The sequence below is a fragment of the Bipolaris oryzae genome (genome assembly GCF_000523455.1).
Source record: "Bipolaris oryzae ATCC 44560 unplaced genomic scaffold scaffold_11, whole genome shotgun sequence".
Taxonomy (NCBI): domain Eukaryota; kingdom Fungi; phylum Ascomycota; class Dothideomycetes; order Pleosporales; family Pleosporaceae; genus Bipolaris; species Bipolaris oryzae.
In genome coordinates, this window is record NW_006911287.1 from 1 (window position 1) to 133,253 (window position 133,253).

The window sequence follows — 133,253 nt, forward strand, 5'->3', positions numbered from 1 at the left end:
TATTAGATTTTAAAAGATATCTATTGAGTAGTTCTCTAGATCTAGATCCCTGTCAATCGCGATTTTTGGTGAGATTTTGACTGGCCCACATACTGGGGTGGCCCGCTTACTGGTGAAACACGTTATTCATGATAATTAAGAATCGCTGGGAACAGATCCCGGGAGATATTGTGGGGAAGACATGTGGGGCCATACAAAGAAACTGCATTTTCGAGCCAATTAGTACATACCATGCCTTGATGTGAGTCTACTCCGCTTGTCTTGGCCCAAGACGCTGCCATCCGTTTATGTGCTCAACATTAGTGGTAATGACACAAGAGATCTCTGGCAGGGGTTCTCGGCACCCAAAAGAACCAGACGTACAGCTGAATACTCTCTACTCTTGGTCTTTGTGCCCACACGCCAGATTCTGTAATATAAATATCTCGGGGCAATTAAACAAGCGTGCTGGTGAACGAAGCTGCGTTGCAAACAACCCTCATTATTCTGTAATATTCCAATTGCCTCAAATAGGGATACGATGCTAACTCGCGACGCATTTAGCAACTGCTATACCGTAAGCCATATTAGATAAGAGGCTTCCCACTGTTGCCTGCTTGGTTCATGTCAACGACAAGTTTCCCGCCCATCCCAGCACGGTGTTGATTGGCAAGCTCATTCAAATCCTCCAAAGCATATAGTGTCGTGACTGCCTTGATTTTATGTTTGGCAGCGAAATTAAGCATTTGTCTCAGCTGATGGTTGCGTCCCACCAAGCTTCCAATGACCTTGATATCTCGAAAAACTAAATCTTTGGCGCTGAATATTAGCTCATCGGGAAAGCTGACCACTACAATAGTACCGTGGTTTCTCAGTAGCTGCATACCATAATCAAAGGCAGCCTGAGACTCTGGTAGAAATATCACAGCTTCGACTCCACCACCTATGACATCTTGTACCACGTCTTTTGGGTTATGTACAAGAGAGTCTACTAGCACTGTGCTCCCCGGTGTTGAAGGGTCCATCCGATCAATTACATTTTTCAACAGCTTCAGAGGCTTCTCGCCTCTATCTACGGCGACTGTTCGCTTTCCAAGGTGAGCCGAAAACTGAACGCCCAGATGGCCAAGTCCACCACCTGCACCAATTATCGCAATGGTGGTGGCCTCTTTGACGCGGTCAAGCGCAGACCATATGGTCAGTCCGGCGCACATAAGAGGTGCTGCCTCTAAAGCTGTCATACCTTCCGGAATAGGTGCAACTTGCCGGCTGTCAACCAAAGCGTATTCGCAGAATCCGCCGTCCATCGTAAGCCCAAGATTTTTCGCCGTAGGGCAATATGGCGAGTAACCCACAGGATCGTCATGATCCAGGGTACATTCATTGCAGGCTCCGCAAGGGTGGTACGCTCGGCCAGGAACTCCGACTTCGTCGCCGATTGCAATGTGGAGATCCTTCGAAACATCTGGACCTGAGGCTACGACACGACCTGCGAATTCGTGGCATCCTATCCGTGGCAGATCTTGAGACATCTTGCCTTCAACCAATACTGCATCTGTGTGACAGTAGGAAGCCGCTAAGACTTTAACGAGTAGGTCACGGCCGGTTGGTTCTGTCGGGGTTGGGATTTCTCTGAATCGATATGGCTTTTTGAATTCCTCAATGACCGCCGCTCGCATGTTAGAAGGGATCGTGTGCGGCGACATCATGCTGCTTGATCAATGGCTATCGAGCAATGGCACTGCAGTGCATGTTCGCATCGTTCTGATATGACCAAATCCGTTAGCTTGCAGATGGTCGAACTCCCCACTGCCCCACAAGGCTCGTTGACGCATCGGGTCTACCCCATTTACCCCGACGGGCCATCTCTTTCCATCACAGTAGCACCTACGCATGGATTTCTCTCGATTCTTAAGAATCGCAACATGCCTCAATTGGACTGTTCGATTTCGACGAGGCTCTGCGATTTCGACCGTCGTGTCCAGCTAACGGGACTCAATGCGCACGGGAACAGTCCATGTCGCACTTGTGGCACTCTGTTGTACATGGTGTGGGAACTGAGACGGATCCTCATCGACAAGAACTCGTTCTGGCTAAAGCAGGTCTCGCTCGGATCTTGTGGCTGTGTATAGAGTAGAGCAAAGCGGTGTTCGGTATGCTTCTCGTCGCTCTGAGTGAGAAGCTCACTCCTCGCCTCAATAGTGTCGCTAAACCTTGACGCCAACTGTATGTGCAGACTCAAGGCAGGCTGATATTTTGATGCCATCATTCGGTGACTAGACCTCTGATTTTCTTCGCAAAAACCATGTCTCAATTCCGGTCCCATCCCCGCGTTTGTCAGCCCCGACCCCGCGTTTGTTCGCTCGTATGGCTCCGACCGAGACTCAACCAAGAGCTGCTCTTTCGCAGCACCCACATACCATTTGCCCCTGTTCAAATACCCCACAAGCTCGCAGCCTAGCGTAGTAGAAGTGGCCGTATCTAAAAAGCACCATGCTGCAGCGACTGTTGAAACAAAAGTCGCATCATGCTCGGAAAATATCACACGGCCATGACTTCTCTAATGATCCTAGTCGTCACTCTAGCCGGTTTGGCCTTTGCCGTCGCCATCCGAAAATACGTCAGGAGTAGGAAGTACAAGCTACCACCTCGTGTCCCTGGCCTACCAATTGTTGGAAACACATTTCAATTCCGTTTGGATCCCGTGAAGCAGGGCCCATGGGCCGCTAAAATTGCCATAGAATACGGCGAGATGTATTCCCCCCTTGGTATATCACTCCTGAAACATATTCTAAGACGGCACACGTAGGTTCACCATTCGGGTTGGGGGATGTGACATGGTTTTCCTCAATTCTTCTCGCGTGGTTAGAGAGCTGATGGACAAGCGATCATCCAAGTATTCATCTCGGGCGGAAATGCCCATGGTATCCGACACAATGTCAGGTGGCAACTGCATTGTTTTAATGCCTTACAACGAACGATGGAGAAGCATTCGAAAGGTCATGCACAGTGTCTTGAACAGCCGAAACATGGCCCAGTTTAGCACATACCAGGAAATCGAAAGTCGCCAACTCCTCTGGGATTATCTATATAATCCAGGGGCATGGTTCACTCATAACCAACGCTTCGCAAATTCTGTAATCGTAAGTGTTGTTTTTGGAAGAAGAATTCCTCTGGGTGATCCCAATCTTGGACCATTGCTACGCCAAGCCGAAGCGATGGTGGAACATTTGCAGCCAGGAGCCACCCTAGTAGATGGGTTTCCGATTCTTGCAAAGCTTCCCAAATCGTTGCAATGGTGGCGCAAGAGGGGCGAGGCCCTCTACAAAGAATCGCTTCGGTATGTGGATGGAAAGATCATGGGCCGGTGGAAAGCATCGCACACGATTCTAACCTGTTATCAGGGTATATGGATATGAGTTGGACAAAATCCAAGAGAAGATTAATGCAGGAAAAGCGCCCGAGTGTTTTGCGCGAGAATTCTTGCAAAGTCCTGATGCTGCCAAGATGGAGGAGAGCCAGCGAATATTCACCTTAGGCTCCCTTCTCGAGGCTGGGAGTGATACCTCTCGCATGACGCTTAGCCAAACCGTCGCCGCCATGGCTATTTTCCCTGAATGGGTCTCGATTGCTCGTGGGCATCTTGATAAGGTTTGCGGCGACGCAGGCCGACTTCCAAGATGGGAAGACAAGCCTCAACTTCGGTACATCTCTGCTGCTGTCAAAGAAAGTTTCCGCTGGAGGCCATTCGCTCCAATTGGAGTTCCATATCAGATTAGTGTAGATGATGAGTTTGAAGGATACCATTTTCCTGCTGGTACCCAAATTACTTGGAACAGCCTTTACATCTCACAAAATGAAGACGAGTACAAGAACGCAAAGGTATTCGATCCGGCTAGGTTTTTGAACGATGATTTGGACAGCGTGACGAAGGGCCACTGGGCATTCGGGCCAGGTTAGTATGCCGTCAACACAATTTCATATCAAATGACTGTCCCTGACAAGCATCCTCGTAGGTCGGCGAGCGTGTCCTGGCTACAACGTAGCCGAGAGAAATGTTTGGATGGCAATTTCACGCTTGATATATTGTTTCGACTTCACAACTGTCCCGGTAGGTCCTTCGGATAGCATCGGCACAAGCGCAGGCACTAACGAAATTATAGGGTCACGAAATCGATCCTGTAAATGCAAACTGGAAAGATTACAGAGTCGCGCCTTTCAAAGTGTCTATCACCCCTAGAAGTGCGGCTCACAAGGAGCTTATACTCGAAACATGTGCCGATATCGCCGGTGAGTGCTGAAGAATGGCTTGGTACTGGAGCAGATGCAAGGATCGCTTGGTTGAGAGGGGCTTCAATTACAGTGTGTGCATGCGTCTATGCACCACTAAAGCTCTCATCCCCAAAGTGACACTATCCTACTCGAGAAGTTCTTTCGCGTAAGGATATGAGGGTACCTTGTATCTTACAAGATCTTCGCAAAATAAAGACACGTTCTCTTTAATCCAGTCTATGGCTAGTCGCTGGCACTTGAGTATTGGGTTACGTATGGACTTCGCATCGCCCAAGGCAAAGATATGGAGCCGGTAATTCAAGGACATAAAGATGATCGGTTGCTGTTGCAAAATCGACTGTCCCAACAACCTCGTATAGCGTAAGATGAGGGTTTCAGCAATTAGTGGTATCAAAGTTGTAGTCTCTCTGCTTAAGACTCCGTACCAAGGACGCGAATTTGGATGTCGCTCTTCTCAAATCGGATTGCCATGGCTATAATTTGAGTATTCATTTGTGTCCAACAAATCGTAAATGTTCTTATGTGGAGAATCTGAAGATGCGACTGCTGAAGGGAGCGTGTGGAGGCGTGATGCGACACACCCTCACCATCTTTAGAATATGGCAGTTAACGCCCACTTTGGATTAGAACACATCTCTTATATCCACAAAGTCCCCGAATGCCTATATAGCAATAGCTCCTTCGGTAAATTCGTCGAAAATTGTAATTTCCTCAAACCTGCTGGCTAGAGCCGCTGTTGCTGCAGCCTCACGATCATGCATCGCAAGATTTAAATCCGCCGTCCATAGACTAGTGTGTTTTGTAGAAGACTGTCTAAACTTCATTTCCTCCAGTAGAAACTTGAAAACAAGGGCTGCGTTATCTTTGGAGATGGCGCCGTGATCCACGGCGATGGCGAGCAGTGACCGAACAGCACCTTCGGCGAATTCAAAGCGGTCGTAGAGCCTGGCATAGCAGTTTATGCAGAGCACGTAGAAGAATTGCCAGTCTGAATAAGCAGTATCTGTGAGGAGGGCATTCGCCGTGTACAAGACCGCAGGATGCCATATACAACCGCGTGAGGTGATGTCATGTTGGGAGACGCATTCGATGATAAGTCCCTTAAGTTCTGAATTCATTTAGAACACAGTCGGAAGATTGTGGGATCACTTACGCTTTGTAGAGGCTGCGCAGATGGTCTCTGGGGTGGCGAAGCTTGGATGTCGCGATTGGAACCCGTGGCTTCTCTTACTGTCGACATATGGGCGGAATAGATCCATAAGGAACATATAGAAATAGAGGCTAACACAACTTTATAAGCCGTCCTATTTAATGAATTTGAATTAAACACATGAACTTAGTGTAGTTGTAACACTGCAAGTGGACTCTTCCCTCTTCTTTGTATCATCTCCGGTAGGCTATCAATCAGTTCTAGATATTTCGTATATTTCGAGAAAATGAATGCCAACGGAGGAAGTCGAGTCATATTTTGGTTGCGAAGAACAACGTGGACTTCCGAGTGGATCTCGTACAGTTTACATGTGTAGATATACGCCTCGTCGACAATAAAGTTCATTTTCTGTGACTGTACGAATGCACGAAGTGTGTCGTCGAAGTGTACTGGTTCCGATTTCTCTGGTATTGATAGAGCTGGCGGATACTCCAAGGGTGGTACAATATGAACATTGAGACAAAGATTATGCAGATTGGTAAGTCACTATACCAATGCCTAAAACTGCAAAAGCATCTTACATATAAAAATTGAATGACCCCCAAGCTGTTTGTGCCCAGGCACGTTGGGCCCCTTCTGTGAGAGAGCTTATTTGAGCATCAGTAAGTGGATCTCTAACACCAAACAGTTTCATCCTTTTACACATTTCAGTGGCCTCAAGCACATATTTTACGGCATTTGGGCAACCTTGACCATGACATGATATTGATGTATAAAGCAACATGAGGCCGGCGGTGTTAGCCATGGAGTCATCTAGTTTGGCGCGCCAAAGCATTTCGGCCTCGTTTTCGAATTCAAAACTCTTCGCTGTGGCAATTGGTTCTTCCGCAGAGTATTGTTGCGACGCAAACGCGAGCAGTGAGCTCACGAGGAACGGCGAACAGTGGTCCCCCCCGCAAGTGGATAAGATCGTTTAAAAATGATGTGACGTCGAAAAAGCGAAGTATCGTATGGTCCGTCATGAGGTAAGCTGAGATTGCGCCAGCGGCATAACGATCTGTTACAGAGACGCTTGTCCAAAAACTGATGTCCAGACAATGCAGAAGTGTGTCAAAGTATGTGGGAATGGAGGCTTCGGGCATCGCATTCTCCCCCATAGGTTGCAAATCATTTGCAAGTCGGATGTCGAGATGGCCCTGCCTAGGTAATGGAGGGACACCTGACACATCACTGCAATCTACGATTTTGGCCTTAGATTGTGACTTTGATCCACAAGGTATATCGATTGGGGGAATCTTCAAAGCCTCGAGGAGCGTGTTACTGGATAGAATGTCATCATGTGACAACTCCACCACAGGGTACCCGGCTGGGTGCTGAATCATGAGCTGGAGTTCGGTCTGGCTTTGTATTTGCGGTAGAGCAGACAGGGCGGTCGTTATCTCAGAGATTCTTGGCAATATCTGACCGCTTTCGTATCTGCGAAGGACTGAGATCGGATCCGTTGAGCTTCGGAGTTCGTGTAAAACTGCATGGGCTGTTTCCTCCGGCACAGTAAGTAGGCACTCAATTAGGTCTTTGAGACCCTTGTGCTCCCTAGTTCGAGCTTCACGTCGCGTTTCTGACTCCTCTTGTGTAAGGTATTTACATCTAGTCTGTCGGGCCTTGCATGCTGCGCATATTGGCCGGGCGCCATTGCACTAGATATATTACGCATCAGAAATACACTTCTCGGGTTCCTATTCGTGGGACTTCCTACCTTGAGCTTTTTCTGGTGACAGGGTGTGCAAGCTACCGCTGTGCGTCGCGCCTTCCTAACCTTCTCAGTCGGTAACGGATCCAAAGGTCCTATACGGGGTAGGAGTGGTTTCCTATGCGATGTCATCGCGGAACTGTAGGTGCCAGATTTTATGAATCGATAAGGAGCGCATTAGGCCGGGTAATACTTAGGTAAATAGTTAACTAACATACTATGATGTTAGTAAGCTACGCAGCTTACTAAGCTCACCGCCCCACAACATGGAAAGAAAACCATAGTTAGGGCAGTATGTTAGAGATGAAAGTTGATCTAATATACTTCAGAATTCAAAATGCGCTATCAGATAGCCCAATGAATTCGCCCCTCATATCCCTGCCCATGATTGTTATTGATCGATGTGCCTAACCATTCTAACAGGAAACTTTGATTTTGTTACGACTCGCTGGGCTGATAAAATGGGCGGACGAAGCGCGAATTTGGATCAAGGGCCGGAGAAAGCAGGCTCCTCATATACGCGCCAAGAACCCTGCGGGGTTATTGCGGCTGCTGTACCTTGGAAGACTCCTCTGTAAGTTGATGCGCAGTTTTATTTCAAGACTGTAAGAGATATTGATTATTGTGGGTGCTCACTTGCTGGAAGATTGCTCTTTGCATAGTAGCCGGAAACAAACTGATCATGAAGCCGCCTGGGCTGGCGCCACTGTCAGCTTTGCATCTAGCTAAGTTGATTTCCGAAGCTGGATTTCCATCCGGCATGATCAACATCATACCAGGTCCAAGTCCACGGCAGATCCCGCTTTGGCCCATCACATGAAAATTCGCAAGATCGCTTTCACCGGCTCTACCCTCACTGGTCATGCCATCTTGAAAGCATTGGCAGAGAGTAGCCTTAAAAAAGTCTCTCTCTCGCTCGGCGGAAAGAGCCCAACAATCATATTCGGCGATGCCAACCTCGAAGAGACAGCGACATGGGCTGCAATTGGAATCACTGCGGGCGAAGGAGACATTTGCACCGCCGGCTCGCAAATTCACGTCCAGGATACCGTCTACGGGAGGTCTCTGGAGGCTTTCTCCAATCGATACAAAAGCCTTGCGCCCAGTGATACCATGGCTCTGGGAACCAACAAAGGATCTTTCATTAGCGACCAGTAGCGGGAAAAGGCACCATCGTATATCGAAAACGCGAAGGCGAACGGCACGGCGTTGTTGCACGGCAGGAAGCAAATTGGAAATAGCAATGCCATCGAGACCGCAGCCTTCTTTGACGTGCCCGAAGATTCGGCTATTATGAAAGAAGAAATTTTCGGACCAGTCGCGGTAATTCCGTTCTTTTTTTGAGAGGGCGGAGAGACGCGTACATCGATCATGCGCTGACCCGTATACCTTTTACCTACAGTCTATCGCCAAATTCCGTGAAGAAGAAGAAGAAGAAAAAGAAGAAGAAGAAGAAGAAGAAAGCATTCAAAAAGCCAACAATACCGAGTACGGCTCATCCGCCGCCATTTCCATACAGGGTCTTGTTCGTGCGCATCGATTTGTGGACCGCTTAGACAGTGGCCAGGTTACTATCAATGCATGGAGCTTGTTGATTGCTAATTTGCCGTTTGGAGGTATGCTTATCTTGTCGCTTAGAAACAGTGATTTTTCTCTTCAAGTTTCAATACCCAGGGGCTGTGCTGACGTCGATAAAAATAGGAACCAAACAGAGTGGTTTTGGTAGAGATGACGGGTTGTAGGTTTTGGAAGATTGAATACGGTAAAGGTAGCTGAGATTGTGGTGCCACGTTTGTAACATGGAGTAATACGGATTATATGCAGTTGCCACAATGAAGCCTAAAGATAAAGGTGATTGGATTTATCATGATAGTGATATTTGTACTCAGAATGCTGTGGTCTATCTTCCGTGACCGCTTGATGCAAATACATGTTGCAGCAGACCATGCATCGTGATAGCAGGGTGTTACTTGAGCCTCGACATCCATCTAAGATAGTGTCATAGCGGCTTTCAATTAAACCAGTGTAAATGCCGTGAAGATGGGGCGTGAAATCATGACAATATCAGTAGCCATTCCAGACGAAAGGCAGTCAGAGTAAGGATATTTGATTGCTAGAAGAAAGACCGTAGATTGAAGATTGGAACAACAGTACATGTCGCTGCTCGCATTCACGACTACTCAAATGATCACAATTTTCCCTTAGGTCGCGCTGCACACTTGAAACATACTCCGTAATCATCCGAAGAGAAGAGAACTTTGCTGCCGCGATGAATAAAGAAGCTATCTCCAAGGCCTAATTTCCTTTCTGTCCCGGTCTCGTCTTTCAAAGTAACAGTGCCTTGACAGTGTCAGATTCTGCAGTATTGACCACGAATTTTTGGAAAAGAAGCCTCTAAAATAATGATCACAAACCTTCGTAAACAACGCCGCTCTCGTCATAACCATGAATTCCAGGGCCAATTGGCGGGCCCTTCTCAATACGGAACCAAATCCCAGCTAATGGGTCTTGAGCGGTCTCCCCCTTTGAATTAAAAATATCATCTGAAAAACATAACAATCAGTCTCCATTCTCCGCAATTTCTCAAAAAAAGACTGAACCGACCAAAGAACACGTATTTATCAACTTGATCAATGATCTTGTACCTCTCAGCCGCAGACTTGAACTCGACTGGCATATTCGCAACTATTTGTACGTGCTGACCGAAAAAAAGAAAGGCGATTGGCGATCTCGTTTAGATGTAAATCTAGAGCGGTGTACGTAGATGGCAAAAAGATATCGTTCCTTTAAGCCGCACAGGGTGACCTTCCGTCCCATGATTAAGACAGACCGACTAGACCAAACGCGGTACCTGCTGGCTAAATCTGCCCAAAGAGGCAAGGCGAGAACTTGTGTGGCCAATTCGCCGACTTTTGCGGGGTTGCTGGCCAATCAGTATGCGACTTAGATAACAATGGCACGCACACGCTTTATCTGTAAGTCCAGGATTCCATCGAAAGGCTATCTGGGTTTCCACCAACGCAGCATGCTGGATTTGGACCCTTTCATACTACTGGCGATATGTTGAGGAACAACATAACACGACAACATCTTACCAATCTCAACTGCTTACGATAGCCTACTTTATCTCAGAAGCTACCAACATTCACGAACTGATAAGGCCGATTGTAAGGGAAATGCTGTTTCTAAGATAGTCAGGCATTTCGTATCAGCGTTGCGGATCATGTAGATAAGACGTTGGTTCTGGAAGGCAACATCGGCTGCAACGGTGTTGTCACGTAATAGTATTATTATCGATTCCTATCGATTCCTCCAAAGGAACTTCGTACAATGATCGAGCGCTCGCGACACAGAGACCATGTATTGTTACTTCATGTTCTTCAAGCGATGGTTTCATAGTACAATCAATCGCACCATCGCTTTGTAGTTCATACTGAGGACTAAAAGTGCAATCACAAACTTTTCCATTGCGAGGCCTCGATGAGGGTGGATAGTATGAACACGTAGTGTGCACGAGCAATTCCAATTGTGAAAGCGATTGTGGGCTAAGCTGGAGTGTATGTCAATGCAATTCCTCCTCTTCTTTCCGTTGTAACTAGTGCAGTAAACATGATGACCAATTACCCACGACCAAACCAACGACTATTACCCTCCAGACTATCCAGATGGTTTTACCAACCCCGATTTAGTTCCAACCTAGAGCTTAGCATCCACACCCCCATTCTCCTGTTCAAGCATCAACTTCGTAATTGCCGCCGCCCTCGCACCTTGCTCGATAGCACCATCAATGAAGCCTCTCCATCCCTGCGCCCAGTCCGCGCTCGCCATGAACACACGGCCATGTGGCTCCTGCAGCGCCTGTAAGTTTTTCGTCGCCCAGCCAGGGGCGGCGGCGAACCATGCGCCCTTGGCATATGGATCTTTCGACCACGTGTGCGACACGTATCCCCGCATTTTACCGCTAGGCTGGAGCTTTTTGAATTCAGAAATGATCTCATCGCTGTTGGTGGGGTCTTGGAGTTTGCCACATTGGCCAAACATCATGGCGTAGGTGCCTGCTCGGTTTGCTGTATTTGTGCCTTTAGTCTCGTTAGTTGTGTAGTAGCGAGTTTGGGGAGCGTGGGGAAAATATACGTACCGTCATGATCCTTGATTCCGAATAGGAAACCACTGTCTTTGGAATCGGAAGTATTTGCAAACCAATTTCCTTGTGCCTCATCCAACGAGACTATGTACTTCTCACCAGAGTTGATATGGCCGCCTTGAACTGCATTTTGCTTCGCGTGCGCTAGTGGTGGCTCAAACTTGATGTCACCCAAGCAGTTGAGTGGGACGGTGCAAATGACCCGTTTCGCATTGTAAGCAGATCCATCCGCACAAGAAACGACGACTTTTTCCAAGTCTTTGGTCTGCTTGATATAGTTGACCACCTTGTTGAAAACTCTGTCGCCTTGATACTCTGCTAATATATGGCGGCACATGTTTGTCGTGCCACCGCCACCGAGTTTGAAGCCACCAACTGCATCGTACATGGTTGGGAGGCTATACCCACCAACAGCATACCATCGCAATGCATCTGTCCACGCTAGGTCTTGAGCAGTACAACTGCCGAAGGAGTTTGGATGGGGGACAAAAAGATCCTTATCGGATTGCGGCAAGTCTAGCTGGTTGATTCGGTCTTGACAGCTTAGGTGGTCATATTTCTGCCATGGCTGAGGTCGTAAAGGTTCGTGTGGGTAAGGCATCAGCTGACGTGGAGTCATGCCATCGATGCTAAAGAATTCCTCAGCGATTTTCCAAATTTTCGCATTGTATTCAGCGAGGTCGTCTATCTTTTGTACGCTTGATCCTTCTGGCTTATACAATATGTATTCCATGTCTGTCATTCCAGCTGAGGTCTTGAGGTGCCTCTCCAGACCGTATCGATGCATTTCAGCATAGACATGGGGTTGGTGCCTAACAATATTTATAAGCCCAGTGCCATACACCATCTTCTATAGAGTTTCTAATTACCAATGCACATATGTGCCCCCCATTTCGAGGTCTTCTCCCCATTCTTTGGCTGTCCATGTGCGGCCCCCAATGCGATCGCGAGCTTCCAGAAGCAGTACTTTTAAGTCACGATTCAAGGACAGGTTACGAGCAGCAATGAGACCACAGAATCCACTCCCGATCACGATGACATCGTAGTTGTTCCTATAGAAGCAGTCAGCAGTTGGCACTGGATAAGCTACGTCTCAACACCACCTTTCACCAAAGCAGTGTTCGCAGAAAGTGGGTTATGTACAAAATCCGTTTACCTTGGATTTAACGTGCCTGGCACAACAGCATCAGTCCTTAGACCCTCTGATATCCCTGACCAGTCGTACTTGTGACCTTCTTTCGTATGCGACATGGTTCTAATCGAGAAAAACTTGGTAGTATAGCGATCAAAGCTGTGGTCATTGATGGGACTAGATAGCCCCAAGTTATATTAGAGTATGAACATCCCTCATAAGACCAAGAAGGCAATGCGAGCCGTATCATCCACAAATCCTCTGCCATGACTTGGGACCCATGAACCCGCAGGCGTCGTTTCCCCACTGCCTCAACCCCAATGCGGTAATTGCATCCGGGGCCCGTGCGCCATCACCTGCCTGTCAATCTCCACCTTTCCCCAGACCCGCACACGCGGCAACAGTGATAGCCGGAATCGAGTGAGCTCAATAAGATAAGACGAACGTTGACTGATGGTGATAATGCGATAAGCCACAGCTGGGCGTGGCCCAGTTCGTTACTGATACGATATATGCTTCTTATACGATACTACTAGTACTGCTTGCCTAGATAACTCCAAAGTGTACCATGTATTTCCCCTCCCCTCCTTCAACGTAGTCAAAAGGGTTGATCTGGGCTTCTACTATTCATTCCACGTCGACAGCATCGAAAGTCGTGCGAATTATTCGATATGGCGAGCAACAAAGACTGTGAAAGAGGGCGCATGTCTGGCATCGATGACAAGCCATTAGATCTGCTGACGCAGTCTGAATCCGTATCCGGTACGTACTTGGGTCAATTAGTGGTAAATGGGAAATAGTAGTAAATCATTCACTTACCGCAAAAATATCGCGACACAGCCGGACGGGGGAGAAGAGAGTCGTACCAGGAAGGTTATGTGTCCGAAACCACGACGCGTGATATCACGGCCCTCGAAATCGCATCGATAGGCTGGAGCATTTGCAACAGTTGGGTGGGCGTCCTGTCAACTCTCGCGTTCAATGTCGCGAATGGTGGGTCGCCGGGGCTTCTCTACGGCCTCTGGTTCGTCTTCATCATGTACGGCTTTGTCGTGTATACCTTGGCGGAGCTAGCCCGTGTATATCCTTCGGCGGGCGGTCAGTAAGTTTTTGTTCTTGTCGAATTTCCCGGGGGCTAGATACAGTACTGAAAACTTGAGCAGGTACCATTGGACAGCGGTTGTGGCTCCGAAGTGGTGTGCTCGTGCTACAGTAAGCGGGACCTCTCTGAAAAATGTTCTGGTCCGAACTTTTCATTCGGAACACTGACATGATATGTTCTAGAGCTACGCATGCGGTATGATCAACATATTTGCCTGGGGGGCGCTTGCTGCCGGCGTGGCTATCATCCTTCCGCAACAATTACTGGCTCTCGTCATCACCTACAACCCGTCTTACGAGGTCGAGCGGTGGCACGTGTTTCTGATCTACCAGTTTGTATGCGTGTTGTGCCTGCTGCACAATATTTTCAGTCTCCGACGAACTATGTGGCTGTTCGAGGTCATTTGTATGTATTCCGAATAATGTGTACGAGATGACCATGGCACTCACTCTACACGATGTAGTTGCGTTATCGCTTGCCGCCTTCATAGCCGCCACAGTCACCTCTCTGGCACGGGCCCCCCACTTCCAATCGAGTAAAGCCGTTTGGGTTACATTCGTTGATTTGAGTGGTTGGGACAACAAAGGACTTGTATTCTTTATCGGACTTCTTACTCCAGGTTACATGTATGCTGGAATCGATGGAGCCATCCATCTGGCAGAGGAAGCTCGTAATGCTCGAGCAGCCGTCCCTAAAGCCCTTGTGTCCATCTGGGGCATAGGGTTTGTTACATCCTTCATTGTAGCGGTTGCATCCATGTATGCAGTCCAAGACTTTACCGCGGTTGCGACAACAAAGACTGGGTAAGGCGTAACATCAAATTGAGAAGGCAAGAATCTTACTAAAATTTTGCACAGCTTTCCTATTTTCGAACTCTGGCGTCAAGCAATGAATTCCGAGGCTGCAGCAACTGCCTTCTTAGTATTCACACATGCAGCTGGATACATGGCCGTCGCAGGGTGTCAGCAGACTGCCTCGCGTCTGACTTGGTCATTTGCCCGCGACTCGGGCTTAATCGCCTCTTCGAAGATCTCCCAAATAGACGAACGATGGCAAGTTCCCATATGGGCTCTCTGTGCAAACGGAGTCATGAAATTCCTCATTGGATGTGTCTATCTCGGATCTTCAACGGCCTTTAACGCGTTCATTGGTACCGGCCTGACCCTTCAGCTCATCACATTCGCATTTCCTGCAGCGCTATTGTTATTAACGGGTCGGCCAAAACGATTCTTACCGCCCACCCGCACCTTTGGGTTGCCGAATGCTTTTGGCTGGGTTTCAAACGTCGTCACCGTTGCGTTTGCTCTTTTCTGCCTCGTCTTTTACTGCTTTCCCCCGGCCAGACCAGTGACTGGGACGAACATGAGTGAGTTTGATACTCCTGGCTTCACTATGAATTCAACATTTCTAACAGCTTTAGATTACGCACCAGCCGTCCTTGTAGTAATAAGTATCTTTATCGTTGCAAACTGGTTCTTGCATGCAAGGAAACATTACCATGGACCACAGCTAGAAGATCTGGTTGCATTGTAGTTTGACAGAGTACTGCAGCCTCGTGTATCCAAACGATATTCATGTTTGAATTCTAGAAGAATAGCTTTGCTCTGCTCAAATCTATCGGATCATCAAATCTCCTTCAATGTTGGGCAGTGGGATTGCTACCAAAAACTTGCTTGAATCTAATTATATATAATAAAAGACTTTCAAACATAGCTATCGAGGGATAAAGAATCCTCACTTCGGTCATTTCTCGTATGCTCATGATAGAAACATTAGCGCGCCTGCTCCCCATTTTGTTCGTACTAGATGATTCTAATTAGTGAGTTGCAGTATCCTACTAGCCATTCCTGAGCAAAATCCCTAGACGAGCTGCCGATAAGAGTTACTGACCAGAGTTGCCGAACCAAGCCCAACGCTTGGAAAGCATACGTGTAATATGCAGTCGCACTTCAGACATACCGAGCATGCTACTTTACCTTTCTTCATCAAACCTTGTATTTCCCTTTCGCGTCTAGCGTACCATATGATCGTTTCTCAGAGAAGAATGGTATGCCATATCCTGACCTGCTAGTGTCAGGTTTTTTTTTAAAAAAGAAAAAAAGAAAAATAAGAAGCCCCCTGGCCTCTATAAATGATCTACCAGGCTATTTTCCTTAAGCTGACACTGATCGCTCAACTAGTGATCAGCACCTGAAGTCACCATATCAGTATGCCCCATCAACGCTCCACTACACTCCCCCCACGATATGATCGAGAACGCCCGTGTCTTCCTTATACTCGACTGCGACGTCCCCTAGATCAACAAGCTGTGGAAGCCAAAGCCGGAGGCAAAGGTGTTTCATCTTAATGGTAGTTCCGTTGAAGGAGGCTATGCTGGTTTTCCACATCGATGCGCAGCAGCAGTATTGCGTGGATACGAAAGTCGCGCTAGAGCAGACTACGAAGTACCTGCGTAGTTCTCTGGCCGAGCAGCTTGTGAGTGAAGATTTTGAGTATAGGGCTGAGGCGCTGCTGAAGTCGTGTAATAAACGCATTCGCGTGGTTGATGAGCGGGCTAAGCCCTTAGGTGGTAGGGAGCTCACGACTGATTACATTTGCTCCACTGTGCGGCGAAAGTTGCCTAAAGACACCATCTTCGCGGTCGAGGCAATCAGGAATACTATTGCGGTTGCTGATCAAATCCGCGCCACGCTCCGAGGCCAATTGATTCACCATGAAGGCGGGGGGCTGAGATGGGGCGGTGGCGGCGCTTTAGGCATCAAGCTCGTAGCAGACGCAGCCGATGCTTTTTGGTCCCGGGAAAGTACAAGAGATTCAAAGTGCAGATCTCGGGCGACGGGTCATATATGTTTAGTGTTCCTTTGAGTGTGTATTGGATCTCGGCCTGCTATAAAATCCCCTTACGGACTATTATTGTGAACGATCTGGGCTGGAACACGTCGCGGAGATCTATGTCCTTAGTCTTTCCTGATGTTTCTGCATCGAGGGCTATAAAGGAGGTTGGACGTTGCGATTTAAATAGCCTCAGGTGTTTGGAAGACGTCGTTAGACTAGATCACCACTTGTTCAATTAGCTTTGGTATAGTAAGTCTGTGTATGATTGAACATTTTGCCTAGATTATGAACTATAACGACCCAGCAGTATGTATACTCTCCTCACGACATCTGAACCGTAAATTACCACAATCATATACACAGAATCTATAGAAACACAGTGAGCTAACGAGATTTAAGGAATTCCAGGTACATCCTTCGACACCGCTACTTTAGCCACGCACAACTAGTATAGCATCTTCCATTCGCCATACATTCAATGATACAGGGCTCTACAATAAGTCACTCTGCTTATCTCCAGTATCCACTTGCGCGAGAGAATTTTGTCTGATAAGATAATATTGCGTAGCTTTGGCTGGGCGGAAGGTTTCCGCCTTCCAGCTCTCGTCCTACAGTAGGGCCCGTTTCCAGTTCCGCACTGCACGTCTCCACTTTACCGCAATCTACGGGGCCGGAATCACTGGCTGCACTGCATGTCGATACCCGAGTCTGTAGGTGGGCAAGTGAGGTGTGAGGATACTGCTGCTAGCTTCATACGGCGTGCTTATCCTGTTCGGCTTTACGTATCAGTTGATAACGCAGGACAGGATTGAGCATACACGAGACTCGCTGACGCCCGCACACAGAGACATGAGCGGAATGTCGGTTATGGTAGTCGCTTCAATGATGCCTATATAGTATGCACATATACGTAAATATTGATAGTAATGATACAAAGAAGATGCCGCCACAGCTCCGACGCTGATCTGAACCCAATGATTTTGCGGGCTACTAGTAGTAAAGCCTCAACGCCTACCCGAACAACGTTTCAAGACGCTCTTTAATCATAACATCCATCCAATGGACCATATTTCTTGATGTACATGTGCCGGAATTGGCTGCTTTGTCTGCCTGGCGCCAGACTGCTTCCAAAATTGCGCTTATCCGTTGCACTGGTGCTACGCTGACGCGAGACAGTAATCGCTCAACGCGCAATGACACTTGATTCCGCCACATTTGCAGCTTAGCAGGACGCTGCACCAAAGCAGCTATTTGACTACGGAGCGCATCGAGGTTATTGGCGTTGAGGTCGTAACCTTGATGGACATTGCTCAAGGTGCTTTCTGTAGACTGCAGTGCGCTGCCTGCGGACAGAATGGGAATGGATAGCAAGATGTTCGCACCAGATGGTTCAGGTAAATGGGACGCAATAGTCAGTATCCCAATGGCGAGGTCAAGACTTGTTTGCCTCACTTGGCATGTGGGCGCATCACCTACAATGACTTCAGGAAAACTCTGTATAAGCTCCAACAGAATTACCAGGCGAAGCATCGCGTCCACGGCGACCAGATCGGGGATAGAGGTGTTTGGATCCTGTGTGGCATCCACAGACGTTATCAAAGGAGGTTGATGGGCTAAGACGAGCGTGTACAGTTCTCCAACTCTTTTGGAAATTTGAATATCGAAATCGGAGCCCCGTTCTCCCAGAGACGTTGAATTTCGCTTTTTTCTAACAAGTAAAAGGCTCTCAGCAAGGTATATGAACAGGGGTGTACTGATACCTGTGAAGGGATGAGGGTACACCCTTTGTTCTTGGGCAAGTGTAGCAAAACGCAGCAAGTACTGCAGTGACTCAACAGGCTGATCAATGACTATAGAAAGCAGACATTCCTGGTTTACCATGGCGCCTATTATGAAGGATTGTTCACGATCTAGTACGATAGGGTTTGTTGATGCATCGTAGATTCCTTCGTCGGACAACCATGCCTGGAAAAGCAGTCTCGCGCCATGATGATGGGCCAAACCAATTGCAGAAGCATCAACCCAGGCCTGAAAATGTGTTAGTTCTAAAAGATGTTCGTGAATTTAAATCTTTTTAATTATTCTTACTGCGCTGTTTGCAAGTAGCAGAGCGGCCACTAGCGCTTGGTATCGTGCGAATGTGGCCGATACGCGTGATAAACCATTGTCACTACTTTTATAGTGCCTTGGAAACTCTAATGTTTGAAGAACGGACATGAGCCCTCGTATTGCTTTGGTCTGATATCTTAGGGCGACATTGTCCATGTCGCGAATCGAATTCGCGAGGTGTGCTGCTGACAGAGCTTTGATGCAGTCGTTCAGGTATTCGCAGGTGAGCATGATCGGTGGTATGTCTTTACGGAAAGGATTTCGACGAGAGTCGAAGCACGACACGATCTGACAGGTTTTCTCAAAGTAGTGTCCCGTCAAGTTGTTATCGATTTCGGTATCTATCCAGATGTTGCGCTGCCACGATGTACTCGTCAAGGCCAAGTTATTGGAATCGACACATTGCTGGCCAACTTGTGTTACCGCAGTGCAGACATTGAAGTCCGAGTCATCAGCAGATTGCTGCTCGGTGCTACACAGCCAATCATCGCTAGACGTCAGTCTAAGAGCAGATTCGATAGCATCAAGCACCAGAGTCTGGTGCTGGTCTCTTCCACTATCTATCCTCGTGTCTGGAGAGGTTGATGTGGAAGGCGGTTTATCTTCAAAAAGATCATACACGCTGGATACTGCCGTGTGAGGAGAAGAAGAGCCGTTTGAGAATAAGATTTGCACGGGGGAAGCAATATCGGTCCGCTGCAAATAATCACCGCACATTGTGGAACTGTGCGGAGCGGTGGGTTTTTGCGACCCATGATTATCCAGCGGGGATGTGGGTGAAGCGACGTTGGCCTCATGCTGTTGCTCGCCCTCCTCGATGGCAGCGAGGCGCGATTCAAAGATGCTTGTCTGAGGACTAGTAGCAATTGTGACGGGCGGACAATGCAATGAGGCCTTATCATGGCCGAAAGGACTATCATGGGCGGTAGCGTGCATGGTGGGCTTCTGCTGCCAACTCTGATCAATGACCACGTGCTGTGAAATAGGCGGATCCAGGCTCAGGGGTTCAGCGGTCGCTTGCGTAAAGTCGCTCAAGGGACCAGACGATAATTGTTGCATGGCCAACGTCTTGTGCGGGTGGTTTCGGACAGCTCCCGAGGTGAGAGAAGCTGTCTTCCATCGCAACTGACGAGCGAAGCCGGGGCACTGAACATTGCGTCCTTGACAGCTCCGACAGTGAGGGCGGGTCTCATCGCATTTGATGCGCTGCGGGGGTTTGAATATTAGCTTTTCTATGCACAAAACAAAACCGGATGGCGGTGATGGTTTACTTTTTGCCGGCAGGCTCCGCAGCCATCTGCAGAACGACAGTTAGTCGCGATGTGGCACCCAGGGCGTCATGACGTACATACTTCTGCTCCGAGTGTGCTTAAACATATGTAGCCGTCAGAATGCGCTGTGGCAAGTTTCTATCCTTACCATGCGCAAGTGCATGGTGGGTTGTGAGAAAAGAGTGCAGTACGTAGGTAAATGACTATCTACGGGTCTGATAAGGTCTGATAGGTGGATGCATCCCCGCACACGTGAGGGGGTGCCAGCGGAGTCTAACGTCGGCACTCGGTGGCCGAAACAGGACGGAATGAGACTGCCAAATGTGTATGTAATATGTATGTACAGTTGGGACATGAGGAAGCTGAGCATTCTGGCGCTGCAATGATCCATATCTGCAGTCGTACTTTGTCTCGCCAGCCAGCGTTGGTTGCACCTGCAAATCCCTAAGATAAGTAATTAAACTAGATAATCATATTCAGATGCTGTCTATCACTCTTAAGATTGCTGCGTAGATCGCGGACCAAAATAATGACCATAGTAACGCCGATAATGCGTTTTGTTCAGTACAGAGTTCTTCCACTCAGCGGGCAATGAGAATCCAGCATTGCCCTCAATGCCCGACTGGCCTATCTTCCAATAGATGGTCAAAGATCTTCCCGGGATTTATGATTCAAAGCGGATGTTGCCGTCGCCAATACGGCCAACGATGCCAGCAAACAGCCCCAGTGCTGCCACCTCTGTTTTATTAATGCCAATGGGTTCAGGCAGCTGTGAAATGGGTACCGCCACATCCATCGCCTACACATCTTCGTCCCCCTCACGCAGCGACAGCACCGACCATAGCGCCTGCTTGCGCGCCGCCCAGAGGCTCGCCTGCTCCTCAGCTGTCGATGCGAATTGCAGTGTGCCTCCGCCATTGCTAATTGCCATCTCGCTAAATTGGCGCGTCGTCTCCGCGATCTGGCCCGGGCTGCCAATGAACCTGAGTAACATAGTTGGCATCACCCCCCACTTCCTGTCCGTCCCTCCAGTCCGGTTGACCGCATCCATGATCCTCATGGCTCCCGTTTGGATACCCGTCCAAAGAATTGCTGTTGCGGCAGTGCTAGCATCGCGCACCAGGGGAAACGTAGCAAAGCCCACCTTCGTTTCTGCTGGGATCGCGGCCAGCTTGAGCGTGGCCTCTGTGACGATGCCGAGCGTGCCTTTACTGTCAATGAAGAAACTAGTCAGGTTGTAACTCGCAGTAGTCTTTCGCGGCCTGTAGCGCGTCTTGATTACCGAACCATCCACCAACACAATAATCGGGTTGATGACGTTGTCCTTCATTGTGCCATAGCGAACCGCATTTGTACCCGAGAAGCTTGTGCCCACCATCACTCCGATCATCGCGCTGGGCCCAGCATCTACTGGGAAGAAAAGACCGCTTGGTTTAAGCTGCCTCCTCAGCTCCATCCACCCGATCCCCGGCTATACCACAATATCCATATCGCTTTCATGAAGCGCGACTATCTTGTCCATGTTGGGAAAATCGATGCAAATACCCCCGTACGGGGCAGAGGAGTTGCCTTGAACAGAAGACCCGCCAGAATAGGGAATCATGCCCATTGTTGCGAGTTGCAACAGCTTTTTCACTTGTGTAATCGAATACTTTGGCATGCCTTACCCATCGGGATCTTGAAGCGCGCGCACACTTTTGCAATCCTCGACACTGAGTCAGTTGGCTTTGGGTACGCAATCGCAACGGGCATGCGCTCGATGTTTAGCCATGCCTTCGTAATTCGTCGTTGTCGGTAGAAGTGGCATCACTTCCTCAATCGCTTTCTAACTCTGCGATAGCCTTGATTCTCAATAGGTTTCTGTGAACGCCCTTTTGATATTCTGACGCATCTTTTCCAACTCGGATCGACTCGCATATAGAGGGTTTTTCCTTTACAACCGTCACCTGTGATGTTGTCCCCGCTATGGGGCGTAGTTGAGATCCAGCGTAGAAAGATGTACTTGCCGACGCGAGAAGAGCAATGACTAATATGCCAATTCTAAGTGAAGTTCTGAAGATATGCGATGAGACGACGTGTTAGCTGTACGATCGGCGGTTTTGTAGTGTGGGTACAGGAAACACCTTGGTTCAACGTGGAAGACGTTTCATAGCTGTGACGAAAGAAGAGAAAAAAGAGACAAAGAAGCACTGATATATAAGCAGCATGTGGTGTCAAAGTACTAATATAACGAGAAACTCAAGACGACGATATATGAATAACGTAACCAGATAGACACACAATTACATAGAACTATGCTACGCAACACTAGACCAACAAGGTATGTCTTCATTTACCTAATTCATAATTTAGTAAGTAGGCTATTTTTACTGAATGCGGGGTAGTACCAGATATTACGTACCGTATGCTTAGGCCGTTGAAGCCACCGATGCTCCAACGTAGTGTCTGTGCGCGGAATCACAAGCAGTAAGCACGGTACGGGAAAACGCTCCACAGAGGCGGAACTAAGTGCAGGGAGATATATAAATGACAGATATGCAATATATAACAGGGGGGGGGGGATCAGATATCGTTGTAGATACCCCACAGCACAGCAACACCCTGTAGCACAATTTGCTCCAACTGCAATAAAGCTACCATCCAAGAAATATGGCTTCTCGCAAGTCGAATGAGCGTTGTGTAACTTAAAGAATTAGAGTAGGTCCAGAAGGGATGATGCTAGACCAACACGATATCATCTATGAGGAAAATACATGATTGGACATAGTAGTGATTTCAAACTAGTAGTGAAAACACTTGCTTTACCTTCGAGGTGTATAGTAATCTCACCCAGCGTGCTGATCGCCTCAAAGCAGCATCGTAGCGCTCTATCGTTGGGTTACTTATATGGCTCCGATACAAAACAAGTAACAGAAATTTGATGGTCTATAGATAGTCGTGTTGTTCACGGGACGAATCGCTAGTGAGTCTCGCTAAAGCAACGTACGTTGTACGTAGCGCGTGCAGTATCTTAACACCATCACAACACCACGACTATAGGAACCACAGGGACTAATAACGCCACTTTCTCTGAAATCCTTCAGGAAGCAATCGTAGACTGCACTCTCGTCTTACTCAAGCCCGCCATGACAACACGTGGAGGCGGATTCGTTGGCAGAGGAGGCATGGGCGCACAAGGCCGCATCCAACGCATAAAGACACACGTCCTCCCATTCACAGACCATACAGCCAAAGAAGCCTTGGTGATCTTCGAAGGCCGAGAAACATGCCCACTTCCACCCCTTTACAGTTTCGCCATGTACTTCACGCACAAGGACGTGAACGCAGAAAGCCTCCAGCCAGCCGAGCTCCTGGACGCCATCAGACGCGGTACCCCGCTGCAAAACTACCCCTGTTCCTTCCGCCTAGAGATATACTTTCTCCCTGCCCCAAGTGAAGACGCCGCGTCCGACGAAGCGTGCATGGCGCATTACCGCGAGGAGAAGCGCAGCCGGGGCGACTACACGCGCCAAATCGACGCAGTCGAGGCTCCAGGTAGCAGCACTGCTAGTAGTACCGGAGGTCTCCCTGGCTTCGTACCAAGCTACATCAACGACCCCTACGGCGACTTTTATCATAGTCGTCTGTACAACTACCAAGGACCCAACTGGCGCACAGATAAGCAGCCGGTACGCCGCGTTTTCTTCGATCCCATCCCGCAGGAGCAATATGCACCGATTGCGGAGGAGGCGGGGGAACCAGAAGTCTTGCCGCCGGTGAATGTCACGCTGCATATGATGCAAGAGAGCGATGCGGAGGATTCCGGTGCGAATTTTTTGGGTTTGACGATGTATGACACGGCGTATATTAAGACGGAGAATGAGACGAATGGGGCGTGGCAGGAGGCGGTGGAGCGGGGTTGGTCAACGTGGTAAGAGTGGGATAAGTTGCTCAGTTTCACGTTTTTCCTACGGAATATGTCAAGGAGCGGTCATCACGAGATATTCCTTGTCGACGAGCATGTTTATCTGGACAAATGGAAACTATAGCTCCCTATATTATACATCTGCATAACCCCCCTCCCCCTCCCCCATTCGCCCCCTTTCAACCTTACTAGATCGTACAAAAGAACACTATACTTGCAACACACATCCCGCTTCACCACCAACAGCATACGCAAAACCAAGCTTAACTCGATATCCCGACGCAGTACGCATAGTCTGGCCAGAAATTCGTCGTGCAATCATTCTGGACGGCAGGGTTCCTGTATCACCATGTCATTAGCATCACAAACCCCACTTATACCCTTAAGGAAAGGGAACTCACCATTTATAAAATGTATCAAGCCCAATACCATAGAGTTGGGAAATAGTCCAGCAGGTATCACCAGCTACATCTCATTAGCCAACTCCGCATCATGAAAACATTCAAGCGGACCTCGGGGGTCCTTGCTACAGAGATATACTTACAACCAACAACATGCCATTTATTGCATCCAGCAACTGTACCGGGGTGTGTGGGACCTGGGATGGCGGGTGCGGTGGACGTAGGGGTGGCAGATGTGGGGGTCGGGGTCGGGGTGAAGGTGCTAGAGATTATGTCGGTAGGGAGGGCGTCGGTGGTTACGCAGTAGCGGTAGTCTAAAATATTGTTAGATGGAATTAAAGCTATACAAGGATGATGGAGGAAGGGGGGGAGGAGGACGAGACATACTAAGCCATAAACCTGTGCAATCTGGGCCGACGGCGGGATTCATTTTATAGAACTGCGCGATAGTGATGTGGTTTCGATCGAGGAAGGACTGGCACGTCATTGGCCGGATGACGGGTTCATATTCGACACATCCCGCAATGGCGCCTTCTCTGATCGGATAGTAATCTACTCCTTCGTCGGTAGGCGTGACGCTTACGGGCGAGCCGCTGCCGTATGCGGCCATGCAGTAGCGAAGGTCTTTTGCTGGGGCACAGTCGGTAGAGTTAGTTATCAGAGATGGGTTCCTAGTTCGGCGTTAGTACTCTGCGTTTTTCTGTATGCATAAAAACAATGGGCTGTTGACGAGATAACTTACCAGTTCTCCAACTCCTCCAACGTAATCCCCCATCCTCTAGCAAGCGCCGCACAAGACGACGAATACGCTTGCAGCATCGTCTCGTCAACAGTCAAATTCGCACCGTTCATGAACAAAAAGCAATCTTTCCTTGTCCCCTTAGCCAATGGTGATGGAGTCGGCAACCCGAGTATCGGGGGCGCGGTAAACGTTGCCTTAGGGAGGCTGTTGTACGGGATCTCCGCCACCGACGTTGCAGGAGGCATGTAGTCGGGGTGACTTGGGTACTCATTCACGGAACCTACGGGTTCGACACAATAGCTCTCAAATGCAAAGAGGTTTGTACAATTGTCGTTGATACCTTGGTTGAGGAAGCGGAAGTCGTCGAGGCTGATGCTGAACTTGATGACGAGGAGGTTACAGTATTCTTCTGGCTGGACTTGGTAGAACTTGGCACAATTGGTGTTTGTACCGTTTGCAAGGTCGCCAGGGACAGGGACTGCAGTCGGCGTTGCAGTGGGGATAGGCGTGGGGATTAGTGTTGTTGTTGGGTTGGGCTCGAAGTCTTGGTCACCAGGCGGAGTCACGCAAATGGTGTCGCCGACCGACTTTTCGATCCCATTGCACAGATATCCAAGAACGGGGTTCCCTGATCATGAAGGATGACTTAGTGAGCTGGTTTGGATTTCCAAAGTCTTCTGGAATGATTGGACGTACATGTATATAATTGCACCTGACTTATCCTGTTCGCCTTCGCTATATTAAGGCAAGTATCACCCTTTTTGACTGTGTAGGTGCTGCAGGTATTCTGGATGCAGATATCACCAGTGGTAGGGAACTCTGCACAAAATGCCTTGAGTCCATTATCCGCGAGAAGCCAAGAAGTAGCAACGTTCTCGGCTTTGGAGATGGATTGACAAGTGTCGCCAGACTTAACTGTGTACGTCTTGCCATTACATTTTCCCGGTGCAGTGGGGGTGGGAGTTGGTCTGGCCAAGTTAGAAGCATGGTTTGTGATATGTTTGCAGTGATTGCTTACCCTTCGAAGGGGGCAGTCGAGGTCGCCAAAGGAAATCCAGTCTTCGAACAGCTTGCCGTCAAAGAGCTATAATTCGCCTGAAGTGCATATCCGCCATTGATTGGTGATCCGGCTTGGAACTGGTACTGCTTGATCACACAATTATCGCACATGTCGATCTCCATCTGTTCTTGTCTTCCTATGAAACTGTTAGACAGATATCCACAGATATTCAGCCATGTGTAATAATCCAAATCCTGGAACGCAAGGTGGTTATGGTATTGTTGCTGATTAACTTACTAATGATTGGAGACGGAATGGCTTCAGCAGATGCATTCAGAGTGGCAGTCTCGTTGCCACCAAACATGCGTAGAGATGGCGTGGTACCATTTGACATCTCGTATGCGACTCGATTACACCAACGATTGCCATCTTGCAGGCAAGTCCGATTGAAGTAGTAGTAGAGTAATTCTGGAACGAACGAGATGGGTGCAGTACGTGTGTCTGAGATGTTGTAAACATCCGTGGGGCCACACGCGCTTTTGGCTGCTGAGCTATACGCAGATATCGAGGCTGCGCAATCGGCTGTACAAGCTTCTTCAAGAGCATCAACTTCAAAATATGACCCTTTTGAGAAGGTGCTGATTTGGCGTGGACAGTTGGGGACATCTTTTGTCAAGCTGGCGATACAATTGGCGGAAAGGTCGTTGGATGGCAAAGTGTTTGTGGTGATGAATTGAAAAGCATCGCAGTTTGCCAGAAGGGTGAAAATGGCCACGCGCAGCAAAGCTGCTCGGAGCGACATCATGAATGACAATACTGATGATGGACTGTCGGTCCACGAGCACTACTATGGGATCTGATACTTCATGGGAACATGAAGCCCGTGCTGTCCGAAGACGCCTCTACACCGAGAGCGAGCATATAAGGCCACCATAGCGCTCGTCATGAGAAATGAACAAAAGTGTTAGTGGAAGCCGTAGCGTGGCGGATGAAAGCAGCCTCCGGGGCAAAATCAGGGGGTGCCGCCAATAACGAGGCGAGGGTGTCCCGTCCCATGGCTCCCGAAGCCTGGGCAAGTGCATACATCTGCCCACCTAGATGCAATTTTTCGCCTGACAATCAAAGCAAATTGAGAAATGCGGGTAGATCATGGGGCATTAGATGGATGTTTCCGCCCCCAAGTGACATTTTCCATCTTGCCTAGCCAATAGTAGGGGTTTTTTTCTCTTGGCAATTGGGGCCAAAATTAGTGTTAGCCAGTATCCCGTGCTGCACGCCTTACGTTCGAACACTACCTACCTGCTTAATCGAATGTCTATAGGAAATTGCATAGCTACTAGGGTATGCTATGATTGACGGCCCAAAAGCCAATCACGTCACAATACGATTAAATCTCAAACTCCCTGCCGCTGAATGATTCCTAACTGGGTAGTGCTGCCAAGGAAATGCTTCTGAATATAGATTGACTATGCCCGCCGTTAACATCCTATCTTTTTATTCCCGAATAAGGCGAATCTGGACGGACTTGGCAGGATAAGAAGATTCTTTAGGCTACACTTGGCAAAGAAACTTTTTACTGCAGGGTCCATTCGGGTACCTGACCTTTGCACTATCTGCAAGGAACGATCGCCAATCTCCCGCGGCCCCACTAAACACCATACCTCGGCACTTGCATACAATCTGCGAAGTCCATCTCGTCTCGGTCTTTTCGCTTCACTAACGGTCCAAGGAACTGCCTATAGGAGGTTTAGGGCTTGGTTTGCCCTGCAGAGAAAAGGGGTTTGTTCAAAATCTACATCCGCAGCCGCACCTCAACCCTGCAATCGATATGCAGGATGAAAAACTGGCCACAGCGATGTTGACCCACATTCGCGGCGGGATGCCTGAGGGAAATTGTAAAGCCTGCTATGCCTTTTGCATACGCATGGTTACGCCGAACCGTCTCTTCCAGCCGCCTAATATCTCTCTTATGAGCCCCGTTGTTAAATCACCTTTCCTTCTGCTTCTCTCGGCCAACTGTGCTTCTTAGAACAATTTGAAAAGTAAATTTTCCAACCGTTAACGATCGATGAAGGACCTCATTCACTGACAAACCATAGAGGGACTTGAAAGCGCTTTGCTTGCCCATGGTGGCTCACCATGGTTTACTTGTCATCTTTTCTCTGGCATTGCCTTCTCCTGGCTGCTACGACAACAGCCTCCCCCAGATATGGTCATCATCACAAAAATGCTCATAAGCATCAACGGGCAACCAATGATGCCACAGTACAGGAGCCTATCTGTTTACCGATTCCAACGGCCTTTTACCATCAGGACGATGTAGTCGCCAAGATCAAGCCTACAGAGGGAGTATGTAAGCTTGATGAACATATAACCCCAAAGGCGCGAGCTCCAGCGACGTCACCAAACGTTGGCTTTGAGCCCTCTGGTCTCATCGCGCGCCAAGCAGATGATCCCTACTCTTGCAACGAGAACAAGCCTTGCAGTAACGGAGCTTGTTGCGCCAAATCTGGATACTGCGGTTTTGGAGAGAAGTCTTGTGGAACAAATGGCCAGTCCCCTAACGATGTTTGCTGGAGTAATTGCGATGCTCATGCTGAATGCGGTCGTAATTCGAATCCCCCCAACAAGGAATGTCCTCTGAACGTCTGCTGCAGTCAATTCGGATTCTGTGGCATGACAGATGAGTTCTGTAAGATTACTGACGACAAGGAAACGAGCTGTCAGAGCAATTGCGAGCAGCCTGGCAGTGGCGCATCGGGCGGCAATGTCCAAAAACGCATCATTGGATATTACGAGGCGTGGAACTACCAGAAGAACTGCATTGGCATGAGAATGCAAGATATTCCTATCGGCAGTTTGACTCACATATACTACTCGTTTGGGTACATTCGTCCAAGCACATACGACATTATTCCCATGGACGACGGCAAACCTCTCTCCACCGACACATTCACTGAATTCGCTAGTCTCAAGCAAAAGAACCCAGCACTCAAAGTCATCATTGCCCTAGGCGGCTGGACCTTCAATGACAACAACACGATATGGCAGCCAGTGTTTAGCGACTTGTCCTCAACATCCACCAAACGAGCACTTTTCATCGAAAAGCTCCTCACCTTCTTCAATCGCTACGGCTTCGATGGTGTAGACTTGGATTGGGAATATCCGGGAGCTCCCGACCGTGGTGGAAATCCTGATGATGGCGAAAATCTTACCAAGCTCTTGAAGGAAATGCGTGCCGAGTTTGATAAGTCAGGTGGTTCTCATAAAGAAATCTCTTTTACCGCTCCTACTAGTTACTGGGTGAGTACAGTCCGAACATTGCTCTAATTGTGAAAAAGATACTGACTCTAAGTCTCATTCCTCAGTACATGCGACACTTTGACATCAAGGCCAGCTCAGAAGCTGCGGACTTTGTTAACCTCATGGCCTACGACTTGCACGGTGTTTGGGATGGCGAAAATCCTATCGGGGCCCAGGTTCTTGCTCACACTAACCTCACCGAGATCGGTAAAGCTCTAGACCTCCTGTGGAGGAATGGCGTAGACCCCGAAAAGATCAACATGGGGCTCGGCTTCTACGGTCGGTCATTCCAACTGGCAAATCCTGCATGTTCGCAGCCTGGCTGCCCCTTCAAAGGCGGTGCCTCTCCCGGCTTGTGTACTGACAACTCTGGAACTCTCTCGTATTCGGAGATCATGGATATCATCAAACAAAACGATCTCACCCCGTATTATGACAAAGAACACGGTGTCAAATATGTCACATGGGGTGGTGATCAATGGGTATCTTATGACGACTTCGAGACATTCCAGCAAAAGATTGAATATTTCAACGCCCTTGGTCTTGGTGGTATACTCATTTGGGCTATCGATTTAGACACAAAGCAGCTTGATGCGCTCGAGGCGGTCATATATCCCGAGCCGCTTGGATCGAGAGCTGAGGAGGCAACCGCAGCAGACAACTGGCAAGATGCTGGTGAAGGACAATGTAGAGTCACAGAATGCGGTGTTGGCAGTTGCAAATTAGGTGAGGTTGCTGTCACACAAACTCAATGTGAGGACGAGGATTTCTGGGATGGGTCTTTCAGAGTATCTACATTATGCTGCCCGCTTGCATCAGCCCCCAAAGCAGAAGACTGGTAAGTCTCGACTTCTACATGTCCTTTGGTATTAAATGCTGACAACTTTTAGTGCATGGAGAGGCGGTGAGCCAATATGTAATGGCCAATGCCATTCCGGCGAGGTTGCTCTACAATCATCCCTATACGGCGACTGGGGCAAATGTATGGATGGTCGCAAATTTTATTGTTGCAAGGCAGAAGCGCAAATGCCCGATTGTGGCTGGACTGACTGTGGTGGCTCCTGTCCCGACACTCACAATGAGATGACATGGGCGTACGATACGTGCAGTAAGAAGCAGAAACGCAAGCTCTGCTGCAACAAGGAAGAAGGATGGAAGAATTGTGCTTGGCATGGTAAGCCTGGTAGCTGCTTCGACAACCACTGCGACACTGGCTGGCAAGTGGCTATAACTACTCTTTACGAAGGAGAGGGTGAAGACTGCGGCTATTGGAATTCTGACCGCCAACGCACGTACTGCTGCGATCCACCAGATGGAAAATCTCCATTCTTGCCGGTACCGCTCGACTTTCTCTTCAGCAACCCTCCGCCCGAGGCCGAAGCAGATACCGAATTCAACCTTAAGACGGATCCAACCTATGGTGGAAGTAACACTGTACCATTCGCAGAGCAACCTGACAACGCACCCTTTGGATTCGTTGTCCTGACGAGTCCAGACACCCTACAAGTATCCCTCGACAAGCGCGATGGCTCTCATTGGGAAGTTTTCGATTGTTTTGATTCAGTATCCGAGGGGGAGCATACTGTGAGAATGATGTGTACTGATCGAAGCGATTCATCCAATTGCGACAAGATATACCTGGGTCACGGAGCTCCTGGCACCATTGTCGAGATGCCCTCTGGCTGCGGACCGGGTAAATATGCTGTGGTCAAGACGCTTGAGCTCAGTAAAGACCAGGGATTGCCTCACCACCTAGTGAAGCGCGGCATGACAGTGGTTGATCCTATCTACGACCTGACATTTGATTATCAATTCAAAAGAGTCCCGCGCGATCTTGGCAACACTCAGATGAGAATCGACTTCAGCAACGAACCAGAGTATTGGAACAATATCGTCAACAAGACTGCCAGCAGTAAGCGACGAAAGAGAAGTTTGGAAGAAGTAGGCGGTAGTCACAAACGTTGGCTGGAAGAGGAATGGCGAGACGATATGCATTTCGGAGGGCTTTCCAAAGAAGAACTCCATAAGCGTTGGTTCGGCAGTGACATTGTTGACTGGCTCAAGGGCATTATCAATGGTGTATCTGGCGGACTAGACATCAGCCACACGTACTCCGACGATTTCGTTCTCAAGATCATCGACCAGCGGCTGACTTGCCCCAATGTTGCCGCCAAGTTGGAAGTGAAGGCAGAATGTCATGTCGATGTCGACGTCAATTACGGCTTTACTCTTGTTGCCACACTTGGTAATCCCGGCACCCTCATCGACCTCAGCGATTCGTTTCTGTACTTCCGTACCAAGGGCGAGGTAGATGCTAAGTTCGTCATCGACGCAGCCGTCACCGCCATGTTTGACACCGGCGATATCATGATGTTCTCTGCGGACAAGTTTGGCGCAGCCTTCGCGGTACCCGGTATCGTCACTATTGGCCCAAATTTCAAGCTCTTCGGAAGACTTGAAGGTCAAGCAACATTAGGTGTTAACTTTGAGAGCAAAGTCAAGCTGGCAGAGTGGGATATCCGGCAGACCTATCCAGTCGCAAACGACGAATGGGACCCTGAAGCATCCAAAACCCCGGAGAAAAAAGGCACGCAGAATGTGCTCGAGCCTGAGTTCGATTACGGCCTCACACTTGAGGGCCACCTTACCGCCCACGTCAAGCCGACTATAACATTCGGCATTGACTTCAACAAAGACTTCATTCCGATTGACAGCTGTGCTGTCAATCTTGTGGCCGACGGCCATGTCACCTTCCACGCAGAGCTGAAGGTGAATAGCGAGTCTTCGTTCTGCTACGGCGTGGATGCTGGAGCCGATCTTTATGCGACTCTTGACGCTCCGTCCGAGTTCAGCTGGGCCCTTCCCAAATCACCATTTCCTATTGTCCCTATCGACGACGTTCAACTCTATCCTACTGGTGATACGCCAGCATGCATAGATCTCTCTAAAAAACGAGACTCTGAGTATGACCCAAGCAACATGCAAACTGCGCATGATTCTAGAAGACGTTCATCAATAACGCAGGGCAAGAGCAGAAACACCACGAGCGAACTTGCGAAGAGGGCTAAAGTATATGGTCCTTTAGTGCCTCGCTTGGAGGGATTGAGCTGCCCAGGAGCTATTAACGTTGGCGATATTCCTCCATGTCCATTGTGTGGCGATGATGGTGGTGAGAGTCTTGAAAAGCGTGCTGACTCCTGCTGGCTTGATCCTTACAGCAGTGGCCATAGTTGTCCTGCGGATCTTCCTGACAAGCGCGGCATTCAGATCGATGACTTTGTCGGGAACGAAACTGAGCTTCATCATCTGGAGAAGCGCGAAACAAAGTATGTCAGTTGGGCCGGCCAATATCTTCCTTGCGGAACCTATAAGTATTGCAAGGCGGCAAGTGCCATAAGCGGCGTGAACAAATGGTTCGGCTTCAGAAGCGGGACTGGTCCATGTCCAGTGACCATTGAGAAACTTACTAAATCCCAGACAGACACCTCGCAATACGCCAGTAAGTTTTTCCCTCAAGCATCATGCACGCTCTATTGCCAAAGCATCCTTGTACTGACTTCTACCAGCTGAGCATATTTACGAGGTACAAATGTTGCCACTCTTCTTTGAATGGCTTATCACTGGGTCACTTCCTGGTGGCTACACAAATCCTTCACGAGATTGGGTGGATTACGTTCTCGTTGGAATGGATCCCAACGTTATAGCTCCGCATGTTGCTCCTGGGTGGGTTGAGCAATCTCTATTTTTCGAAATGACCCACGGCCTAGGGGGCGACCACAACCCTGGTGGTCTCGCCCTAGCCGATGGAGGTATGAATGGTAGAAAAAACAATTTGTTCGGTGGCAAAACTATTTCCTCCAAGCTCGAAGATAACAACCTCAACACACGAAAGATGCACCGAAACACAGCTGCTGTATTCTCATACATGCGTAACCCCTGGATTTGGCCCAAATTCGTCGAAACATCGCAGTTTATGGAAGAGATGCTCCATGATTTCGATACTAGCTTCAATTGGAACGGCAACGCAGCTGAAAACAATGGACAGCTAGGTAGACCACAGCGTGCTGCCAACGCTCCCACGGCAGGGCTGCGCGACCTATACTGCTACTGGATTGACAAGCATCTGACTGAAATTGAGGCTACCGCTGCCCTGTGGCTCCAGGCCGCAGAGGCCACCTACAGAGCGTCATCCTTTGCCACTGACAACGCGGGAATCCAGTGGTTGCAGAACGTTATGACCCCCCAAGGGCCCATATCGGCTGGAAATCTGGTGTTTCTTCATAGCAACCAGGTTCCCCACAGATTCAACCCAGGAAATACAAACCGAGTGACATGGTTGCTGAGTAACTTCGACGATTTGTGGAGAACTGGGCCAGGCTATGGGCCAGCTGGGCCATTCTAAGCATGTAAGATTTTCTTTTGTTGGGAGGCAGAATATTACTCTGCACGGGCGAGATCGTATTCTTCACATATGTGCTGTATAGAGTTTCGAAACCTGGGGGTGTCCCCCTTATTCTTTGGACAATTTCTCTACCCCCATGAATTGCCATGACATACAGACCATGCGCAAGGCTCAACAAACCTTTAGTGACTATCAGGTCTCCATTTCTCTTACTTGCTTTTCTTTCCTTCATGAGACCGACTGTACGAGCTAGCAGTCGAACAAGAGCGACCATTCCATACAATACTGACTGGACCTACACTCGAGGTATCTCCGTCTCCACAAACTCGCGATTAATATCATGAAAATACGAGCTTGTAGCTTATGACTTCGAGAGTCTATTCAGCGAGCTTGTGCAATAGCTAGACGGTCCAAATCGCAGAAGTAGCAAAACAAAACAAAGTTTTACAAGTAGTGTATGGTTTATGACCAGTGGAACAATTATATCAGTGGATCACAAAGTACACTACATGATATGAGCCAAAGCACTATGCATATCCATGTAGCTAAGGCCGATCGAGCTCATGAGACATATATATCTTCGCGAAAAGAGAAGCAACGCTTTGTGTTTGGTCTCGTAGCTGTAAATAGAAACGCCCCGCTCAAGTGTCTAGTCAGGGTTTCTGTTCGACCTTCTAGGAGGAGCTTTGATCTCAACAAGTCAGCAGGAAGAATGATGACAGTAGAAAATTTTCCAGTGCATCGTCTTTCTCTCGCCATCAACCTACGTTTGTGCGCGCAATGGACATTGTTCTTTTGTGTTTATTCAACCCTACATCTAAAAATAATTTCTCCACAACTTCGTGCACGAGAGGTGCCGAAGGCCCGACCCGGAGATTTGTCTCGGGACATGAAGTCAACCTCTGAGTCTTACACAGCGTTGACTAATACACTGGACTGGGTTAGGGCTGGCAAGGCTTACTTCCTGTGCGAGCCCTCGTACGATTGTCTGGAGATTCTGATGGAAAGAAGCTACGCAAAGCAGACCAAAGATACGCATAGGTCATGGAGAATACAGTAAATACGAACAGCAACGGACGACTATGGTCCCCCGGATTGGCCCCTGTCTCTCACACAGTCAGATCCCGACTCCCCACCCGAGACCTCTCATCTCTCAATACGTGCCGTCGCAACTTGCAAGGTACTTGAATGAAAGCAATATCGTTTTTAATTTGCCATCTGGAAGCAGCGGAGAAGACATGAGACAGATGTAATCAGACTAAGCCCACAAAATCCCCAGAAGTCATTCCGTGCACTCGGTAATCGGACCGTTAGATATCGATTGCGGGCATGTTTCAACCTAAATTCCACGATACGCACCCGATTCTGGCAACGAGATGACGAGTAATCAGCGGTAAACATGAAACGACCAGCTACCGCATTGCAGGGGCCGGCGTCCCCACATCTCGCTTCTGGACTCTGAGCTTTCCCGTCCCGGTAATCACCAAGAGGACCAAGAGACATGTCGTGAATTCTTTATAAAGCCAAGCGGACAATCAAGCTTTCTCTCCAGTCTTGGTTGTTTCATTCACCCACTTTTTCATTCCTTTGACACTTATCCTAGTCGTTCATTCTCTTCTTTTTACCCCACAAGTACACCATCTTTCCTAAAATGGTTCGATTCACTTCTACCTACACAGCAGCCATCTTGGCTTTGGCGTCCTTTGCTGCGGCTCGTCCTGCAGAGTGTCACGTTAAGAGCGCAGGCGCTCATAACGACACGCCTGCTCCTGCAGCCTCCTCGCCCGTTGCTGACGTCGCGTCCGTTCCCGGCACCTCTTCCAGTCCTGGAACTTCGCCTGTTCCTGACGCTGATAACACCCCTGCTCCTGACAACTCACCTATTCCCTCGCCTACCTCTCTCGTCATCCCGTCTTCCACCAGCATTCTCGCTGTTGTCCCGTCTCCAACTAGCACTCTCGCTGTCGTCCCGTCTCCTACCGCCTCGTCGGCTTATGCACAGACTTTCAATGGAGACCTCACCTGGTATGGAAAGGACTGTGGAGAAGAATCATGCTGGCAAGATGGAGCCTGCGCCTTCGTCGACTATGTCCTCCCCGCCACGATTGACGGCTCAACCTGCGTCTCCGAAGTGATCTGGAACAGCTCCTACCACTGCGGTGCCTGTGTCGAGATCGACTACCAGGGCACGAAGAAGATCGCCATGGTAAGAAGAGTACCCCTTCTGAAAAAAAACGAACTGGGTTATAAAATACTAACAACACAAACAGATCACCAACAAGACTGGTGGTGATTCCGTCCACCTGGATCTCTCACCCAACATGTTCTCCAAGCTTGACAACAAGAACAAGGGCATGATTCACTCCACCTGGAAATACGTCGAGTGCCCCATCGCCGATCCTCTCCAGATCCGCATGCACGGCGGTTCGTCCCAGTACTGGTTCGCTGCTACCGTCGTCAACGCCAAGCTCCACACTGCCAAGCTCGAGGTCTCTAGCGATAACGGAAACACCTGGAAACCAACCACTCGCAACATCAACAACTTCTTCACCCTCGTCGGAAACGGCGGCACTGGCACCAAGACTGCCTGGGTCAGGCTTACTTCTGACCTTGGCTCTCAGGTCATTGTCAAGGATGTCGAGTTGGTTTCTGGAAAGACCACCAAGGCCACTGCCAACTACCAGTAAAAAAGCAACACTCGAATCTTTTCTCCGTTGACACCCAAGCGGGGCTGTGTAGTATAGCTCGGTTTTGGGGGAGGATAAGATCGCACTCCTTTTCTTTAATTTCTTCATCCAAAAATTTCGATTAGTTTATGTATTATATTTAGACCCCAAAATTATATTTATTTTCAAGGAAAGAAAACTCACTGACTGTTGTTGCAATCGCCTTGATTGAACATGTGCTGAGTGTCTGATCAACTATGTTGGGGGGAAGGGGGGACATAAGCGTGAAACTGGTGACTGCAACAGCTCCAAATGCCGCATACATACGATGTGAGTTTCCTTGTTCTGTGGATAGTAGAAGATACAGGGTTTTTTTAAATGGCAGCATGACGACTCTAGGAGTTCAAGTTTCACTCTTGTCGCAGGTCTTTGGTTGCGAACGGGTCTTGTGTATGAATACTGATATAGTTGCAAGACTATTTCAAGCTTTTCAAAAGATATGTCTCTATTAAGTTAGCACAGAAAAGGTCAACTCATGATTGTACAAATTGCATTCATCTACCTCGCTGAAAATGCCACAATGAGTTGCGTTGCTCAACGTTGGTAATGGTGTAAACTGGTCAACGCCCAACGCCGAGAAAAGATGCGAATTTTGGAGATGCAAGATTGTCGAGCCTCAAATGCGTCTGAATTGCTTCTCCATTCCTTATCTATTCACTTTTACATCCGGTAGCAATCAAACATGCTTGCGCAACTTTGCTCCTGTCCATAAAACTGGGGCAAAGTGTGTTGACATGTTGAAACCAAAGAGAGATGCGAACCAGAGTATGGCCATGACGGCAACTGGTACTAGCAGCAGCTCTGTGTGGTGTAGGAAGGGCAGCTCTTTGTAGCCCAGGAAGGTAATAATGAAGTAGTAGTTCAACGCGAGTAGATAGAGCGTGTTGGATAGGAGCAGTGAGAACCTGAGATATGTCAGCGTGCCAGCTTGCTCGCATAATAATGGGTGTATTACCAGTGCTGTGTCCCTACTAGAGGCATGCAGATAAACTGCACAACATAGAGAAAGGCCCAAACTGGCACGAAAGCTCTGATAGCCACATCCCAGCAGTAGCCAAACTCCAGTTCTTCCTTACCAGAATCTTCGCCGAGGTTATATAGCCCTCTCCGTCGGCCGGGCAGCAGTGTGTTGTCTGGACCCAGTAATCGGCCTACAAGGAAGAAGAATAGAGTGGCTACAACAACCGAGAGCAGCAGGAAGTGTCCAAAGATGAAAACGAGCATTATGTGGAGGGTCTGTGTGAAACCATCGGCGTATGCGAAACCCCAAGCGAGGGAGGTGAGAGTAAGAAAGAAGGAGAGCAGGTATGTGAAGGATGGGTCGGGTCGGTGGTATGTCTTTGTTGTTTGTTTCTAGAAAGCCATTAGCGATGCTTCGGGGATGTAAGGGCACATATTGTGACATACGTGGTAGAATATCTGGCGAAACACTTTCTTGGGCGCTATTATCAGGCTCATGATCTCCCATGCGGCCATCTCAAAGTCCATCTGGGGGAACTTGAACATGCGCTTGAAGAAGCGTGGCATCTTGATTTCATTGCGCCGTGATGAGGGCATGGAACCAAAGTTCGAGGGCCCGCCCGTCGGCCGTGGGAGGGATATATGTGGGTTCATGCCGGGCTATGTGAAGGTGAAAGGCGCAGTCGAGGGGGCAGCAGTCGGGCGTGTGGGTGCGACGGCAGAGGCGGAGAATTCGGTATAGGACGCAGCGATTACCGTGTCACGGCGAGTCCCAGATTTCCATAGTTGTAGTCGGGAGATGCATGTGGAGGACGTCAATGTGGACAGTGTGGATGTACCTGAGCCATGACATGGGTCGGGTGCCTGGCGGTTGCGCACTAGGGCCGGTGCCAAGGCCAAAGCATGTCAGGCTCCGTCCTCCGCTAGCAGGCCGCATCGCCGACTCGCAACCTTTGCTCACCTCATACACGGCGCGCCCACTCGACCACGCCCGACGGCGCACTATCCCCTCTGTTATCGCGCACGTCTCGAAAATACCCAGATACGACCTTTCGAAGCGGCCGACAGCATCTGAAGAACTTCGAGTCCACCCTTGGCTCGGTCGCGCATCTTGGAGCGCATTGCTTGCACAACTAACCACGCGACAAAGAAATCCATTGCAACCCACCCGACACGTCCACGCACTTTGTAATCCTGTGCCTTCCATTCCTTAGCGACCACTTCTAACCGCCTTGCACAGCTCGCAACCTGCCATGTCGATGGCTGACGAGGCCGAGCTCGCCTTTCTAGAGGCGCAAAAGGACGAAGAGTACGACCCTTCAGCTGGCTACAATATGCCCGACGCGCCTACAGGCCAGGATGAATACGACCCGACCGCGACCTTTTCCGCACACTCAGAACAATCTGGGTCCCCGCCGCCAGAATCGGGCGCCAATTCTCCACCGCCAACTACCGAGGGCGAGCATGGGTCGCAGTCCCAGCCTCCCCAGGCTCCTGCAGAGGCGTCCGCAGCGCTGCAGTCCAAGCGACCGCGCACTGTGGGTGGGTTTGTCGACGAGAGCGAAGACGAGGAAGAGGAGTCCGCTGCGCAGCCGCAAGAGGCGAATGCTACACTGCTGAGAGCTACGGGAGACGCTGAGTCGCCTCAGCCTTCTTTTACAAACACACCAAACAATACACTTCCCAACCCAGATGTACAGTTACATAGTGCACAAGACCTGGCTCCTGCATCTGTTCCTGCTCCTGTCGCTGTCAATGAGCCTGCTCCCTCTGTTGCTTCTCTCCCTAACGGCAGTACGCCTGTCCTAGACGCTACTAAGCCAGCTACCCCCGACGTCTTGAATGTTGCTTCAGCCCGTCCCTCTGTAGCGCCAGCCACTCCGGCGCCTACTTCTGCTTCTCTGCCAAAGGCTCGCCTTCCTCAGGACCGAGTTGGCATTCTCGAAGATCGCATTGCTGAAGATCCGCGTGGTGACATCGAAGCATGGTTGAGTCTAATTGAGGAGCACCGCAGGCGACACAAGCATGATGACGCTCGAGCTGTATTCGAGCGCTTCCTCAAAGTCTTTCCTTCAGCAGTAAGCATGCCTAGCAGTGAGCAATCTAAGCCATTCCACTAACATCACCAGGGCGAGCAATGGGTAGAGTACATTCAGTTTGAAACTGAACTTGACGAGCTGCCAAAAGTCGAGCATCTCTTTGGCCGTTCGATTCCTTCAGCTCAATACATCGGCATATACTCTGCTTACATTGACTTTATCCGACGTCGCTTCAATCTCACCACTGACCAGAACGGGCAGAATCGCCAGACAGTGACCCAAGCCTATGAGTTTGTGCTCAACTCAGTTGGTATCGATGTTCAAGCTGGTAAGCTATGGCTCGATTACATCGAGATGCTCAAGACTGGGCCTGGCGTTCTTGGTGGCAGCAACTGGCAAGATATGCAAAAGATGGACACTTTGCGAAAAGTCTACCAGCGCGCCGTATCAGTTCCTCACAACGCTACTCTAGAAATTTGGCGAGACTATGACAAGTTTGAGATGAGCATGAACAAGGTTTCGGTAAGTATCCTTATGGCCTACCTTTCACTTCCATAAGCTTATCTCGTCACAGGGTCGCAAACAACTACAAGAAACCTCGCCTGCATACATGACCGCTCGCAGTGCTATCAACGTTCTTGACAACAACATCACAAGAGGTGTTATCCGGACTACCTTGCCCAAACTCCCACCTGCTGCCGGTTTCGATGGCTACGAGGAGTACATGAACCAGGTCAAATTGTGGAAAAACTGGATCCAATGGGAGAAGAGTGACCCACTCGAATGCGCAACCGACAACCGCGAACTGTACAACAAGCGTGTTCTGCACCTTTACAAGAACGCCTTGATGGTCCTTCGTTTCTGGCCAGAGCTATGGTACGAGGCAGCTGAATGGTCTTATGAGAACAACCTGCAGGCTGAAGGTGACAAGTTTCTTAATGATGGTATCGATGCAAACCCTGAGAGCTGCTTACTTGCTTTCAAGAAAGCCAGCCAGGTCGAGCAGCGTACCGATTTCGAGGATGGCCAAGCTGGTATCATCGCCAAGGGCAGGGCTGTGCGAGAACCATATCAGAAGCTCCTCGATACCATTTATGACCTTACAGCGCAGGTTAAGAAGCGAGAGGAGCACTCTATTGCGCGAGCAAAGGAGCAGTTTGAAGCCCAGAAGGCTGCCGACGAGGCTGCGCGCGCAATCGCGCAGCAGAACGAGGACGCAGATGATGAAGATGAGGTCGTTGCTGCACGACGATTAAAGGAGAAGGAAGACGCCTTTAATAGTCAGCTCCAAGCCATGTCTGCCGGATACAATGCGCAGACCCAAAACCTCAAGAAGACACTCACATATGCATGGATAGCGCTCATGCGCGCGATGCGTCGTGTTCAGGGCAAGGGAGATCCAAAGGGGGATGTCGGTGGCTTCCGTGGTATCTTCACTGAGGCTCGCAAAAAGGGAAAACTGCTCAGTGAGGCTTACGTAGCTAGCGCACTCATTGAGCATCATTGTTACCAGGAACCAGCTGCACAAAAGATTTTCGAGCGCGGTATGAAGCTGTTTCCAGAAGATGAGCAGTTTGCGTTGGAGTACATCAAGCACTTGATCAAGCTGAATGACTCAACCAGTAAGTCCCCAACCCTATTATTTTTTATTTGTTTTTGTACTAACTGTCACAGACGCCCGTGCCGTCTTTGAAACTGTCGTTGGAAAACTGACAGCCAAGCCGGAAAACGTTCATCGAGCCAAGTCCCTTTTTGCCTTCTTCCATGATTACGAGGCTCAGTTTGGTGAACTGGCTCAAATCACCAAGCTCGAACAGCGCATGGCAACCCTCTTCCCTGAAGACCCCCAGTTGCATCGCTTTTCGCAACGCTTCGCAAGCTCAACCTTCGACCCCATTTCCGTCCGCCACATCATCTCTCCCCGCACACAAATGAGGCCGGTCATGCCGGCATCTATGGCACCAGTCATGCCATCGGTCATGCCCTCGGTTGAAGAGCAGCAACCTGCTCCTATAATGCCTCCACAGCCACCGCCTATTGTCGAACAACAACGTCTTGCGTCCCCTGCCATTGCCAACTCCCCTCACCTCAACAACCTTCACCCTGTCACCAACTCACCAAAGCGCCCACTCGAAGATGTGGAAGACGTGCCACAACCCCGCAAGCTTGCTCGCGGTGAGTCGCCTCTCAAGGGTGCTGCAGGTCGCCGTCTCGATGCTGCACGCCGCAACCTCGCTACCGCAGGCGCCACACCTATCGGACAGGCCCAAGGTCCACCACCCCTTCCTCGTGGAATCAATTTCCTTCTCAGCATCATTCCCCCCGCACATACATACAAGGAGACACGGTTCAAGGCCGACGGCCTCGTCAGCTTGCTACGAGACGTAGCCGCCATTCCTGTTCCTCCCGGTCAGGCCATACCGCAACCGCAGCGCTGGGGGACCACCCCAACAACGGCACAGCAGTTGCAAAGCATACAGGAGAAGTATGGCAATGGCGGGCACATTCCCATGCACGCAGCCATGCCCGGTGCCAATCCTTGGGGAAGTTAACCAAGCCACACTGGGCTTGTACATGAAGGTGAAATGTCCATGTATATGGCGAGCGCATTGCGGCTGTTGAGCCCAAGATGAATGCGGGCACTCAACAACTGGAATGGGATTTGCTATCAAATTAGCATTGCATATGGATGGCGTTTATATCATATCTCTCTTCTCAATTTGGCGAATGCGAACGAACCTTTTTTTTATACATGTGGGAATGTTTGGAAAGATTAACCCACGGGCCTAAGGAGGGTGGGGACAGAGACCATATGTGGTCTTTTTGTAATGAAAACTGTATATGAGCAAAGACATCCTTCCATCGAACATGACATGTCTCTGGGTGGTGAGGCTCATCTCTGCTCTTCTTGTCTTCTACTAGTTCTTTTTGCGTTTTGGGGCTGATTCCTTTGAAAATTGAAACACCAGGTGCTTGAAGGTATGGCTGGGGAAAGGAGTTATTTGCAGCTTTCTGCGTACTTTGGGCATGAATAGAGAAGCTAGAAGGCTTTTCGTTCTTTTGCACCTTTGCAGCCAGATGTTCGTCATAGCTGTCTACGGGACTCTTCTGGCAATATCAATGAAAGGGGGTTTGGGGATGCGCCGCTTTATCTATTAAGCTCTTGGTGCTCTCGTTCTAGCTATTTATAATATTCCAGCGTAGCATCAATGTGATTCCCATAGCAAACATGTACATCCGTCGGGACAAGGACGTAACTGCATCCCATCGTGATGCACCGGCGTGCACATGTAATGGATGAATTGAGCATGTGCGAAATATCGTGCAAACATCGGATATTGCAAGAAGGAATGGGTAGGGGATAATGACGCCCCGGACTGTTGGTGTATAGCGGCAGCCAAGTTTGTGTCTAACAGCTTGATGCATTTCCACAGCAGCCAAATGCACATGACGACTCAAGCGCTGGAAATGTGTCACATGAGGTATGGCGCCTTTTTTGGAAGTGCTCGGGGTTGCTTCAGACATCGTAGCCAGTTGACGTACTCATTATTCTGGTTGTTGACTAGTACTGTGGGTGATAGCGATGAGCCCACGACACCGGGCTATTTTGAACCGCTACACAAGCAAAAAAAACATACGCACACGTGATGCTGCTCTCATGAAGAGACATGTGAGGGAAGGCGAGTAACCCTCCACACACTCATCAAGCCTCAACACAGCTACAGCATCCTCGAGATGAGCTTTGGGCGAAGGGCACCACATCACTTGTTCATTTGCCTTCTCCCTGTTCTTTCTCATCTAGTACTGACTCCAATCTCACCTTTTTTGAGTTGTTCTTTTACTCAGGGAACAATCGTAATGCCCATTTCTGCCTGTGTCCCATGCACACATACACACACTCTCTCTCTCACTAGTCACTCACCGATATTAACAGCGGTATAATTGCACAGTTCTCACCGGAGCGTCAGGATCTAGGTATCAGAACAGACTGCTGACTTTACCTGTCAATACAGCCTAACTGCGTGGGAGCTTGTGCCCGCCAAGTTAGCGCACTCCTCTATCCATATAAGCTTGCTCTCCCACAGCTCCAGCCTTCCTTCCTTCCTTCCTCACATCACAACAACACGCTTCCTTTCTGAGCCTAGACTATCCCATTCCAAAATCTTTACAGCCTTTGCTAGCCCTGCCTGCACCAACAACAGCCACCCCGCCTTCTTCAAGACCGACAAGAGCCAGTGTCAAGCTGCTTGGTGCAAACAACCCAATCTCAACCGCTGCAAGTGGCATTCACACCCCCAGCAGACTCTGGTAAGTCGCTCATCAATCATCACATTCCTCCTTTCGTCATTTTCACAACCATCCGCGGGCCTTGTACCGCCGCCACTGCCTATTCTGGATCACAGCAATCGCTCGCTGCCCGCCGCACTGCCACCGCTTTCACCCCGCGGTCACCTGGCGTCCCCACCTTGCCTGCTCTCTCCGTTTGTTGCTCACAGGGTCATAGCTTTGTACTGCTCTATAACTACTCACCTCTGCCCCACTTACCTTCTATCCCTTTACCTTACACCCCACTCTCCAATACCATCAACACTTCTTCCATACATCCCTCAAATCGTATGTCTAACTCTACCACCGACTTTCGTAACCTGGAACCCACAAAGGCTCAGGTTCTATCTGTGAACTTCACTGACTTGCCTCAGATCCAGCCGGCAACCCGGCCTGAACACGTACTCTACAACAGGCCCCAACCGAAGCCAGTCTTCTTACAAGGTACGTATCGATATCATCTAAGCTGCATCAAGTGTACTGCATCAGTCCATCACCGCAGCCACCTCATCTGGCACACCCTCATACCTCAGCTGCAAGCATCACTAACACGGCATCCGCAGTCCAAAATGGCTGGTCCAGTGAAGAAGCGCGCTGAGGCCGAGAAGAAGTCAAGCGAGTCGTCCAACGATTCGGCTTCTCAGTCTCGCGACCTCACTCAGCGTTCCGCCAAATCGATCCCTCGCCTTGATGGCAATCGCGACCCCAGCGATAGGAAGGCGGTCGACTATACGGTGCCCAATGACCTCAAAAACCTTTCCGAGTTCCTGGGTATGCGTGGTTGGTGCGCCGCTCGAGGTGTAAGTACAAACACCTTTCAGTCTCAGCCTGCACATGCATCAGCACCCCCAATGTTGAGGTCGATCATACCTCCTTCTTCGACCACTCCTATCATAACGTCTCTTTGTTCATACGGAAATAATTGCTGACAAGGGCTTTCAGGTCAACGTTGGAAGTGACTTACCTGCACGTCCCGAAACCTTCAACCAGAACGGCAAAACCGTTACCATTACTCTCAACACCTTCAATGTCGACAAGGCTCCAAACACCGTTGTTCACCAGTATGATGTAAGTAATTGTGGCTCATTATACATTTCTTGGCCTTGCTAACATCCTCAAGCTTCACTTCACTGGCGACGGCGCTGACTATACCAAGCGCGTCCTGCTCAAGAAGATCTGGAACTCGAACGCTGTCAAGTCCTCCCTGGGCGAGGCAAACAAATGGATATGGGACACTAATAAGCTTGCATGGTCCACCAAGCGCTTAGACCGTAACGACACACGCATTGCCGTTGATCTTGACGAGGAACAAGGCCGTCCTACGAAACCTGGCGGTAAGGGCAACAAGCATGTTGTCCATATTCGCTGGACTCGTCAGGTCGACTTCATCGGCCTCAAGTCGTTCATGAGCGGCCAAGCAGCGTGGTCCAACGATTGCATTGATACACTGAACTTCCTTGATCATGTTATGCGCATGTGGCCTTCACAAGAGTACACGATGATCAAAAAATCGTTTTTCCAGCGAGGAGAACAACGCTTCGACCTTGGCGGAGGTGTTGAAGCTTTCAAAGGTGTCTTCACATCCCTCCGCCCAGTCCTCGATGACAAGTTCAACAAGTCACTGTCCGTCAACGTCGATGTCGCCAATGGGACATTCTGGCGTGCCCAAGAGCTCACGCGTGCCATTGGCCAAGCATTCAGCTGTAGTCCTCCACAGTTTACGAGCATGTTTCAGAATGCGCTCCGCGATTGGGACCGCTCCATGCTCAAAAAAGACTTGAGGAAGTTCAAGCGCATCGGCGTATCCACGGCCCACACGAAGGAGCCGGTCCAGTGGACCATCGACGAGTTCGTTAACTTGGACGCACACAAAGCCACGTTCTCAGACCCCGATGACCGCTCCAAGAAGATTTCCGTTGCAGCGTACTTCAAGAGGAAGTACAGCATCACCGTCCTAGGTGGTGTTCCAGTGGTGAGGATGACCAAGAAGATTCGCGGCGAGCCTGTGTACATGCCGATTGATGTCCTCAAGATCGACGCCAATCAGCGTTACAACACAAAGCTCAGTGACACCCAGACGTCGAACATGATCAAGTTTGCTGTCACCCTTCCCAAGGACCGCTGGGCGGCGGTTCAGCATGGCATTCGTCTCCTCAACTGGGCCAATGACCCTTACCTCAGTCACTATGGAATCAAGGTTAACCCTAACGCCGCGAAGGTTCAGGCTCGTGTCCTGCCTTCGCCAGTTGTTCATTTTGGTCCAGGCTCAAAGGAAGCCACCATCAAACCTGCCGACATGATTCAAGGCCGATGGAGGCTGGACGGACGAAAGTTCGTCATGCCAAACAAGGAGCGTCCCATTAAGGCTTGGGGCATTTGCGTTATCCAGGGTCGTGGTAGTCCACCGCCCACAGCTGTTGAGAGCTTTGCCCTCAAGCTGATTCAGATCTATGAAGCCCATGGAGGACATATCCTCTCCCATCCCCAGCATGGCAAGAAGCCCTGGATGGGTCCGGGAAATCTGGCAGACGGTGGAGAGTTGGGTGAGTAACCACACTTGTTAAATCTCTACAATGCACGCTAACTTGATTGTAGTCCAGAAGGTCTGGAACCAGACTGGCAACAAGTAAGCTATGGAACCTTTGCTTTGTTTCGCAGAGCTGTCACTGACTTTATTCACAGGTACTCCACGCCACCCAACCTTATGATCTTCATTGTCAACGATCGGAACGCTGACGTGTACCGCCGCATCAAGAAGTCTTGTGATATCCGTTTTGGTGTGGCTTCACAGGTGCTCCAGGCCAAGCACGTCATGTCTGCCTCGCCGCAGTACATCTCCAACGTGTGCATGAAGATCAATGCCAAGCTTGGTGGTGCGACTTGCATCGCAAAGTCCCAGATAATTCCGAAGATTGCACCAAAGGCTGCATCGATTCCTACAATGGTAGTCGGCGCTGACGTCTCCCATCCTGCTCCTGGAGCTGGTTCTGCCGAAGCTGCTTCATTTGCTGCCATCACCGTGTCTGCAGACGTCCACTTCGCAAGGTACTGGGCTGAGGTTCAGACCAACGGAAACCGCGTCGAGATGATTACGACCTCCAACATCGATGATCACTTCGGGTACATGGCCAGGGCTTGGATGCAGAAGATCGGTCAGGGTGGGCCTCCGCAGCGGGTTCTTTACATTCGCGACGGAGTCGGCGAGGCACAGTACGCTGCAGTACTTGAAGAAGAAGTCAACGACATGAAGGAATGCTTCAAGAAGCTGGGCTGCAAGGAAGTTCCCAAGTTCACGGTTGTGATTGCTGGCAAGCGTCACCACATCCGCTTCTTCCCCGAAAATGGCAAGGGCGATCGCAACAACAACCCTCTCCCGGGCACGTTGGTGGAGAGTGGCTGCACACATCCGTTCGAGTTCGACTTTTATCTCTGCTCCCACGTTGCCATCAAGGGTACGGCACGTCCTATCCACTACCACTGCATTCTGAACGAGGGTGATTGGAAGGCTGCCGAGCTTCAGCAGTTCATCTTCGAACACTCGTACCAATATGTGCGCTCGACCACTCCAGTCTCGATGCATCCGGCCGTCTACTATGCTCACTTGGCTGCGGACCGCTCACGTGCCCATATCAACGAGAGCCCTGTCTCGTCTGGAAAGAAAGAGGCCAAGGCTGAGAAGGAAACATTGGCTGGTTCCTCCAAGCAGCAAGTCCAGGTTGGTCCTTTGATGCCTATCCAGAACGCGCGTAGCCTCAAGGATGTCATGTGGTACATCTAGGTATGGGTGGACTTTGGAGCCGCCACAAGGGTATAAGGGCTGGCATTATGGGTGGAGGAGGTTCATGCTTGCTCAGTGGGTAAGAAAGGATACTGATTGCGAGGGAGCAGTGGATCTACGGACGATGGGTCGAATGTAGCTGGCCGGAGGATTCTTTCTTTTTTCCTCCTCATGCGATGGCCGACTTTTAGTGTTCTACGAGAAACATGTCATGGCCATGGGATGATCTTTGGTAGCTTTTCTTGACATGCAGAGATGAGGCTTAGGAACAAAAATGGATGGATAGCATCAATTCCTGTGCTGTTTTTCTCATGTCAAAGCCGTGCCATGATGTCTACGCGGTTGACGGTGATTTCCAGAGTTTAACAAAGAGCCGTAGCCAAGCTAACGCATCAAGCGAGAAGTCTTTCAGAATCAGACACAAGTCGCATCGCGTATATCGTGATGCTACTCACAGCTGAGGCAGGGACACGGCTTGAGAGTGGAGAATTCACAAATCACGGAGGTCTGCGCAGCCTGATTATGGTGGCGCAAGGCCGAGTGCGCAACATGACATGCACGCAAAAGTATGTACCGTCCAAAAAATTTGCCTTCGCTCCACCAGCGCAAAGCGCAGAAGAGAAGGAGGTAAGCGAACGCGAGGTTGTTCTAACCTCCTTTTTCCCCTCCGAATCTCCATGGAAGTGGAAGACACAGAGTGAATAAAGGGGTATTCAGTTTTAGTGAGCAGAAGGGGACAGGGCGACGCGCTGATTTTGTTGCTGCGAGAATTTCAGATGACTAATGTGCGCTTGTTGGCATGCGGACTAGCGGTGGGGCAGGGGTCAGGCTGGCGAATTGAGAATGGCGCGTTTTGTGTGACGAGGACGGAATGGCGGGGCAGGGGAATTTGGCGGGCGCGGGGCTGTTACCTTTTGTTGGTGGGCCGGCCAGGGTGACTCTTTGGACAACACCAAGAAGATTGTTTGCATAGCGGTGTAGCAGGTAAGTAACAGGCTCGCTTCGCTGCGTGCAATGTGGATATTAGGCTGACATGCCGTGGTTCGACAGGCTCGCTTTCACGACTAGACCACTCCTGCTTCCCCGGTGTAATCACCCCAACACCAACTCATACCCTTCCTGAGGCGTTTACCCGTTTGAAGCTCACCATACGTAAAGGACCTCATATAGTTCTCGGAAACGTCCACCGTGTACACGGGCACGACTTGCAATCAGACTCGACATCGAACACCCTTGACTCCCACAGTCACAACCCATACTCAACATGTCCTCAGCACGTGGTCGCGGCGGCAAGTTCAACAAGGTCAAGCGCGGAGGCGGCAAGAAGTTTTCACGCGACTTGCAACCGCTAAATGCAGATGGCGAGGTAGTCGGCATGTGGGGTGTACGTACTTGCCCTGATAGATGCCCGAAACACAAAAACTAACGACAAGTCACAGGAGCAACCCGACAAGGTTGACGAAGAATCCTCCGGTGAGGAGGAATCGTCAGAAGAGGAGTCTAGCGAGGACGAGGAGGGCAAGCCCGCACAAGAAGAGTTGACACGTGAACAGCGCCGTGAACTTGCAAAGAAGCGCAAGCAGGCCGCGATAGCGAAAAAGTCGCAAAAGGCACCCGAGGCAGGTGACATGCCCACTGACTCCGAGGAGGAGGACGATGATATGCCCGCAAACCCAAATCACACCGCCAAGGCCCGCACACAAGCTACCAAAGCACCCGTTGAGGAAGAGGACGATTCTGCAGCCAAGGGCAAGGGCAAGCAAAAGGACCTCTCGCAGCTGTCCCGTCGTGAGCGCGAGGCTCTCCAAGCGCAAGCCAACAAAGATCGATACGACAAGCTGCACGCCGAAGGCAAGACCGAGCAGGCGCGTGCGGATCTCGAGCGCTTAAAGCTGGTTCGCGAGCGTAGGGAGGCCGAGGCTGCGCGAAAGAAGGCCGAGGCTGAGGAACGTGCTGAGCTTGAGAAAGAGAAGAAGGAACTCATGGAGCGTGAGGCCAGGAGACGGGAGCAGGCCCTGGGCAAAGCGAACCGCCTTGCCAAGGGCGGAAAGAAGAAGGCCTAAAATCAGTAAAATGCTGGTCTGTGATTCAAAGGAAGAGGGCTCGATGCTCGTGTTTCTCATGTCCTGTGAACGGCTCAATCTTTCGGAATACGACGAGCGCAAAGAGAGATGGCATGGTAATATTCAGCAAGCGTATGTTCTGCTGATTGGATTATTAGAAGAATATGATGAGAATTCAAGATCACCACACTATGCTCCAACTTGCGTCATTGCTTTTGCTTTTCCGAATGGGCTGGTGCCAACACATGACAGAACAATCCCAGCAGTGGGTGGATACAGGCGCTGCGAGTTAACAAACACCAGCAGGTCAGCCCCAGGCTGCAATCCGATCGGAATCCCATCTCGAAGATTCGCCAGCAGATACGAGTTCGTCTGACGGGCGTTAAGCCCTTGCAGCGCCCTTCTGCTCACGACCCCGCCTAGCGCCTCGCCTCGCGAACGCGAAAGTTGACGACTTCGTCATCGCCTCGTACACTACAAAAACACCATGACATCGCCGCTGATGCCCGCCACTATGCGCAGACAATCGCATACGCATATCTTGAACAATACATTTTGCTTCGAATCAATTGAACATGGCTGAACCCATTCCCGCCGAGGAGCAATCCAACTACGAAACATTCCGCGACTGCATGAGCGATGTGGTCCTCAAAGCGCTAGCCGCGCCGACGGAGAAGCCCAAGCCGAAGAAGAAGCGCCACGCGAAGAAGGGATCAAAGAGCGGAAAGAGCGATATTGCGCCGGAAGAAAAAGCCACTGCAAATAGCAATACAGATTTGCAAACCAACGACGCCGAAGACCTAGGCGAATTCATCGAAGTACAGACATCCGTCAATTCCTTTCTTCTAGCACAACTAACAACCCGCACCCTCTAGTACCTCAGTGCCCTCATCTTCCCCAGCCTCCCCGCCTCCCTCCGCACCCTCAGCCACACCCTCATGACAACCACCCCTTCCCTCGAAGAATCCTACTCGACCCCTCTCTCCGCCCAGACACGCAACCTCGTCCTCTCCAGCATCCCCCCCGTCGCAATCGACAGCCTAGAATCCTACGCCCTCCTACCCCCATCCTCGGACCAAACCGACCACCACAACCTCGTCACCCCGCTCTTCACCGCTTACATAAACGCCGTGACTGCACCCCCGCCCATCTGGTCCAGCACACGCACCTCGGCCTGCGAGTTGTGCGGTAGAGATTGGGTACCGCTGACGTATCATCACCTCATTCCAAAGTCTGCGCATGCGCGCGTGCTGAAGCGCGGGTGGCATGCAGAGGAAATGTTGAATAGCGTGGCGTGGTTGTGTAGGGCGTGTCATAGTTTTGTGCATGGGCTTGTGGGGAATGAGGAGTTGGCGCGGGGGTTTTATACGGTTGAGTTGATTGTTGCGGGGGGTGTGCATGGGGATGGGGAGATTAAGGAGAGGGTGGAGAGGTGGGTACGGTGGGTTGGGGGGGTGAGGTGGAAGAGTCGGTGATGAAGGGTCGGGTGTGTTAAAGATGGGGGGGATTTTTTTTTTGCTTGGTAATTTTGAGGGAAGGAAGAGCAGTGGAGAGTGGAGCACGAAGACAGAGATGGAGAAGAGAGGTAGATGTAGATGTAGTAATCGTAATATTAAAGTTCATAATCAGAGAGACGTTTTCATCTCTAGTTACCTCTTTCAAACCGGAACCTATCGGTTCAAGGTAAACTATGTGGGTTGGGTGGGGGTATCTATGCTAAAATGTTCCAATCGCTCGCTTTCATGCTAATGCTGTCATGCCAAGATAATGCTACACACACACATATGCTCCGGTTCCCTTGTGATGCAAAAAAGAAAAATTCCCTAGAACAAACGAAATAAAAAAATCGAAAGGATGGCTGATTTCTCCTCCTCGGGCAGAATTGACCCGCAATTCACCCCGGAGAAGAAGAAGAAAAAAGTGGGAGATGGAAACTTCATCCTATACATCCCTGAACAAAAAGGAAATCGTAAGAGAAAGGAGAAAAAAAAAGGAAGTATTACATATAGTACAAAGATGCAAGAAAACCGCTAGTAAGGCAAAGGTAAAGAAAGAAAAGAAAGAAAGAAAGGAGAAGAATCGTGGGTGTGTGTGTGGTTGTTGTTGTTTTTTACAAAGGCGCATCATCCAAAAATCCCTTCTCGACCTCATCGGCGAAAACAGGGTAGGACTGCCATGTCTTGTTTCCGCTCTTGGTCCTGCGGGCCTCGAGGCTAGCACGGATGTGCAGAAGGAAGCGCTCGGTAGAGGGATCGCTGGTTGTGCGGCGGAGTTCGCAGTTTGAGTTTTCGATGGGCTGAGTGGTAGTAGCGGGAGTGTCAAAGGGTGCGATGAGGGAGATGTCGTTGGCAGCAGTGACAGTAGTGGTAGTAGTGTCAAGAGGGTCGATGGATTCAATTTCCTCTTCACGAGTGAGGCCAGCGTCGAGTTTGGTTAGGATCTGGAATTCTTCGCGGATGCGGCGGGTGGCCCATTCGCCGGCGGGGAAGGACTTGCGGCGTTGGGTGGTGGCGAGGTACTCGTGGTAGGCGTCGGTGGTGAGGCGGAGGCTAGGCTCGTTGGTTGGGTTGCTCTTGGGGAGGAGCTTGGGAGATTGCTTGGGGGAAGGAGGGAGTTGCATGGCGGGGGCCGGGACCGGGGGTGGTGAGGGAGGAAGTGAAGGTGGAGTTTGGGTGAAGTCGACGAGTTGGCCTGGGTGTGGCTCAGAGCATTGGGTGTGGCTGGTGGTGGGTGTGATGATGGACAGCCTTGCGCTCTTTGATCGCGTGACGTCGGCGTCGGAGCCGGAAGAGTCGATCCGCTGCCTCTTGAAGCATTCGGTCATTTCTGTTCTTGGGGAACCGGATGCGGAGGAGATGCTAGTGCGCGGGCTGACTTGAGGCGAGTAGTCTGATGATTGGCGGCGGCGAGAGGAGAATCCAAAGCCAAAGTTGATGTTGAAGATGTCGCTGGGTCGGGGACGCTTCTTCTTGAGCTTCTTGGGGAAGGTCCAAGTGGTGTCCTTGAAGGATATTTTTGGCGACGAAGTGGACATGGGTTGGTGTGTGGGGAGTTGGCGGCTAGCGATTTCCATCATGGCTGCGTTTAGTGTAGCGAAGAGGGACGAGTCGACAAAGTGCAGGTCGTTGTTGTTATTGTTGTTGGCAGTGGTAGTAGTGGTAGTGGTATTGGTAGGGAGTCTAAGTCTCTTTGCAGGTGAGTGATTTTGGGGCGGTAGTGCGTGCAGACGTCTTTTTAATGGGTGTTGTGGGCGTCGGTGAGTCTTGTTCACCGTCTCTTTTGGCACAGCAATAGCGGTGGCAGTAGTGGCTGTAGGAACAACAGCAAGGGCAGAAGCAGGGCCAGCACAGTGATAACCTTGGTTCAGCGTCAGGGTGGCAGCAACCTCTCTAGCCGCGGCGGTGGCACTACACAGGTAGGCATCGCGCGTGAAAGTGTAGTACAGGTCATCTTGCAGGCAGTGTTCACGGGGTGCTGGTCGTGGGATGCTGCCTCTGCTGGTGCTGGGTAGACCGCCAGTGTTCGCAAGTTGCGGTGTCGGCGCTAGCAGCGGCGGTGGCGGCCACACCGGAACGACAGCACGAGTAGCGGTAATGGCCCTGGGTTGCTGTGGCACGGGGAGAGTCGGGACGGGGACAGCACATGTCGGTGTCGTTTGTTGGCGAGGCTGTGGGGGGAATGATGAGGCGAAGGCGAGCGTGGTTGGGTCAGATGGTGCTGGCGGTGACATGGGGCTCGTGACGTGGAGGTCCTGTGTCCAGCCTCCAGGCCTGCCCCCAACCCACGCCCCCATTGGGTATGAAGCCATTGCGGTGTGTGTTTCAGAATATGGATTCATGTCTTGTGGTGTTTTCTTGTGCCGCGAAATCAGGTTTGCCGATCGACACTCCTCATGCGTGTGCCAGTGACGTGGAGCAGGAGGTGGACGAGGAGGAGCTTTTTGCGATGACTGTTGCTGCACCATCATCCTATGACTGTTCCAACTTGACATGGTGTCTCTGTGTGTGTGTCTGTGACTGTGACTGTGTCTGTGTCTTTTTTTTCGAGTGCTCGACAAGTCCCTGGCAGCCGCGGTGGGCGCCATGTTATATACCAAAGTCTTTTTTTTGTTTTATTTTATTATTTCTGCTTGCCAGTGCGCAGCACCAGCACCAGCACCAGCAGTAGTACGGAGGGCGCTGGACAGAGCCTCGCCATCAACAGAGAGACTCTGGCTGGATCCGGTACACTTGTCGACACACGACCGCAGCGCCCAGCTCACAATCTGTCGTGCATCCAACACTGACGTATCCTACCAGCCTCAAGATGAGGAAGAAACGGACTTTTTCCCACTCTCCCGGGCTCGCGAGTTGATATTTGACTTCTCCGGTCACCCATGCGTCAATCCAGACCCCAGGAACCGCAGGCGAGTGTGGCGGCGCGATCAACGGAACGGTGCGCACGGAGGAGAGCGAAATGGATTTCCGCTTTTTCCATGTACGAAATGACAGTAGTGCGCATTGCGTACTCGACCCGCTCTCGCATTCTCTCCATGCCCATTGGCCGCGCTGGCCGCGCTGGCCCTCTCCAACTGGCCGTCCATGGGTGAAGGCCTCTGCACAGCTGAGCTGAACTGCTCATCGAGCTGGGGTCCGCTTGGTACCGAAGCCACCGAGCGTACCGACTAGTCCGCGCCAGACGCCCGAGATGTGAGATTTCAAGGGTCCATGACAGTTCAAGAGCCCTGGCCATCGTGGTTCAACGTGCTTTTTGGTGCCATCGCCCTCGACAAATGCTGGTAGGTGAAGCATAGCCATGATGATACAACCACACATATACCTACCACAATTGCAAATACTTTTCTTTTTGTCAAGAACACATGTGTCCACAGCAGAGTCTAGACACGAACACCACGTGCAGCTTAAGTTTGCTAGGGCATGTGTAGCTGTAGTAGGCCTGGCTCGTGAGCAGCCTAGCATCCCCACTAAAACACTACCTGAAGAACGACAGCAGGTTGCACCACTAGCCTCTCACCGGACACTCGGATAGCCAAACAGAGCTCGCCTACTCCAAACGCTTGGCCTGCCTCCTACTCCAACTTTCAATACATAGACTGCCCAACATCGCAACACTATCTTCTTCACCAGAACCTTAGTATTTGCTTTTTTCCCCTCTCCATCGTGTCCCACCATCTGTCTAGCTCCTCTCCTCTCCCTCCAATCCCGCATCAACTCCCGACCGTCCGACTGGCAGGCATGATAATTCACCGTGGATTATACTCCGGCTTGGCATCAACAAACGCTGACCTCCTGTACTGTGCAGCACTTTAGTTTGATCTTACATGCACAGCTACCCCAGCCCGGTCCAATCAACCCTCAACACCTCAAAACCCTGCGTCTGCAACCACGCTCTCCCACACACCCTGCCAATCCGCTTTCCCACCTCCGTACCTCGCTTCAAAAGCGTTCATTGCTACATTTCCCAGGAACGGCCGCACCAATCGGTTCACTAGCTCCCCCCTAGTCATCTCCAAAACGGCTGCGCCCTCCTCCTTTTCCAAAGCCTCGATCAGCGGATCTAGAAGCAACACTGTCTTCGCCTCATCCCCGTCCGGCCCATGCTGCCCACTCATAGGCGCTGCAGGCGCTGAGGACGACATGCTTAACACTTCGTTGATTTCGTCAGTGAGCGACATAACCGCCGGCGGCTCGACAGGCTTGTATACTGCATCAATCGTGTCGGTAATAAAGAGCCATTCCATCAGCTGGAAATCATCTGGATCCAACACAACAAGCTCGTCCAATAGCTTGCAGCTTTGAATGATGCCTGCATTGTTGTAGTGCTCTTTGTTGGCTGCATCCGGCAGAATGGCTGACAGACCGCATGTCAGTTCGCCGTTCACTACCGGCCATAATGGCGCCAGGTGTACTGGTGATGTCTTTAGGATAATGGCACGTATCAGCACAATGACTTCGGCCCGCGTGGCAGATGAAGGCGACGACGCCGGGGTTGCCGTAAGCAATTCCACAATCTTTTCGACAATCTGAGCTATGTTGGGGGTAAACGCGTCTTCCGGACTGCTCAGAATGAGCAATGCGATGCGTCGTAGCGTGAGCTGCGTCTTTCGGTCGGCCTCTTGCCTGGCCGATGTAGCCCCAACACCAAACATGATCCCTGCAGTCGTAGGCGCAGACAGCCGCGATAGCAATTCTGGCACACGCTCCTTGTCCGACTGTGTCCACTGTGCCAAAATAGGCACCCATGCATCTTTCAGCAACGAAAGCGGCGTATTGAAGAACTTTGCGTCATTGAAAGCGTCAAAAATGTCCTTCTTGAGCAGCTTGTTGTTTTGTGAAATCTTGACAAGGCCTTGGAGCAGGTCCAGCATGTTTCTCGACACATTCTCAGGAAAAGCTTTGGCGCGGAACGTCGGCCCAATGACAGATGTAGATATGTCCGACACCACTTTTGTCACCCGGTCGTTCTCAACGAGGATAATCGGCAGTTTGGGTACGACAGTGCTGAGAATAGAGACAACGTCGGTTGCTCGTTTCTGTGCACGGCCTCCGTTTGTGGTCGCAGCTGCCTTTTCAACCGTGCTTTGACTCGAATCTTGCAGATAACCCATCGAGCGCGTTGTGAAGATTGCAGTGAGAATCCTTGCAAAGATATCCTATACAAGTGGTTAGATAGCTTCATGAAACCGAACTTGCATACTTACAGCGAGCTCCCTTCTCATTCTGCGCTGTTCGCCAAAGTTGGTGTTGTCAACCTTCTGCCCTATGACAGCAGTGAACTCTAGGAGGCTTGGCAGGATTTGTCGATGTGGCAGAGGATTCGCGAGAACATCCTTGAGGAACAGCATACAGTCTTGCCAGATTTCATCCATGGCGTCATCCTCCAGAGAATCCGTGTACTCGACGAGGAAAGCAACCAATTCAGTGTCAGTAAGATCAGACGTCAGCGTAGATAGCCGGCTGTGATCCAAGGCACCGGGATCAGTTCGACTATAGACGGCATTGAAAATGGCTGGGATCGTGTGCTTGGGCTTGGAGCCATTCAGCACGTTTAGCAGCCCCATGATTGCCGGTCCTTGAGTATCATCGAGAGCCGCGTGGGCCCACAGCACTGCCAACGTCTCCAGGCATTCCAATGCTTCAGCGCCAAAGAGATGCTCAAGCGTGCGCCGAGCTCGGTTGCGCATACGTAGTGATGTGTACGCAAACGAAGATGCCGACGTAGCATCCTGTGCTTCTTTTCTTTGCCCATAGCCTCCCCAAGACCAGATGGAAAAGCAGATACGAACAGTGTCTTGGAAGCAAAGCAGCACCGTCAGTCTACTGTTGGCTGTGGGAGTGCGCGTCTGATTGGTCTCGGAAGAGAACACGCCAGACACTACATTGCTAAAGAAGCCTTGAGGCTGCTCAGGAGTTTTGTTGGCCGATACCTTCGTTTCTTGCGTCGTCAGACGTTCATGTGCCTTGGCTAAGATTTGCTCCAGACCATTCATAAGCGATATCAATGTCGATTCTGGCGATATCATGAGGGGTGCCTCCTTCGTTGAAAAGGTAGTTTTGAGATGCTCGAATGTGGTATTGATCTGCTGGCACAGACATTCCACAAGGGGAAGAAGGTTTTGGAAAATGGTATCAGCGAACATCGGCAGCACCTCTACAAGGAAGTGTATCCAATCCTCAAGAACCAAGCGACTAGTCGGCGATGAGAAGCCGAACTTTAAGCATTCAATCAGCTGTGGGGGTGGCGGGACAGGTGCCGGCTCATTGTCTTCAGACTCTCTATTCAGCGTCAAAGAGAGACGTGACCGATTTGTTGTAGGAGGACTGAGTGTTTTGGTTTCAGGCGGTTGCTCCTGCGGACGAGTAAGACGGAGTCTCAATGCAGCAAGCTCTGCGCCTAATATCAGACTTTGCAAAGATGGGTTTGCTGATCTCAGTCTATTCATAAGTGGTATTTCAAGCTCCAGATCTCGAAGTGGAGTGGCAAATGGACTGCGGTAGATTTGTGATATGACCGAGACAGATAGCCTGTGCAATTCGTGGATGTGTGGCTCCGCATTCTTTTCCGAAGCGCCAGCATGAAGCGCCAGCGTCTTCAAGCAAGTGCGTCCAAGCCATTCTTGGATTGTCACTCGCAATGTAGAATCTTCTGACCAAGCGACAGTCATTTCAGCAAGCGTAGCCCATGTGAGACGTGATGGGTTTTTCACAACATTGGAAATGTGCTTCAGGTAGTATAAGCACTCTTTAGTGTCATCTCTTTTCGAAAGCTGTGAACGTCTTGAATTGGCCTGTTCAGGCGCTAGGTTGCTCGAACCCGCCAAGCAATTCATCGACTGAATGTGAACCGCGAGGACTTCGATAATCCGGTTCAAACTCGGCAACTCATGCAGCCAACTTTGCATAAAGGTAGACGTTTCGGAACCTTCGTCTGCGATTGTATCTAGCAGTAGAAGAAGTGGCCTTGTCAACACGGCCTGGAAGTCGTTGGCGGGAAGTGAGACAGGAAGAGCGTTGCCACTTGGTCGTCGTGTGGTGCTTGGGCGCTTCTCTGACTGTAGGCTCAGCTCATGCATAACATGTGCCCAAAGTGTGGCGAATCGGCGACCGCAATTTGAGAATCCTTCAATTGCGGGGGTCTGGGATATCTGCTTTACAACTATGGATGATATGGCGCTCTCAACCATTCGAGTTGCTGGAGCCATCGAATGCAGTAGCAGTAAGCACCGCGCTGTCTCGACATGATACTTGGGTAATGTTGGCGAAAGGTATTCCCAAAAATATTCGATTAGAGGGTAGGCGAGCTCAGAAAGTTGATCTGAGGTAATGCAGGGACCCGATGGAAGTGCAGTCTGGAGAGCCAGGAGAACACTGGTTATGGCGCTCAACAGTGAGAATGGCAGGACAACCTGGAAATCAGCTGGTTTTTGAAGAATTTCTGCAAATACGGCTGGAAGATCGGTCTCTTCAATCGCCTTCATGCACTGGGTTTTGAATATCAAACTCGCAAGAATTCTGGAAGGTGTCTCGGCCGAGGTTTGAGAGCTGGTTGATTGCAAAGCCCCAATGAACATTCGTGAAGCATCACGAAGAACAATCTGACCCAGTTGCCTTGGATCAAAGGGTGGATCTGCCGCGTCAAGGCTCCCTTGAGATTCTTCATAGAACTCTTGGAGTTTCTGAGACACGTTGACGGGGGTCATCTTGAGGGCCTCAGATAGTTGTTCGTCCGTTGCTTCGCCGCTCTGGAATGAACGGTCTGGTACGACCTGAACAAGCGAATCTACAATCTCTAAAGCCAAATTCCTGACTTCTATCTCTGCCGATGTCATACTCGCTGCGTCGGACGACTCGTTCAAGTGTGTAAGTGTCGATAGAATCATCAGAGGCATGTGATACAATAGCATATCCTCTTCTTTGAGGTTGAAACGTGCAAGGATAAACTTTGCCAGCTTCATCTTCCGTAATGCTTCACTATGAGAGAGCACATCTGTCTGCAAAGAAGACGTGACGAGGTGGATAAGCTTACCCCAAATCAAGCCGCTGTCGACGCCATCAAAGAATGCACTGGCGCTTCTCACTACTTCGTCAACCTGATCTCTTGAGGCATCCTCGCTGTAGGAGTGGACACTCTGCAAGGCTGGGAGAAAAATCTCGGGTACGATCAACCCACCTACCTCCCAACGATCCATGAGAGATAGACAAACTCTAAAAGGACGTGCTCGCTCGGCGGGGGTTTCGCTACGTCGATTAATCATTTTGAGTACACTATTTGTGAGTGCCTCGAGACCATATCGCGAGAAGAAAGCAGCTTGGTGGGCAGAAGCATCTCCAGGCCCGTTGTGACTTTCTGACATTGGAGAAGTGACACCTTCGTTGGCTTCCGATGCTGTAGGCTCGGGCCCGAGGAACCATGCCCAGAGTCGGCGGTTCAGACTCATGTCTCTTCGTGATACCACGCCAGCCGCTGCTGCGACCAGTCGCTCCAGGTCCCCTTTACCAACGCGCTCTTGCAGGACAGGTGAATCAAGAGGCAGGTGAGTGACGAGTAAGTCAAGAAATCCACGCTGTATAAGTATTTGAGGATCGGAAAGGCCAGATTCGAAGCAACGGATTAGTAGACCTGGCTCCGGGGATGTGGCTGCCTCTGCTTCGGCCGATAGAGTTTCGGGAGGCATTGAGGCATCTTGTGGAGAGTTTCGACGACCCGGACTCCCGAACTTGGGCAAGTGGCGTGTGAGAAATGCAAGCGCACCTTGTCGTCTGGATGCATTTGTGATGGTAGCGAGGAAGAAACACTGCCAGAAATGCGACGAGCCACTAGTTGTCCTCGATTCAGTTACTTCGTTTGAGTTTTCCTGAAAAGCATTGCGTAGCTTCTCAGTCGCTGACACCATGCGCTCAAAGTCCTCGCTTGTCTCATCCTCTAGACCCGGGAGCAGCGAGAGTATGATGGCCTTCAAGGCTGGCCGAAGGGCAGCTCCGTCGAGCTTTAAGATGTGCGTTTCGAAGAGAGATAGGTAGAGTGGGCGGACCGAAAGCGAGGCAAAGGATAGTACAGAGGCAAGGCCGGGGAAATAAAGGCTCAGATCACGGGCGAGAGCGTCTTTCTGGGCATGGGTCAGCATCTGCCAACCTGACCTGCGGGGTGTAGAATGAGCATACACTAATGGTAGAGAAAATATAGTCATAGACTTCGAGGGCTTTCTGGTGGACGCCCGAGGGCAATGTTGGATTCAAGCACTGCGCTAATCGCAGTGCGACTGTATCGCTATGGGGGATAACGGGTATCTCTGAAGGGTGCGCTTGCAAGGCCTGGACGGGACACATAATAAGCGCTGTGATTCATTTTCGTGATGGTACGGCAGTATTGACCTTTAGCAGCCTGGCGAGGAAAGAAATGTAGTCGGCCCATTCCTGCTGGGCAGTATCCCAAAGGGCGAGGGCGCGCTCAACACCAGCGGCATATCGTCGGAATCCCTTGTCTTTTTTGTACAAAGCTGCGCAGGCCAGATTAGTCATACACAGTGAAGCGGATTGGAAGGGACAGAAACCTACGCTCTTCAACGGCATTGCGCGAAGCCCGGGGGGCAGGACTGGAGCGGCCGGAGCCTGTAGGCGAGAAGATGTGGAGGTTAGTAGCAGAATCAGCGGCCATATTTTGTGCGGCGGTTGGTGTGTTTTCTGTAGGTGGATGGCAGATTACGGAACATGCTGTACCAGATGGTAGAGCTGGGTGTGATACAATCAATGGCTGCCTACGCGGTGCGATCAAAGTATCTGTCCACGTCTTGCCATTGTCGCAACCCGACACGCAGCGCTTCGCCAAAGCTCGGACCGCCTACCCGCGAAGTGCGACATGGGCTTTCACATGCGACGCCGTTATGACGCGCGCCACACGCGACCTTCCGCCACTCCACCACCATCCCCATCACCACCGCCATGACGCCTGGGCAGACGGTCAGCTAACCTCTGTGGCTAATGTATCATGCACGACGCAGCGCCGGTACGTTCTCGAAGACAGCCACACATACACATCCAATGCGGGGCTGACCATGGCAGGCCTCATACAATCCACCATCTACCCCACCTGGAGTAGATGCATCCGACCACCATGACGACGACGACCCTCACGAACCGCCTTTACACCTATTACTTGACGAATCTCCACGTCACGATGAGCCACCACCCTCCTACAACGATGCCATTGCGACGAGCGGTGCGCCGCCAGACTATGGCACCTTTAGCCACTTCCTTGAAGAGTCGTCCATAGCCAGCAGCGACATGGACCCGACGGATCGCGCATTGCCCGAATGGCTTGGACAGTTGCTAGTTGTCCTTGTCTTCCTATGTCTCATATACGGATTCTGGCGATTCGTCCACATTGACGACGTGCCTGATGGAGGATGGCCTCGTTTCGGACCACCGTCTGCCTGAGAGACGATACAGTATAGGGAATCATGGATGCGACATGTCCGTCTTTGGGGTGCATATAAGAGTTATTGATACCTCCGAGCTGGTACAGGATGACGAGCCGCGCATACAGCAACCAACTGGCAGGACCTTCACGATCGTACGACCCGAATATGAGAGACAGGGCATGAAAGTGAGTCACCAGAGGGGTTTCAATTTTGGGAAAACTACCATTTTCCCAATCTGTACGGACTATAGCTAGACTTCAGCTCCCAGGAATTCAGTTCTATGCAACTCGAGATTGAAGAGACGAAAGCGGTAAATGGAAGAAAGAAGAACGTGGTGAGCAGTATCAGCATAGAGCTGAAAGCATTCAGCTGAATATCAGCACTTGGATCATGCAAGGCACAAAGAAATAGCCTTTTCTCATCGTTGGACCATCGGGTCAGTATCCTGAACTTAATCTACGTCCCCGCTCATAGCACATTAGTAATGCTCATTTCATCGTGCAAAAAGTCTCCGCTCACAACGCCGCACATCACATATCACCCCATGGCGCACACAAATCGACCACCCCCCTTCCTTGCATCGGCCTTTTGAAATCTCCGTTAACCCCCCCCCCCCCAAACTCCGTTGCCATGACATAACCAGCCAACGCCCACTGGTGCCGTTAACCCCGTTTCTTCCAGCTCTGGCGCACACACACGCCGTGCACGCGCCCCACCACCAAACCAACCCACCTCCCCAAAGCGCCGTCTGCTGATCTCGCTCTGCCCGAACCGCGATCGACAACCAAAAAAATCAAACGTACCAGATAAAATAACTTACTATAACTATAGTTACTATAGGAATTTACGCCCTTTGTCTATTCGGGAGCGTATTACCCGTACCGGCTTACGCCCGTTCGTCACCCAGCAAGCAAGCAACAACCACCGAACCACAAGGCCCATGCACCACCCTTCTTTAACCTTTTAAGCCTTCAAGGTACGTACCCGACAAAAAAGAGACCTAGGTTGACCCACTCCACCGGTCACCCCTTCGCTGCTGCGCTCAGTCCATCCAGCCTGGCCCGCCGCACCGCGCGCGCGCCAGCGCGGCCCCGAACCTGCCCCCTGGGCGCTGTTTTAAGGCGGTGATGCTATGGGTTTTCCATATGCTCCCCCTTCCCCGAAAATAAACCTTATCTCTCTGGGTTTTCTTGAACGGAAAAAACTAGCGCTTGGCGAATGGGTAGATGGATGGATATGGGGTGTGGGGCTTACAAAAGCGAAGAAGAAGTCATGGGAAAAACAGAAAGGGAAAAAAATAGTAGTGAGATTAGATATACATCTAGGATATCGGTGTGGATTGAGAGACAGAGAGAGAAACTTGTGCACGACCCATGTTCGCTTTTCTTTTCTGGCTTTTTTTTTTCTTTTTTGGCTTTCGCTTTGCTAAGGGCTAGTGTGATGATGGGCGGTGTGCTTTCGCTCAAAGTTTCCGAGTAAAATAATAAGCGTAAGTTAAGGACGACGGGAATGGCGCTTTTGTGTTTTGGGCTGAATCACGTTAATGCGTAATATGCGTAATATGCGTATTCTACCCCCCCCCCTCTTCCCGATCGCGTGTTCGCGCCACAATGTCAAAGTTGCAAGCATGTGTTTTGATACAACATGGGGTCGAGGAGAGGGGGGGCTTGTTCAACTTTTTTTGTTCGCCTTTTTTTGTGCATTATACGAAGGCTGTTAACAAGGGGATTTGGGTTGTTGGGGGTCGGTCCGACTTGGGGGGTAGACACGTCGGGCGTAACCCCTACCCGTTCCCCTGGCTTGGTGGGGAGAAGAGGAGGTAAAGAGAATCCGATCGCTATTACAGAGTCGCTTGTTATTGCCGCTGTGGGGATAGCGTTGGTGGGGGGTTTACTGGTTTGGGGCAAGGTTCTGGTTTTTTTGCTTGCTTGCCTGCTTGGATGCTCAGAATGCCAGCAATGTCATTGTATGGGCTTTGTTCAAGCGTTTACGATTTAATTATTTTTTTTTCGTTTGAGTGTTCTTCTTTCAGCTCCCAAATCTGCGGGTAGCCGGGGGGGGCTAAACTACAAGTTGGTGGTAATTTCCTTTTTGGCGTATTTCTTTGCGCCGCTCAGCGAGGTACTCACACTTTTCTTGTCCTTCCGCTGCGTGAGTAAGGCTTGTATGTAATGGTGCAAAAGGGCGCAAGGGACGAGCTGAACAAGTGGTCCGGAAAATTACTTGATTTGGAAGGATGAATACTATAGATAGGCCTCTTTGCAGCCCGCAAGGTCGTTAAGTGCGAACCGTTTAACGGGCCGAAAACGAGATGCCTTGGCGGTGATTTGGCCTACGGGCGTAGCGGTTGTAGCAGGAAGTTGCGGGTGGTTGTGTGAATGAGGAAGGGGGGGGGCAGCGGTATGTAATTTCATCTGCCCTTGTGTATGAGACATGTATATTTTGGTGTAACCGAGCAGAATTATATGCAGGGTATCCGACTAAGCATACATACCATGTGTGCACTTGTACTCGTCAAACATATAGTTTGTCCCTTTGATGAACTGGAAAAGCCAGGGTAAGCGACGGTGACGGTGAGCATGAGTCGCAGATTGGATAGCAAGACAGCAGCTTTGCGCAGTCCCAAACAATGCACATTGGCGGGTGCTGACGTCGTCAAAGCTAATTAAGCCCTGCCGGCATGGGAGCAATCACAATCTACCTCCCCCCCAGCGCCCCGACCTCCGATACTCCGACGTTCCGATAACAGCTCGTCTACACCGTATAATTTTCTCAATGTGTACAACAGCCTCGGAACCCTTCCAACCCTGTCCATGTCCAAATCCATATTTTGCACATGAAAAAAAAACAAGGAAAAGTCAGACACGTGCCGAAAATAATCATGCCATTTTGACCCAATAGGAAAACAAAATCTTACGTTCCAGACCAATGAATAATTTAAACTCGCGAGGAAGCAAGCATCCGAAAACGGACGAGAAAAGACACAGTGACAACCCGCAAGTTGAGAAAGATGAGCCCAGATCAGGCGCAAATCAGCAAGAAGAAAAAAGACTGCGGCTGCAACGCATGGCTCGAGAAGTGCAAACGTCACGAGCAAAAAAAAGGAAAACGGAACATGCCGAAAATGAACGTTCGACAGGAGAGAGAACAGGTTAGCAAACCACCAAAAAATGCACATCGTGTTGGCTTCACCACCAATAGAATAAAATTCCCCACATATTGCCCGCTTACCCCTGCATCGCAGTGCTGCCCCCTTCTCTCAGCGCGCGCACACACACACGCTCACCACCCCCATGTCGCGCATATGCCGCAGTGCCGCTTTTACACTCAACCCGACCCTAGCAAGCCAAAAAGGTTGCGGTGCGGACAGACGGACAGGTGGTGGGGCAGCGAACAAGGGGGTGGGATGGGTGGGAGCAGAGGAAAGAAGGGAAAGCCCAGGGCCCCACCGACGCAAAGGTAGGGCATTATACCTTATCAGCGCTAGGTGGATTTTCAATCTCGCAGCATCAAGCCTATCTGGGTAAATTTCGCGGCGTCGCGTGCGATGGAGCAAGGGGTGGGGAAAAAAGGTTGTTGTGCGGGCGGGGATGGGGGGAGAGGGGGCTGGAAACTGGGTTTGTCTGTGCGCTGCCCGCTGAGCTCTGCCCTCTCTTCCTGTTCTTGTGGACAGGGGGAGGGCAGAGACAAGACAACTCTTTTTGGACCCCACGACTGGCTCGGCTAGGGTGCTGGCGCGATCCCGACCGTTGGATTTAGCCCCGTGACGCGCTCGGGCTGGGTTTACTAACTATTCGTTGTTTGCGGCTTGTTTTTCCTCGCTGTTGCTGTGCGCCATGGCTTGAATGGGCATACCAAGGGAGGGATGGTATTTTTGGCACCGAGGGAATCCTCCAGGAAGGGCCGGTATACAGTGGGATGGATTGTGCAGCCGTGTGGCTGTCCCGGCGCAGAGGTGCGGTGTTGCCGTTTCAACGTCACGTGCCTACCCGTCGCATGATGATGGCGTTTTAGGAAATTTCGAGTAGATGCACCTTCTATTGCCTTTTGCAAGAGCAATATGGGTTTGCGTGTATTGTTGTTCTTGTTTCTCGTATACCAAGTCCACTGTATCGTTTTCTTTTCCTTTTCGGCGCACATTGAGCAAGGTACAAGCTCCGAGGCTTGTCCCCCCTTCTTCTTCAATCTTGCTTCTTGCTATGATGATGAAATCGTACTTTCTTTCTGTAGTACCATCAACCATGTAGTGTACCTGCATGATAGGCGTTCCGCATCTTCATTGGCGCTTCCGTGGCTTGTTTTCTACAAACTCCTCAATGATCCTTGCTGCATGTCGAAAATACCCAAAGTAAATTCTGCTTGTGCACATCAACATCTTGTGAGTATATCCACGACGCCAGAGATTTTCCATGTTGTCGTCCACGAAGATGGAAAACAAAGGTTCCGACATGGAAAAAAACATCCCGGCAAAAACCCAATTGCGCAGTCATCATCACATCTCCTTTGGCTTTTTCCAATGGACCCTTGAATAGGAAATGCACTATACAAGTCAAACCCACATCACTTACAACTGTGTCCGCATTTAGTAGGCGCAAACAAATCCACATGAGACTGATTGATCCGGCTCTTCAAGCCGTGTCATTGCAACAAAGGCGCTAAATGGCCCCTCGACTAAAGTTAAAAGTTCGGCCATCTTCAAATTCATGTGTTTGCGCGATGCAATGTTGGACACATCATCTAATGGCTCGCTCTAGCGGTTGGATGCAGCGCAGGGTTCATGCCTGTGTTTGCATGTGCAGTCTTAACAACAAAGCCATTCACAAGACCGCATGTAGCGCCCTTCGGGTTCGGCCATGTTGGGTTGGGAAATAAGTGCGCGCAAAACACGCAATTTTTTTTCAAATACATGCATCGTGAAGCGGGTCGGAGGTATTTTTGAACGTTCCAGATGTCTGAAGCTGATTTCACTTTGCACCTTCCTTTGTCGTCAAGATGCAGATTGTCAGTGCACATGTTTTGCCGTGTGCGGCACTAGGCTCCCCTTTGCGGAAGTTAGTCAACCTTCCGCCGTAGGTAGGCTGGGCGAAAATTGCTCGAGGTTTGCATTCAGGAACAAAAGTGCCCTATGCTCCCTTCTTTTCCGTACCGCTAAGAGATGTTCCGCGCCACGTATCCACTACAGCTTGGCAGCTTGCAGTGAGCGCAATCAAGCTAGTATGAAGCTGGAACCCGAGCAGACCAATCAAATGAAAGCGTCGCGAGTCAAGCAATCCAGCACGTCGTTGGACCAACTTTCCCAAATCACGTTAAGACGACGGAGACTATGGACACCATGCGAACTTGGGATCTAGCCAAGAACCCAAATGGGGCTGTCCGAGTCATCTCAATCGTTATATCCGGATGTTTGCAGCGCAAAATGCTGACGGCAGAGGCACTGTGGATCCTGCGTGGCCCCTCTTTGGTGAAGATGGGCAGAGAGGTCTGGCCGCCATGACGATCGGTCGGGACAGCGGTCGGCCGTTGATTGAGTAGGGCTCTGGTAGTCATCTCGTTCTGGTGACCAGAATAGGACATATGAAACTTGTACATTCCCCATGATCATAAAAGTGGTCCGCTAAGTCGGCGATATTGTTGATGGAGGCATGCACGGTGCAGCAGCCGCAATGTTTTCCCAAACCCATTGATCATCCTCAGGGTTCTTGCCATGGCAACCCCATATTCATGCACGGTCGACGTATTTATGGGTTGGATATATCTACGGGTGGCTGATTGGACTGATTAATGGGCCGAAAAGATACAGATGATGGGATTTGGCGACAGTGCAGTGTGGAGACTGAGATGCCCTCCACATGACAAAGGTTTGCAGTTGCGGCCGGGTGGCTGCTTGTACCCCTCTGGCTGGCGTCACGCATCATCTGCTTAAGCAACGGTGAAACTTGTTGGGATTGGACTGTGAAAGCAATGAAACGCGAGACGAGGGAGGAGGGTATACAAGCCAACTATGACGACAAGTCTGGGACGGATCCCGGGGACCACGGGAGGCGGATAGGACAGCGCAGAGGGGGACAGAAATGAGGGTTCGAGTAGCGCGACCCGGATCTACTGTACCCAGCATGTGGATAGGCTACTGGAGAAGAGCGGAGTTGCCTCTAGACCGCATCGGACCGGACCCATGTCGACTGCCTTCACCGGTATACGACAGGGGTAACAGTGGCCATGTAGGGGTCGTGTACGAGATGACGAGTGAGGAAGCGAAGCCTACAGGCAGCCACCTCGTGGCGGCACAGCTAAGACGCCCAAGATCTCACCAAGCGAATCCACAGTCACGGTCTGCGACCCGTCAGCGGTTGGCGATGTTGTGCCGTCACCGTGGACAGGGCATGGTTGGCTGCTTAACGGGCGCATCAAACGGCGCAGTGACAAGGTCGCAGCATTGCCGCTCGGAACGACGACATGCCGCTGCCTGTCAGCTTGTATGTTGGTGTACATGTTCAGATGGTACATAGTAGTAGGCCGCGGCAAAGTCATCACCGTGACCTCGACACTATCGAGCCTTAGCCGCCCCCCCAATCGACTTGTTGTTTGTGCACACTGGTGCACTAGCGCGAGCATGTGTTGGAGGAAAATAGCAACTCGCGCTGCCGCAAGCGAGTTTTGATTCGATGCCGACTCGGCCTTCGCCTTGTTGTCGCCCCCAAGACAGCAAAGCTCGCGGCATGGAACCGCTTGGGTGTCGCCGTCTGCAGCCGCATACGTGATGGGACCGTGGCCCCGAGTTCGAGTTGACAGCGCTCGTCCAGCCCAGTGTTCATGTCTTGTTACATTGACGTGCAGGTGCCATGTCTGACTGTATACACGCACGCTTGCATTCGACATGTACACGATGCCGTGCATGTCGGTCCCCAGAGGCCATGGAAACGGCTTGCATCGGTGACAAGAGCCACAGCCGGCCACTGGGATTGCAGCCGCATATCGCATCGCATCGCATCGCCCGTGTTTCCGGGTAGGGCCATGTCGTGCCCCGGCAGTGCCGCAGTGACTCGACAAGGTTCTGGCTACCAAAGAGGGTGGTGCCGTGGGTGCAATTCCATCAGTGTCGGCACGACGCTCGCTGCTCGCTAACAGTCATTACGCAAACAAGACAATGGTCATGTGACCGCCGGGTCGAGGGCCCCACCTGCGCTTGACGGAGCCGTCAAAGTCAGCCTTGTCAAGTGAATGGCAGGGAAATAAGGCCCCCCACTAGCCTCGTCGGTCTCGCTCTCAATTAACTCCCGACGCGGAAAAGACGACCCCTCTGGCGTGACATTCCCCAAACGACCTCTTGCTGGCCTACTAGTCTGCTTGCGGTTCGGAGAGAGCGACAAAGAATTGCGGCACATGTCTGTTTGCGACTAAAGTGTAGTATGTAATTCCAAGCAACGTCGCTCTGTCAGCAGACGTCACTCGTGCCTAGCTAGTGCAGGCGGCCGCGGCCCATATGCACCTGTATCTGTATATACACCCTATTCCTAGCAAGCGTCCTGTCCGTGATGCATACATCCTGGAATAGTCCATATGACTCCAGGGATCGTGCTCTAGTCTGCGGAAAACGCCGTAGTGATGCATTTGTGAAAAAGCGCTACCATCGTAGACGAAGAGAGAAGTGAAGAAAAAAGTAAAAACAAAAACAATAGCGACCGATATGGCAATCAGGGTATCTTGAACGAAAGTAAATGTGAGACGGTTAACCAAACCGCCATCTTCATGCTGATGTTGTCGACGATTTCCGTGACGACTTGAGGTGTATTCTCTTGACGTGGTCTCTCTGTAGAAATAATCAGCATTTGATCTCCTGCCACTACTGGGTTTTGCCCAAACTTACCATATTGTCCACGCGGCTGAAAACTCTGTCACACCCATCCCAGTCACACAAAACGCCCGGGTTGTGTTTTGCCTCGTGTCTCGCTAGATCCTTCTTGCTTGAGAATCCTCCTCCTTGAGATTGCGGGCAGTCGCCGTGTCGGCAAAAGAACGACTTGGTGTGTCGCTTGTGGTGCTTGCGAAGATCACATCCCCTGGTGAAGACTGCTCTTGATGTGCATCCTGGGTACGCACAACTCCAGGTGCCGTTCTTGTTTGGGATGCCGTACGCTCGAAGGTCTGGCGATGAAGGGGAAAGCGACCGCGATAGTGCGGGGGGCGAAGTCTCTGAGGGGATGCTGGACGCAATACCATGGCCCACTGATGACGATGTCGAGTGTGATCTTGAGGGTCGAGTGACGCCGGGATACTGTGAGAGAAGGGTCGAGTCGTGGGAGAGGATGGGAGGAGATCCCATGTCAGTGTATGGAGGGTAAGCGTACGACGATACTTGAGGCATCGGGACAGACTGGGCCTGCGAGGTCCAGAAGGGGTGAGGAGGGTATGGCGATTCCATGATGGGTCTGTAGTCTTGCGGAGGGGTATACATTCCACCGTGGCCGGCCATTGTTGTCGAGGGACGGTGTGACATATGGTGGAGTGGTGGTGAGTACATGATGCTCGGAGGTGATTGGCAAGTGCTGGAGGGGTACAGGTGACCGATGCCGTCATCAGGCGCCATGAGCGCTAGCTCTGCCTCAGTAGAGAAGAATGTCATCCTTGGGGTCAACGTGGCTGTGTGTAGGTATGTGGAAGTCCAAGAGGAATTGCGAGAAGGGAGGTGTGGTTGTCTTCAAATGGTCCTCAATCGACGCAAGCGTGCGTTGTATATCATGCGAGAGGAGTAGGCCAGTGCGTCTAAGCGGGAAATCCAACAGATGGGTGAGAATGATCCAGTCTTAAGGCACAGACCCAGACTCTAGGGTTTAGGGTAGGGTAAGGCTGCTAGTCCGGGGTGTACAGGATTAGCCCGGCACTGCACTAGGGGGTGCTCTCCACAACGGTAAGGCTGGGGGGCATGTGAGACTTGACGAGAAGGAGTGGCGGGTAGTGGCGGTGTTGTAATGTCTTGCAGTGCCCTGGATCTCCACTTGGGTGCTTTGAGCTAGGAATAGTAGAGATGGGGGGCGAGGACGAAGAAAGAAGAAGAAGGTGGTTAGGGCTGAGCAGGGAGTGGCAGGGAGTGGCAAGTCAGTCCAGTCAGGCAGTGTCAGTTGAGGCCATATATGGGACAGGTACATATGTAAGTACAAGTGTACGATTCGATGCAGAGAGGGCAGTCTAGAGGCAGCCAGTGTTGGACCGGAGGAGACCTCTCAGTCGGGTCACATATCCGACGACGGGAGCAGTGCCGGCGGTGATTGTCGAGCGTGGGTGACTTGGCTAGTAACGCTCGCTGCGCTGGCCTCCCAATCTGATACCACTGGGCCCATTGCAGCGCAGGTGCATAACCCTTTCACAATTGCAGTGGAGAGCGAGTGAGCCTCGTGGGCCGGCGAGCTGATCCCTGTGAATGAAGGTACCGCCCTGATGGCGAGCGCGCCGCCCTAGCGCTGGTCTGGCAAGCGGCCGACTAGGGTCCAAGTAGCCTACGTGCAGGGTGAAGAGCATCCACCATTTCGCTTGGGAACGACCGGTCGAGGAGGTTCATGCGACTCTGGCGGCCAACGGCTGGCAGGGCGTCTGGCAAGTGCAAGCAGGCCTGCAGCAACGAATCCTCCGTGCATGGCCCTTGGTGCGAATGGTGCAAGCAGAGCCGGCCACACCAGCACACACAGACACGGCATCGCAACGGGGCCCGGCGGGGGGGCCAGGCAGGCTGCGACGGCATCCAAAGCCACACATGGGCCCGACTAGTGCGGCGGGCTGTGGAGCGACATTCGAAGGAAGGGCGGTAGCAGTAGCGTGGGTGTGTAGGCCGCGAGGAGGGGCAGCGAGATACACTTTCCATGGCTTTGGAGAAGATGGCCTGCCGATCGCAGGCAAGGGAGCAGACGTGACGAAAAGCGGCCTGAGTTCAGTCGCTTACGCCGGCAAAAATTGGGCGTCGTGCACGGGACACGCCCCGCGCTACCTACTCTTGCGCATGCCTGTCGCTGTCGGTGTCTGTCTGTCGTCGTCGTCTGTTCTCTGGCGGCCATGTTCTTGTTCTTGCTGGGTGCTGGGTGCTGTGACTGTGCATGGGCCGGCAGCCGTGTGTGTATTTTTAAACCCTGCAGCCAGCTCCCGGCTCCCAGCAACCAGCTCCCACCACCCATCAGGCAGCACACCACGCCCGTCCCCGTCACCACTGACGAACGGCCAGGCCCTGGGCAGCCGAAGTTTCACGCCCTCCCTCTGGTCCTCGACGTCGGACCACCGTCGGTCATTCCTGCTCATCACTCGCGACGGCCCTAGACAGCGCCCTGCAACGACAGTTTGATTGCATTTGAAATCACGACTCGTGCTTGTCAATCAAGCCGGCCTCTTGCTTCCGACGTGGTTGGACAGGCACGCAAGAAACATGTCCAACAGGCGAGCACACTGGGCCGGCGCTGTGGATCCACTCGCTGGCTGTGGCAGACGCCTACAACAGCCATGCGGCTAAACGGCCGTGCTGATGCTCGCCATACGCCCTCGTATTGGACCTACACACACATGTATGCTGACTTGGGAGGCATAGCTGCTGATGGGCCCTCTGCCCAAGCCCTCCTTGCCGTGACAGTGACGCGGGGGCGGACAGTCTGTGTGGAGGAGTCAGACCACGATGGCCCGCACACCATCTCGCTCCAACACCAAGTCGAGTATTAGTGTCTAGGTATTGTATGTATGTATCGTATGTATGTCGAAGCAGGGGCAAGCTTGGTCCTTCTCTTCTGCAGTCGACTAGCCGAAGCCTACACTCATCTCATCATCCCTAAATAGTCTGGGAGTCAGTTAGCATATGCGGCACAAGCTGCAAATTTGCACTTGCTGTCTCGCTGCTTTCCAAGACAGGCAAAGATGGACCCCGACGCTGAGGCAAAGATTAGTCACCTTCCAGTGTTGTTACCGTCTCCGTCGATGCAGCAGGGTTCGGTGTAATATTCCGCCAGCCACTCATGTGTGGTGAGAAGCGACATTGTGTTGTTGGGCGCAGGACGGCGCGGGGACAAGATACGCCCGTCGAAACCTACTATAGGACCAAAATGACTTGACTTGACTTGACAGCAGGGTAAGGGCAAGGAGGGCTAGGGCGAGGGCGAGGGCGAGGGCGAGGCCAAGGGCAAATGCTATACTCGCCCCTTCCTTACTATTCCCCCTCGCTCCTGCCAGCCCAGCAACAACCCCAACACTAGCTCACTACACCTACTCTATTCTACTCCATCCCATTACCCATACAAGTCTTCGCCCTCCACTTATCCTCCACTTATCCACCACTCGGTCCACCACACAGCCCGCAACAACGTGCACATACCAACATACCCGTCACTGATCTCATCGCTCCTTGCAGGCCAGTGCTTCGAGAGTTACTAATCTTGGGACTCTCCACAACCAGGGCACTGTCTCTTGTCTCTAGGGTACTGACATCTCAGACTAGAGTAAGGCTGACTTGACAGTTCAGCACCACAGTGCTCCCGAGGTGATGCCTAGGCCCAAGAGACATATGTCTGGCCCTGGCCACCGTATAAATAGTCACTGCAATATAACCAGTTCCCCAACCAACACAACACCCGCTAGCATGTGCCCTGAGCCTTGCCGGCATCGAGTGGCTATGATAGACTGTCCACAAGTGATCATCTCAAGCAACCAACAGGAAGAACGCGGTCCGTCTTCAGGCTTCTTATAGTAGTTCTTTGGTTGTAGTCAGGCCACTTTGACGACTCCGAAACTCTTGTCCAGATTTCTTTTTCCGTCTTCAGACGTGGCGAAATGACCAGTATGGAACTACCATCTCCATATCATATCAGTGGATGCGTACCGCCCAGACAAAAAATGATTACTTGATGCCAAGACTATATGCTAAAGCCCCCCTCATAGTGCCGATGATCCTGACGACATCACTCATCACAATCTTGGATTCTTGCTGTACAGACGCCGCATGTCTGCAAACGTTTCGTCAACGGTTCAATCACAGGGAAACACAAAGTAAAACTGCTGTCAAAGACGATGCACCTGAAGTCTATACTCGAATACCTTGCCGACTTATCGAATAGTGACTTTTCCAAGTAGCCAATCAAGCTCTAAATTTATCAGATTGACTATCTCGATCTCGTCGTTCCCAACCTCTTTCACTCTCTCAACGCAGAATCGGCTCCACACCTACTACATCTTATTATTAGACATCACCACCTTTTACGCCCCATATTAACATAGGAAGATCAAGATGGAAACGTCATGGTAGCGGTGAAACGTGGCGGTGTTCATCTTTCCAGCACAGCCTCAATCTCATTTCTCAGAGCGCCGAAACACAACTCCATCTTTGGTATTACGTACTCGGAAATCAGGCACCAACATCTTCCTTACTGCGGGGCCGCCGAAATTCTATACCCTGTGTAGCAGCGGCGCTGCGTCGGTGAGCGTGTAAGAAACAGCTCCAGATCGTACCGGGGTCCCTACACTAACAAAGTGTAGAGTTCGGGCCGCAGTGGGCCTAGAGGTGCTCAGCCCAGGCTCTGAGCTTCGGCTCCATCGGATACGTACCCTTCGGAAGATGTCACAGTGCTGTACTGCAAGGTCTTTGGGCTCGGCAGTTGATTGTGCAATGATGGAGTTCACCATCAAGCACACAATTGGCACAAGCCGTACTCTGAGGCTTTGACCCTGCCTGTAGTGCACAATGAGTAGAACTACTAAACAAAAAGAACAAGAAATAGAGTAACCTGGCCTTTTGTCATTGCTTGCTTTGATCTGCTGGTTGATTTCCCTGTACTTGTCTCCACATCATCCTCTGCATTTGTGCAAATCCTAATGGATGTATTCCAGACCCAAGAGGCGGTTGTAACACAAGCCGTGTGGACCTTTAATTTGAGATGACGCACTTTCTGTTACGCTGACCTTACCTAGACATTTTACGCCGTTGTTGGAGTCCACTCCTCCACATCTCGAAAATCCATCACTCTGCCACGACCACCGTACCTGCCCTGCGTATCCCACCAATCTCTTTCTACGCTTATGTCTGGCCGCCATCTCATTGCCTTCCTCAGCCTCTCTTCTCCCTTATTTTCAGTCACATCGGCAACCAGTGATCCGATGGCAGGAGACGCCATGAATCCGTTTCCAGAGCCTCCGACGGCAACAATCAAGTTTGATATCACGGGATGCCTGTCAATGAGAAACATACGATCAACTGTGTCTGCGTCCCAACATATACGTGTGAAGCTGAAGTCGCGTTCGGAGAATTGTGGCATCGTCTCTGAAAGAAGAAGACGCATACGTGATTCGGCGTCCTTGGGAATTTGATGACGGGCAAACGGAACGGACCGCATCTTTCCGTTGTCATAAATTGGGTTTATATAGCCCGGGTGTTCGTCGCAGAGCTTCATCTCGTGGTTTTCGGCATCTGGCTCGATGAAGAAGCCTCGATCTACGCCATACAGTACGGGTAGGTTGCGGTAATGCTCTGCCTCCTCGCCGGAGAGAGGTATGTGTGCCAGTGTCCAGGCTGTAGGTCGGAGCTGCTGCTCAAAGTCTACAAGCAGGTCGCTGTTCGCGCCGGCTGCCAGTATGGTCTGCTTTGCTACATGCTCGGTACCATCTACGATCCTCACTCCTGTGACATGACTCTTGTTTGGGTTGTAGAGCAATTCCTGGACTTTTCCTGTGGTTCCTGTTATGAAGCTCACACCAAGTCTTAGTGCCTCGTTGTACATGGCCTTTAGAGCGCCACTCGCAAACACCCAGCCTGCGCCCTTCTTCTTCCAAAATCCCTTCCATCCTGCAAGCTCGCCTTGTAGCACGTGCTTCGGCATCGTAAGTCAGAAGTCCTCTTTGCTATTGAGTGCCACTGGTGCGATCTTTTCTCCTTTTGCGTATTCCACGCAACCTTTGTATGCTTTGTCGCCTACAGCTGCCATGATGAAGCCAGTATCATGGTAGAAGGATGAGAAAACGGGGTCGTGTTTCCAAGCGTGCATTGCAAGTTGAGTTATGCGGTTCCAGAAGTAGTCCTCATCGCTGTCAGAATCAGATGGTTCGTTTGCTTCCTCAGCAATCTTGTTCAGGTCGTTGCCAGCCGAGATGGCCGAAGGGAATGGGCTGCCATCCAGTACAGTGATGGAAGTGTAGCCGCGCCGGGCGAGCTCGAGAGCGATTGAACACCCCCATGATCCGGCACCTATTATGAGAATATTGCTTTGGGATTTCTGTGCCATGGTGAAACTGAGGGGTAATATACATTACATATTGTAGCCGCGTTGGAGGCCTCATTGTGCGCTGTCCTGGGTGGAGCCACCTTCTGTTCTGAGACAACTGCATAGCATACTTACCATTAAGCGAGCTATGTTATCTAATAAAGGAGGTGACCTTTTTTTGTCATTCTATTGTCTGACGTAACCATGACTGTTGTTTCGCAAACTACTCAAATGGGACAGATGAGCACGTGACAGGCCTGTTCTAGCACACGTGATCACGTGTAGATAAGCGCGTTATCTCAAAATGCTGCAAATCCCCGCGGCATATAACTTTATGGCAGAGCGGATCGATTGAACCCACCGCACGCCTTGATGATTCGCATACGCCCGACAATATCGCGCAATATATGGCGATCACACATATCTCTTTTTTCACAGGGCCAGACGCGCTTTGCTACCGTCAAACATGGTGGCAAGCGCGGGCGCCCAAAGGGTACGAATAGTTACTGGTCCGAAGAGAAGCTGGAGACAGATGAGAAGTATCCCTTGAGCTTCGCCATGAATGAGTTGATACACCCATCCCTCGAACCCAGGGTCAAGAAGAGGAGAGGCGCAAATACAGGTCCTTCGGCCCTGTCTGGCGGCATTCACGTCAGAGCACAAATTGTAAGTCCCGATCTGTGTGGTACGTCGCGCCCTCTCTAGAGCACACAACTAGCTAGAGTGATATTGATACAAAGTCTGTACAGATGATGTGATTAAGTACGCTGGCCCCACCTTGGAAAAGCACAAGGGCTGTGACATCCTCGACATTAATCCCGGCGCTGGGCTCTGGTCACAGAAGCTTCACGACTACCTTCAGCCACGAAGCCATGTGCTGCTCGAACCCCGCTTCGATAGGTTCGAAGATCTCCTCGAACCTCTGCTTAACGCTCCCGGCTCCAAGTACTCGCTCATAGAGAAAGATCCAACTGATCTCGACACATACAGCAACATGGTCACCGAGGGTGTCTTTCCTCAGCAGACAATACGAGACCCACGCGATCCGAAGGCTCAGGAACCGAACAACACACTACTGGTGACAGGGTCTCTGATTTGGGACCCTCCCTTGTCCGGCCTTGGGTTTGACTCGATGGCCAAGCAAATTCATTACCACCTCAGTGCCGCTGCTCGGAGCAACGAACTGTTCCATGCTTACGGTCTTATTCGCACGCTTTTCTGGATGCAGCAAGAGGATTTTGGTACTTCAATGGCTGATTCTATTAGCACGATGTACAAGACCAATCGATTCATGGAGATGTCTCAGAGCATCAACGTACTTGTGAACGGGACCCAAACTCCGCGCAAAGTGGGCAAAGGATCTTCAGGACGTGAACCTCATTATTCCATTGAGAGCACTGTCCATGCTCTGAGAAGAGGTAAAAAACTGGGCATGGAGCTTCCACCGCATCGGCGCGATCGTATCCATGAGTTTGCTGCCGATATTGAGCGCATTTCCAATGGCACAGGCAGGATCAAAAGTGCTGAGATACAAGAGTACCTTCATGAGCAACAACTAGCGGGAAAGTCAACCACTGGTCTACTGAGTGAAGGACTTATTGAACACTACGAAATTGAAAAGACCATACGACAGAAATATCCTGATATCGAAATTCCCAATGGAACAGCTCTCCAAAGTCCCAAGACACGCAAGAAAATAGTTCCCGAAGATCATCCTGCTAAGGATCAAATTCGGAAATACCTTTCAGATTGTGCACAAATCAACTTCACCCAAAGGCTTAAGTCACAAATTGAGGCGATAGCTGACGTTGGTGAGGCCATGTATGAGCTCGAAGGCAAGATTCTCCGCATGCAGGATGGACCCGAAAAAGACGCGGCAATGGCAAAGTTGGAAGAGCTAAACGCCAGCTGGGAGGAGGGGAACCGAAAAATGCCGCTCAACTATGCTCGCGCTCCAGCTACCGAACTCGACGACCGCCTCGCTCTACGGGCACCCCCTGCCCCTCGTGTTCAGTGGGATTCTCGTCCCTTTGAACCACTCACCATGTACAACAACGAAGCTTGGCCCACAAATCGTCTCTCGCTCATCTCCACCGAGCCCATCCCACAGCCCACTGCAGAGTATCACGATTACTATGATTGGTTGCATGACTTCATACACGGGCTCTATGCCAATCCCTCGGACACCATTCCCGAAGCCCTCGACAAGATGCAGCACGGACTTCGCGATATCATGGAAGAGTGTCCGAGCTTAAGGGACCCAGACAAGGGCGGGAGGCTGCAGATGGATCACTTTAGGGTCAGGTTGCTCACACCGGAGATGATTACAGAAATGTTGGATGCGTATTTGAATTGGCCATTCAAGGCGCCGGGAAGCGATCACAACAAGTACTTTCGGCACAGGAGTTCGGCACATCACTTTACGAACAAACAGACTACTTTGGCTTGAGCGAGTGACACGGTCTTGCGGGTTGCGGGTTGAGGGGTATGGACTTGGATGAGTTGGCATGCATTGGCAGTCAAATGTAGGTGTGCTTGCGATACGTCACATTTATAGAATGAATCCCTATGTTACACTGTCCTCAGCGTTTTTCGTCATCGGCAGAGAAAATTGTCTTTTCTGGATAATCATGTGCCTCGGCTTTGCTCTGTGCCTTGTGTTGGCATGTGGAGGAGTTAGAGGTTTTTTTTTCGTGTGCATCAGTGGTGTGATGTTGACACACTTTCTTCAGTCCTAGGCATGCTCAGTGCACTAGATGTTTCACCTGCTTCCGCAATGGTCACAATATTCATTAAAATACTCGTGGCTCAGGCGCCAGATTGGCAACAAGCAGAGTAGAGTGAGTCTATGCAATGGGCAAAACTGACCTCGTACGGGCAGCAAAGCTTGGCTATAGTGTCTTTAAACCTACGGCCTGAGGAGATGGATATGAAGTGTCTTCCCATGACACGGCCATCTTTGAGATGATAACACTGTTGAATATACCTTCTACGGCAGAACAGAAGGGTTCCTGTTATCTCTTGTTGAGAACCAACCCCCCTTGACACGTATATCCGCAACTATATCACATCACCTTCCTCATCCATCCCATTTCTCGTAACTAAAAGCGAGTCCGCAGTTATGAAATACACACACACACACACACACATGTGCAATTCCCCAAACGGGCAAAGCGAAACAAAGCACTTGCACACGCACATGTTCATTCACATGCACGTTTTCATCACCAAAGCATGCGGAACTAGCGGCAATGCAAGAAAAAAAAAGGGCCCAAAAAATATTAAACTCGCGATATACCCAACCCAGGCCCAATCGAAAAAGGATCAAATAAACGCACCCCCCCCCCCCCCGCGAACAAATTATCCGAAAAACGCCACATAAGTATAATCCTTACATACTTTGCATCGACATCGCAACCACACACACACACACACACACACACACACACACACACACACACACACAACCAGCCCCTTCCAACCACAACCACAACCACCACCACCATCATCACCGCCCTTAACCCACCCTTACCCTTGCCCTTTCCAACCAACCTCAGCCCAAACCCTCCATCAAACCCTTCCACACTTTCCCTAACCACCCACTCACCCGCACCTCCATCCCACCCACCCCCCAATCGCCTCGCTAACCCCTAACCCGCACTAATCCCAATCTGGCATAATCTAGCGAAAAAGCAAACCCACCCACCCGGCTACTACTCTTACTCCCCACCTCCCCCCCCCTTCGCCTAGCTGGACGGGCGACCTTCTTCGTTTCCCCACCGCTCGCTCGCTCGCTCGCTTTCTGTTCTAAAACCTCCTAACTGGCTGCACTAACTAACTAACTACTCACTTACTTTATTCCCCCTTGTTTGATTTGATTGATTTCATGGGTGTGTGTGTACGGGTGTGTGTAGGTGTGGGTCTGGGGGGAGGGGGGAGGCTTATTCCCGACTTCTTTCTTTCTACCAAGGCTGGGATTAAAACATGTGATGGGGATGTTTTTTTTTCAGTGATTTAAACAACAGGAGTGATGTGCAAGTATGGCTTGATGGCGGGAGATGTCGGGTTTGAAGAGAGAGAGTGTGTGTGTGTGTATGTGTATGTGTATGTGTATGTGTATGTGTGCTAGTGCCAAGTGTGCGGCTGTGGTGGTGGTTAGGGAGGGAGAGACCAGAAAAACAAAAACAAGGGTCGATGGTGATGATGATGATGTTGATGCTGATGCTGATGCCAAAATGCCGGGTTACTATGCGTATGTATTTTCTAGAAGGAGAAGGGGAGACCGGGGGGAGCGAGGGGTAGGGATGTGAAGTGGGGAAGGAAGCAGGGGTAGGCGATATTTTTCTTCGTTTTTTTTTGCTTGGGGAGGGGATAGCGATTGCGATGGGTGCTGGAAAGGGTGGTTAGGTAGGGGGTGATTGGTGGGTGGGGACTAGGCGCGTGGGTATGGCCGCGTTCGTACATGTAACAGAGTGAAGCGAGCTGTACGAGTGCGAGAGCGAAGTGCGTAGGGAAGATGGTTTGTGGGAGTGGATTGGTGGTGATGATGATGATGATGCGGGGCGTACGTACGCGTATGGCTACATAGCGGTGTAAACATCCTCCCCCCACCTCTTCGCTTGCTTCCTTGGGTGGATGCAAAGGATTCTGTCTTGGCCAATGTTATTACCATGGCCATGGGTATAGGAAACAGGAACGGTGAGGAAGAATGGTCAATCTTCGCTTCTCTCAGCTCTGTTCTTTTTGCCTTTTCGTCCCTCGTATCGGCGCCCCGGAATCCTAAACGTTCGCCTAGCCCTGCTCGTTGTTTCTTGTGCTTCTGGACCTCTGGGCGGTACCGGCGTCCCGACAAGCGAGCATGGCAACGGGCTAGGGGGAGCTAGGGACTAGCACGGAGCTTCGTCGCGGGAGATTCAACTATTTGATCGGTATATGGGGGTTCTCGCAGAACCGGCTTAGCAGCCCATGATTGTGATAAGGGATTGGCGAGCAGGGGGAGAGAGATACGGTGTGCTAGTCTTTATGTTTTTGTTGTAATTGTTGGTCTGATGGGTGTGCGCCATGCCGTCATACGATGGTAATTAGACAGACTTTGGAGAGAACAATCCCGGGTATGTGGAAATGGCAGGTGGTCGGGGCTCCCGAAAATCCTACGTATACGAAACCCCCGTTAAAGTCAAGTACCGTTACATCGCTCAGTTTAACCTTCCCACTTCTTGACTACGTAGCCCGTACATGTTACCCGTTAGAGCACATACGCTCCTTTCTGTGAGAAGCGGGTAATGCGCGTGGATACATGACGGAAACGGTTGACTCTGCACTGCGGGAGAGAGAGAGCAAGCACATGCACATGCACACATACATGCATGTTGCATATTTTCTTCCCTTGCCTTCCCTCCATCTCGCTCTTTAATCCAGTCGCCAGGTACACACACACAATAGCTGCATATCGCGTACAAACTAAAAAACAAGACTCTCTTTTCATCAACCCCCCATACATACGCCCTGAAAAACGCCCAGACCCATCTATCCTAGCAATGAAAGTTCATAGCAACCCAGCCCCTCTCCGACCAGTCTAAGAAAGAGAGAGAGAGAGAGAGCAAGAGAATAAAAAACGCCCGATTCCCTAAACACACACTCACGCATGACCATGCCAGCGGCTGACTCGCCTGATGAAACGCCAATTGAAAATTACATCGAATATGCAACGCTACGTCAAAGCACACAGACACACACCACTCCTCCCCCAGTCCCTCTCTTCTGCCGCCCTTCTCGTCTCTTGCGTCTTACCCGCCCCATGGAGGAGCATTGACCTTTTGTCTTGATTCGTAAATCCCACAATCATATCAAACGGCCGCAAGCAAGTTGAGCGCAGCGCTCAACTCGCGGCGTGCATCAAGCTCGTCAGTACCATCATGCAGCCGATAGTGGTGTGCCACGAGCCGCAGCGTAGCCCTGTAGATCCTGTATCTAATTTTCCACCTCTGTCAGTTTGGAACTGGAAACTTGGAGTTGGAAGTGGTGGAAATGGGAGTTTGGGGTATAAAAAAAAACACCGAACCCCAGGGGGGCGTATAGGTTTTTACTGTACGGAAAGAAATTGGAAAAAAAAAGAAGAGAGAAAGAGAGAGAGAGAAAGAAAACTCACATCATAATCCTGACTTGTGCAGAAGAAGAAGACCCTATCGTCGTCGTTGTCGTTGTCCTCGGCGCACACTCACCCAGGCCCGTCAAAAACGCCTCACTAGCGTCCGCCATACCGCCGCTCATAAGTGGATCGCCCCAAATGATATTCGAGAAGCCGACCAGGCCAACCACATGCTTGGTGTGCTCGTCAAGCAAAACATTGTCGGCATTGCACGCATTGGGCGCGACGAGGCGCGGCTCCGTCACTTTATCCAAATGGTGCGCGTGCTTGCCGATCCAGTAGCGGATGCTCTCCGAATGCAGGTTGACCAGCATGTCTTCTGCGTCACGCAGCATCGACTCGAGCAGTCCGAGGAACGCTTCGCGCCAGGTGGTACTGCCTTTCTTGGCGAAGACGCGGTGGGCCAGCCCAAACTGGGGGGCTGATAGTGCCGTCAGCGAGCCTATGTGCATGCCCAGCGTGTGGTCGATTGCATTGCGTTCGCTGGGCGTCAGATATGGGGCGAGTTCTGAGAGTCGTCGGCCCGGTATGTGGCTCATGAGGAGGAAGGGTCGCCCGAGGGTTGAGCTGTGGGTGTCGAATGTGATGAGTTGTGGCACGGGTATTCGGGTGTATTCGCGGATCATCTCGAGTGTCTTGCGTTCGGTATCCAGTATGTGTTTCTCGTGGCGGAGCAGTCGAACATTGTGTGCTGGTGGGCACTTGAGCACGAGACTGCTGCCATCTGCAAGTCTAGTGACGTAAATCTGCCCAAGATAGCCTTGGATAACTTCCACCTGTTGAACTGTGATTTTCGAAGATCGATATACTGTTCGAATCAGTCTTTGTATGCTGGAAGTGTCGACTGTAGTGACGGTAGTCTGGATAGACGCTCTCGATAGAGATGAAGTCGAAGACGATGTCGAAGATGAAGATGTAGATGTAGAGGACCGAACAGGCTTCACAGCATAAGTGCCACGGCTCATATTGGGGGGACTGTAAATGACAGCATATCGCGGGGGGGTGATGCATTATGTATCATCAGCCGCTCACTACCCATGTACTAGGTTCAGGCGGGAGGTGTAGCGCCATTTCACACCACAGATGCTCCAAGCGCTTCTAGCTGCCCCATGCCATGGACCGGCCCGAGCAAAGTGAATGATTCGTGTCTGTAGCATCATCTGTGCCTTACCTTTTTTAGACTGATGGTAATCGATGCCCGATTGCTGTCCGGTGAAGGATCGGAAATAAGAGCATTACTAGACGAACCCGAGCAACATCGAGTGTAATAAAAACCACTCACTGCAGGAGAATCTAGTCCTAAAACTGGCCGTATTCGCCTATGCTCTCGCAAATATACATCAGCACATGGTAAAGTTGAGCACGTGTGTAAGCCATGTTGTCCATGCTTTCAGCTACATGCTCCTGGGCTGAAAAGCCCTATGGGCCACTCATACGTGTACGGCACCCGTTATGCAATTACCGTTCTACTAGTGCCTAAACTAGCATATGCGAATATCAGGATGAACAAGGACGCGAGAGGCGTTCGTTTAGATGCTGGTGTGGCGCAAGGAGCGTTCGTCAATGTTGACTAAATACGGTTAGCTTCTAGATAGGTAGATCGCCTATCGGAATCCAGAATTTGTCATGAGTACCAAAGGACAGAGGCGCATAAGTCATTAATGCCGCTTAGTACGTGCTGACGAAATTGGAGATTCAATCGATGGATTTTTGAGTATCTTGTAGGTTATCAGGGGAAGGTATTACGATCAGCGTGGTGTCAACCATTGATACAGAGTCAACATTGACGTGGCGGCTTTTGCATCAGGGTAGAGCCCTTCAACCATCCTTGACTACCGGACACACTTCCGTCATTGGCGTGGTGAGTCCCAAACTCATCCGTGAAGCTGATGTGTGAATCCGATATGTCGGAGACGAGTCGCAACAAAGAGCTGACGCGTGGAGTCAGCACTTACATAGCAGCTATGCTCCTCCCATAGTCTTACAAGGCCTTCCGGTGTTTCACATGTGCTACTGCACCTCCAAGCCACAATAGCCACAGTCGGAGGATTTGTTGTTTGTGGACATTGATGCGCTAGCGTCTTGGCCTGAGAGTGACAACCCATAGAACATGCCAATTGATATCTATCTGATCACTCATCTTCTTTACTTTCAGTGGTCTTGCTGCTGTCCTTTGTGGTCTCTGGGGCAGTAGACGATATCGGCTGGCGTAGCTCCTCGATATTGAAGCGCTTGAGTTTCTCAAAATCGGGCCCTACTACGCTCATGCCAATGACGTTCTGTCACGAGTAAGCAGCTGTCAAAGCCTTACTAGCCCCACGCAGCAATCTCGTACCTGGTAAATCTCCACGATGATGAGCAAATCATACCCCTTCAGATCGACCTTGTGGCCAGGGCCTACTGTAGCTGCAATTGTTTTGATAACATCTTCTCTCAGGAACTCCTTGTTGTTGCGTATTGATGGCCGTATAGCGAACTGGGATTACCCTACATTAGCGAGAAGCTTCGTATAGAAATGCTGCATCATTCGACGCCAATAGGCCAAGCTAACCTTTTTACCCACTTGACCCGGTCCATGGAAGTGAGGCGCCAAAACTTGTTTCGCAACACTCTCGAGACCCTGGGGAGTGGCTTTCTCGGTTGCAGTAATAGGTGTTAGTCGCTTCACGTAGCTCAAATTTCTTGGCTGAGCGCCATCTGCAATATCTTGGCAGATTTTGTGGACAAAAGACACAGGTTCCAATGGCGATCGAATCCTGAAAAATACCACTTGTAAGGTCAGTACAGGTAAGAGAGTATGTTACTGTAGTCTTACAGCATTGAGTGTCAAGCTTGACCGATGTAAACAGTGGCTTTGTAGTTGGACTGCGAATGTCGGCAAGCTCTTTTTGGATCTGAGCCTCGATGTCTCCTCCCTCCGAATCAGAATCGTCGTCTGCAGCTGTTTCACTAGATTCAGTCGTCCCATATAGTTTGGTAGCGTACTGTCAGCGCCTGTCAGCACCTCCGACACTCCAATGCGCGGTTGCTGATGCATTAAGCAATGGCTCACTTCTTGGAATAGATCTCGTAGATCGGCCACGGATTTGGCTTCCTTCTTCATAGAGCACGTGGCCCATATCCCAGCATCACCAGCTTGTATGGCACGATTTGACATGTCCCTCCTGGGCATCTCCCAACTTTTCCTACCCTAGCAACTAAAGTCAGGTAGGTTCTGTGAAACAAGCTGCAGCTGCAGAACGAAAATGGTATCGTGAGGCCAAGGCTGCAAAGACAGACATACATATCGCCGTCTTACGAAAAAAGAAAAAAAAGACACATACCTTAGCTCGTTTATTGCCTCCAGCTTGCCGCTCGCCAGACTCAGCTTTGCGTTTTCTCGTAGCATTGTGTGCTCCAGGCATTGTGGATAATTCTGGGTCAAGCAAAGGGATGGAGGTGATTGGATGAACGATGCTTCAGAATGTTTGGTTGTAAGGGGAGAATCGAGAAAAAGAAACTAGTCCAGTTGGGGCCACTAGCGCGGCTGTTCCCGCCTAGGTGCTGCAGCCCACACGACACCTCTCAGCCTCATTCAAGCTCACCGCGAAACCTTGGTAAACTTGCTTTGTTCAGTGGCGCACATCTAGTTCTAAAGCCTCGGCTACCGATGCCACGTGTCGGCGAGGTTCAGCAGCTGGCGCTTGGTCAAGGCGTCTAGAACCTGTTCCCATGACGTACCTTTGCCGAGCGCCAGGAAACAGGCAGTAGAGCGTCCGGTGAACGACGGCGTCCGGGAATACGAGTGAATCTGCCAATAGAATGCTAGGTCTTCTTTCATCTAATCATGGGTGCAGCCATATTTGGAGTCGTTAACCGAGTAGCCCTAAACGGTATGCTCAATGTGCCACACATGTTGGTTGCTCATGTTTACATCAGCATACACAGGTGAGAATACTACGATTACTGATCTGACACACTCGGGAAATAAAATGCTAGTCTTAGCCTTATGTGATATGGCAAATCAATGGTATGCCTGGGCAGAAGATAAACAAATGGCTCACAAGCCAGTACTGAAATTGAGTCCCAAAACGACCAACCACAGCAATCACATATTCAAAGTTTGGAAAGTGTAGATTATATGTAGGCGACCATCGCCAAAAAGGTAGAATTCTAATTAAGTTTCCTAATACCCGATATATACCGAAAAGCCATTATTATGTAAGTAACTCGCGAGAGAAATCCAAAAAAGGATCATGGGTATACAGATGGGTATATGGAAAATCGACAACAAACACAAGGAAAAGGACATAACCTTCGTCAAGTTCGTTATCGTGAGAATCGTAAAAGCGTCATTACCGGGCCTCCAACGGCCAGATGGTGGAGAGAGGAGAGAGAAAAAAAACAGCAATGGAGAGATGCGAGGCAAGATGCCAAAAGAGATTGAGAGAAGAGATCCAAAAGCCAACCAAACGCCGATGAAGAAGATGGATGAAAAAGTAAAGTGAGAAAAAGAAAAATGTAAAACGAATAATGTAACAAGAAGAAGAATCGTTGTTATACAAGCAACCAATTAGAGGCGGCTCGATCAACAAGCTCTCAAAAGGTTGTTTTGTTTAGGCGTCGCCACGACGCATGAAGCCGAAGCGCTTCTTCCTCTTCTCGGTTTTGTCAGCACTGAGCAGTGGATTGGGGTAACCGGTGAGGGCAGCTTCGGCATTGAGACGTTCTGCCTTTTCAAAATCAAAGGGGCTAGACCATTTCCGCTGGGGAATCTCTCCCATCTTTGTGCTGTCGGAAGCAAAGGTGTAGCAGGAGGGTGTGTTCTTTTCCATGCGGCGTCTGAAGTGGATGGTTGCGGGGGCATGGTCAAGTAGTGGTGGTGGAGATAGGTACTCTGGCTTGGATGGAATAGCAGGCTTGGATGGCGCCGAGGGAGTAGGAGTAGGAGTAGGAGTGGCAGACCGGCGGGGCGCAGAGGAGAATGTTGGTAGTTTGGGGGTAGGCTCGTGAACATGTTTCGGGGTTGGAGAACGCTTTGGGGGTGGAGCGGGCTTTGGTGCTACGGCAGGCTTCGATACTGGGACTGGCTTTGGCGAAGGGGATTTGGTGATGGTGTGGGGGAGATGTTCCTGAGGCCATGGCTCACGTGGATCTTGGAAGGAATCAACGCGTTGTTTGACACGGCTCGTCTTTGTTGGAGCACTGCCGAGCGTGCCCTTGAAGACACCAGTGGTCTGAAGCTCCAGAGGATCGACAGGCACATACAGAGGCAATTGGGGTGCTGTCTGGGCCTTCTTTAGCTCAGGCGAAGCCATTTGGAGTTTCTTTGGCTGGGGAGAGGACATGGGTGACGTAGTGCGGGATGAGCTGGAAGTTGACTTGACCGCACTAGAGCTGTTGCTTGATGAAGTAGCCTTACGACTTGCCTTTGGCCTCACGACAGCAAGGTGAGGATGGCTGGTGCGCCCTTGTCTGATGGGCATGCGGGTGACTACTGGGCCGAGAGAGCGTGTGCGGGTAACTGAAGAGCTTGACCGCTTCTTCCTCTCCTTCTCGGGGCTTGTGCTGCGTGAGGAGCAGTCATGGTGTTTAGTAGTTCCACAGCGTAGACAGACAGCAGCAGCAATTCTGTGGAGCTGGGCGTGGGCCTGGCTTAGTCGCAGGTAGAGTTGGGTTAGGCTGAGCAGAGCCTCGCGGCGGGAGGCGTCGGAAAGGTGGGTCAGCGACTTGTAGTCTAGGTCTAGGTGGCTCTTTCCGTTTTTGTGCTCATGATCGAGAAAGGATGCAATGATGGCAACGAGGCCAGTGTTTAATTTGATCAATGTCTCTGCAAGGGCTGCGTGTGCAATGGCTGTCTGACTGTTAGCATAATGTACAATGCCATTGTTTTATTTTATTTTTTAGTGGTTGGTGTTGTAGTAATAGTAGCAGTAGTACTCACCATCGCCCTTTGCAAAACGCGCGCCGATGTTGCTTTGGTAGCATTCAAGATACTTCTCCGCCACTTCAATGGGCCCTCTGCGTAAGCTCTTGGAGAGCTGATGCTCAGCCGAGCTGGTCGCGTCGGACGTGTCGCTGTCCTTGCGCGAGGACTTGCGCTTTTTTCTTCGTTCGCGCAGCCGCTTGAAGATGTTGAATCCATTTGTGAAGGCTTCTATGATACCGGCTACGCAGCTTGATACCTCGGCCTCGTCGGGCCTAGGCGTAGCTCGCGTACCTACGCTGTCTAACTTGATGGCCATGGGCAGAATGCAGACGACCAAAACCAGCAAAGGTGCGAATGCAATGCAGAGTGGAACTGAAGAGAAAGAGAGGGAAACGCACGATAGGTATACAATATTCTAGAGGAAAACAAAGTGCGGTCTAAGCATCCATTAGCGAGGGTGAATGAAGAGTCATCTGCAAGTCTGCAAGCCAGATCACCCAGGTTAGCCTCAAGTTGTGTTAAGTCTTGTCGAGTCGAGTCAAGTCGCCGTCAACATGGCCGCCCAGCGACGGGGGCTCGTTGCTTTATCCCGCTGGCCGCCCGACCCATGCGCTGCACCGACGCCTGGCTGCTCGTGGGTGTGCACCAGCTTCAGCGTTCCTGCGTCTGTTACTGGGCGACATTGACTGCCTGCGCACCGCCAGCGCCGCCGTTTTCGAGCCGAGTGCTGCTGGTAGCCGCTGGGTGTGCTGGGTGTGCTGGCCCCCCCATGGATGCGCGCCGCTGATTGGCCGCCCAAGTCGCGCTAGCCGCATCGGTGGGCTTTAGTGGGCCCTGGCCTCGGAGCCGACTCGAGACGTCGAGACCGCTCGTCTACACGTGCGTCGACATGGGAACAACAAAGTAAACATCAACACCACCTGCATGAAACGCCCGGCCGCTGTGTCGTGGCCCTGAGTGGGTTCCTGCCGTGGTAACATTCGAGGCTGCGTGTGGGGTGCAGCAGCCCTCGTCCTGTCCTCGTTGCTGGCCCGCCATTGCCTCATTCTCGCAACAATAGATGAAAACACAGTCGAGACATGCGGTGGGCCTCCGTTGCCAAGAGAGATGAAGTGTCATTCGCAGGGGGGGGCCCTGTCGTGCTCTGCTGAGCAACAGGCACTCTCTCCCCTTCGCCAAACCCACTACGCATACAGTACACTCCCAAAACGCCTCGCTATGCAATACACAGTACACGTCCTTGATCGCCCTACCTACCTGCCTGCACTCTACCCCTCACTGCTCGCTGTCTTCACCATCCTCCACAGTCACCCTTCTCCGCGTCGTCGCCTGCCCTTCTGAACTGCTGGCTCCAACCGCAGAGCTCGACCCTTCGGCTTCCGTCCTCTCCCCCACGTTGCCGAAACTCCAGCTAGACTCAAGACTGCTAGGCTCCGCAGCCTTCGGTGAAGAGTGAGATGCTTGCTGAGAAGTGCTCGTCCTCACCGCCGATGCTCCTGCTGCACCCAGAGACGTCGCATTGCCACCCAAGGATGCATCTGCTCCAGACTCTGCTGTTGCCGGCGCTGACTGCATCTGCTCTGCCACCGGAGCCCCGTCTTGGCCTGACGGTTCTGTATGTGGTGATGCTGCTGCTGCTGCTATTGTGCCACCTTCATGTCCGGGCCGTGGCGCTAGTGCCATCGGCCTCAGCGTCCACCCTTCCGGCAACGTCAGACCCTCTGGCACACCTGCATCGCCCTGTCGCAAAACCGGTCCCCTAGCGAAATAGGCTTGTGGTACGATCGTGTTCATGTTGAGCCCGTTCAACGGCGCAATAGGTGGCAATTCTTGACCGGTTGCCCCCGTCACCCCAGATGCTTGCTGTAGTCGGTTCAGTTCGTCAAGAAGCCGGTGAATAACCTCAAGTTGCTCGTGTTGCGCGTTGAGATGTCGCATCGATTCAATGATGTTGTGTTGCAGGCGTAAAATGTCCGATTGAATATCCGAAGGGTGCAGCGGAACAGCTCCTGGTATCGGCCCAGTGGGAAAGTTCGCACTCATGTCTTGCCCAAAGGTCGGTTGACCCAAAGGCACATTTTGCTGACCTGGGTTCTGTGCCGTGTTGTTTGCTGCAGCCTGCTGTCGCATCTGCTGAATTGCATTTTGCACAGCAGCATTGTCATGTTGCCCTGGTGGCACCCGAATATTCCCGAGGGCTATCCTGAGTGGGCCCAAGTTGAACACGCGCATGTTGCCTGCAGGCCCGTTTGCTGGTCTACCATTCTGGGGTGCTGCTGGCTGACCCTGGCCTTGTTGCCCTCCAGCACCACCTTGGTGTCCTCCAAAGCCGCCTTGCTGCGCATTTCCCCCAAACATTGCCTGCAACACCTCGCGATTTGGTAGGTTCTGTTGGCCTGGTTGCCCCTGGTTGGCCTGGTTGTTGCGTTGAGTGTTGGAAGTGGCTGCCGAAGTGAGGACGGGTCTGCGGCATGTTGGACATACTTGCTGCCTCTCAAGCCAACTACGCAGACAGCTAAAGTGTAAGATGTGGCCGCATGGAAGTTTCTTTGCGCGCTGTCGCTCATCCATCCTACGGCCCTGGTGCGCACCATGCGCACCAGGCTGATTCCACGGTCGCATCTCTTCGCGGCAAACAATGCACGTATTCTCTCGCTCGAGTTCTTCGGCTGTCGCATCGGGGTACCGTGTGTTCATGTCGCGAGTTGCGTTTCTGTACTGGACGAAATCGTTAATTCTCTTGATCAGAGACCGAAGGGACATGAACAAGTCCCTCATGATGTGAATGGGAATGCCGTAGAATGTCATGAGAATGATGAAGAAGCCCATGTATACAACGGACTTCACAAAGTCTGTCGCTAAATCCAGGTAGAAGACCCAGCGGCCCTTTTCTTCCCATCCGGGCACATCACCCTCGTCGTCATCATCATCCACCTCGACGGGTGCTTCAGTTCCACCAGCTGCAGCTTGTTGACGTGCTAGCTCGCTAGCGATCCTGCGGGCTTCCTCGCGTGCCCTTTCCTGGCGCTGTGTCATGAACAGTTCGACGAGTGAGAGTGAGTATCGCAGCAAGGTCGATATCGATGCGATAGCTAGGAGGACGTATTCGAAACCAAACATGACCATGACGCCAGGTCGGGCCTCTGAGAGGATTGAGTCGATGCAGTATTGCATCATGAATATGTCAAAACCGACCGAGAGCAACAGGGAGCTCATCAAACGAGTATGGAAGAGCCTTGGGTTCGCTGGCGGTTGTTGCTCCAGGAACTCGACTCGCCCCTCTCCAATCCACTGCCAAACCTTGCCCGCAAGCAAACAGAGGAACATTGTGAAGAACCAGATACCGATATCGTCTCTGAAAATTGTCATAGCCAACAGTGTCTCACTGACAGCAAACCATGCTTTATCGTACAGCTGCTCCGTCTCGATGGGCCGTAGAGGTCCGTAGAAAAGCCGCTGTAATCCATAGCCAACGCTCGCAGCCACAATGAGCATCAGATTGACCAAGAACATCAAAGAGCCGGTGCTCTGAGAAATGTAGACGGCGGCCGAATAGAAGTTTGGGCGCTCATAGTATGCGCGCATAAGCACGATGTTGGCCATAACGGCCGAGCCCTGGGCGTGTGAGCATTGGCATGTACTGTTAGTGAGGGGGAGGCGTTTTTACCGTAACGTAGAGCTTCAGTCGGCCCATCGTGTTGTATGGAGGCGATCGAAAAACTAGCAAAGTCTGCGTGCCCTCATCTGAGAGTTGAGAAGTCCCATACACGAAGTGGTGATGGTGTCGCGTTGCGGCGATGCTTACATTGGTGAAGGAAACGTGGTCGGAGTGGGAACTTTCGTGATTGGCCGCGTCGGCGATGACGTTGGTCCGCCGCTAGCCCGTAGCATTGGCCCATCTCTCTCTCTCTCGGCTATACAGCCTCTGGGCCTACGTATAAACATATGTCACATGTGTAAATACGGCGCTGAGCACTGTTCATGATACCATGTTTCTGCTGCTCATTGATGTTCTCATGGATGTTCTCTTGCATTATCTCGCGCACCAATTCGGCATAGCCGTCGAATGTCATCCGGTACTGCACTAGACCAATAGCACACGGTTCGGGCATTCCAATGAAGCAACCCGTCCCTCCCCACGATCGTTCCTGTGAGGCGGCTGCACCTCCGCAAGCTATCTCCACAAAATGCGAGCATTTCCCTGCTTTTTTACTGGCACCGTTGCGCCATCTGGGCTGCGTCCGCCTCGCAACCTGGATCTCGGGAGGATACTCGGTCGCAAAGGACTCCACACTTTCCAAGGTCCGTTCTCGGTCATTTAAACCCTACGCTACGCTGTGGCTTGAAGAAAACTTTTCTTCATTATGGACTAAATCCAGGCATCGCAAGGACAATCGGGAAGATACCCAGATCTTGAGGTTCGTTGCGGTATATTGTGCCGCTGCGAGAAAGGAAAATACATGATGCCGTCACTATGTCGCCCGAACAAAGTTCGGCAATACGGCCGCGTTCTACCACATGTGGAGAAATATGGGGCTCAAGCATGGCAACTATGCGGGGATCTCGCCAGGCTAACGACTGCATCCCGGTCCCCATAGTATCTGCCCAACCAAGACTATTGACTCGTAGCCCCAAAACGTGAACGCACCAAGACTGTCTGAGCGACGACGAGATGGCCTTGGATCTCACTAGTATGATCGTATACCAGGTCAGGCAAGTGGGGAATCTTAGTCCGCCAGGAACAAATATGTATATAAGGGTCTGCATTCCTGCTGTGAAGTTTCGGTATCGAACGGCCAGCCCATTATCCCGGTATGTTCCCATTGCCTCCAAAGTGCGATTCAAACTCCCTCTGCATATCTTCTGTTCGAAAAACAGATACCAGGAACAAAGCTATGAGGCAGAGCTTTTATATACGAAGCGACTAACTATCTACAGTGTCGACATCATCCATCTCTGAGCACGATGTTTCGCTCTTCCCCTCTTCTGAGTCTTGCCCTCGGCACCCTGTCTGCCGTCGGTGCACAGGAATTGCCCGCTGTGCTGACTGCAGACATTATCCAGGGTTTGGGTAACAACACCCTCTTCACAAGATGGCGCCCGACCTACCATTTCAGTGGCCCCGCTGGATGGCTAAATGACCCATGCGGTATGCTGTACGATCCTACGACAAAAACGTACCATTTGCATTATCAGTGGCACCCCAACCATGTAAACTGGGGCAATATCTCCTGGGGTCATGCTACCTCCAAGGATATGATCACGTGGACCGATGTTGGAGGCTGGGAAAATGACCAAGCTCAGTCTCTCGGCACTGGACCCAACCCCGATTCCCGGAACTCGAGCTACTACGGTTTGGGCATCTTTTCCGGCAGCGGCCAACCGTACAACCTCCAGGGTGAGCAGGACGGTACGCTGATCAATTTCTACACTTCGGTGCAGCATTTGCCTACCAACTGGGCTATACCTTATATTCCCGGAACTGAGACACAGAGCATTGCCATCTCCAAGGATGGTGGTGAGACTTGGGAGCAGTATGCTGGAAACCCCATCTTGTCCCACCCGCCAGAGGGCTGGAACATTACCGGATGGCGTGATCCCTTTGTCGAGGTATGGTTTTGCCAATTGAACTATTCATACAACATCTACTGACTTGCACCAGCCTTGGCCAGAAATGGATGCTCTCCTTGGACATGAGGAGCCACACTGGTACATGGCCATGGGTTCTGGCATCAAGGGAGAGAATGGCGGTGGTCGCATTCCCTTCTACAGTGCCCCTGCAAACAACTTGACTGACTGGACTTTCTTGGGTGCTCTCTGGGAGCCAAAGAGAAACGAGACTCTTGGTTCTCTGCTTGAGACTGGAACATATGGTTTCAACTTTGAGGTGTAAGTATTGACTGCGGGAATATTGTGGACTCAAAGCTGATTGTGGCAGATCAAACTTTTTCTCTCTGAACGACGAGGATGACGATGTTCACTACTACGTTCTCATGGGCACAGAGGGTGGAAACCTTACCTGGCACCCTCGTGCGCAATGGGGTCTCTGGAATGAGGGACAAGTCAACAAGCGTGAAAATGGCTCGGTTGAATTCACTCCGCTTGCTGGTGGTGCGATCGACTCCGGACTGCTTTACGCTGTAACCAGCTTCGTGGACTCGAAGAACAACCGACGCATCCAGTGGGGCTGGGCTAACGAGGAGAACAACAACTTTGCCATTACTCAGACAGGGTACCAAGGCGCTATGGCTATTCCTCGGGAAATGTACGTCATCAAGACCAGCCACCTGGTCAACAACGACTCGCAGTTGACTACCAAGGGCAACACTCGTGTTGTCGAGCACGGCAACGGTACTTTTACGGGATACACTCTCGGTGCACGCCCTCTGCCCGAGATTATCGAAGCTCTCCACAATGGCTCTGAGCCTCAAGTCATTAACGGCAAGGATGGTTGCGCTAGCGGAGACGTTTCCGGCAATGGTACCAGCCATATGCATCTCCAGGTTACCCTTTCAGACTTCACTGGCCCTGCTGGTGTCGTTATTGCGCAGTCGCCCAACCACGAGGAGCAGACCGTTGTGTGGTACAGCCCTGAGAACTACACCATCAACGTCGACCGTTCGCACTCGTCTACGATTGTCGAGTTTGCCAACTACACCATGCTCGGCTACTTCTACCCGTACACTTTTGCCAACGGCACCACCGAGTCTCTGCACATGGACATCTTTGTTGATGGCTCCCTGGTCGAGGTCCACGTGAACGACCGCTTCTGGCTCACAACTCGTATCTACCCTGCCCGCACTGACAGCACTGGATTCGGCATCTGGGCCGAGGAGGGCTCCACCGTTAAGGCCCAGGACCTCAAGGTCTGGGATATTGACTTCAACGTCTTCCCTGAGAGGCCAGAGAACTCGAGCAGCAAGCTCATCTATGACACTCCAGAGGAAACCAATAATTATGTTTGGTGGACTGGAAACTAAACATTATGATAATATACCTATGCAGGGATGAGAAACGCGAGCTTACTTGTAGCAAATACAATTATAAACGAAGAAATAATGTAAATATAATACTCAAATCACATCTACTACCTTGAAAACGATTTCCATTGTTTAAGCCGCAGTAGCAACCTGTTTCACCTCCTCCTTCCCCCCATCCAACCCCGCACTCTCCTTCAACTTCCTCAACCTCTCCTCCTCCTTCTTCTTCATCTCCTCCTGAATCCGCACTCTCTCCGGCACAACCATCTGTCTCGGCCCCGTAATCTTGAACCCCTCGAGCCGCTCCTTGCCCAACGCCTTCATCGTCTTCCTCTCAACCACACTATAATCTCCATCGGGGCGATCAAACACAAACGGCTCTTTAACGCTAACCGGCGGATTGGTAATAACCCTCACGTTCCGCAGCTGGTTGTTGGACGCCGCATGCAGCATAAGCGGATGCAACAGGTACACATCGCCGACCACGCCCGTAGCTTCTACAAACGCATCATCCGGCATGCTAGCAGCGAGATTGTTAAACCACTGCAACCCTTTTTCCTCGACGAAGTCGGGATTCTGCTCCCGAGGCGTCATGCGCGGACTCACGCCCTCTGGGTTCTCGTACAAATGCCGCGCTACGTGCGGGATGGCGGCGGGACAGATATACGTGCCGCCGCCACCGGGCACGATGTCCGTCCACAAGGGGATGACGAGGAGAGCTTGTTCCGGGCTGTCGAGGTAGTGCACGAAGAAGTCGCCGTCGACGTGCCATTGCGGCAGGTCTTGGGGGCGCACGACGGAGTTGTGGCCGGAAGGTGTGCCGAGATTGACGATGAAGCCGTCTTTCCAGGTGGAGGCGTTGGAGTCGACGCGCGCAGAGCCGCCGAGGAGGTTGCAGATGCCGGCCCAGGCTTTCGGGGCGAAGGTGGAGACGGGGAATTCGTGGAAGAAGGGCATGTTTGTGCGTTCGGTGTGCCTGGTGGGTTGGGGTTAGTTGGGGGGGACTTTGGGAGGGTATGGTGGGATGGTATCTTGCAAAGATGTAAACTTGTAGTATAAATCATGGCCGAGATACTGCGAGAGAAGCAGGATGAGGCAATGTTTTCCAATCAAAATAGCAACTCACCATGTTGACATGTCGTTTGGATCCATGCCTAGCCTCGTCCAAAGGGTTTCTTGCAGTTTATCGGCCTGTTCTCGCGTGAAGCAGTTGCTCAACTTGAGCCAGCCATTTTCCATAAAGAAATCAATTTGATCCTGCGAAAGCTTGTACTGCTCTTCTACGTCTGCCATATTTTTTTTCACTTTGATCTCGCTCTTTTGATAACTGATATTGGTATTTGTGGTGAAACACGAGATAGCTCAACTACAAGATAGAAGTGGAAAACAACTTCCAAAGTAGGAAGAAGTTCAACCGTCTTATAGTTTACAAATCAAAGCATCAAGATGGAGCTATGCGTGAGTCGTAGCCAATGAGCGCAGGTTGTAGAGGTCGATAACGGCAGTTCTGCCCATTTATCCGGTGGAAACTTGATTTGGCGTCCATTGGTCATGACACACGTGCCGCTGAACAAAAGGCCAGACGGACTACGTGTATTATGTGCGATTGCGGGGTGAACGGTTTGGGCAAGCCGGGCGGGGCTCCTCCGCGGCGAATCTTACGACTAATAATCTGGTCGGTATGAAGGTAAGTAAGGAACGTCATTGTATTGCGCTACGGCAGGGCGGATATTCTCCCATAATTTTATATGACAAAGCGGATGGCTATGGGGAAGGGGAAATGAGGAAATGGGGAAATGGGGAAATGGAGAGGATGAGGAGAAGAAATCACTATTTTTGGGGATTGGGGGTTGGTGTTCCCACAATGTTAAGTAACGCAACTTTTTTTTGGCTGGCCCCATTATACCGTAACTGGGCAATAAAGTCCATGCGCTTGTGAAACTGATAGTTAGTACTACAAGTGACATGCCTCTAGTAACGCCAGAGTTAGATCTGACAGGCGACGCTCGTGTAGCGTAAGAAAACATTATGGTTCGTGACCACCCTCATACCGGTATTGCGGTTTGTTTGAAGGCTGAATCCCCACAGCATAGTCCGTCGCGTATTGCAACGCCTGTCACCGCGAATTCTTTTTCGCACTGTGCAGACCTACACCGTCGACCACACTGTCAACATGGGGACCCGAATGTACCTTTGTTTGAATAAGAAAACAAGGCCGAGATATTGAAGATCACCAAAGGCGGTGTCTGCTTATCCAATGGATTCTGACAGACGCGTACTTATGCCACGACTAGACAAGGCCTTGGCTCAAGAAGTGCAATTGGGTTTGTTCAAGAAGATGGCTTTTGAAGGCGCTAAGTACCAGTCTCAATGGCATACGTTGCTCTTATCTGAGAGCAGGCTCCACGTGTCTTTTTACGAAACAATTTGCTTTTAATAGCTATCGGCTCCTCTTGAGCACATCATCAGGCCGTCGAGGCTCTCGTAATGGTAGCCGTGTTGATGCGGGCCGAGCATGGGGACAAGTACGAAGGATGGACCCCATTTGCCGATGTTGATTAGAAATGGTTAAGCGACCCGCAAATAAGGTGAACGCCTGAGAATATCATTTGATGGGACACCTGGCCTCTGGAAAGGCTGGCACGCGCTTCAGGTGAGGCTGGTAAATCTAGGACGGCTTTAGAGATTAATGATATGCATTGGAGATGGGTAGCGCTATAGGCTAGCCGCAACTGGGTCGGGAGGGCGGAATGAATGGAAGGGCAAGCAGGTAGTATAGAGGGAGGACCCCGGTCAGAAGATGAATAGTAGTATACGTAGATAGGATAGGCTATGCAGCGGGCGAGGGCAGCAAGGCACACGTGGTCTTACATTGGTGAAGGTCGCATCAGGGCCGCTGCAGGGTACGTGGGTCCACTGCGCACTAGGCCCATTTGGTGCTCCACTTTGAACAGGCAAGGTGTTCACACTGTATGATCCGCCACGACGTCCAGTAGAAATAAAAGGCCCACGCCTCACGGTTCTGCTTCTACTTCTACTCCATTCGCTGTACAGAGGACATTCAACCCCAATTCCTCTTAACACTTCACCGTTCTGTCACGTCACACCCCACCACAGCACAATGAAGTACTCAACTGTTTGCGCCGCCTTCTTTGCGGCTGTCGTTGCTGCTTCCGATGTCAAGCAGCTGAAGACCGACGACTTCAAGGGCTTCATTGAGGAGCACGACCTCGTCCTCGCAGAGTGTAAGTACATTGCCACCCCACCCCAGCTCCCCCGCTTCTCAATGGCGCAACTAACAATTGCCTCCCAGTCTTCGCCCCATGGTGCGGTCACTGCAAGGCGCTCGCCCCCGAGTACGAGACGGCCGCCACAACTCTCAAGGAGAAGGATATTGCCCTGGTCAAGGTCGACTGCACAGAGGAGCAGGATCTCTGCCAGGAGTATGGTGTTGAGGGATACCCCACTCTCAAGGTCTTCCGCGGCCTCGAGAACGTGTCGCCATACGGTGGTCAGCGCAAGGCTGATAGCCTAATCTCCTACATGACCAAGCAGGCCCTCCCTGCTGTCTCCGAGGTCACAAAGGACACCCTCGAGGAGTTCAAGACTGCCGACAAGGTTGTCCTCGTTGGCTACTTCGCCGCCGACGACAAGGCCTCCAACGAGACCTTTACTGCCGTCGCCAATGGCCTCCGCGACAACTACCTGTTCGGTGCCACCAACGACGCTGCTCTCGCCAAGGCTGAGGGCGTCAAGCAGCCTGGTCTCGTCCTGTACAAGTCGTTTGACGACGGCAAGGACGTTTTCACCGAGGCCTTTGAGGCCGATGCTATTCGCACATTCGCCAAGGTCGCCGCTACCCCTCTTATTGGCGAGGTTGGCCCTGAGACCTACTCCGACTACATGGCCGCTGGCCTTCCCCTCGCATACATCTTCGCCGAGACACCCGAGGAGCGTGAGAAATTCGCCAAGGAGCTGAAGCCCCTCGCTCTCAAGCACAAGGGCGTCATCAACTTCGCCACCATTGACGCCAAGGCGTTCGGCCAGCACGCTGGTAACCTCAACCTCAAGATCGGCACATGGCCCGCCTTTGCTATTCAGCGCACCGAGAAGAACGACAAGTTCCCCTTCGACCAGGAGGAGAAGATCACCGAGAAGAGCATTGGCAAGTTCGTCGACGACTTCCTCGCTGACAAGATCGAGCCCAGCATCAAGTCTGAGCCTATTCCCGAGTCCAATGATGGCCCCGTCAAGGTTATTGTCGCGCACAACTACAAGGACATCGTCATCGACAACGACAAGGATGTCCTTGTTGAGTTCTACGCTCCTTGGTGCGGTCACTGCAAGGCTCTTGCTCCCAAGTACGAGGAGCTCGGCCAGCTCTACGCCTCTGATGAGCTCTCCAAGCTCGTAACTATCGCCAAGGTTGACGCCACCGCCAACGACGTTCCCGACGAGATCCAAGGTTTCCCCACCATCAAGCTCTTCGCCGCTGGCAAGAAGGACTCCCCCGTCGACTACTCTGGTTCCCGCACTGTTGAGGATTTGGTTAAGTTCATCAAGGAGAACGGCTCGCACAAGGCTGAGGCCACTGTTCCCGAGGCCGCTGATGAAGGTATGTTTAATAAATTTGCTCACGAGGCTGTTTTCGCCAACAAGAAGGGTGCTAATTCTGCTATAGATGCTACTGAGTCCGCCAAGGAGGCTGCCGCTGACGCTGCAGACGCCGTCAAGGACACTGCTGAGAAGGCTACCGATGCCGCCAAAGAGGCTGCTGCTGATGCCAAGGAGGCTGTCAAGGACACTGCAGAGAAGGCCAAGGACAAGGCCGCAAAGGCCAAGGACGAGTTGTAGATGCCCTCGATGCATCCGATTCTTTGATTGTCAACGGCGCCTTTTGCATATACTAGTACCCCTTTCAGCATCTTCCTATGGCTCACATGCTGAGGTATGAGTATTAAAACTGTTATGATTATATGGGCGGGTTGGGTAGCAATTAGCTAAATGGAGTTCCGGTTTCATATTTTGTTATATTATCGTCTTTGACTGCGATTATAACTTTGAATGAATGTGATGAGCTATTCGTATTGTTGACTACTTTGCAGATTAGAGAGGGTTGTCTTCAAACTATCATCCTGTGGCTACGGCAAGCGTGCATTAGACAAATGCCACCATGCATTTCGGGAGGATCGCGCCCTTAGCGTGCCGCATCCCGACATGCGATTTACGACGTCGTCATTCATATGTGTGAGGCGCCCAACTCCACCAAATGTGACACCACCATTCTAAGTGCGCTCTATATCGACGTCATGCTACTTATCGTTCATCTCTCGATGGGTTGCGTGCGATCCTCTCGATTCCCGATACCCGCCATTGCTTGACCTTCTGATATCACCGTTACGTCCATGTAAATAATCTACACTCAGCATATCTCACCACCATGCCTGCCCCTCGACTATTTTTACGCTGTACCAACACATTTTTACCACGAATTCAAACTGCAGTCCGTAGTTCAGCAACTTTCAAATCTACATTTAGATACTTCTCAACTACACGAACATTAAGCATGCCAGAGCAACTCAAAGCCAGCGAAGTAAACTCCAAGACGGACCCATCCGTCGCAAAGCAATATGACGAAGAAACCCCCAAAGACCAGCAGATCAAAGAATTTTTTCAACTCGTCGACGGAAAGAAGATTTGCATGCTAAACACCTTCCGCGACGGCGTCGGTACGTACCTCTCTTTCTCCACGCCACCCCAAATCCCGCAAAGCAAACCCCCGCATCTAACCCAACTATACGTAACAGGTCCCGTAGGCCGCTCCATGGCGCTCGCCCGCCGCGACGGCCCTAACCTCCTCTTCCTCTCCAACACGCACTCTCAAAAGTTCTCCGACCTAGCCCAAAACAAACAAGTCCAAGTCACCATCCAAGACACCAAGTCTCAAGACTGGGCGTCCATCACGGGTACCGCGACCACATGCTCGAACTCGGATCCGCGCATCAAAGAAGTCTGGAGCCGCGGCGCGGCGGCGTGGTTTGGCGATTTGGGCGATGGCGTGCACGATGGTGGGCCCGATGATCCGAGGATGGCGCTGATTGAGGTTAAGAGTGAGTATGTCGTGTATTACCTTGCGGAGACGGGGGTGCTGGGATATGTGAAGGAGGTTGTGGTGGCGAATGTGGGTGGGGGTGTTGCGAAGACGGGGGCGTTGAGGGAGATTAAGGGTGGGGATCTGGAGAGGGCTAGGTCTATGTGAGTTTTTTTATGGGAGTGGGTGTGGGGGGGATGGTATGAGCTGAGTTGGACTTAGATTTTCGGTGAAACTTTAAGGTGGTTTGGTTAGGGATTAGCAAGGTCGACTTGCTGAGTTGGATGTTTTGTTTCTGTGGCTATGGATTAAGCAAGTGGTTTAATGTATGTAATGGAACCTGCTTTTTATTATTTTCCTCAAAGAGAGATTTCTGTAAGCTTTAGGGGGAGAAGTTCAGCCACCAACAGCGCCGGATATTTGTGCAATGTAGTCCTGTACAACCGCTTGTGAGCTATAGCATCAGCACTTTCCGCTGACACAGAACGATCTAGTCCATTTTGTCGTTACAAAGCCCGTGACCATCTGATCAAAGCTGGATAGCAGCGTGGGGGTTTATAAGTCACCCCAAAAATCAGCTTACCGTCCTTCCTAACGTGGATGGAAATCCCGCACCAATCTGACAGGTGGATCATCCATGTCAGCAGAGCATTTCTCGAAAACGAATGTAGTCTCTTTACCACCAACTACGAAGCATTGGCCTCTACGAGGTAATGGGGTGTCATTTGTTGGTTACGATGGTACTGGCGGAGGAGCCAAATGTTGGTTCTGCGACGAAAGCGTCAGCAAAGAGCGCGTAATGGAACAGAAATCTCGAGTATAAAAGGTCTGTTTGCTCTCTCTCGGCAGACCAAGCAATAAGTAGTTCTAGATCCCAATACCAATCCACCACCTACACTTTTCAAGTACCATTCCACGATGTACTTCACCACTACTACCACCATCGCCCTCTCCCTCCTAGCAGCCGTCACAGCTTCTCCTCTCTCACCTCGTCAAGGTGGCGCCTTCGTTGCTGTCGGCTTGAAGTATTCGGGTCCGGGATGTACAGACTCGACGCTGATTAACGCGGATCCCATCTTTGGCAATGGGAACATATGTCAGCCGCTTGACCGGTTTGGTACTGGAGTGCCGATTCGGAGTTATAGTACTTCGAGGGTTTCGGAGGGTTGTAGTGGTAAGTTTCCCTTCTTCATTATTTTCAAGGGTTGGAGATGGGGGATGCGGGGCGTCATGAGAGATTGAAAGAAGAGAAGAGAGGAATTGAGAATTGGATATGTAGAAGCTGATAATGGTATACAGTGGCAATTTATCAGACTGCCGATTGTTCGGGGACGGCGTTCCTTGCGCCCGTTGGCGAATGCGTGACGGGCGATGGGCCTTTTGTTAGTGCGTTTGTTACTTGTGCTTAGAGTTTGGACTCAAGCTTTGCCAAGGTGTGTAGAAGGGTAGATAGGGATTCTTGGGGTAAAGGGTGTAGACTAGCTATCTTGAGGCTAGCAATGGGCATGTGGATAGTTGTTAGGGAGGCGAATAGAGACATGAAAATCGTATGCATGAGAGCATTTTCATTTTTGCTGATATACACTATACATGTATATTCCAACAACCAGTTGTACAGGAGTGGAGAGGTTGGAAATATGGTGATGGACACCAAAAGTGGGGTGTCGTGCAGCGTCATTGTCATTGCCCCGCATTCGTCATGACCAGCATCACATTTGCAAAACGATGATCCCGTATTGGTAAGGTCAAAGGTTGCACAAATGGCTTCTCTGGGCTATATATTGCATGCTTGGCCACAAAACACCTGATTTCCACTTTTCTTCGAATCCAGAAAACCTACTCTGACTACATAACCAAATACAATTGAAAATCATGGGCAAAGACCACCCTGATGCGGACCTTCACCCAGAGGCTACAGGCCTGGCAGCGGCAACAGTTAAGGTGAGTTGACAAAGAATATCATTATCACGTCACAGTCCTAAACTCATTCAGGCTCACTCGGCGGAGTGCCCTCTAAAGCTCTACTCGGGTTGGTTTTGCCCCTTTGTCCAACGTGTATGGATTGCCCTTGAGGAAAAAGGCATCCAATATCAATACATTGAAGTCAACCCATATCACAAGCCACAGTCTTTGCTTGATCTGAATCCTCGCGGCCTTGTTCCCACGCTGCAGTATCAGGGAAAGCCGCTGTATGAGAGTACTGTTCTTTGCGAGTTTCTCGAAGAAGCGTTCCCACAGCACACACCGCACTTGATGCCTACGGATCCCTGTGAGCGTGCGAGAATCAGGATCTGGATAGATTATGTGGGTAGTCGCATCATTCCTGCCTACCACCGCTTCCTGCAACATCAAGGCGACGGGCTCGAAGAAAAACAGAAGGAATTCTTGAATCACGTCAAGGAGTTCACACGGGAGATGGACAAAGAAGGACCGTTTTTCTCAGGCAAGGAATTCGGACTCATTGACATCGTGATTGCACCCTGGGCCAACAGGCTATGGGTCTTTGATCACTTCAAAGGGGGTTCGGGTATTCCTGACGAGGGCAAGGGCGGAGAGGATGAGGAGGTGTGGAAGAGGTTCAGGAAGTGGCTCGCTGCTGTTGAGGCTAGGAAAAGTGTCAAGGAAACGTTGAGCGACAAGCAGCACTATTTGCCCATATATCAAAGATATGCAGAGGACCGAGCCCAGAGTGAGGCTGCAAAAGCAATTCGGGCTGGTAGGGGGATTCCCTAGGTGTCGAGAATGACGTTATATCTAGATGGAAAGGGGTGATAGTGAACGTATGTCTATGGCGGTACAAGGCGCAGAGAAGTGGCGATTAGCCGTTATGGATTGCATCGTGATGGAGAGCCGATGCAGCATTTAGCTGGATGTGTGACGTCAAGCCGAGGGAAGCCGGGATGGTGTTTGGAAACGTTGATGTTGCCCCAGCGACGATATTGACAATGGGGGATCCACAACAACGCCACAACCGGCTAAGCGTCAACGCATCCACCTTTGAATCCACCCTCGACTCCCTTGGGCACAACGACAACCCTCTACCTATGCGCCGGCGCTCTTTCTGTTCGAATTAATTCACACTCATACATCAGCCGCCGAAATGTACGGGTACACCGCAGGCACGCCATGCCCGGCGCCCTACGGGGCAACAAACAGCTACTACTCTGGCTACGGAAGTCAATACGCGCCTAGCTATCTCGACGACGACAACACCACAGCAAATATCGAATACACGACCGAGCTAAAGGCGACCGCTCGCCAGGTGAAGCCTCGACGACCCATGCGCAATACCACCAAGCCTGCGTTCAACCCATCGCTAGATATTTTCGAAGATGTCGCACAGGAAGAGGAACAGCAACAGCGTGCAGCTTTCGAAGTGAAAAGGAGAAGCCGCGCCAGCGTTGTTCCCGCAGCCACAAGGACAAAGAAGAGCACGATCCTCGCCCATCCAGCACAGAAGATGCCCAAGCCTATAGCGCCTGTCCCCGAACCACAACACGAGAAGCCCGCCCGACGACGCGTGTCGCACATGCCAAGTGAAAATTATGCCACCGAAGTTAATGCCACTGTACAGCTGCAAGAAGATGTACTGGACAAGAAGGAGCTTAAGAAGCAGGGTCCCAAGAAAGAAGCGCGCAGGAGGACGATATATATACCAACCGACGATACGTCCTTGTTTACAATCCACCCAGGACAGCCCACACATGCACCGCGCAATGCTCGGGAAGCATCCCCGGATCTTGGACTAGATCTTGTCACGCTATCGGAAGAAGAGGGAAACAATCTTTTGCCAGCTTTGAAGAAGGAAAAGAAGGTTCCTCGCAAGTCGCTCGCCGCACCACCGAAACGGGGTCCTCTCAGCACAACATCGCGGTCGACGCAGAGTACATCTTTTTCGAGCGATATCGCAGGTTCAGGCGGTGGTAAGGAGAACATGCCTCCAGGCATGGCGGTATACGAGAAGAAGGGCAGTGGCACGCACATCGAAATCAATTTCATTAAGCCAGAGGCGAAGAAGACTCTAGCAAAAGCCCCCAAGGTCCATTTCAGTGCACCCAAAGAGCCAGAGAGGATATTGCAGACCAAGAAACGAACCGAAGGAACGCAAAAGCGGCCACGATCGACCGTAGGCCACGAGGATGTTCCAGTAAAGGCACTCAAATCGCGAGCGGATGTCACTGCTTCCACTGCAAACAGCAGCGCGTCTTTGAGATCAACTATCAAGACTGAACGAGCAAAGCTGGCTAAAGCGAAACGCGCACCGCTGTCTTCGTCGCCATTCCATACCGACAAGTCCCCGCCCACAGCATTACGGCGACAGAAGACCGGAAGTGTAGCAAGCAGCATTACCATGCTTCACGAGGTTGGCAAGCAGTCACAGCCGCAGGAAAAATATCCAGTACTACGCGAGGATCTTGTTCAGCTAGAATTGTACGAGGACAACTGGCTCACCTACCAAGAAGTTGCCATTACGCAGCTTCTAAACTCGGTATTCGACTCGGCGAACAAGGACCCGAATGCTGAACAGACTCCGGAAGATTTGCGCAAGAAGATGCTTGCCATCTATCACGACCCTGCTATGCCACCCCTGCACAAGCGCCTGCAGGCTTCACTACAATGTGGCGCGTTGAGCATACCCAAAGATCTTCTGGCCCAGACACTGAGATTGAAGGATGATGTTGGTCTGCGGAAGAAGTTCCTCAGCCTGTGGACAAAATCGTACGATCTAAATGCACTCCGGGCTGCAGCCGAGACAATTGTTGGCCGCCAAATCACCACGCCATGCCGCTTGTCTACCGGTTCAACTTGCTCGGACGATGGATCTCGCCAATATCGCGCTGAACGCCGGGCGATCGAGAGCTTCTTGTCTGCATTCTTGATCAAGAACGAAGACGCGGTTCGCGTCAAATCTGGAGGCGGTAGCATTGCTAGTCTCACACGTGGTGACGATGATTTTGGATCCCAGGGCTGGTCGTGGCGCCGTACCGCACGGCGAAGTCTTATGTTGATCCTTCTTCTCGACCAGGCAAAGACCACAAATGCCTTGTCGGGCTGCTTGTTCCAGACAACATCACCATACAAGACGTCTGTAGAGGTCCTTCACCAGCTGTCCAAGATGCTTCTCCCTTCGCATGGCGACATTACTCGACCGCTCCACCATCTCAACTATAAGGTCGAGCATGCTCAATACCCGCTTCAGGAGTACACGTATCAGATTGAGAACATTGCCATCGATCTTCGTGACGGCATCATGCTCAATCGTCTGGTCGAGCTGCTACTTTACCCAGGACAGCAGGAAGAAACTGTGACACTCAACCTGCCAAGTGGCGAGCTGCTGACCAGTGATGTGTCACAGAAGGATGCCTGGCTTCTATCCCAGCATCTCAAATACCCAGCTATTAGTCGTCCACAAAAGGTGTACAACGTGCAGATTGCCCTTGCAGCCTTGAGTAGCGTCCCAGGAATGCCCAGCGCAGCAGTCAGCGGTATTCGAGCCGAAGACATTGTCGACGGCCATCGCGAAAAGACTCTCTCTCTGCTATGGTCGCTTGTCGGAAAATGCGGACTAGGAAGCCTCGTCGACTGGCCGCAGCTAGTCAAGGAGACTGAGCGCTTCCGCAACCAATGGTACCGAGCAAGAGACAACTTTGAAGGGCGAGTCCTCGATTCGGATAACGAAGAGCCAGAAACGACTGAGCTGGACGGAATGGCATATCACAAGCGCCTTCTTCTGTCCTGGTCTCGCTCCGTCGCCCGTCTCCACGGCATCCGCGTCGCGAACCTCACAACGAGTTTCGCAGACCCAAAAGTACTCGAGGTCATCGTTGATATGTATCTACCTTCCAACCTCACCAGCTCCATGCCAGATGGCGGGAAATTAGGCCTAGGCGCAAAACTCAAAGCAGTTGGCTGCTCAGCTTCCTTCATCGCGCTCTTCACATCCCAAGACAAAACCGCGCGCTCAATCCCTAGCCGCGACTTCACCCTCCTAACCCTCTCTTTCCTCGCCTCCCGTCTTCTCCCTCTCGCACGTACCCACCGCGCCGCAACAATGATCCAAACTGCATTCCGCCGCTTCTTGCTGCGCCGCCAGACCAGCGCGCGCATAAAGGCTATGCAGATTGCACATGAATCGGCGGTCGTTGCGCAGGCAAGACAGAAAATGGTGGATGCCGTGACGGTTATTCAGCGGCGCTGGAGGAACATCCAGGAGGATAGACGCACTCGGTTAGAAAGCGATGTTTTGGCTTTCCAGGCTCTGGCCAGGGGCTGGGCGATTAGGAGGTGGGCTAGACGCGTTACGGCGGGGAGAGTTGGTGGGAAGGAGAAGGTGAGGAGGGTGAGGGGTGGATGGTAGAGGATTTGATGGAGAGTGCGAGGGAAGCTGGGACAGACATGATGTTTAACGATGGGTAGGTGTTAGTGTTTGGGTTTGTTTTTATCTTTCGGTCTTCTTGGACGGATGGGGTGTTGATGGTCTTTCTGAGGGAATTTTCTCTTCAACTGGATTCGGACAGGAGTTTTTCTTTCTTACGACGACAGTTGTAATGTCTCCCCTTTTCATGTGTGTATATTTTCTAACACGCTCGTTTGATATCCACATACTCAGACTGGTTTATTGAGTTGTTTTCTCTATGCTTCTCATGCTGGATCGGGTGCTTGAATAAGTGCATGAAACTGACATAATTTTTGCGTGTGTACATAACGCTTGAATAATGCGAATCATATCATCTGCCAATCCTTGTCCAACTCGTTTTGGGGCGATGTAGGGCTCATGGTCGCATCAGTCCAATCGCCGTTGATGCTGTCTTCTTCTCCTTGTTTCTCCTTCTCCTCCTTATCTTCTTCCTTCTCTTCATTCCGCCCACTTGCCTCTGCAACATCGGGTCCACGCTCCTCAGTCTTACATTTCTGTGGCGGTTCACTGACCATCTGGAGTGGAGGGGGCCGGCGTGCCATGGCCATCATAGTTTCCGAGAACACACCAGGATCGTCGTACTGTCTCGTCTCCCTGCTGCAGCAATCATCGACGACTACTATGATCTTGACGTCTCTGCCGTGAAGGAGCATGCCGAACTCGCTTGCTGCGCTGCATAATTGCATTCCATTTGGACAAACAAAAAGGTAGAGTTTTTCAAATCCCGGGGCATATCGTATGAGATAATCGGTAAGGTCTATGTATGCTCTTCGGGTAGCTTCGACAGAAGAGTCTTCCTCGTAAGGCTGGATGAGCAGACATAGACATGAAATGTGTTTTCGGGCATCGGGAGTCAATGTTTCCAGCCACTTTCGTGTGGCGTACGCCTGGTATCGTCCGCGGGGGCAGGGCCCCGTTAAGAGAAGAAACCTCCGGTCTTGGTACACGGACGGATCTGCATCAGGGTGAATTTGGCTGCGCTGGGCTTTTTCTTGCTCTGTAGCCGGCCGTAGCATGTTGATGGGTCCATGGGGGGCTTCCAACACCCATAGGTCTTCTTTCGTCGTCTTGAAGCGAACCTCCGGTTCTACGCACTTGAATCGGGTGTATATATGGCCTGGTTCCGTGTCTTTTTGCGGAGAGAGGTCTGTTCTTTGGCAATGGCAAATGTCAATCTGTGTCAGTCCTGCAAATGTGGTATTGCTGGGGTTGTGTAGATGTGGCCAGTCCAAGGCATAGTTGATTGTCGTAACGTCGTCTGGCAGCATTGGTCTTTCCGCACATGGAAACATGGTAAATGCTGTCTCTTTGTATATGAAGAACGGTCGGCCCCACCCGGTGAGGTTGAGTACAGACTGCCCTGTGCTGGCTCACTGCCTTGCTATGTCGTCAACTCGCCCAGCACGGGCTTGATGATAGAGCATGGTGCATACCGCTCTTTTTGGAAGACTAACAGGCCAAGGCCGTGGAGCGCTAGAGACGGAGACAGGCGGCGAGGCAATGGTGTGGTGTTGATGTGTGGATGAGCTAAGGGCAGCGAACGTCATTGGCAGCAGGTCCATGCACAGCGTACCTACCTAGATAAGCGTCACGATGCACCGCGGCGACATGCAACCCCGAATCATCGCGTCATGTGTGGAAAGGTAACACGGTTCTGTACTGCTGTCTAGATGCACGCCCACCACCATCTTGATGGACGAGACTGGCAGCGCTGAGCCCCAGACGCCAACCTCTGAGGGACCCGGCTCGCCTACTACGCCCACGCAGAAGAGCAGCAATGCATCGGCCGCATCCGCCAGGGGGGATTCAGTAGAGTCGCACGACTTTGCCAACCCGACTCTGACCATAATACAAGGCTTTTCACGCAAGAATTCGACTGCATCTTTGGCATCACAAGATGCACCCCCGCCCCCACTGCCACCGCGACCGGCCATGGGGCTGCTGTCGCGACCCTCGACGTCGCACTCGATGGCGCCTCCAAGACCGCAGCTCCTGTCCAAGGCCACCACCCAGCTGTCCATCGCCAACACGCAGGCCTTTGCTGCCGACCCCAAAGATGCCTCGCCGACGTCTACAGCGCCCAGGCCGCGCAACTTTGGCAGCATCAGCATGGCCACTCGCAATATCAACGATGCCGACGACGGCGCAAGCATACGCAGCTATGCGCCAACAATAGATGCGGGAGGATACCAGGAGAGTATACTGGGCGAAGTCATGGGCCCAACAGAAAAGTCGGAGCAGGAAAAGTCGCTCCTGCGGTCTCTGGGGCAGAGATTTGCTGACGCAGAGTCGCAAAGCATGTTCCCACCAGATCCAGACTTTGAAGCTGCTTTCCGTCGCGAATTTGACGACATTGATGGCTTGAACGCCGACGGTTCAAATGAAGGTGAGCTTCACGCTGTGGGTCAAGAGGTGACATTTTCTGACAGAGTCAACAGAAGCGATTATGCTCCAGTGGCGCGCAAAACTCAAGCATTTCCTTATTCTCTCCAGCGCTGGCAAGCCTATATACAGTCGCCACGGCGACGATCAGTTGATTACAAACTACATTGGTGTTGTACAGACCATTATATCCTTCTACCAGTCCACTCACGACACCCTCCGAGGCTTCACTGCCGGTGATGTACGCTTCGTCGTCATGACCAAGGGCCCGCTAAATCTGGTCGCTATTACACGGTTGGCAGAGAGCGATGCTCAGCTTCGCTCCCAACTCGAGGCACTCTACATGCAGATTCTCTCGACTCTTACGCTGCCCAGCATGGAGCGCATGTTTGCTGCACGTGCAAACTACGACCTACGCCGGCCCTTGCAAGGAACAGAAACCCTTTTGTCTGCTCTAGCAGATGGGTTCACTCGAGGATCTCCTTCGACATTACTGTCGGCCCTTGAGTGTCTAAAACTGCGCAAGTCTCACCGTACTGCCATCAACAACACATTGCTCAAAACGCGCTCGGAGAATTTGCTCTATGGTCTGATTGTAGCATCTGGTAAGCTTGTGTCGGTCGTACGACCCAAAAAGCATAGTCTGCACCCAGGTGATCTTCATCTTATCTTCAACATGCTGTTTGAAGCCGGCAGCGTCAAGGCTGGCGGGGGTGAAAATTGGATCCCGCTCTGCTTGCCTGGTTTCAACAACACGGGCTATCTGTACATGTATGTCAGCTTCCTGAATCTAGACGACCCGACAGAGCATATGCAGGAGCGGCCTCGCACGAGCGACGGCGCGGACGATGAAGTCGCGGTCCTTTTGATTAGCGCGGACAAGGAGAGCTTCTTCGAGCTCCGACGCATGAGGGATGATTTAATCGAGGTACGTGTTGATAAACTTTCCAGCCCTATGCCTTTGTCCGGTTTTTTTCGTATGAGAGTATTTTGCAAAATCCCCTTATTTTCTGATTCCAGATGGGCAAGGGCTCCGGACCAGGGAGGGGTCTTGTCGAGACGCGTGGATTGCTGGTCAAGTGCCCGCCCGTTTTCCATGGATTGCAAACAATCTGGTCGAATGATGTGGAGCGGGGAAAACGCCGTATCCTGTCATCATGGATTGTCCATGGATCACCATCCCATGTGAGGCAAAACGGCTGCATGGACACCAAAAAAGAGGACGGCATGACGGGTCTTTGGATAGTGCGCTTTTCGGCTTCGGAGACTGCGTTCCCCGACACCGCCTTCTCGTCAAGACGCCGACCTGAGCCCTCCGGGGAGGTGATTGCATTTCGAATCCGACCACAACATTGCTCACCTCCCTTTGCCTTTGATCGGCCCTGCCCAGAAAAGTTACCAAGTCATTGGTAATCACGCATGGCCACCCTCATCTGCCTGCATATTCTTGCCTCCCTTTTTAATCTATATCGACATGGTAAACGGAAGGAGATAGAAGAAGCATATGCGCTAACGGGTGGTTCCGCAGAACTTGCAGCGCATCGGGGCTATCGATGCGATACGCAGCGCGGTCCACCAAGGCCGACCCACATGCACTGACATTGTCCCCGGCAGCCCGCTAAGACATTTTCTGTACAAGTCGAGGGGCAACGTCCAATTTACCATGCCGAGCTATGCTCCATACTTTGCTGCAGATTTGGAGAAACGACGGTACGTTAAGCAGCTGCATTTCCTATTCCAAAAAGCCACATTGATCACCGCCTCATTTTTTTTATTGCTCAGCAATCTTTCGATTGTCAGCCTTGCGTTTTTCTTGGCAATCAAAGTGCATGTGGTTGTTGAGATCGCGGGGCTGGTTCTACCCTGTCCCATGCAAATCTCCCTTTTCCTTCTTTAGCATCAAACTTCACTGCAGTTTGAATGTTTTTTTGCTGATCAGAGCGGGAGGGAGGTGTGTGTCTGTGTCTGTGTGCTAATGGTTTTTACAGGCTAATCAATCTCTACAACAAACTCCACAGCAATGTCCATGGTAAACCCTCGACGCTAAAAGTGCACCACGAAACTAACACGACGTGTATGGCGCTCGCATGGAGCACACCGCTGTTTGAGCTATACGCTGTTGCGCCTGCGAATACGTCCAGGGCCGCCCTGGCGCAGAGCGCGAATAAGATCATTCAGTGGGTACGAAGAGAGGAGGAAAGAGTGTTTATTATTGGCGGTGCGGTCTTCTAGACTTGACGGCTGTTGTTGTTGCATGAATGTGTGGCGAGTACGTATGCGTGTCAAGTTCTTGTGGACATATGTACACATGGAGTATTTACAGCCGCAACAACATACTAAATATGCAACATGCACGATATGAATTTAATCTGTGATGGGATTTGCTTGGAAGTAGTAGTGGTAGTAGTCTGTATACGAGTCAAGGACTATAATGCAGGATAATAGGGTGTAGGAGAAGATATATTGTCCTACATAAACATGCATGCATGGATACGGCTACTTGTAAGTCAATCTAGACACTACCCTTTGGTAAAGCGCCCGCAGCCTTCATCTGCTCAAACACCTCCTTCAAACTACCCCATGTATCTCTGTATCCCGTCCAGCCGTATTCACGCGCCTTGCTCATACTGATGACGAGATCAAAGTTCCTGCCGAGGACAAAGCCCAGGAAAGCCCACGTTGCCTTGTCAAAAGCGTCCTTGTCCAAGCCCTCGCGGTCTGCAAGTGCATTCCACGCTTGCTTGACATCGTCGCGCTTAGACCACTTTACAAGATCAATGTGGTTCTCCACGTGACTGGGCTCCAGCACCGGCGTGCCCTGCAACCCCCTCTCATCCGCGACTGCAGAAATCGGTGGTTGAGGCGCCATCTCTCTCGTCGACGACTGGCTCTCCGTGCCCACAACCATGTCTTTGATTCTACCGCTTATACTCGTTGCGCCGCTGCCGCCATACACGCTCTTGAACTGGTCTGGTTTGACAGTGGTACCAAAGTACTGTGCAACTCTTGGCCAGAGATTCTGGTAACTCTCGACATCGCCATTTGTGATGTTGAAGGCTTGATTGGCGGTGCGGGGCTCCAGCGCTGCCCACGCGCAGAACTCAGCGTGGAGTTTTGCGCTGGTGAAGCAGTTAAATTTGGTGTAGAAGGCGGGGGAGCCGGGGAACTCGATGCCATTGTTGCCAGACATTTCCTTGGAAACGAGCACGTAGAGGGCCAGGGCTGCAGAGAGATTCATAAAGTTGCCTGACGCGAAGCCGATGACATCGTTGGGGTACGTTACTACCCATTCTTTGTCATGCTTGGCGCAAAAGTCGTGCAGGATGTTTTGCTGGTTGTAGTAGAAGTTTGGCGGCCATTTGGATGAGGTGAGCCAGGGCGCGTCTTCTTGCATGGGCTGCTGGGGCACGCCGAGATGGACGCCGTATTGTTTTGCGCCGCAGACGAGGATAATTCGCTTGACTTGCGATATGGCGCCCGTTTTCTCTAGGGCACAGAGGAAGTTAGAGAGCATTCGGCCATTGACTTCCCAGGCATCTTCTTCTTTGTCCTGGGCAAGGTAAGCAGCGAAGAATATGTACTCTCCGCGCACATTCTTGAGATCGTTGGCCATGGTGTCTGGGTCGGATTGCAGGTCAATGTGGTTGTGAATGACGGTCTCGGGGTAGTCTTCTTTCTTGCTCCGCGAAAGTGCGTGTATGTTGGGCCATTGTGAGCGGTGCTTGCTGAGTTCAAAGACGATCTCGCGACCGAGGATGCCTGTGATATGTTAATACATGTTGGCCACACTCTGACCAAGACATACCAGTGGCGCCGGTGACTATTGCGGAAGGCATTGTGTCTTTCAGATGGTGAGTTTGCGTATATTGCGAAACTTGAGGGCGCAGTGGTAGTATAGCAAAAAATATATCAAGACGTCCATGACGTAATGATGCTTTCAGATACAGGTACTTATGTCACGACTCCACAATCACGTAATCACGTCACTACTCAGATAGGTGTGTACGTATGTATTAATGAAGACATGCTCAGTACTGTTCTACTCAGATGTTTGCGCTAGTCACAGTGTGCGTTGCATATGTAGCAATGGGACTTAGACATCAGCTGCAATCAATATCTGGCATAGTTGATACATTGAACAGGCCAAGGCTAGAGAAGCGTATTTGGACGTCACACCATCGACGGTATCAGCGTGGACTATGCATTTTCATACTCAAGTGCCAGATTTCAATAACTCAACTCTAGTACAATCGACATGTGTCTTCATTGACCCAAGAATAGCGTGGTGTTCTTGTTTCCCTATATGGGTAAGAGAAGAAGCGAAGCAGTTTTGTGGAACAAAAAGTCTAGGAATCAACACCATGTCTTTTCCGGAGTGCAAGATTGTTGATGGCAACATTTGCGACCATGCTCTTCGAAGTGTTTTGCTAGACTGCGTGGCATAAGAGGCATTGATGTCTCTGAATATACTACCAACATTTGGTTGGTTGGCTGCAGATTGTCTGACAGATTGCCGGTCGGTTAGCAGCGTGGCTTAGCCTGACAGCTGTCACATGCTTGACAAACTAGAGGGGGTGGCGGAAAGCGACCGGAATTCGGAACGGCATTCACTTGGGAGGGCGTTTCTGCCAAGTGAGCTCACGGAACTGATTCTTTACTTCGTCTTTGAAATGGTCAAAGGACGAGGGGCCTGTTCCTGAAACAAATTCAGCGGGTGGTTTTCTTGTAGCGACGAGGTCAGCATACTCCCGCCACCATTCTTTTGCTCAAAGTCTGGCAGCCTGTTGATCTTGCGATATGCCTTTTGCACGGCTCGGTTGAAGGCGGGCGACCGAATCAGCTGTGACAAGTCAGTCATCCGGACAGTTTTGGGTTAAAGGGGATATGAACGCACACGTGCGACCGCCCAGGCCTGTACCAAGGTGTTAGTTTGATATCTTGGGCTCCTTTGCAACTCTGCACGTACCTCGAAGAGAGCAAACCAGGGGCCCATGGGCGAGTCAGTAGTGGATTTACAGTTTGATGGCTGGCGGTGCGATGGAATGATAGGGATGCGCAGATGATGGGGTTGAGATGAAAGGAGTGGTGGCGGTGGTGAGTGGGGGGCAACTTGGAATGTTGGTGAGGAACAGTGGCGGGCAGCCATGTGCGTACTTACTACATCCAACGCGACCAGCGACCAGCGACCAGCGACTGCGCCTGGCGTGTTTGCAGGGGGCAAAGGAGGGGCCTCGGGCGGGAGCTTGTTTTTTCTTGTTGCTGCGTTGTCATTCCATCTCACAGTCCGTCTGCCTTGGCCTTGCGCCTTCGCATTAATATTGTCCATTTCCCCCTCGACGGTGGGACATTTGCCATTAATACACAACCGCTTCCTATTTGCCCATCTGCCTGCCCGCCCTTCTAGAAGGCCACGCGACAACGCTACGGCCGGCCTGTGATCCGCCATCTGCTTCCCCCCCCCAATTGCGAGGCCGCCTGTAGCCCCTCCATTGTCCCGAAGGTCACTGAAGCAGGTTCTTGGGAGACGGGCTGCCTCTTGCTCTGACCTGATCCCTGGTAAGCTTGCTGACGCGGCACTTCGACTGAGAGTGTGACTGCGACTGCCATCAAGGACCAGAAAGACAAGAGAAGATACAGACAAGAGACGCGCAGACGCGCAGACGGGGAGTAAGACGGAGCAGAGCAGCAAATGCATCGTGGCGAAGCCTCATTTTGCCCGCTGCCTCCACTTGCAACCTCGCATCCCCCCTATCGCTAATTTCGAGACGCGGCAAATCGCCCTCAGACCCATCATTCCAGCCTTTGACGCGCCACAGCCTGCACCCGCCCGGTATTCCGCCACTTGGTGTACACAAATACATAGTACTCTGCTCTCCCCCCCACTAGCCGCCTCCAAACCGCCCGCATACACGGACGCGGATCTTTTCAAACTGCATAAACTTCGCGCCCTCCGGCGCAAGGCAAAGCTCAAGGGCGTCCTCATCAGGACTGACCCAGCCATGGCCAGCCCCGACGATCCCATCTCACCCACGGCCTCGTCCAAGCGCTCGCGCAGCAAGGACAGTCTCCGCTCCCTCACCACTTCGTCGCTCAACACGCCCGCTGCCAGTACCCCCGCCGCCAGCACTCACAGCCTCGCCAACCCTCTCTCTGCGCCCGGCACGCCTACACCAGCCGAAAATGCGGGCATCCCATATCCCGCTTTCCTTGGCTCCACCAGAGACGTCAATACCAAGTGGAATCGCCTCGAAACGGCACAGAACGACCGTCTTCGCGATACCTCACACCCGCCCGATTCTGAGGAGCCGCCCAGGTGGGCACGCTGCGGCGGCGAGGAGTACGCTTTCCGCAACCGCTACGCCAATGTCGACCCATACCAGTCCAACAGAGTCCATCTTGCCGTCCCCGAGGGCCACTTTGACTACATCAACGCCTCACCCATAGACCTTGTGACGACCAAGTCCCAAACACCCCTCAAGTACATCGCAACACAGGGACCCAAGGCCGAGACATGGTCGCACATCTGGCGCATGGTCTGGAAAGAGAATGATTCGCCCGCCGTCATCGTCATGCTTACCCAGACGTTTGAGGCCTACCGGGAAAAGTGCTACCCCTACTACCCCCAGTCGCTCGAAAACCCTGACCTGCGTGTCAACGAGGATGACGAATTCCAAGACGGTCTCATCCACAATCTTCACCTGGCCTCGTATACCATTGACGAGGAGGCGCGCACTCAGGTCCGGGAGATCGACATGACGACTGATGATGAATCCGAGTCAAAGAAGGTCTGGCACCTGCTCTTTGCCGGCTGGCCCGACTTTTCCGTGCCAGAAGGAGACGACCGCTCCGCTATGCTGAAACTAGTCGAGATTTCCCGCCTAAAGAACTCTGATAATGCTACCAACCCGCGCATTGTGCATTGTAGTGCAGGCATTGGTCGCAGCGGAACTTTTATCGCCCTCGACTGGCTGACGCAGGAGCTCCAAGAAGGTTCACTAGACAACGTACCCGAGACCGAGGACCCCGTTGTCAAGATAGTCGAGATGCTCAGGGACCAGCGCGCCGGCATGGTACAGTCCAAGGTGCAATTTCAGTTCATCTACGACGTTCTTCGCGAACAATGGCGAGAGAGGTGGATTGCCCAGAACCCTGCTCAGGCAAGTCAATTAGGCCTTGTCAGTACCGAAAACACGCCTGATGGCGAGCCCGCACTGAAGCGCGTAAAGTCGGTGCACTACGGCGAAGAAGAACATACCCCACCATCCGCATCCTCGCCTTTGAGTAGCAGTGGTGCATCCGACTCGCCGGATGCTCGCGCCCAACTTGAAGCCGAGCTCCAGGACGCAGACATGGAGTATGAAAAGGGCAAGACTTAGTCGATTTTGCAGCTTCTGAAGGGACCACGCGCCGGGCGTGAGAACAATACAAAGAAGATGGTGTCGTGGTCACTGCCCCCTCCTACGGTGCACACATATAGCACCTTCAACGGCGGGGTTGCGCCGCTTCTCATTGCTGCTCCTGCTCCTCTACCTCCAGTACCACTACTCAAAGCCCTGTGCTTGAGCAAATAGGGGCAGAGGACCAAGTTGAGGGGCAACAAGATGGGGGAGCAGATATCGAAGCACAGAGGGATTTCCCTTCTCTCAATCTTCAAAGTCAATTGTCGTCCCTATTACGGTTGTCCGCTTCACCTTCCTCTTACGATACGATACCTTCTTCTTCAGGCCATGCTGTCTCATACGCGGTTTTTGCTTGTGTTTGCATCGCTGGCTTCATGTTCGTTTACTGGAGCGGGCCTGATTAGACTTTAATACTTTCTTTGTTGTTGTTTTCGCAGTCCCTGTTTTTTTTGGTTTTTTTGCTTTGAAGATGCATAGCCTTGCGGATAGATACCCCTTGGGTTGGGTTTGGGTGTGTTTAGGTAGTCAGTAGAGCGACGGGCACGAGAAAGAACCGAAGCAAACAAAGACCAGGCGGCGCTAGTTGTGTGTGTATTTGGTAACTCTAGACTTTTACTAGTTCGTTCTTTCCTCTCTTCCCCTCCCCTTGTCCTTGTTTTCTTTTCCCGTTGATCACAACCCATCCATGCTGGTGCTTGTCTTGGGGTTATATATTCTAAACTTTAACCATACATGACAAAGGTAAGACGCGTCACAAACACGTATTCCCTGCGTTCCCCTCCTTTGGCTGCGCCCTTTTTGTTACAGCGAGCAAGCAAGTACGGCGTAATAATAGACAGTCCGTTGCGACCCAATGCACCTTGGAAACTTTCGCGTCGGTATTATTACCAGTTTGTGCTTCTCCCTCCCCCTGGTCTCCGCTGATGCATCGGGGACTCGTTCGTTGGCGGTTGTCGTCTGGTAGATCGAGAGCATATCGGACTCGCTTCAGGGGTTCTGTCGATCAACAATCTAGGGTGACTTCCCGATGCTTGTGATTTGTTCACCTTTTGGCTTGCTTACTTTACCCCCCCTTGTTCAAGTCTTGCCCTTTATTTTTCGTGCGTCCCCAAACTTGGGTAGCTTACTTACCTGACTTCCAGGGCGTCGATAAGGACGGACGGACACGGATGAACGGACGGTCGCTCACCCACTCACCCACCCATCGACGAGTAAACGAGTTACCGAGACCAATGAAGACAAAGATGTAGTACATTTTCCTTTACCCCAAATTCTAAATGCGCATTCAGATCAAGTTTTCTGGCAAACCATTACATCCATCCATCCGGCACACACTCTCTCTATTCTCTGCTTTGTGACCTCTCACCTTACAAGCCCCCGTCCAGCATAAAACATCTCCATATTGAAACCATGACCTTCCAAAAAAACTTATATTACCAATTACCCCCCATCAGCACACGCACACACCCCTTGTCCGTAATTTATCCCTTCAAACCATAAACCCTCTCCCAAAACAGCTCCAAGCCCGAAAGGAAAATTTTCAAAAAAGAAAAAAGAAAACTCCACATACCAGTCATGAAAGAAAAAAAAATATAGCCCATGACTACTTTTGCTGGGCGCTCTCACCAGCCGGCGTTATGTTACCGATACCACATAACCTACCAGCCACCCCTCTCTCTCTCCCCCCCGGTCCCCCGCGCATGACTAGAAAACTAACAAGTTAAAACATATAGTTATTACAGCCGAGCGGAATGAATTCCGGTATTAGACCGCAATTAGTCCGTGTAACGCTCGCACACCGTGGGGAGGCCGGGGTGGGTTTGTGCGTTTTAACTTGTTCGAGCGAAAAAATAAAAACGAGAGGTGTCTTTGCGCCTCGTCTCGAACTCAGGGCGGATAATAACTACTGGGTTCTGTATTTTGCTGACAAAGGTGGAAAAAAAGAAGGGAATACGCATTGTGCGCGTTTGCATGACTCGAGGGGGAAGGGAAGGGGTTGGGATTATGGCTGTGAAAGGGCGCCTCGGTTTTGAAGAAAGTGGGGGGAGGAAAGGGAGGGGAAGGGAAGAGGCGCTTGTGCGGCTTTACGTGTGTATGTGTGTGTGTATGTGGGGAGGTGGATAGGGCGGTGGTAGTAGTGTATTTTTTCCCCCCATACCGAACGTTGGTGGTGGCATGTGGGATATGCATATACGGTGTATACGACTGGTGTGGATCGGTATTTTTTTCTCTCTCTCTTTTCTCACTCCTCGTTGGAAAGGGAGGAGGAAGAGGAAAGGAGAAGTGGGGGTTAGCACGACGGACACGACATTTGCAAGGGTTAAACCCGACTCCAACTAGTCCTTTCTCTCTGCCTCTGACATGTGTGAAGAAGATGCGTAAGGTGAGGTTAGTATACCATGTTGCATGCTTTGTTGGGAAACGACATTTTTTTCGGCCGTTTTTCAATCGTCTAAACTTGCATAGGCAAGTCCGTTTTGCGTGTGTGTGAGAGAGACAGAGGATGAAAAAAAAGGGCGCAAAAGTGGGAGCATAAAGGGAAAACGGTGTGTTTTGCATTACGCAGTGTGCACATGTATGTGTGGAAATGTTGTCCTGCGGCGTGCGTTGTGGTGCGCACATATTATTGTGGTGTGATGTCTACATACGCAGTTAACGTGTGTTACGAATACGCTGACTACGAGGTGTGTAAGGTGCCGAGGTCAAGGGTAGGGATCGCGTTCTTGCGGCAAGGGCATCCGAGAGAGTAAAGGAGCGGTGGGAGATGCGAGATCATGTGTATAGGGCTTTGTGGGGAGATGGTCTAGTAGTGTAGTTAGTATGTACTAGCTTGCAGGTAGGTCCCGTAAGATCGGGTGGCAGTAGTGGTGGTGGATGTGCTTTAGTGCACAGGGTGGGAAATTGGGCAGGTTGGGTTATGTTAGTCCGAGGTTGGTCTACGTATTGCTTACTATTTCGTTTTTCCCCCGCAAATGGTGAACGGTATTACGAGATGGAGAAGGGGTCTGAGGGGATGACGAGAGTTCAGCCTTGTGGTTCCTCTCCGCAGTCCTTCTTTCGTGCGTACTTTATCCAAGTCCTTGGCGCAATATAGTAGTAGGGTGGAAATTGAGATGCTGGATGCTTTTTCGTATGGCATGTACAACTGTCTTCTCTGCAATTACAATCTTCACCTCTTCTCCCTCATATTTCCTTCAAACATGATCCAAACACTTCGAAATACAGCAATTCATCACCTCCCAGTCAACCCTTTCGCACCCCAACCACACTTTCCCCTCCTCGCTAATCGCTAAACCGGGGGTTCAAGAGGCGCAGTCAGGGCCTTCTCTCTTAGCTTCTCCCTGAGTGCTTGTGCGTGCGTTGCGATCCGAGACTGGGGTCTGGGGTGGAAGCCGTGGAGCGTCCGGGGGGGAAGAGGCTGGGGAAATGAGGCGTGGAAATGGCAGTGTAAGCTTACGCATACGTACATATCGTATTATTCCCTTCCATGGGCTTTTAACCATTTGGGAATAGATTCTTTTCGGTCTTGATCGTCACGGTTCTATGTACGTGCGTTGCGGTGCGGTGCGTTGCAGGGCTGACAAAGACGTTTTCGTGTGTTATTTTTAGGGAAAAAGGAGAACTGATTGATTATAAGAGTCTGGATGAAAAGGAGGTACTGGTAATTTGGTAAGTTTGGGTATTGGGGATGCTCACAAAGACCCCTGTGTGCTTCCCTTTTGATTCAGACATGGTTGTTCGTATTTCCAGGGATCCAATCGTCCCACACTACGTATATGGAGTTTTCTTGCAGATTCGATCTCTGTGCTGCTTATCCGGCTTCAAGCTGCCGACTATGCAAATCACAAGGTTCTGGATATTGTGCTAGGCACGGAACAAGGCTGATTTACCCCCGATTAACCGATTTCGATCCATGTAGATTGTAAAGTGATGAGCATGTCTGTGTTGTCTAGTCTAGCTGCGACGCTGCAAATTAGGGCTTGTATCGACGATCCTACTGCGTATGCCAAAGACGCAAAACGCCTCGAGCGTGTCCACGACATCGTCTTTTCGGGCCTCTCCCCTTTTCCTTGCATTCTTTGCTTCCCAAGTTCGAAATATGCCTGATATCCCACGAGCCAAGTCGTGTATGTTACGCGTCCCTATGACATGCACTGTACGTAGGGGTTTGCCAAGCTGTATACACTATATAGATACGTTTACACAAGTCACATGACATGTCACTGTCCGAGGCAAGTATATACACAAAACACGCATGCATATGGATCGGCAACTACTTTTCGCTCTGTTGTTTACTAGTCATTTCATCAAAGAAGGCGTGATTCGGCCCAATTCTACCCGAGGATATGGCATTCGGGAACGCGATACTGTCAGAACTTTGGCATCATTGTAGTAGTAAGTACAAGCTCGCGAAAGAAAGTCAGAGTTACCGATAGCATGTCAGCAGATGGGTCGTGGTATGGGGTGATTCGGATAATTCCGTCTCGCGTGACTGGGGCAGAAAAGTATGAATGGTGTAAGCGAGGCTTTGACTCAAGAAAAAAAAAGGGTTTGTTATAGTTGTCGTATGTCCGAGTGGTGCAATCGGGCCCGAATGTCGGCAATAAGAGAGAAAAGAGATATTGAGCGAGATGCCTTAGTAAGCCAGATTATTCCCGCAAAATGCAAAAGCACTGTGCTGCACCCAGCACATGTGAGTGTAAGAAAGACTACTTGTGATGTAAAGCATGGTGAAAGCAGCTCATCACAAAACAAAGGTCCACATTCGACGTAATACCATTTTTCCTACTACTGTAAACACGTTGACGGCCCGAATATCGGGGTCCGAGCACGTGGACCTAGAGCACACTAGAAACGTCAGTGAGTCTCAAATTCAGCAGCACGGCAGTGCAGTAGCTGCCAGTGTTAATTTTCCTGGTGCAATGCAGCCGACATCATCAACCTGCATCTGAGCGAGAGATTCCTGATAGACGGCGTCGTTGTATTGTCAGACCAGTGTCGTTGCCACGGGCGTTTGTTTCAAAGGTTGCGGATTGGTGATTTGCCGCGGCTAAGTGATCCGGTGTGAGCTTCGAGTCGATGATCGCCGCTGGGTGTTCTAAAGACGATGAACATGGGTCCTACCCGATAGAGTATGTACAGCCTTGCAATCATGCCCCAAAGTTACAAAACGGGCCTCGCGATCGAGGCCATTTTGGACGAGTATTGAGCGCACGCTGACGTTGCTGACTGTACTAGGGCCGCGGAGGGGTGGGGTATGGGCAGAACGCATCGTCTGCAAATCTTCGCCTTGCGCCCTGCGCCTTGCGCCTTGGGTCAACGCATCACTAGAAAATGATGTGTTAGGAGCAACTGGGTTTGGGACTTGGGTTGTCATGTTGAGGCAGTGCTGCAGGTTCGGAACTGCCTAGCGCATATTTGCGGTGTAAAGTCGTGACCGAGCGTGCACGCTGTCTGTTCTATCCTGCAGTCAGCTTAACTCCGAGGCTGTACCACCATACTGGAGCGAGCGAGCAACGCGGCCTTATAGTTTTCGTATTGTGGCCATTTCAATATAATCGTCGGTCTAGCCGGCCTCGAGTGTTGCACTAAGGCTACATTTCGCATCGCACTATCCGCTTCAGAGAGCTCTTCCTCCCACTAAAACGGAGGCACGTCGCATCTTCTCAACCAGTGCTCCAGGCAATAAGTAGAAGCATCGAAGCATGGGGGACCATGTGTTAAGAGATCGTGCCCGTGACATCGACTTGCTGTATTGGGATGCGGATCTGCCATGGCTGGCAGGGTGCATTTAGGGAAGCGACTCGAGGCATGCCAAAGCTTATTGCAGCTTTCGCAGGGTTTACCAAAAAAAACCCTCAAGTAGTGCCTAGCGCACAGTCAAGCCGGTCAGTTTGCGCAGCATTTCGCGCCTAGGATCGTTGATATCAAGCCGTCGCGTAGAATCTCAGGCATACGTATTAGCGGTCGATTCGATCGTGTGTTATCTGCCAAAGTCGGGCGACCTTCCCTGGGAGGCCAAAGGCCATGTGTGGGAACTAGGAGTAACAGCGCTGAACAAAGGGGCGATCATGCCTTTGTAGAAATAACAGCACGCGATGCTTTGAACGAACCCAACATGAAAAAAAACTACGTTTTGACGAGACCTACTGAGGTAGCCTTTAAAATCAGGCAGAAGAAAAAAAAAGCGATCGTTGTGCTTACGAGCGAAAAAAAAGGGCATCAGAGCGTACACGGTAAAGCGGGATACGTACCATTGAAGATATTTGGTCCGTGCCCGCCCCATCTCGGACGAGTGTCCAAGTATCGGACCCCGAGTGAAGAGGAGTCGCCGGACTTTTGTGTGGTACAGAAACCCGAAAACACCGTAGTTGGAAGACGACCCCGGGGATAAATCCAGTTTTTGGTGCTGAGTAGATTCCTGATTATTCGTGACCCCTGGTTGGTGCTTGCAAGGAGGGTTGGAAACAAGGCACGTTTGGTATTGAGTTGTTTGTTTGAGTATTACGACCGGTGTTGCGATAAATGGCAGATGATGACAGGTACGAGCGGCGGTGTGCTACGTAGTTAACCCAACGCACTGCGATGCCGTGGCCGATGTTGCACGATTATCAAAGCGGATCATGATGAAAAGGTGCATTCTAGAAGTCTAGACCATTTCTTCAACAGCAGGCAGGGGTCCTGTTCGTGTGTACGCAATGGAACCGGTATGTTGGCGCTCGGAGCTGGGGTTCGCCATCCGCAGGTGGATGTGCTGCACCACGGGAGGATCATGATCAGCATCAAGTCCTTCACGGTCGAGTCACGGATACTAGGTGCACCATGACCATGGCCTAGAATATGCGTTTGGTAGTATACAAGAGCAACGCGTATTGCAAATACCGCGTGTCGACAGAAGCAGATACCCCGGAGGGGAAGAGTGTTTTTTTACGGGTGCCTTGATCACTATCCGAAGTTTACTTACTGAGCAAGCAGCATCCGGGCCAACGGATCCGTCATGTTGGTGCTTGAGCTTTGTCATCGGCAGTTGAAAAGAAAGTTGTTTTCGCACTGAATTCATGTGTCAGACTCATGATGGCACCACCTTGAGATTACGATCCGTGACTGATCTTCTGCTGAGGATTTTGATTAGACGCTGCGAATAGTGTGGCGACTGTGCACTAAGACGCGGTCTGACGTGGGTGGGTGCGGGCCCAATGCATAACTAACTGTCGAAGCTTTTTCAGCCTTACAAATTGGGGTGGGTCCCTGTGGAAACTGCTCCATGGGCTTGACTCATTGCAGTTCCCGTCGACGCCTCAATGGAGTGTAGGTTCCTTGCGAAGGTTTATGTGGTCTCATGACATGGGTATTAAGAATACGCAAGGTTTCAATCTCCCGAGCCTAGGAAAATCAAACAGGCTAGAGCTAGCCAGCTCTATTATGTGCCGTGTGCGAATAGTTACTCTAGTTGACATCATTTCGTGTCTATACGCCTCCCGTAAGTATGTGCATATGTGGCAGCCAAGGAATCCATGGTGATGGAAACGGGCCAGAGAGAGTCTAGATCTCGACTCAGAATGAGAGAGCCAAGACTGAATCAGACTGCGTTGGAGAGTACTACATGCTTTAGTGGATGGGTCGATTGAGCGACAGTTCTTGGCCGGAAGGCTGAGTGTCCGGTCCCGAGCAACACAAAAAAGGGCAAACGCCGCCAAATGTTGTCCGCAGCGGAGACCTAGGGTGACAAGGCTTGGCACCGACAGGCTTTCTCGATGGTGCCATGTTTTTACACGTAGCCTTGGGGCTTAGAATATCAAGAGGACCGGGCCGTGGGTGTTCGTTGCCTTGAGAGACGGAAACGGCCGAGTGCGCAACCTGTCACTCACTACTAGCCTTGGGCAAATAGACAGCTCAAACGTCTCTAGTCATTGCCAAGGTTCCCCCATGTTTCCTTTTTTTGAGACCCATATTTGGTGGGTCGTACATTGTGGGGCGGAGCCTGAGGCTGCTGGCACAGTGCGACAACAGCAACAGGTTGTTGTAGTGCTACTACTACACAGGCAACGATCTGACCCTGGAATCAAGAGAAAGAGAGATTGCTTTGGAGCCAAGCCTTGAGCCATGTGCACATGGCTCGGCAATTGCCGTATGTGCTATATGTATTGTGTTTACTTGAATCGGCTGGCTATCCGTTTCTGCTTGTCGTTGAGCTCGGTAGGCCCGTACGCGCTTCAGTGTGCCGCTTTACTAGGGCTGTTCAAAGCAGCTCGTGGCTTATATGACCTGTAAGAATAGGCCCACGAATTGTTCAAAAAAATATGCCGGACCCAACGCAAACGGCCTGACTGCAGGAAGAAGAAAGAGAGAAACAAAGTTAAACATGCGTGTCTAATATGCAGGCTGATAGTATCCATGGACAAAGGAGCTTGGCAGGACTTTAGCTCGAAGTTTGCTAGGTAATCATATAGGGCGGGACCAGTGCAAAGTGCACAGGATGAGTAAGGCCGTTGGAGAGGGCTTGGTAATAAGTGACTGTAGGCACCTAATGGGAGGATCTGCTTGGTACCCCTGTTGCGACCGGGCTGAGTAAAGCCGCAAGGTTAGGCCGTAGTAAGCGAGAGCGGGTGTCGATCTTGAGACTGCGTGCGGAGAGTCTTGCTGAGGCAATCAGAGGGGGCACAAGAGAATCTTGGACACGAGGAGCCAAGACTTTTGCGCACATGGCTAGGACGGCAGGTATCGAAGCAGTAAGTAAGTATGTACGCCATGGCACCAGGGGGGATTTTGGGTTAGTATGGATCGGAGGGACAAGACCGTCCGTCCCTTGTCCAATGTAACAAGGGAGACCGTGGGGTGATTGCCAGCAAAACGTCGCACATTGGAGCATGGCAACCACGCAACCCTTGGACAATGACATAGCAGGCGGGTTGGAAAGGCATTATTCAAGTTTGTAGTGGCCGACAGTGTACGTAGATTGGCTGGTCGTCTTGTCGGGGTACAAGCAACAACCTGTCGAGGAGCATGCATTCAATCGCCGCTTACTGTCTCCAACATGAGTCGACATGATGTCGGCGACTGTTCACCAGGACGGGTGGGACTGTGTGTTTTTTTTTGATATCAATGTGCATCCAAGGACCCTTGCATTGAAAAAGCATATTGCACACGGACGGGAGATGGGTCTGACAGGATCGCTGCTAGCAGCCCCGCATTCGTCGGTCTGTGAGCCGAGCAGGACCATGTAAGTACGAGACAAGTGGCCGAATGCCAGGGCGGGAATGGAGACAAGCCCTGGCAATCTTGGTCGGCGTGCACTGGCGTTTAGTCGCATGTCAGCAGGCGGTGCAGCGGCTGCAACCTGGAACATGACGAGGGAGCGAGTAAGTAGATGGTGTTAGAGGGCGATGATGAGGTGGAGGCGATGATTGTGATTATGCGGATGCTGAGTGTGAGTATGTATGTATGCGTACGAGTGGCATGATGCACATGCACAAAAGGTGGCCGTGGCTGACATGATTTTTGTATGCGCTCACGCTAGGCTTGTTTGAAACAAAGTGCAGAAGCAGAAGCAGAAGCAGAAGTAGAAGCAGAAGAAGAAGGAGGAGCATAAGGAAGAAGAGGAAGAACAAGGCAGACTATCTAGCCAAACGGGCGGTGTTCACTTCAGGACGCCTTGGCAGGGACGGCTAAGTGTGTATTAAGACAGGGGGCGCATCGTCGTATAGCTGTCGTATAGCCATCGTATAGCCATCGTATATGGGGGCCCGTTAAATGTTGCCTCAGCTCAAAGTCATGTTCTCAGCCACGCTGCCTGACGACGCCTGGCGTGTGTCGCCAGCCTGCCAATCTCCCTGAGTAGCGTAGGAACTGAGCTGACTGGCCAAACGATAATAGCGCGTATGGGAATGTACGTATGTGTGTATGTATGTATGTATACAGATGGGCCAGTAAACATGATTAGAGCCTGGACGCCTGGCTGTGGCTAGGTGGAGGTGTACGTGGATGGGGGGAGGGGGGGGGTCAGGGCGTGGCTTCAATGGTGCTGTGGCTGAGGCATTTTCTGAGGACACAAGTAGGTAGGACTATACTATACTTACTACTTATTGCCAAGTACGTACGTCTCATGAAACATTGGACGAGGCGCATGCTGGCTGCGACGCGTATGTGTGTATTCGACAAAATACAAGAAACGGCAAAGGAGAGCAGGTCGAGTCGGACGAGACGATTGTGGCTAGAGGGCAGCCAGAAGAGACACAGGCGGGTGTCAGCATATGTCGCGACAATGCAGGTCGCTGATTGTGGCTGCGCTTACATTGGCAGCCAACAACGGACGGTTTGAAGCCATCGGTCACATCGCAGCGCCCTCGACCATCTGGCTGGCTGGCTGGCGCTGCTATATAGCGTATATCCACACGTAAGTAAGTGCGTGTGTGTGTATGTATGCAACTATGTCGGTGTCGAGCAGGCGCAGACGGGCCAGGCGTATGCGTCTTTTTCTTCACGCGTGTGTAGTAAGTAGTAGACTGCTCTGCTCTTGTGTGTGTGTGGTAGACGGACATGAAGTCTTGGTCCGCCTCCCCCTTGATGACTCGGACGCAAGAGACGGAATCGGGATTGTGCCACCGTCCGAGGGAGCGAGCAGGAGCACGCCTTCATCAGAGGCTGATCAATCTGGCTGTCAAATCAGTCAGGCTCAAAGCAGACCTGTCTCTCTAGCTCGGCCGAAGCTTTGGTACGTTTACATTGGGGCCCCCGTCAAAGGCCACAAAAAAACGTTATCAGCGATGCCGCCATGATGATGACAGGCGCATCCACAAGACGCACACCCAGACAGACACATCATGAACAAGCACAAGCAGCGTCGACTCTTGATCATGACCTCGCCCATGTGTCACACAATCCCTGGCCAGCATCGCCAATTTGCGGGGGGGAGGGGGTGCCATAGGCGGCTCTTGTCCGTCTGATTTTGGTCGTGGAAGTCGTGTTGCCGGCACCCGAGCGCTGCGATCTCGAGAGCACGTCGTCTGGTTTGGTTAAGCCCGCGTATTCGCCGAAGCGAAACGTCACCTGTTCTCCCTGGCGGACGAGCAACGACGCGGGCGGGCTGTCTCGCAGTGCAGTCGTCGTCGACTACTGTGCGCTCACGGTCCGCTCGTTGGCCGACTCCGCGCTTTCGCTTTGTCACTCCTCCGGCCAGCGAAGCCCAGTCCTCGCGCCCTTGGTGCCCTGCACCCAGCCCAGCCATGCACCCTTGCACGTCGACTAATGTGCCTCAACGTGCGTGCGCCCATTGATGATGTGTAAAGAGACAGGGGTCCCCTCTAGCTGCCCATGGCCGGCCCATTTCATAATTACAGTTTCATTACCGGGTTTTTGCACCACAAGGTTATCGCCGAACGTCCGCCTGAACCCAACTATCCTCTGACGTGAATAGATATAATGCTTTGCTACCCACACGGCCCTGAAGCTCTTATTTAGGGCCTTGGTTTCCACTCCCACCTGGACCTCTTTTTATTTTAGCAAACTGCACACCAACATCCTACCAGCTATCATTGTACTGTCCGACATAAGACATATATACACACACACACACACATACACAAGTCTTGGTCACCACCTGCAGAGCCCACCCTACTACCCACCCTGCCCTGCCTTCTTCGTCCCACATGTCACCTCAGAGATCAGACTCAATGGAGGCCCAAGACAATATCCGAAAGCGAGTATGCAAGGCGTGCGATCGCTGCCGTCTAAAAAAATCAAAGGTATGCTCAACTCCAGACAGTCGTCGCAATCATCCACCTAACAGGACTAGTGCGATGGAGCAAGCCCTTGCAGTCGCTGCAAAGCCGACAACGCAATCTGCGTCTTTGGAGAGCGAAAGAAGTCTCAGGACAAAGTATATCCCAAGGGGTATGTTGATTGCCTTTGCGTACTTGATTTGAGTTCCCTAGGCTGACCCAAATAAGTTACGTCGAGATGCTTGAGCAGCAACAAGGCCAACTAGTTGCTGGTCTGCGAGAACTCTACAGCCGCCTACAGCGAGGCGAAAGCTGGCCAGGCCAACCACTGCAAGAAACAGCAGGTGGCCATCCCCTTACCCACGACATTTTGGAACGCCTGGATCTTCTACACGCCCCTAGCGAAAGCAGCACTCACTACGAAGGGTTCGAGGAAGACTGCAATCGCATGCAGCAAAGACTAATCGAGGGAGGCGCCCCATACACACAGAGACGAACTTCAGTCAGCTCAGAATCCGACCACGGCCACGCTTCGTCCAATTCCTCATACAATGGCACTCCCACAACCAGGTCTTTTGCCTACGAAAGCCCTTTTGCCCGCAACAACGCACCGCCAACCCCACCCATGAACAGCCCATTCCCACGACAGTCGCAGGTAGTTTCGCCAATCAAGCAAGAGCCGGTAATGGCCTCGCCACCGTTCATGGGCAGCGGTGTCATGGACCCCTCTGCACTGTCACGAGCACCCTGGATGAACGACTCGATGATGATGGATGACACAGTCGACTTCAAGCCAATGTACGGATTCGACAGCTTCCCCGCCTACGACCAAAGCATGATGGTGGAGAGTGTTGCGATAAGCCCAAACGACCCAATGATGCCCGATTGGAATACGCACAATGAGTTGGATTTCAGCAGCTTCATCCAGAACCCCGTTGGCGCATAGTCATTGGTCCGGATACAACTCCGCTGCTTCGTTCCATCTCCTTGTTTAGCGTTCAAGCGTTCTGGGATACCTCCTGTTTCTTTACGGCGTTTGGGTTCGGTCATAGCAATCGGCGTCCAATATGTCGGCTTATAATGATCTGCCGGGACATTTACTCCTTCAATGTACACTCCGGTCAAAGTCTCACCTGTTTTCACGACGACGTCAACCCGCTGTGCCGGGCACAGCTGCATGCCTACGCGGATTGGCAACTGTTCCTGACAATGGGCGCAACAAGGGCGCCTGTGCGAGTACACTGTGGTTTACCTGTATATGATATTGTAAATATTAAAACTCGCTGTTTGTTCTTCTTTACCATTATGACGTTGCATGTTGGGAAATTGAGTGTGCGCGCTTGAAATGCCGATTACTAATGATGTGTGGCGGACAGAATGAGCAAGTGCATGTACATACATACTTACTACATACATAGATGCATACATACTACTATGAATCTAGTACCCATTATTAATAATCCGCTGACACTGTCCAGACGTTGACGCGGAGAAATCGTCCGAACCGTTATACTGTATTTGCGCCAGGCACATCATGTAAACGGTCTACGCATAGCAGCAGACTTCAGCCTTGCTTCGCGTGGTAACCAGCGGCAGAAAGGAACGTCGACGGCTGCTCCACATCCTCATTAGGCTAATAAATCAACACATATGTATCCCAGCTACGGTCCGCAATGCGCCCGTCTTCTGTCACAATCACACACACACACACACGATTCAAGCAAACTATTGAATCAGCCTGGTCGCCTGCTCCCACGCCCAAGGATACCCCAAAGTTATACGCGCGCCCAGACGCTCAGCTAAGGTGAGTGGTGGTGGCGGTGATCCCGCAGCAGCCCCGCGTCTGGACAGTTTACCCCTCATCTCACCACACCACACATCGCAACAATAGGAGAGACAAAGTTTACTGGGACCGTGCTGCCCTTCAACCACACTCCAGATCTGCAGCTAACCACACAATTCTAGACCACCCGCTTGCCCTGCCACTGCCACTCTCTACCCTTTGCCCAACAGAGCCCAGCCACACTCATTTCCCGTTGCGCCATGTCTTCAAAGGCCTTCACCTTCTTGCCTCTGGGCGCCATCATCCAAAAGTTCCATGTCAATGGAAAAAATATCGTCCAGGGCTTTCCCTCGGCCGACTTGTATAAACAGTACAATGCCCCCTTTTTCGGTGAGACGATTGGCCGCATCGCCAACCGCGTGTCCAAGGCGAAGATCAATGACCTAAACGGGAAATCGTACCAACTCCCCCTCAATGATGGCCCTAACTCCCTCCATGGAGGCCACATGGGCTGGGGAAAGCGTGAGTTTGAAGGCCCTACTACGGTGGATCGCAATGGCAAAGAGGCCACCCTGTTCAAGTACCTAAGCAAAGACGGTGAGGAGGGCTACCCTGGCACCGTGCAAGTAAGTGTGTGGTACGTCCAGGAAAAGGAACAAGTAGACGGTGTTCAGCAAGAGGTCTTGCATATCGAGTACGAAGCTGAACTCGTCGGTGATGAGGTCGACGAAACTGCTATCAACATGACCAACCACAGGTAAGCGCTCACCAAGTACTGCACCTAGATTACAGTACTGAAAGAAAGAAAAATGTTCACAGCTACTTCAACTTGACAGAAGGACCTTCTATCGCTGGCACAGAAGTCACTCTCATCACAAACAAGTACCAAGTCGTTGATGACGGAGGCATACCCACAGGACCTATCGAAGAGTACCCTGGCGTCAGCCCTCAAAAGACTTTCACTCTCGGCGAAAAAGAACCCGACATTGACGACTGCTTTGTTGTCAACACCGACCCTAGCAGTGTACCCATTGACACGCGCTCGTTAGCTCTGCAGAAGCTTGCCTCCTTCTACCACCCGGAAAGCAAAATCCATCTCGAAGTCCACTCGACTGAGCCAGCATTTCAGTTCTACACCGGAAAGTACATCGACGTGCCCGCAGTTGGTGATGTGCCCGCCCGCCGCGCCCGTTCTGGTTTCTGCGTTGAGCCCAGCCGGTACGTAAACGCTATCAATGTCCCCGAGTACAAGCCTATGATGGTACTCAAGAAGGGTCAAAAGTACGGCACTAAGATTGTGTACCGCGGTTGGCATGCCTAAAGCGTAATGCGTTGTACGTAGTCTTCATGTTCATTTGGATCGCAGCTCAAATTGAGTCATCAAAAAAAACCAGCGATTCAGCCGTTAAATGCAAAATAGAAAAACAGTCTCCAATTCCGACCTTTTCTTTACAGAATGCCTAGTGCTCGAATAATTGCCTCGACCCTTTGCTCTACGAATATAGTTTATCTCGGTTCGTCACCATTGGTCCATTATTTCAATATTCTTCCACGTCTTTCAAGCATTGGCGTCCCTAATTGTATCTCTTCTGTCCAATGACCTTCTCTATCCAAGCTGCTAGCTCAAACTAGAGACATCGATCAACTTGTGCGATCACGATCGTCAATTGGCATTAACTGGGTGCAGGAGTGAAGGTCTGGGCGCCACACAGCCTCAGTATTTGATACACTGCACGACGTCATACTCAACATAGTTCACATTCGCCAGGTTTGTAGTCTGAAAGGCCAGGTTCTTGCTTTCGCCCCCCCTCCCCCACACTATTCTTAACCCTACCGGAAAGCTAATTCAGACTTCATGCGTCTGTGTTGAATGGGACCCAGTCATCTGCAGTGACAAGTATACTATATGTACTTGAGAACAGTGTAAATTGTTTCATGTTACAGAAATATACTTTACATGGACACCGATCAAGAGGAAAGTTCTACTGTGTAAACCTTGTTTTCAGCACCCCATACCTTGATAAATCCACATTGGCACGTAGACCAGTGGTCTAGGCAGACTTGTTAACGCGGCCTTGGGAAAACATGCTCCTCACCACGTCTCGGGCTGTGCACGAAACATATGGAAACACATCACCGCGCGAGTAATGTGCGTTTGCTTCCAGATACGTGGCTACTGACGTCAAGTGTCTGGTGTCGACCTTTCGACATACTCTGGAGCTGTCTCCGTTGCGACACCCGCCGCCCTGGTTCCCTGTAGCGCAACACTTCTCAAACCCGTTCCTAGCTCACGTCTACTGTATCAAATGCACGTGTTACATTAGTAGCAATGCGCACAAGTCCTTGGTACGCGGGTACATAAGTTGCTGTGGAGCTTTACCCTATCAACAGTTTCTTGAACGACGTCATTACCAAGCACGGACCTGGCCATCAATAATAGTTGGCGGGTTTGTGGAAAGAACATCCAACACACAGTTGAATTACCCTCACACCAGAAAGAAGCACAGGCACAGCTCCTAAAAGCACCAAACTCATTGAATGCCATGTCAAGTTGAAGAGAGGGCTAGGCTGCTCAGGAAAGTGTTGTACTACAACCCCCCCTCCCTTCCCTCTCCCCCGCTGCGCATCACCCTTCGGTACCAAGAAATTGGAATATCTTATACAGTATATCCCAGTCTCCTATCGACCGGCTCTTGCATGAGCATGCCCAGCACATCCCATTCACACACCTTCCATGCCGCCAAATACACCCAAGAAAAACTTCATTACCTACTTTGCTGTTTTTGGAAACCCCTTGGTCAGGCCATCACATGTCCAAGTACACCGCTTGCATGTGCACACAATCACCGAATCGCGTGCCTGACTATTGTATTGACACTCGGAATGT

At 51.2% G+C, this 133,253-nt stretch overlaps 48 protein-coding genes across 48 annotated transcripts; 22 read left to right on the plus strand and 26 right to left on the minus strand.

The window, feature by feature from the left end:
• Positions 1–308: 308 nt before the first annotated feature.
• COCMIDRAFT_83828 (uncharacterized protein) lies at positions 309–527 on the plus strand (the record flags this gene model as incomplete). The annotated part of the gene is made up of 1 exon (XM_007685585.1): positions 309–527. One exon carries the CDS (start codon positions 309–311, stop codon positions 525–527), a length of 219 nt encoding a protein of 72 aa, XP_007683775.1.
• Positions 528–566: 39 nt separating this feature from the next.
• COCMIDRAFT_84009 (uncharacterized protein) lies at positions 567–1,688 on the minus strand (the record flags this gene model as incomplete). The annotated part of the gene is made up of 1 exon (XM_007685586.1): positions 567–1,688. The coding sequence occupies one exon, from the start codon at positions 1,686–1,688 to the stop codon at positions 567–569; it is 1,122 nt and encodes a 373-aa protein (XP_007683776.1).
• Positions 1,689–2,530: 842 nt separating this feature from the next.
• Positions 2,531–4,280, plus strand: COCMIDRAFT_32887 (uncharacterized protein; the record flags this gene model as incomplete). Its single annotated transcript, XM_007685563.1, has 5 exons — positions 2,531–2,733; positions 2,789–3,319; positions 3,384–3,934; positions 3,996–4,090; positions 4,143–4,280. 5 exons carry the CDS (start codon positions 2,531–2,533, stop codon positions 4,278–4,280), a joined length of 1,518 nt encoding a protein of 505 aa, XP_007683753.1.
• Positions 4,281–4,934: 654 nt separating this feature from the next.
• COCMIDRAFT_22646 (uncharacterized protein) lies at positions 4,935–5,540 on the minus strand (the record flags this gene model as incomplete). Its single annotated transcript, XM_007685541.1, has 2 exons — positions 4,935–5,380; positions 5,426–5,540. 2 exons carry the CDS (start codon positions 5,538–5,540, stop codon positions 4,935–4,937), a joined length of 561 nt encoding a protein of 186 aa, XP_007683731.1.
• A 2,448-nt stretch (positions 5,541–7,988) lies between these two features.
• On the plus strand, positions 7,989–8,914 carry COCMIDRAFT_32888 (uncharacterized protein; the record flags this gene model as incomplete). The annotated part of the gene is made up of 4 exons (XM_007685564.1): positions 7,989–8,326; positions 8,396–8,495; positions 8,575–8,788; positions 8,874–8,914. 4 exons carry the CDS (start codon positions 7,989–7,991, stop codon positions 8,912–8,914), a joined length of 693 nt encoding a protein of 230 aa, XP_007683754.1.
• Positions 8,915–9,360: 446 nt separating this feature from the next.
• COCMIDRAFT_32889 (uncharacterized protein) lies at positions 9,361–9,849 on the minus strand (the record flags this gene model as incomplete). The annotated part of the gene is made up of 3 exons (XM_007685565.1): positions 9,361–9,512; positions 9,587–9,715; positions 9,777–9,849. The coding sequence occupies 3 exons, from the start codon at positions 9,847–9,849 to the stop codon at positions 9,361–9,363; spliced, it is 354 nt and encodes a 117-aa protein (XP_007683755.1).
• Positions 9,850–10,868: 1,019 nt separating this feature from the next.
• COCMIDRAFT_1502 (uncharacterized protein) lies at positions 10,869–12,567 on the minus strand (the record flags this gene model as incomplete). Its single annotated transcript, XM_007685523.1, has 4 exons — positions 10,869–11,251; positions 11,311–12,128; positions 12,186–12,368; positions 12,473–12,567. The coding sequence occupies 4 exons, from the start codon at positions 12,565–12,567 to the stop codon at positions 10,869–10,871; spliced, it is 1,479 nt and encodes a 492-aa protein (XP_007683713.1).
• A 585-nt stretch (positions 12,568–13,152) lies between these two features.
• Positions 13,153–15,083, plus strand: COCMIDRAFT_83979 (uncharacterized protein; the record flags this gene model as incomplete). The annotated part of the gene is made up of 7 exons (XM_007685587.1): positions 13,153–13,210; positions 13,289–13,550; positions 13,612–13,660; positions 13,733–13,955; positions 14,014–14,353; positions 14,408–14,916; positions 14,971–15,083. The coding sequence occupies 7 exons, from the start codon at positions 13,153–13,155 to the stop codon at positions 15,081–15,083; spliced, it is 1,554 nt and encodes a 517-aa protein (XP_007683777.1).
• Positions 15,084–17,396: 2,313 nt separating this feature from the next.
• Positions 17,397–19,871, minus strand: COCMIDRAFT_32892 (uncharacterized protein; the record flags this gene model as incomplete). The annotated part of the gene is made up of 5 exons (XM_007685566.1): positions 17,397–18,413; positions 18,474–18,907; positions 19,052–19,700; positions 19,766–19,791; positions 19,847–19,871. 5 exons carry the CDS (start codon positions 19,869–19,871, stop codon positions 17,397–17,399), a joined length of 2,151 nt encoding a protein of 716 aa, XP_007683756.1.
• A 693-nt stretch (positions 19,872–20,564) lies between these two features.
• On the minus strand, positions 20,565–21,221 carry COCMIDRAFT_22651 (uncharacterized protein; the record flags this gene model as incomplete). Its single annotated transcript, XM_007685542.1, has 1 exon — positions 20,565–21,221. One exon carries the CDS (start codon positions 21,219–21,221, stop codon positions 20,565–20,567), a length of 657 nt encoding a protein of 218 aa, XP_007683732.1.
• Positions 21,222–22,890: 1,669 nt separating this feature from the next.
• On the plus strand, positions 22,891–23,679 carry COCMIDRAFT_32893 (uncharacterized protein; the record flags this gene model as incomplete). The annotated part of the gene is made up of 1 exon (XM_007685567.1): positions 22,891–23,679. The coding sequence occupies one exon, from the start codon at positions 22,891–22,893 to the stop codon at positions 23,677–23,679; it is 789 nt and encodes a 262-aa protein (XP_007683757.1).
• A 253-nt stretch (positions 23,680–23,932) lies between these two features.
• Positions 23,933–26,614, minus strand: COCMIDRAFT_1507 (carbohydrate-binding module family 50 protein; the record flags this gene model as incomplete). The annotated part of the gene is made up of 8 exons (XM_007685524.1): positions 23,933–24,008; positions 24,071–24,134; positions 24,214–24,384; positions 24,458–24,741; positions 24,813–25,440; positions 25,509–25,780; positions 25,831–26,008; positions 26,110–26,614. The coding sequence occupies 8 exons, from the start codon at positions 26,612–26,614 to the stop codon at positions 23,933–23,935; spliced, it is 2,178 nt and encodes a 725-aa protein (XP_007683714.1).
• A 1,337-nt stretch (positions 26,615–27,951) lies between these two features.
• COCMIDRAFT_83773 (glycoside hydrolase family 18 protein) lies at positions 27,952–33,517 on the plus strand (the record flags this gene model as incomplete). Its single annotated transcript, XM_007685588.1, has 5 exons — positions 27,952–29,115; positions 29,181–29,953; positions 30,006–32,078; positions 32,121–32,614; positions 32,682–33,517. 5 exons carry the CDS (start codon positions 27,952–27,954, stop codon positions 33,515–33,517), a joined length of 5,340 nt encoding a protein of 1,779 aa, XP_007683778.1.
• A 1,651-nt stretch (positions 33,518–35,168) lies between these two features.
• COCMIDRAFT_83774 (carbohydrate-binding module family 63 protein) lies at positions 35,169–36,204 on the plus strand (the record flags this gene model as incomplete). The annotated part of the gene is made up of 2 exons (XM_007685589.1): positions 35,169–35,723; positions 35,788–36,204. 2 exons carry the CDS (start codon positions 35,169–35,171, stop codon positions 36,202–36,204), a joined length of 972 nt encoding a protein of 323 aa, XP_007683779.1.
• Positions 36,205–36,919: 715 nt separating this feature from the next.
• COCMIDRAFT_22656 (uncharacterized protein) lies at positions 36,920–37,770 on the minus strand (the record flags this gene model as incomplete). The annotated part of the gene is made up of 3 exons (XM_007685543.1): positions 36,920–37,148; positions 37,199–37,596; positions 37,651–37,770. The coding sequence occupies 3 exons, from the start codon at positions 37,768–37,770 to the stop codon at positions 36,920–36,922; spliced, it is 747 nt and encodes a 248-aa protein (XP_007683733.1).
• A 686-nt stretch (positions 37,771–38,456) lies between these two features.
• COCMIDRAFT_83798 (uncharacterized protein) lies at positions 38,457–41,794 on the plus strand (the record flags this gene model as incomplete). Its single annotated transcript, XM_007685590.1, has 5 exons — positions 38,457–39,281; positions 39,333–39,764; positions 39,817–40,864; positions 40,917–41,206; positions 41,270–41,794. The coding sequence occupies 5 exons, from the start codon at positions 38,457–38,459 to the stop codon at positions 41,792–41,794; spliced, it is 3,120 nt and encodes a 1,039-aa protein (XP_007683780.1).
• A 6,816-nt stretch (positions 41,795–48,610) lies between these two features.
• COCMIDRAFT_83752 (uncharacterized protein) lies at positions 48,611–49,409 on the plus strand (the record flags this gene model as incomplete). Its single annotated transcript, XM_007685591.1, has 2 exons — positions 48,611–48,730; positions 48,786–49,409. The coding sequence occupies 2 exons, from the start codon at positions 48,611–48,613 to the stop codon at positions 49,407–49,409; spliced, it is 744 nt and encodes a 247-aa protein (XP_007683781.1).
• A 575-nt stretch (positions 49,410–49,984) lies between these two features.
• COCMIDRAFT_83771 (uncharacterized protein) lies at positions 49,985–50,884 on the plus strand (the record flags this gene model as incomplete). Its single annotated transcript, XM_007685592.1, has 2 exons — positions 49,985–50,227; positions 50,285–50,884. The coding sequence occupies 2 exons, from the start codon at positions 49,985–49,987 to the stop codon at positions 50,882–50,884; spliced, it is 843 nt and encodes a 280-aa protein (XP_007683782.1).
• A 635-nt stretch (positions 50,885–51,519) lies between these two features.
• Positions 51,520–53,400, minus strand: COCMIDRAFT_1515 (uncharacterized protein; the record flags this gene model as incomplete). The annotated part of the gene is made up of 1 exon (XM_007685525.1): positions 51,520–53,400. One exon carries the CDS (start codon positions 53,398–53,400, stop codon positions 51,520–51,522), a length of 1,881 nt encoding a protein of 626 aa, XP_007683715.1.
• Positions 53,401–53,789: 389 nt separating this feature from the next.
• On the minus strand, positions 53,790–54,140 carry COCMIDRAFT_22662 (uncharacterized protein; the record flags this gene model as incomplete). The annotated part of the gene is made up of 1 exon (XM_007685544.1): positions 53,790–54,140. One exon carries the CDS (start codon positions 54,138–54,140, stop codon positions 53,790–53,792), a length of 351 nt encoding a protein of 116 aa, XP_007683734.1.
• Positions 54,141–54,771: 631 nt separating this feature from the next.
• Positions 54,772–60,563, minus strand: COCMIDRAFT_1516 (uncharacterized protein; the record flags this gene model as incomplete). The annotated part of the gene is made up of 5 exons (XM_007685526.1): positions 54,772–56,061; positions 56,110–60,015; positions 60,071–60,220; positions 60,281–60,405; positions 60,464–60,563. The coding sequence occupies 5 exons, from the start codon at positions 60,561–60,563 to the stop codon at positions 54,772–54,774; spliced, it is 5,571 nt and encodes a 1,856-aa protein (XP_007683716.1).
• Positions 60,564–60,893: 330 nt separating this feature from the next.
• COCMIDRAFT_83910 (uncharacterized protein) lies at positions 60,894–61,342 on the plus strand (the record flags this gene model as incomplete). The annotated part of the gene is made up of 2 exons (XM_007685593.1): positions 60,894–60,911; positions 60,968–61,342. 2 exons carry the CDS (start codon positions 60,894–60,896, stop codon positions 61,340–61,342), a joined length of 393 nt encoding a protein of 130 aa, XP_007683783.1.
• A 7,728-nt stretch (positions 61,343–69,070) lies between these two features.
• On the minus strand, positions 69,071–69,946 carry COCMIDRAFT_83912 (uncharacterized protein; the record flags this gene model as incomplete). The annotated part of the gene is made up of 2 exons (XM_007685594.1): positions 69,071–69,133; positions 69,191–69,946. The coding sequence occupies 2 exons, from the start codon at positions 69,944–69,946 to the stop codon at positions 69,071–69,073; spliced, it is 819 nt and encodes a 272-aa protein (XP_007683784.1).
• Positions 69,947–73,807: 3,861 nt separating this feature from the next.
• COCMIDRAFT_83792 (uncharacterized protein) lies at positions 73,808–74,097 on the minus strand (the record flags this gene model as incomplete). Its single annotated transcript, XM_007685595.1, has 2 exons — positions 73,808–73,840; positions 73,891–74,097. Coding segments are annotated over 2 exons (240 nt in total), but the record flags the coding sequence as incomplete, so codon positions are not given.
• Positions 74,098–74,258: 161 nt separating this feature from the next.
• COCMIDRAFT_32906 (uncharacterized protein) lies at positions 74,259–75,560 on the minus strand (the record flags this gene model as incomplete). The annotated part of the gene is made up of 2 exons (XM_007685568.1): positions 74,259–75,149; positions 75,195–75,560. The coding sequence occupies 2 exons, from the start codon at positions 75,558–75,560 to the stop codon at positions 74,259–74,261; spliced, it is 1,257 nt and encodes a 418-aa protein (XP_007683758.1).
• Positions 75,561–75,911: 351 nt separating this feature from the next.
• Positions 75,912–77,988, plus strand: COCMIDRAFT_83931 (uncharacterized protein; the record flags this gene model as incomplete). Its single annotated transcript, XM_007685596.1, has 2 exons — positions 75,912–76,224; positions 76,289–77,988. The coding sequence occupies 2 exons, from the start codon at positions 75,912–75,914 to the stop codon at positions 77,986–77,988; spliced, it is 2,013 nt and encodes a 670-aa protein (XP_007683786.1).
• A 3,397-nt stretch (positions 77,989–81,385) lies between these two features.
• Positions 81,386–82,652, minus strand: COCMIDRAFT_84007 (uncharacterized protein; the record flags this gene model as incomplete). Its single annotated transcript, XM_007685597.1, has 2 exons — positions 81,386–81,509; positions 81,688–82,652. 2 exons carry the CDS (start codon positions 82,650–82,652, stop codon positions 81,386–81,388), a joined length of 1,089 nt encoding a protein of 362 aa, XP_007683787.1.
• Positions 82,653–83,819: 1,167 nt separating this feature from the next.
• Positions 83,820–85,091, minus strand: COCMIDRAFT_83839 (uncharacterized protein; the record flags this gene model as incomplete). The annotated part of the gene is made up of 6 exons (XM_007685598.1): positions 83,820–83,966; positions 84,023–84,163; positions 84,239–84,456; positions 84,503–84,671; positions 84,740–84,877; positions 85,011–85,091. The coding sequence occupies 6 exons, from the start codon at positions 85,089–85,091 to the stop codon at positions 83,820–83,822; spliced, it is 894 nt and encodes a 297-aa protein (XP_007683788.1).
• Positions 85,092–86,282: 1,191 nt separating this feature from the next.
• On the minus strand, positions 86,283–87,911 carry COCMIDRAFT_83783 (uncharacterized protein; the record flags this gene model as incomplete). The annotated part of the gene is made up of 3 exons (XM_007685599.1): positions 86,283–86,720; positions 86,754–87,520; positions 87,611–87,911. 3 exons carry the CDS (start codon positions 87,909–87,911, stop codon positions 86,283–86,285), a joined length of 1,506 nt encoding a protein of 501 aa, XP_007683789.1.
• Positions 87,912–88,870: 959 nt separating this feature from the next.
• On the minus strand, positions 88,871–91,198 carry COCMIDRAFT_22671 (uncharacterized protein; the record flags this gene model as incomplete). The annotated part of the gene is made up of 1 exon (XM_007685545.1): positions 88,871–91,198. The coding sequence occupies one exon, from the start codon at positions 91,196–91,198 to the stop codon at positions 88,871–88,873; it is 2,328 nt and encodes a 775-aa protein (XP_007683735.1).
• A 411-nt stretch (positions 91,199–91,609) lies between these two features.
• COCMIDRAFT_83874 (uncharacterized protein) lies at positions 91,610–91,792 on the minus strand (the record flags this gene model as incomplete). Its single annotated transcript, XM_007685600.1, has 1 exon — positions 91,610–91,792. One exon carries the CDS (start codon positions 91,790–91,792, stop codon positions 91,610–91,612), a length of 183 nt encoding a protein of 60 aa, XP_007683790.1.
• A 768-nt stretch (positions 91,793–92,560) lies between these two features.
• On the plus strand, positions 92,561–94,575 carry COCMIDRAFT_32912 (glycoside hydrolase family 32 protein; the record flags this gene model as incomplete). The annotated part of the gene is made up of 3 exons (XM_007685569.1): positions 92,561–93,205; positions 93,258–93,484; positions 93,534–94,575. The coding sequence occupies 3 exons, from the start codon at positions 92,561–92,563 to the stop codon at positions 94,573–94,575; spliced, it is 1,914 nt and encodes a 637-aa protein (XP_007683759.1).
• A 132-nt stretch (positions 94,576–94,707) lies between these two features.
• On the minus strand, positions 94,708–95,868 carry COCMIDRAFT_22673 (uncharacterized protein; the record flags this gene model as incomplete). Its single annotated transcript, XM_007685546.1, has 2 exons — positions 94,708–95,551; positions 95,702–95,868. 2 exons carry the CDS (start codon positions 95,866–95,868, stop codon positions 94,708–94,710), a joined length of 1,011 nt encoding a protein of 336 aa, XP_007683736.1.
• A 1,828-nt stretch (positions 95,869–97,696) lies between these two features.
• COCMIDRAFT_22674 (uncharacterized protein) lies at positions 97,697–99,429 on the plus strand (the record flags this gene model as incomplete). Its single annotated transcript, XM_007685547.1, has 3 exons — positions 97,697–97,820; positions 97,889–99,190; positions 99,257–99,429. 3 exons carry the CDS (start codon positions 97,697–97,699, stop codon positions 99,427–99,429), a joined length of 1,599 nt encoding a protein of 532 aa, XP_007683737.1.
• A 712-nt stretch (positions 99,430–100,141) lies between these two features.
• On the plus strand, positions 100,142–100,834 carry COCMIDRAFT_83880 (uncharacterized protein; the record flags this gene model as incomplete). The annotated part of the gene is made up of 2 exons (XM_007685601.1): positions 100,142–100,304; positions 100,383–100,834. 2 exons carry the CDS (start codon positions 100,142–100,144, stop codon positions 100,832–100,834), a joined length of 615 nt encoding a protein of 204 aa, XP_007683791.1.
• A 750-nt stretch (positions 100,835–101,584) lies between these two features.
• On the plus strand, positions 101,585–101,908 carry COCMIDRAFT_83956 (uncharacterized protein; the record flags this gene model as incomplete). The annotated part of the gene is made up of 1 exon (XM_007685602.1): positions 101,585–101,908. One exon carries the CDS (start codon positions 101,585–101,587, stop codon positions 101,906–101,908), a length of 324 nt encoding a protein of 107 aa, XP_007683792.1.
• Positions 101,909–102,538: 630 nt separating this feature from the next.
• On the plus strand, positions 102,539–103,399 carry COCMIDRAFT_83759 (uncharacterized protein; the record flags this gene model as incomplete). The annotated part of the gene is made up of 2 exons (XM_007685603.1): positions 102,539–102,607; positions 102,659–103,399. The coding sequence occupies 2 exons, from the start codon at positions 102,539–102,541 to the stop codon at positions 103,397–103,399; spliced, it is 810 nt and encodes a 269-aa protein (XP_007683793.1).
• Positions 103,400–103,766: 367 nt separating this feature from the next.
• On the plus strand, positions 103,767–107,024 carry COCMIDRAFT_83907 (uncharacterized protein; the record flags this gene model as incomplete). Its single annotated transcript, XM_007685604.1, has 1 exon — positions 103,767–107,024. One exon carries the CDS (start codon positions 103,767–103,769, stop codon positions 107,022–107,024), a length of 3,258 nt encoding a protein of 1,085 aa, XP_007683794.1.
• Positions 107,025–107,692: 668 nt separating this feature from the next.
• Positions 107,693–108,376, minus strand: COCMIDRAFT_46676 (uncharacterized protein; the record flags this gene model as incomplete). The annotated part of the gene is made up of 1 exon (XM_007685584.1): positions 107,693–108,376. A coding segment is annotated over one exon (684 nt), but the record flags the coding sequence as incomplete, so codon positions are not given.
• Positions 108,377–108,776: 400 nt separating this feature from the next.
• Positions 108,777–111,698, plus strand: COCMIDRAFT_32917 (uncharacterized protein; the record flags this gene model as incomplete). Its single annotated transcript, XM_007685570.1, has 4 exons — positions 108,777–109,470; positions 109,523–110,394; positions 110,995–111,176; positions 111,455–111,698. 4 exons carry the CDS (start codon positions 108,777–108,779, stop codon positions 111,696–111,698), a joined length of 1,992 nt encoding a protein of 663 aa, XP_007683760.1.
• A 280-nt stretch (positions 111,699–111,978) lies between these two features.
• COCMIDRAFT_32918 (uncharacterized protein) lies at positions 111,979–113,302 on the minus strand (the record flags this gene model as incomplete). The annotated part of the gene is made up of 2 exons (XM_007685571.1): positions 111,979–113,225; positions 113,272–113,302. 2 exons carry the CDS (start codon positions 113,300–113,302, stop codon positions 111,979–111,981), a joined length of 1,278 nt encoding a protein of 425 aa, XP_007683761.1.
• Positions 113,303–114,073: 771 nt separating this feature from the next.
• COCMIDRAFT_32919 (uncharacterized protein) lies at positions 114,074–114,459 on the minus strand (the record flags this gene model as incomplete). Its single annotated transcript, XM_007685572.1, has 4 exons — positions 114,074–114,162; positions 114,213–114,306; positions 114,361–114,378; positions 114,433–114,459. 4 exons carry the CDS (start codon positions 114,457–114,459, stop codon positions 114,074–114,076), a joined length of 228 nt encoding a protein of 75 aa, XP_007683762.1.
• Positions 114,460–115,465: 1,006 nt separating this feature from the next.
• On the plus strand, positions 115,466–116,842 carry COCMIDRAFT_83859 (uncharacterized protein; the record flags this gene model as incomplete). Its single annotated transcript, XM_007685605.1, has 1 exon — positions 115,466–116,842. One exon carries the CDS (start codon positions 115,466–115,468, stop codon positions 116,840–116,842), a length of 1,377 nt encoding a protein of 458 aa, XP_007683795.1.
• Positions 116,843–121,803: 4,961 nt separating this feature from the next.
• COCMIDRAFT_22683 (uncharacterized protein) lies at positions 121,804–122,243 on the minus strand (the record flags this gene model as incomplete). Its single annotated transcript, XM_007685548.1, has 2 exons — positions 121,804–121,986; positions 122,082–122,243. 2 exons carry the CDS (start codon positions 122,241–122,243, stop codon positions 121,804–121,806), a joined length of 345 nt encoding a protein of 114 aa, XP_007683738.1.
• A 1,244-nt stretch (positions 122,244–123,487) lies between these two features.
• On the minus strand, positions 123,488–123,640 carry COCMIDRAFT_83827 (uncharacterized protein; the record flags this gene model as incomplete). Its single annotated transcript, XM_007685606.1, has 1 exon — positions 123,488–123,640. One exon carries the CDS (start codon positions 123,638–123,640, stop codon positions 123,488–123,490), a length of 153 nt encoding a protein of 50 aa, XP_007683796.1.
• A 1,750-nt stretch (positions 123,641–125,390) lies between these two features.
• On the minus strand, positions 125,391–126,453 carry COCMIDRAFT_22684 (uncharacterized protein; the record flags this gene model as incomplete). Its single annotated transcript, XM_007685549.1, has 4 exons — positions 125,391–125,750; positions 125,891–125,945; positions 126,013–126,203; positions 126,379–126,453. 4 exons carry the CDS (start codon positions 126,451–126,453, stop codon positions 125,391–125,393), a joined length of 681 nt encoding a protein of 226 aa, XP_007683739.1.
• A 2,058-nt stretch (positions 126,454–128,511) lies between these two features.
• On the plus strand, positions 128,512–129,529 carry COCMIDRAFT_83785 (uncharacterized protein; the record flags this gene model as incomplete). Its single annotated transcript, XM_007685607.1, has 3 exons — positions 128,512–128,607; positions 128,658–128,755; positions 128,812–129,529. 3 exons carry the CDS (start codon positions 128,512–128,514, stop codon positions 129,527–129,529), a joined length of 912 nt encoding a protein of 303 aa, XP_007683797.1.
• Positions 129,530–130,626: 1,097 nt separating this feature from the next.
• COCMIDRAFT_83953 (uncharacterized protein) lies at positions 130,627–131,687 on the plus strand (the record flags this gene model as incomplete). Its single annotated transcript, XM_007685608.1, has 2 exons — positions 130,627–131,123; positions 131,186–131,687. The coding sequence occupies 2 exons, from the start codon at positions 130,627–130,629 to the stop codon at positions 131,685–131,687; spliced, it is 999 nt and encodes a 332-aa protein (XP_007683798.1).
• Between the last annotated feature and the right edge of the window lie 1,566 nt (positions 131,688–133,253).